Genomic DNA, 144,179 nt, shown 5'->3' with positions numbered 1-144,179 from the left:
GGGAGGGATGTCTGAATAGATGTACAAAATTCTATACTGCTTTATATTTAATGCTCAGTATGGAACTGAATAAACTGAATAAACTGCTTCCATTAAAAAATTAAGTTACTGTCTTGGAACTGGGGCCAGTATTTATACCATTGGTGGGATTTGATCTCACCGTCCAGGTAACTCTTTTGTACCATGGGTGAAGGAAAAATTTACTGTGATTGAGGAAAAGAAATTCAGGCTAGAGTTCCCATGACCTGAATGAAGGCTTTGTAATGGAAAAGATATTTCTATACATATGTAATATATGATATATACTTACATATGTATCTTTATTACATGTTATGATTCTCATTATTGATTTTGTATTTATTTTTTTATTTGATTCAATCTTTTAATGTTTATTTTATTTATATTATCATTCCCATTTACATTTTGCACATCTATTATAAAATTATACACAATAATTTAGGACATTGATTCATTTATCATTAAAAATTTTGCATTGAAACATGATGCATAATTAAATAGAGGCATTTGTCACAGTCTTCTCACGTTTAGAGTCTCTCCCAAGAATGAGCTTTGTCTTATTTATTTTTGGACACCTTCCTATAGGGATGTCTTTAGATGATTTATACAGGGAAATCTTTATTTTAATTTTATTTATATTTTTTTGTGAAAATACTGTACAGAAGGGTTACAATTACATGGGCAAGATAATGAGTACATTTCTTATCAAGCATTGTAGCCTCCACCTTTGTTTCCCCTTCCCATCCATTCCCAGCCTCCCTCCTCCCCCCACCTAATCCTACGCCCACCAAAGCTATAAAGTTCATTTTCGACATGACAACTTGTACTTCTCATTGCTGCAACGGGTCCACCTGTATCCTGATTTAAACGACTTGTTTTTCCCCTTCCCCTCCACAAATTATACCGACATAAAATACAGTGAAAGCAGGGGTTATACTATGGGGGAGGGACATACAAAGCAACAAAGTAATAATCTTATAAATGTGTTAGAAACAAATTCATGAAAGAAGAAAATTAAATACATATCTTAGGGTTCATTTTCCTAACATCACATTATCTGACCTTTTCTGCTTGACTCCTCCATACACTAGATATTGCAAATACGGGAAACCATGGGACCTATGTTTCTTTGGGCTTGGCTTCCTTCACTTAATATAATTTTTTCCAAGTCTTTCCATTTCCTAACAAATGGGGCAATGTCATTCCTTCTGATGGAGGCATAGAATTCCATAGTGTATATATACCACATTTTCTTGATCCATTCATCTACTGAGGGGCATCTGAGTTGGTTCCATATCATAGCTATAGTAAATAGTGCTGCAATAAACATAGTTGTGCTGGTCGCTTTAGTGTGGTCTTGTTTGTAAGTTTGTAAGTTTACACTCCCACCAACAATGAAGTAAGGTTCCCTTCTGTCCACATCCCCTCCAGCATCTGTTGTTGTTAAGAGTTCTTGATTTTGCCATTTTAACTGTGGTGACGTGGTATCTTAATGTTGTTTTGATTTGCATTTCTTTATTTCTAGGGACGTTGAGCATTTCGTCATGTGTCTATTGGCCATCCTTCTTCCTTCTTAAAGTTTCTCTTTAAGCCATTAGCTCACTTATTTATTGGGCAGTTGTTTCTTTGAGGATTTGTTGTTGGGGGATTTAATTTTTTGAGTTCCAAGTATATTTTAGATATGAGACCCTTGTCCGTTGTATGGCTAGTGAAGATCTTCTCCCAATCCGTGGGCTTTCTATTGATCTTGCTAGCTACGTCCTTTGCCATGCAGAAGCTCTGCAACTTTATGCAATCCCATTTGTCCAACCTTTCTTTGATTTGTTGTGTTTCCGGGTCTCTATTCAGAAAATTTCGGCCTGAGCCAAGGAGACCTAGGGTTTCTCCTATTCCATGCTGTAATGTTTTCAGAGTGTCTGCTTTGACTTCTAGGTCTTTGATCCATTTGGAGTTGATTCTGGTGCAGGGTGATATATAAGGATCTAGCTTTAGTTTTCTACAATTAGTTTACCAATTTTGCCAGCACCATTTACTGAAGAGGCTGTCTTTCTTCCATTCTATTGAGTAATTTGGGAGTGGAGTCTATGGGATTCTTTAAATACAAGATCATGTCATCTGTAAAGATGGAGAGTTTTATTTCTTCTTTCCCTATTTGGATCCTCTTTATGTTGCATCTTGTCTTATTGCTGTAGCTAGGCATTCAAATACTAGATTGAAGAACAGTGCAGAGAGTGGACATCCTTGTCTTGTTCCTGAGTTAAGAGGAAATGTCTGTATTTTTTCACCATTAATTATAATGCTGCCTGTAAGTTTGTCATATATGGCCTTTATTGTATTGAGGAATATTCCATGGATTCCTATTTTTTCCAAAACCTTCATCATAAAAAGGTGTTGGATCTTGTCGAATGCTTTTTTGCATCTATGGGGAAAACCATGTGGTTCTTATCCTTGCTCCTGTTGATGTGATGAATAATATAAATTGATTTGCATATATTGAACCAGCTTTGCATCCCTGCAATGATTCCTGTTTGATCATGGTGTATTATTTTTTGGATGAATTGTTGAAGTCGATTGGCTAAAATTTTGTTGAGAAGTTTTGCATCAATGTTCATCAAAGAAATGTGTCTATAGTTCTCTTTCTTTGTTGAGGCCCTGCCTGGTTTTTGGATGAGGGTTATGATGGCTTCATAGAATGTGTTCAATAGTGAACTTTCTCTTTCAATTTCATTGAAGAGTTGGAGGAGTATTGGTATGAACTCTGCTTTGAAGGCCTTGTAGAATTCTGCTGTAAAACCATCTGGTCCTGGACTTTTCTTAGCTTGGAGGAATCTTATTGCAGTTTCTATTTCAATGCTTGATATGTGCCTGTAAAGATGGTTTAACTCATCTTGGTTTAGTTTTGTCATATCAGTATTTGCTAGGAAAAGGTCCATTTCTGCCAAGTTCTCAAGCTTATTAGCATAAAGTTGTGAGAAGTATTCCCTTATATTGTTTTGAATCTTGGTTGTTTCTGAGGTAATGTTTCCATTCTCATCTCTGAGTTTATTTATTTGGGTGCGTTCTCTTCTTTTTCTGGTAAGATTTGCTAAGGGTTTGTCAATTTTGTTAATTTTTTCGAAGAACCAACTCTTTGTTTTGTTGATTCTTTCTATAGTTTTTTTGGATTCTAATTCATTTAATTCTGATTAATTTTAATTATTTATTTTTGTCTACTTGATTGGGGTTTTTCTTGCTGCTCCTTTTCAAGGAGGTTCAGATGTCTCATTTAATTGGTGGTTTCAGATCTCTCCAATTTGTTGATGTAGGAACTCAGAGCTATAAACATGCCTCTGAGTACTGCCTTTGCTGTGTCCCAGAGGAGAGATAATCTCTGTGCTAATTTTTGTTGTATAGCATGAACATTTGAATTTCATTTCTAAACTCTTCCATGACCCACTTGTGATTCAGCAGTGTGTTGTTCAGCCTCCATGTGTTACCGGACTTTCTTTGGTGGCTTTTGGTATTGAGTTCTAATTCTATTCCCTTGTGGTCAGAGAGAATGAAAGATATAACTTCAGTTTCTGAATTTGGACAGGTTTGCTTTGTGGCCTAAAATATGGTCTATTTTAGAAAATGCTCCATGTGCTGTTGAGAAAACGTGTATTCTGATGCTGCTGGGTGAAATATTCGGTAGATGTCTGTTAAATCTAGTTGATCTATGCAGTTGTTTAGATCTGCAGTTGTTTAGATCTGCAGTTTCTCTGTTGAATTTTTGCCGAGTTAATCTATCTAGTGGGGAGAGTGGTGTGTTAAAATCACCAACAATTAATGTCTTTGGATCTATGTGGGATTTGAGGGAAAGTAGTGTTTCTTGAATAAATTTGAGTGCTCTGTTGTTTGGTGAATAGATATTTAGAATTGTGATATCCTCTTGAAGGAGAGATCCCTTAATTAGTAGTAGTGACCTTCTTTATCTCTTCTCACAAATTTTAATTTGAAGTCTGTTTTATCTGATATTTGAATTGCAATTCCTGACTGTTTATGGGGGCTGTTTGCTTGTTAGATTTTGTTCGAGCCTTTAACATTGAAAATGTGTTTGTTTTTATGGGCAAGATGTGACTCTTGAATGCAGCAGATAGTTGGATCTTGCTTTTTAATCCAACTAGACAGTCTATATCACTTAATTGGAGAATTAAGTCCGTTAATATTGAGAGATAGGACTGAGAGGTGTTCGGGAGTTCTTGACATGTGATCCACCTTTTTGGGGGCTGCAAAAACTGAGTTCTTCCCATGGTTCTTGGTTTCTCAGTTTGGGTGCAGTTTCTTGGCCTTTATTGTGCTCCTATTAGTTTTCTATGTGTAGGACATCTTAAGAAACTTTGTAGGGCTGGTTTGGTGGAGATTTATTGTGTCTATTTTTCTTTGCTATGGAAGGTTTTTATTTGGCCTTCAGTTATGAAGGAGAGTTTAGCTGGGTACAGTATTCTTGGTAGATAGTTGTTTGTTTTTAGGGCATGGCATACATCAGTCCAGGCTCTTCTTGCTTTGATTGTCTCTGCTGAATAATCTGAGGTGATTCTAATTGGTTTCACTTTAGAGGAGATTAATCTTTTCTCTTTCACAGCTTTAAGGATCTTTTCCTTGGTCTGAATTGATCTTTTGTGGATTATAATGTGACGGTGGAATATCCTATTCTGGTCTGGTCCATTTGGAGTTCTAAAAGCTTCCTGTATCCGAATAGGCCTATCTTTTTGCATGTTTGGGCAGTTCTCTGCTAGGATCCTGTTAAACAAATTTCCTAGACCATTAACTTCTGTTTCTAGGTGCTGCTCTACACCAATTATCCTTAGATTAGGCCTTCTGATGGTGTTTTCCAAGTGTTGGATAGATCTATCATATTTCTTGGACTTGTCTTCGATGGTTGTACGTTCTTTCTCTATAATATCTTGGCTGTCTTCAATCCCCGAGATTTGATCTTCTGCATGTTCTAACCTGCTGTCAAGATTTTCTACTTTGTTTTTTATTTCTTTTCCTTCTAATTTGTCAGCTGTGATGTCTTCAAATTTTTTGTTGAAGCTTTGTTTCAGATCTTGTATAAACTTCTTTACTTCCTTAATTTGGTGTTCAGTGTTTATTCTCAAATCACTTACTTTATTGGGTATGGTTTCCTTGGACTCCCATTCAATCTGTTTGATTCCATTCAGCATTCCCTTTGTGGTCCCTGACTTCCTTCAGCTCTTTGTTAATGGATTCCATGAATGCCTTTAGTGATCTTTGTGTATTCTCATCTTGCTCTCTCAATTCCTGTATTACTCTTTGATTAGCTTCCTCCCATTCGTGAGATTCCTGTAGTTCTCTTTGAGTGTTCTCAGCCTGCTCACGCCATTCCTGCCTTTCTCTTTGAGTATTCTCAAGCTTCTCATGCAAGTCCTGTATCAGTTTCTTAGTAGCTTCCTCACGCTCATGATATTCCTGTATAAACTTTTGGATTGCCTCCTCTCTCTCCCTATCACGCTCATACAGAGTCCTTTTTAGGTTTTCAATCTTTTCCTACATTGACCTTTTGTTTGCCTCCATTGACCTTTTATTTGCCTTCACTCTCTCCTTATCACGCTCATACAGAGTCCTTTGTATGTTTGACAGCAGTGTTTGTAGAGCTATTTGGGAACTCTCCTCTGGATTATTCATTATCTGTTCTGTCCCCTGATTATCATGAGTGGGAGTTGAGATACTTGGATTTGCAATTTTTCTTGTGTTTTACCGGCTTACTCTGCCCATTTGGGATGAAAATAACACCAGTTTTGTTCTAGAACACTAACTTAAGGCCAGCATCAACCACAGTCTGTATTTGCACAGTCAATAGTCTGCAGATACAATCTAGTTCAACAGATACATCTATTCAACATCAAACAACTATATATTAATGGGCTACGAACCACAAAGAAGAATTTGGTAAATCAGAAATTATTAGGTTTAGGGAGAGATGTGGGTAAAAAATAGGAATAGAGTGATGTGGGAAGGCACAGGGAGAGTTAACTTAACTAAATCCTAATCTCAAAGCAGGAATAAGTTGGATAGGATGAAAGTAGAGAGAGAATAAAAAGAAGAAAGAGTAAGGGGAAAAAAGAGACCAGAAAAAATAGAAAAGTAAAAATTAAAAATATTATGCAGAATGAAAAACAAAATATGCGGAGAAAAACGTGGAAATACTGAGAGAAGGGGAGGGATATAAAGGAGATGTGAAAAACAAAATAAAAATATTTAAAATATTATATAGGTATAAAGAGGTAGTACTGCTATTAAGGAATTTAACTCTAAGAGGTTTTGAATTGAGTAATAAATTTGTGGATTAAGTGTGTACACAGTGGGAGATAAGGTCTAATAATCAACTACGGGTTTATCTGAGGATGTACAGAACAACAATTAAGTCACATAAAGAAGAACGAAAGAGAAGAAAAGGTGAAAAGGATAAGAAAGAAAGAAAAAAAGACCAGTAGTTCAGTAGAGCTAAATAAAAAAACAAAAACAATTTACAAAAAAGAAAGAAAAATGCACACACACATATACCCCTAAAATAAAAATTATAAGAGGAAAAAATTTACTAGAAAACAATTTTTGCAAAAAAGGTAAAAATTAAAAATTAAAAAAAAGTTTTAGAAAAAATTTTTTATAAAAGTTACCAAAAAAAATTCTTTGATTTTTTTTAGGAGGGGTGGGAAAAATCCTGTATCTCCCTGTGTCCATAACCAGCCTCTTGTTGGAGTCTCTGGTCTGCTTGTGGTGTTTGATTTTCCTGTGGCTTGGTTGGTTTCTTAAGTCAGTTTTTTGAACAGGCAGAAAAATGCTCTGCTTTATCCAGGATTTTGTGATCCTCTTCTCAGCTCAGTTCAATGGGAGGGAGATCTGCTTTGAATATCACAAAAGAGGGAGATGACTTTTTCCTCAAGTTTAGAGATGCTGTGATGAGCCTAGGTTCTGGTTAGAGTTGAGGCCTTTCAGCAAACAGTAGCTTTTCCCGGGGGCTAGTTTGTTAGGAACTCACAGAGCCTAGCCTGGAGCCACTCTCAGGGTTTATGTTTACTGAATTTCAATTGATTGTCAAGGTTGCCAAAGGGAGGGGCTGCTTCTGGCTCTGATTACCCAGTGAAGAAAGACATTCCTGGGGCTGGCGCCCGAGCTAGGTAACTTTTCCCTGGGTGTAGCTGAGTCTGGCAGGTCAGTTTAGGTTCTTGTGACCTGCTAAATGACTCTAGTTTTCTTCCAAGGCCTGAGTTGGAGCTAGCATTTCCGCTGAACTTTGTCAGTATAAAAATGGAGATCTCTGGTACTGGGAGGTGGGGGGGAGGAGTGGCCTTCTCTCCTCTTCTCCCTCATGAGAAGCCTTTTCTTGAGGACAGGCAAGTTATGGGTTAAAATTGTAAGGGGGAGGCTAGAAATGTATCTTAGTGGTAAAGAGCTCACTCAACATGCATGAATACCAGGGTTTGAATGCTCAGCGCCACATACTAAGAAAAAGCCAGACACAGTGGTGTGGCTCAAATGGTAGAGTGCTAGCCTTGAGAAAAACATTCCCCAGGACTGTCAAAAGCAATAGGCCAGATGCTGGTGGCTCACACCTGGAAAACTACCTTCTCATGAGGCTGAGATTTGAAGACCACAGTTCAAAGACAGCTTAGGCAAGAAAAGCCTGTTAGACTCTTATCTCCAATGAACCACTAAACAATCCCATGTGGAGCTGTGGCTCAAGTGGTAGAGAGTTAGACTTGACTGAATTGCTCAGGGACAGTGCCCAGGGTTGATACAAGACACACAACTGGAAAAAAATTGAGGGTTAATCAAAGTACTTTTCCTATTTGCTAATTACGAGAACATTCTCTGGAAAATCAACGCTGAAATACACTATCTATCTATGTACAAATGTACCTACTTGCCTACCTACCTACCTACCTACCTAACTACATACATAGTTATCTCTTTGACATTTCTTATACTGAACTCAAGGCCTGTGCACTGTCTCTAGCATTCTGCTACTTGAGCTACAGCACCAATTCTAGATTTTTCTGTGTATGTGTTACTGAGGAATGGAACCCAGGGCCTCTTGCATGCTAGGCAAGAACTCTCCCACTAATCCACATTCCCAGGCCCCTCATCCTTTTTCTTAATGGTATTTTTTACATATATACGCTACCATTTTGCATCCCCAAGTATAATTTTCTGAATACCGCTTATTTTTATGAACTCTGATCTTCTCCTCCTCTGCCTGTTTTGTGACTGCTTCTGCATTGGCCTCATAATATAATGCAAATAAAGGTTGCTAATACCTTCAGTGTGCATCATATAAGGAAACAGGCCTAGAACCTTGGAAGAGAAAAGCAATGGGGCTGAAATGAAGAGAATGATGCAGTATGTACAATGAGCATATCTAAAACATAAATTAGTAAATAAAAGCAGAAGATTTGCATACAGCCTCTTTGCACTTAGGGAAGTAATATGCAGACATAAGTAAGTAGGACACTGATACATAAACTTAGCCTTCTCTTTTTCAATTTTCTTTTGTGGCCATCCCATGGCTTAAACTGAGGATGTGATGCATTCCTCAGCTGTTTTTCACAAGGCTGAGTTTCTACCACTGGCACAGCTCCACTTCCAGCCATCTGGTTCTTCAATGGATATAAGCACCTCCCAGGCTTTCCTGCCTGGTCTGGCCTGTCTGGCCTGCTTGGCTTTCTCTCTCAAAGCTGGAGCTCTACCCTCTAGGCCACTGCTCCACTTCTGGTTTTCTGGTGGTTTATTGGAGACAATAAAACTTACCTGCTAGGGCTGGCTTTGAATGGAGATCTCCTGAGGAGGCTTCAAGTGGATTTCCTCAGGGATTCACCTAGAAGCCGCTCCACCCAAATCTTTAGTCTAAATCTCAAGAGGTACTAGAGAAAAACGGACACAGGAACATGCTTTTAGTGTGTCCCAGATACTTAAGGTTGGAGATACAAAACACTCATAATTATTAGATCATTTTGTAGGCAAATGGAGCAATGCAGACTGTATGAGGATCACTCCAGCTTTCGGTCCTCATATCCTGAGACAGTAAATTCACTGCAGCTCAATGCTAAGTGACAGAACTGACATGTCCTGTTGACATTTGCTCCTAAATCCTGAAACACTCATTTCTCACTTTTGGCTTCAACCCTGTGACCAGAGGGTAAGATGAAGAGAGAAAATACTCTCAGAGAAAGCAGCTATAAAGAACATTGTGTAGTTTACTTATAAGTCCCAACCATAGGAATGACCCTATTAAGAAGTCAGTCCAGAATATAAAACAAAGAAGAAAAGAATGAAGGTGAAAGTGCCTGCTAACTGTAATCCCTGCTCTCAGGAGGCTGAGATGTAGAGAATTGGAGTTTCAAACCAGCCAGTGGAAGAAAGTCTTTGACAATGTTATTTGTAAGAGATCACAGAAAAACCCAAAAGTGGGGCTATGACTCAAGCTTAATGCAGTACCCTTGAGCAAAAGGAGCAGTTGGACCAGGCCTAGGCTCATAGTTCAACCCCAGGAACTGCCCCCTCAAAAGAAAAACCTGTATCTCAATTTCTTTGAGTATGTATGGATGTATTCCTCTAGGTGAAACTCCTGAGTAGCTATGATGAATGGCACCAAGCAAGAAAAATTGTATTCAATACAATGAGTTCATAACACAGAGACTGCTTTTATGATATTGCATATTCCAGGGCTCCCTTCACTGTTCACATTGTAACCTAAGGGTTTCTCTTCATCACAGACCTGCTGGAGGAAGACTCTCTCATTGTCTGTACAGGCACACAAAAGCCCTCACTCTTGTAAAGCTGTGTACCAAATAACTCCATCTGGGCCAATTAGTGAGGATGTGTGCACGGGCTCTGAAAGTCAGGAGAAAAAGGCCTCTTTTTACCCTTAGCTATCTCTCTTCCCAGTGCTCTGTTTTAAGAGGAGACCTTCATTTTTGCCACCTCCCATGGCAGGGCAAGTTCTGTGCTCTTATCCTGCCTTTATGAGACTATATTCCAGTGTTCAAATACAGTGCTCAATATAATTCAGGAGTCCTTCAGGCAGACAACTAGGGCACTGAGCATAATGAAACGTTTCAGTGCCGGCAATGATGGGCCTATAATGCCACTCCTAGGTTTCCAGGAGCTTGGGAAATCCAAGCAAATGTTGAACATCACAAAGCTTCCTGTCATCTAGTACTGGTGAAGCTCATCAGGTTTTGAAACCTTTTACCTCTCCTAGTTGGGCCCTGGGTGACTAGGTTTTGGGGTTGAACATAGGGCCTGGATGCTGACTATGAGCTCAGAGCCAAAGTCTAGTGCTTTACCACTTTGTCAAGCTTCACTTCTGCTTGCCCTCTGTGTGTGAGTGTGTGTATGTGCATGTGGAGCTTGAACTCAAGACATGAGCACTGTACCTAGTTTCTCTTGTACAAGGTTTGCCCTCTTCCACTTGAACCACAGAGCCCCTTCAGGCATTTTCCTAGTGATGTGGTTCTGAGAAATCAAGCCCAGGGTTTCATATATGCAAAGCACTCTACCCCTAAGGCACATTCCCAGTCCTCTACTTCAAGTTTGTTAGTTTGTTTCTGTCTTTTTTGTTGTTGTTGTCATGGTAGGAGTGGAAATCTGGGCCTGGGTGATGTCCCTGAGCTCTTCAGCTCAAATCTTGTGTTCTACCACTTGAGCCATAGAGCAACTTCCGGTTTTCTAGTGGTTCATTGGAGCTGTCTCAAGGACTTCCCTGCCGAGGCTAGCTTTGAACCATAATCCTCAGATCTCATCCTCCTGAGTAGCTAGATTGACTGGCATGAGCCACAAGCACCCAGCTTCCACTTCAGGTTTCTTAGTGGTGATTTGGAGATAATAGTCTCATGGTACCTTTTGTGTCAGGGATTGTTTGGAACACAGATCGCAGCTACTTGAGAAGATAGGATGACAGACCTCAGTTATAGAACCCTAAGCCGTGGCACTCTGCTGCAAGGGGGTCTTTGGCTCCGTGTGGAGGAGTGCTAGCCATGAGCCCAAGAGGTATGGGTCAGTGCCTAGGCCCCGAGTTCAACGTTCATGACTTAGAAAAACAAGACAAATCATATATCTCCTGTAGACAACTCACTAGTCTTCAGTAATACATAATTTTGTCCCTGCCATCGGGACAGATCTAAGCCTCAATATTCTTTTCTGCATATTCATGTCAGTTGTGGAGTTCTTACAAGGACAAGATGAAACAATGCACCCTTTGAAGGACAAAATACATAAAAAAATTTTTTTGTCGGTCATGGGGCTTGAAATCTGGGCCTGCACTCTGTCCTTCAGCTCTTCAGCTCAAAGCTAGTTCTCTACCACTTGAGCTATAGTGACACTTCCAGTTGTCTGGTGGTTAATTGGAGATCAGAGTTTCAGCGACTTTCCTGCCTGGGCTGGCTTTGAACCACTATCCTCAAATCTCAGCCTCCAGAGTAGTTAGGATTACAGGCGTGAACCACTGGTGCCCAGCTCCAAATAACCCTCTTTACAGGACTCAGCACACAGCATCTTGTGAAAGACTCAGCACCCAGCATCAAATGCAGGACTCAGCCTACTGCACCGTGAAGAACTCAGCACATAGCATCCTGTGCAGGACTCAGCACACAGCACCCCATGAGGGCCCCAGCACCCCAGGAAGGACTCATCATGTAGATGTATTCCACAAGCTGTCATTAGTATTAGGGTGCTTTCATCAGTATCACCATCCTTTCAGAAACACATTACAAACTGCACAAAGTTCACATCTAATGATTCAGAGGGGTATTTTTTTGGGGGGGGGGAGTCAGCTACAGCGATTGCACGAGAATGTTTCACAAACATCCTGCCAGGGCTGGATTTTAAACCCACCCTTGTCAGATCTCAGCCCCCGAGTTTCTTGGATGACAGGGGTGAGCAAGCCAGCAGCATCTGGTTCTGTGGGGCTGAGTTGCAGTTGTATACCTCTGACTAAGTCAGGTTAGATGGCAGCTGTCAGCACCAGATTCCCGGCTTGCTCTGTGATGAGGTATTTGAAGTCCTATCCTTATAGAGTTGCAGTCACAACATTCAATCTTTTTTCATGCCCATTCTGGACCTTGAGTAAGAGTCTAGACACAGTCCCTTAGCTTTTATGCTCAAAGCTAATGCTCAACTGCTTGAGCGAGAGCACAACTTCTAGATTTTTATGTGCATGTGGTAGTGAGGAATCGAATCCAGGGCTTTGTATATACTAGCCATCATTATACCACTGAGCCCCAGGAGTGACAATTGTATGAACAGATAAATGTGTAGATTCGCATATATGTATATGTATATACATATATATATACCTATATATATGCAAAAAACAAGAGAAAGGTGTCCGTATATTATGAAATTACATATATTATATTACAACCCATTATTGACATTCAAATTATTCCTTCCACTTTTAAGTATCATGGTTGAATACATAATAAAGTATTAATTGAAAATTCGTCAATGCAATAAAATTGATGTGTATTTTTATAGTATACTCATACACTAACTACTAATTTGTTGCTTTTATAAAATTTCATTCGTATGGATGTACATGAAAATGGGTTTCTTAGAATCTCCCGCCAATTCTTAGTGGCAGCCCTGTGATTCGACCTCCAGTCATAAGTTTTGGTTTTGGTTATGGCTTCCCTAATTGCCAGCCAAACATCAGCATGCAATGTCATGAACACTTTCTGGGCTTTGTCATTTACACGCAGGATGGTCATAATGCAAAGGGAAAAAATGGAAAACCACCTTCTTGAATTTCTCCATTTTATCCTTTTCCTCTTTATTTTATTTCTTGCCAACCCTGAGATTTGAACTTGGGTCCTAGAATCCCAGGGCCAGCTGTGGCAGAGATACCAAGACCTGAGTTCAAGCCTCGTGCTTGGCAAAAAATATAATAATAAAATAAAATAAGGCCCTGGCTCGGAATTTGCACCATTTTTCTGGCAGACCTGGGATTTGAACTCAGCATCTGGGGATCTCTGTGGCACTGTGGGTGAAGGAGAAGCTCACCGTCCTTGAAGACAAGAAATTCAGACCAGTTCCCAGGGCCTGAATTGAAGCCCCAGCACTGGAAAAATACACACAGGAGTTTAGTGAGTATGACGTTTATTACCCTTATTCAATTTCATTTATTACATCCTATCATTCAGAATATATTTGCATATGAATTATACATCATACTGAGACCCAGGACATTTTGTCAGGGAAAAAAATGTGTCAAAAGTGGCTTCTTATTACATGAATAAATTTTTGGCAATGCCGGGATTTCAACCCATGGCCTACAATGTCCAATCCATAAATGGGGTCAAAGCCTTAGCACACCAACCTCTGGCAAACTGAGCTGCCAGAAAATTCTGATGACCTATTATCAAGCCACACTAGTGCTCAATCTTTATCTATATCTATATCTATCTATCTATCTATCTATCTATCAATCTATCTATCTATCTATCTATCTATCTATCTATCTATCTATCTATCTGTATATATATATGTGTGTGTGTGTAGATTGCTGTATATATATATGTATATATGTAGAGAGAGAGAATGTGATGATATTATTAAATTTTATATATATAGTTACCAATATTTAGTTATTAAGTTATATCTCCATTTAATGAAGTATCATGGTTGAATACTTATAAAATCATTAATTAAAATTAATCAATATCCTTCCATTAGGGGAATCACAACGTGTTGCTAGAATGGAAGATATAAATCCAATGATTGTTTTGTGGCTTTCTAAAATAGAATCATGAATTAACTGCAAATTTAATACTTTTATAACATTCCATTAGCATTCACGTAAATAGGAATGAGTTTGTCAGGATCTCCCTCCATTTGTGTGTGGCAGTCCTGGGATTTGAACTCCAGGCCTGGGAAGTTAACTTTGAATGCAAACCATTGGAATGACACTGAAGATTTCAGATTGTCACGATTAAAAAAAGAACAACAAGAAGAAAACAAATCCAGGTGTCAGTGGCTCCTGTATGTAATCCTAGCTCCTCAGGGGGCTGAGATGTTGCCAATTTGAATTCAGCCAGGGCAGGAAAGTCCGCAACACTCTTATTTCTAAGAGATCACAAGAAAATATCCCCATGGGTTGGGTCTGTGGCTCAAGGGCAGAGCACTACTCTTGAGAAAGAGGTGATCAGGGATAGGGCCTAGGCTCATATTTCAACCTGAGACCTGCCAAAGAAAAAAAGAAGGCAGTAACTCCATGTTTCTGTTTATTTATGGATGATGTACGGATGATGGGCATTCAGCAGGTTGCCCATGAACAGACCCCCAACCTGGGCAAGCTGGGACAAGCCCTCAGAAATTACTAAGTCTGAGTCAGTAGCTTGAACAAAGTATCTTTCTCTGCCATTTAATAGCTGAAGCCCAGAAGGCTTGCCTTGGCTGGTGTATGCAATGGGTTCATTATGCTCTGGCTGAGGTGTCCTATTGGGATATTTAGCAGCCAGCCTCTGCCTCCACGGAGATCACTGTTCCTAGGCTGTACGAGTTGTGGAAGGTTCTGGCTCCATATTGCCTATCCCTCTTTAGGACGTGAGCCTAGATCTCTGGGGCCTGGTAGCTATCACTCATTCATCATTCCTCATTGCCGAGTCTTACACTGGTCCCAAATCCTGGCAAAGATATGAAATGGCCAGCGATTTCTGTGCTGAAATGAGTATTCCAGTAAATTCCAACCTCATAGTTCCTGTTAGAAATAATCCTTGGGCTGTGAATGTGGCTAAGTGATAGAGTGCTTACCAAGCAAGCATGAAGCCCTGGGTTGGATTCCTCAGCACCACATAAACAGAAAAATCCTAAAGTGTCACTGTGGCTTAAGTGATAGAATGTAGCCTTGAGCAAAAGCAGCTCAGGAACATGCCTAGACCCTGAGTCAAGCCATAACACTGGCAAAAATAAATGTGAGCTTGGTGAGACATACTCTTCTGGGATTCAGAAGAGGGCCGAGGTTATAGGTAAGAGGTAGAGGGCAGGTGGTGGTGGCTCACTCCTGTAATAATAGCACTCAGGAAGTTGAGATCTGAAGATTATAACTGCAAGCCTGTGCAGGCAGGAAAGTCTATATGAGACTCTTTTCTCCAATTAAGCACCAAAATATCCAGAGCTGTGGTACAAGTAGTAGAATGCTAACCTTGAGCATAAAAACTCAGGGATAACATCCAGGCCATGAATTCAAACCCCAGGACTGGCACACACACACACACACACACACACACACACACACACACACACACACACACACAGATAGAGCATTTGACAGTCAGCCTGCAAAAGTTCGATCTCTAGCAACTCAGTATTAAAAAAAAGTGAGAGAAGGGAAAGAAAGGCTTGCTCCAGGAGGTGATATGACCAGTGCCAAAATTCCACAGGAGTTCTAAGATGTGGAACAGGAGAGAGGGCCTCGGGCAGAAGGTACAGAGCATGCACAAAGGTCCTGAGGGGTGGTGTCGAAAAGGTGGTGTGGGTGGAATGAATGTTCTGTGGCCTCAGACAAATCTGGCAGAACAATGAAGGCTGGGTCAAGGTTTGTACTTGAGTCCCAGGTAGGGCAGACGGTGGGGTCCCAGAATGGGGCTCAGGGGAAGATTAGCTTGACTTTTTACCAAAGAACCCAGCCAATTTTGTGCCTGGAAGCCTATTTTTCACAGATCCTGACTCTCAGGCCCCCTTTGCATGTAGGAGTCAGGGCAAATGCAGGGAAGAACTCTTGCTTAAGAAAAACTTCTACCCAATGCCTCCAGTAGCTCAAACCCTGTAAATCCTAGTTATTAAGAAGTCTGTGATCAGAGATTTTTGGTCAAAGCCAGCTCATCGGAAGAAAGTTAGTGACAGTCTTCTGGTCAATGAACTACCAAAATCCAGAAATGGAGCTGTGGCTCAAGTGGTAGAGTAAGAGACTTGAGGGAAAAAGTTAAGAGATCAGAGCCCAGACCCTGAGTTCAAGCCCCAGTACTGGCACAGAAAAAAAATAATTTTTCAGGAGATCCCAGTCCACTGTGGTGAAAGGCCATTATCATCTGGGCGCTGGTGGCTCATGCCTGTCATCCTAGGTACTCAAGCCTGAGACCTGAGCATCAATCAAAATTAAAAGCTAGCCTGGACATACTCTTATGTCCAATAAATCACCAAAAAGCTGGGAAGCAGAGCTACTGTAGTTCAAGTGGTACAGCACCAACCTTGTGAAAACAAGCTAAAGGATAGCACCTATGGTATGAGTTCAAGTCCCGGTAAACACACACACACACACACACACACACACACACACACACACACACACACACACACACTCACATATCCTTAACAGGTGCCCGTGGCTTAAACAAGCAATCCTAGCTACTCAAAAGACTGAGATCTTAGGATGGCAGCTTGAAACCAGAACAGGCAGGAGAGTCCATGAGATTCTTATCTCCACTAAACTACTAAAAAAGATGAAAGTTGAGCTCTGGTTCAAGTGGTAGAATGTTAGCTTTGAGCAAAGGAAGCTCAGGGACATTGCCTAGGCCCTGAGTTCCAGCTCTAAGATTTTTTTAAAAGACATCCTTTGCCACCCCCAAAGGCCATAAATCCTGATTTTGGTCATCCTAGACTCCACTTCCACTCCTGCCACTTCCACAGTACTGCTACTAGTGGCCGGTGTGTGGCCAACACTGGGTTAAGAAGTGAAAGTACACAAGGGGGTGCATATCCAGGTCAACACTAATACCCCAAAACAATGAGGTATTGGCCATACCAGTCTCTCATTCCCCCAGTTCCCTGGCCCTGGAATCTAAAGTCTGTGCCTCTGTATTCTGAGTATCTGGAATTATCTAGAAGGACCTGAGAGGCCCAGTTGGGGCCAGAAGATAGACTGTCCTGTGATAAAGTACATTTACATTTCCTAGAAACTGACTTATACTTCCGAGCCACCTTGGCCTCACCTCCCATGTAGCACTAGATCCTCCTTGCTTGGGCAGTCTTCAGTCAGCTTTCAAGCTCGAGTTGGCCAGAACCACCATCAATCCCCCATTCCCCACTCCACTGACAGCCTGATGAGAGGAATATGAAGTCAGAGGCCCAGTTGAGGAAAAGGATAGGACATCACATGACTGAGGCCCTCCCTTTGAGGCATCACTGACCCAGAATCCCCTGGAGGTGACCAAATATTGGGACAGCCAGACTTGTTCGCCAGAGAACACAGGCCTGTGGCAATTTAGGACTCATTGTAGACCCTAATAGGGGGCAAAAGCAAGGTCGGTGTGAAGGAGGGACACCATCTGAGATCAGAAAAGGCAGACCAGCCACCAGGAAAGGGACAGAAAAAGACGAGGGAAAATTACACACACACACACACACACACACACACACACACACACACACACACACACACACACACACACACACACAGATATTCCAAGCCCTTAGCAGTTCCTGAGAACAATACCATGTACTCCATCTATTAGGATCACATCCAACCCCTGAGAAGATGGCACTATCATACTCAGACTAACTGTAGACCCATCATTGAGCCTCTCATATCTGGAATGTCTCAGAACCCAGCATGGAATTTCCTACCGTACACACTGCAATGTCGAAAACTCAGCCAACCCCTTTGTTTATGGGGTTTGAACTCTGGGTCAGGGAGCTGTCCTTCAGCTCTTCAGCAGAAGATGAGCACTTTATAATTTGAGCCACAGTGACGTTTCCTGTTTTCTGGTGGCTCATTGGATATCAAGACCCACAGACTTTCCTGCCCAAGCTGCTTTGAACCATGGTCTTTTCATTTCAGCTTTATGAGTAGCTAGGATAACAGTTGTGAGCCACCAGAGATGCCAGACATCATCCATCTTCATATACCCAGAGAAAACCCATTTCATCAGGCCACAAACTTTCTTGCAACCCTTTACTTCAGACTTTGACACCCAGCATCCAAATCCATCCTTCATTAGGGAGAATACAGACACAACAATCCCACCCCTGCACCCATTTGCCCACTCCCTGCCTGCCATAGGCCTCGACCACTTGAGTTATTGGTAAGACACCATCCATTCTACTGTGGCTTCAAACTGCTGCAAACTTGCTGAGTTCTTAGAAATGTCTGTAAAGTGAGGCCAGCACCTGGTCTCTCAATCACAGCACCCTCCCACAAACACCTCCACATCTTTGCAGCGAAGATTTTTAATTTCTTTCATTATTTCGATTTTGAGCTTGAATGCTGGGCCTGGGTGCTGTCCCTCAGCTCTTCAGCTCAAGGCAAGCACTCTATTACTTGACCCACAGCACCCCTTCCAGTTTTCTGGTGGTTTCTTGGAGATAAGAGTCTCAGGGTCTTTCCTGCCAGTCTGGCTTTGAACCGTGATCCTCTTATCTCACCTCCTGAGTACCTGGGATGACAGCCATGAGCTACTGGCACCCAGCAAAACATACTTTTCAATGCCTGTCATCCTATCCTCTCAGGAGACTGAGATCTGAGGACTGAAGTTGGATGCCACCCTTTACAGCAAAGTGCATGAGAACTCTTTATCTCCAATTAAACACCCAAAAACCTGGATGTGGAGCTGTGGCTCAAGCAGTAGAGGGCTTGCCTTGAGCTGAAGAGCTGAGGGATAGCGCCCAAGCCCAGAGTTCAAGCCCCATGACTGACCAAAAAAAAAATTCAGTTTTCACTAACAAGTAGGAGCAAAAATGTGAGATTGAATAGTAACTAGAGCATTATCATTATATTTATTTCTCAGTGATCATTCTTGTAATGATTAATGAGAGTTTACCAGCCAGGTTTAGCTTGAGACTTAGTGTTAAGTAATGAATTAGATGGCAAGTAAATTTGAAATTGTTTTAGGGTGCAGGGATTCAGGGAAAGGTAGGATCATTGGAAACTACAGTATTTTTCCTGATAAGTGTATTTGAGGACAAATAATATAATACTTCATGTTCAGGAACAAAATAACTTCAGAGGTTGAGTCAGAAAATTTGTGGGAATTAAGGCAAATTGAAATGTATTTCCAGAGTGCAAACTGGAGTATCCATTAGAATGATTAAAAACTAGAGTTTTTTTCTTAAACATTAGAATTGGACTATCATTAGAGTGAAAGTTAGGTTTCAGTTCCAGCTGGAGTTAGACTTAGCCTTAGGGAAATGGAAAGTTTAGGGCCAAACTGAAAGTAAATCTTCAAATAACAAGTCTAGTTAGAATTAGGATGAATGTGAAATAAGAAAGTGCTAATAATATTAAGATTAGGGTATGATCAGTGTGAGGGTTAGTCTCAATATTCCAGTTAGGGTTCGGATTACAAAAATGGCAAGATACTGAGTAAAACTACAAACTATTTTTAGAAAGATGAGTTGAATCAAAGTTAGGATGAATAAAAACTAATGTATTTGTATGGCTTTTAGAATCCAAAGGCTATTAGTTCTAGGGTTAGGGTTACTGTTCTAGTTTAGGTTAGACTTAGGCTTACGGAAGGGTAAGCTTTACAGTAAAACTGAGTTTTCTGCTAACGTTTTCAAGTATAATAAGTTTGAAATTTAACAAAAACTACAGAGTTTTCCTTAGTTTCCTATTCAAGGTTGAATAGGGTTAAATTTAGAGTTAGGTTTCTAGTAAGGTTTATATATAGTTAGGGTTAGGTACTAAAGTAGATTTTAAATAAACCTGCAACTTCTTTTTGGAGATATAGGAGTTCAGTAAACGTTAAGATCAGTGAAAACTGAGATAGTTTTCATGATATGAAGATTTGAGGTTAATGATTCATAAGAGGGAACGATTTCAGAGTCCAAGTCAGGGAATCTGTAGGATTTGGAACAAACTGCAAATCATTTCAAAGGCAATGAGTATCTGTTAGAATGTGTCTAAACTCGAGTATTTTCCATTAATTTTAGGATTGGGTTACTATTATCATCAAGATTATTCTTAGGGTTCTGTCCAAAATTAGAGTTAGGATTAGGGAAATGGAAAGTTGAGAAATTGAGTGACTTATTTTGTTTGTGATGTATATGCACTATTCTAAGGCTTGAACTCAAGGATTGGGTTCTGCCCCTGAGCTTTTTGCCGTAGGCTAGCATTCTACCACTTGAGCCATGAGTCCACTTCCAGCTTTCTTTGACAGTGAATTGGAGATGAGAGTCTCACAGACGTTCCTATCTAAGCTGACATTGAACTGAGATCCCCAGATCTCTGCTTTCTGAGTTAAAGTAGGATTAATGCATGAGCTACTAATGCCCTGGAAAGTGCCTGAATTATACTGATTGTTTTTAATTTTGTTCGAGATTGAGACTTGAATTCATTATCTGACAGCTTTGTTCACTAAGTAGCACTCTGCCACTTGAGCCATGTCTTCACAAATGATTATTTTAAATAGCTGGAAATCCTTAAATTTTCTTCAAATGATATGTTGTTCTAAAACTTATCCTAATCAAAAAGATTTATTGACCCTAGAGATTATCTGAGCAGATTCTCATGCTTTGCTTCTAATTGCATAACATTTTAGGGACATGATTTTTTAATTATTATTTTAAGCAGCAAAGCAGTTATCATTAAACAAAATAGTTTATGCGTACAATATACCTTGATCAATGTCAACCCTTTCAACATTCTCATCCATCCCTCCCCTATACATCTCTTCCTTCACTCTTCTTAATTTTATAGGATATTTACTGGATTCCTCTCTGCATTTTCCCCCTTTTCTCCTATTCAATCTTCTGCCTTTTCCCACTTCACTCCTCTTTTGACTACCCACTTCCATATGATCCAGAAACTCTACACTTGGGCATTTACCCGAAAGAATACAAACCAGGATATAGTAACAGTTTCAGCACAACCATGCTTACTGAATCAGCCCAGATACTTCTCAAAAGAGAAATGAACCAAGTAAATGCAACACACACACACACACACACACACACACACACACACACACAAACACACACACACACACACACACACTGGAAATTCTTCTTACTCATCAGAAAGAATATTGTACCATTTGTATCTCTCATTTATCATTTCATCTGCCTGGTATCTCATTGCCATCGTATTGTCCCTGTACTGCAGTAACTGACACATGCAAACTGATGTAAAAGATTTTCAGGTTATGGGCTAACCATAGATTCCTGAGTATGAGTTCTCTGCTCATTCTCTTTGTCTATGCATTCCTTTGAGTAGTGATTGTACAGATTCATTTGTACCATATGCTACACAGAAAAGAGATGAACCATACATATATATGTATGTATATATATATATATATATATATGATTATACACACACACACACACACATATATATATATATATACATACATGGATATATGCACACATATGGATATATATTAAATACTTGAGTACATTTTATGTTTTCAAGAATTATGGAGCTAACAAAAATCACATGCATTTTCCTACCTTTTCAGTTTTTTCAAAACCTAAGGAATTTTGTCTCTTTTGCAAAGCTAATTTTTAAGATAATTTTACCATCTCTGACCTGTCAGTGGCCTTGAAATTAGATTTTCAAATAGGACAAAGTTATTTAGGCTTTTCGGTGGAAGAAAGGAATATTACTAGGGTTCTATTCAGGGGTTCTCTGCTTCCTAGACTGGACTTTGTATAGCACCAAGTATCTCAACTACTTTTGCCATACTTCTAGTCCATTTTATTTACTTGAGGTCTTGAACTTTTGCCCTGGTCAGATCTTAGATTGACTGAGACTTTGCTACCTATGCCTCCCACATAATTAGCTAGGATTACAGATGTGAACCACTATGGCCAGCTCATTTGTTGAGATGGGTGTCTTGGCAGTTATTTCTTTGGCCTGTCTCAGACCAAGATCCTTGTCATTTCTGCTTCCCAATCAGCTGGGATTACAGATGGAGCTACTATACTTGGTGTACATGACACCTGTTTTTTTTTTTTTTTGTCAGTCGTGGGGCTTGAACTCTGTTCTTGGGCGATGTTCCTGCACTCTTCAGCTCAAGGGGAGTGCTCTACCGCTTGAGCCACAGCACCAGTATCTGTTTTCTAGTGGTTTTATTGGAGATGAGTGTCTCACAGACTTTCTTTCTAGGGCTGTCTTTGAACCGTGATCCTCAGATCTCAGCATCCTGAGTAGCTAGGATTACAGGGGTCCGTCACAGGTGTCCGTCACACCTTCTGTTTTTTAAAAGAAGTTTTGATTGTAAAAAATGCTGTGTAGAGGGGTTATAGTTACATGAGCAAGTTAATGAGTACATTTTCTATCAAGCATTGTTACCTCCTCCTTTGTTTTTCCCCTACCTTCCCCTCCCACCTCCACAACTACACTCCCCTGTACTCCCTTCCCTTCTTCCCCGCCTATATTGTAAAGATCTTTTTTTTAACATAGTGTCTTGTGCATCTCATTGTTACAATGGGTCAGCCTGTATCACTATTTATCTATTTTTTTTTCCTCCCCAAGCTAGAGAAGTGTGTATACAAGATACAGGGCACCAATACTAAATATAGTGAAAACAAGGGTTAAACCATGGGGGAGGAACATAAAAAGAAAAAAAAAACACATGGTAGATTATAAATCCTATCTTGGGGTTCATTTCACTTAACATCATCTTATCTGGTCATATGTACATAGCTTTTGAACTTTTATGCTTGTCCCAGACATGTAATAGTTATTGCAAATAAGGGAAACCATAGGACCAATGTTTCTTTGGTTTTGGCTTACTTCACTTGATATAATGTTTTCTAAGTCCTCACTTAGAGCTCCCCTATGAGCCAGCAGTCCACATTTTTGGGTATTTACCCAAATGATCACAAACAAGACCATACTAAGCTAGTGGTACAACTATGTTTATTGCAGCATTATTTACCATAGCTAAGATATGGAACCAACCCATATGCCACTGAGTAGATAAATGGATCAAGAAAATGTGATACACACACACACACACACACACACACACACACACACACACACACACACACACACACACACACACTGGAATTCTATGCCTCCATCAGAGAGAATGACATCGCCCCATTTGCTAGGAAATGGAAAGACGCAGAAACAATTATATTAAGTGAAATAAGCCAGGCTCAAATAACCATAGGTCCCATGGTTAATCTTACTTGGAGTAACTAGTACATGGTACCATATAACCATATAAGAGGATGTTATCTGAAATGAACCCCAAGATAGGGACACAAATAATTTGTATTCCATGAGATTCTTTTCTCTCTATGATCCCCCAAATAAAACTGGAATGGGAGCTGTCATTCAAATACAGAGCACCACTATTAAGGGAAAAATCCTAAGTGACAAGGTTAGGTCCTAATTTTAAGCCATAATATCAGCCCTCAAAAAAGTTGATTTCTTTTCCTTGAGGTTTTTATTAAATTGATCCGGAAAATAATCAACGTTGTATTTATGTTTAGCATTACTATTAAAATCATGTTTTCTTTATTTATATTATTCTTTATTTTCTTAAATTTTACTTACACTTTAATGTCCAGTAATGATAAGAAATGATTACTGTTTCACAAGTTTTTATGTCAGTTGAATATATGGATGAGAGGTGCATACAAGTCGTTTGGACTGAAAATAGGTATTAGCAAGTTCTTCACATAAGAATTAATAAATAGTTGAAGGAGCTGTGGGCATGTATGAAATCAATTAAAGAAACCAGCAAGGAAAGATAAGGTATGATTCTGGAAAGCAAACAATTTTGGAAGAAAAAAAAAAGGAAAATATGTAGCTTTTGGTAAGAACTTTGTAACCCATCTGCACATTTAATTCCTTATTTCTAGTGGAAGACATTTCAGTTAACTTTATTTTACAAAGTTAAACATGATTGACATTTAATACTAACTGGCCTCTGTCTCAGGCAAGCAATTATTCTAGCCAGGTGCAAGGTGCTCATGCCTATAATCCTAGCTACTCAGAGAGCTGAAACCTCTAGATCCTAGTTCAAAGCCAGTCTGGAGAGGAAAATTGGTGAGACTTTACTGTGACACTGTGGCTCAAAGTGACAGCACTAGTCTTGAGTAATAAATCTCAGAGACAGAACCCAGGCCCTGAGTTCAAGCTCTCTGAAATTATTCTTAAAATACTTGTTCTCATTATTTCTTTAACTTGTCTAGAAGGATGTTTTAAACTTAGGGTTTTTTTTTCTTTTTTTAATTTTAATTTTAATTTTTTTGTGAACATATTGTACAGAGGGGTTACAATTACATAAGCAATATAATGAGTACATTTCTTATCAAGCATTGCAGCCTCCTCCTTTGTTTACCCTTCACATCCCTTCCCAGCCTCCCTGCTCTCCCCCACGCAATCTCCTTCCTCCCCGCACCAAAGTTGTAAAGTTCGTTTTCGACATGACAACTCGTACTTCTCATAGTTGCCACTGGTCCACCTGTATCCTTAAATGACTTGTTTTTCTCATTTCCTCCACAAATTATACCAACATCAAATATAGTGAAATCAGGGGTTATACTGTGGGGGAGGGACATATAAAGCAACAAAGAAATAATCTTATAAATGAGTTAGAAACAAATGCATGAAAGAAAAAAAAAACATTTATATATATATATATATATATATATATATATATATATATATATATATAAGGGTTCATTTTTCTAACATCACATTATCTGACCTTTTCTGCTTGACTCATACATATACGAGATATTGCAAACAAGGGAAACCATGGGACCTATGTTTATTTGGGCTTGGCTTACTTTACTTAATATAATTTTTTCCAAGCCTTTCCATTTCCTAACAAATGGGGCAATGACATTCTTTCTGATGGAGGCATAGAATTCCATTGTGTATATATACCACATTTTCTTGATCCATTCATCTACTGAGGGGCATCTGGGTTGGTTCCATATCTTAGCTATGGTAAACAATGTTGCAATAAACATAGTTGTGCTGGTAGCTTAAGTGTGGTCTTGTTTGTAAACATTTGGGTAGATGCCCAAAAGTGGGATTGCTGGGTAATAGGATAGCTCTAAGTGAAGTATTTTGTGGAACCTCCATACTAGTTTCCAAAGTGGTTGAACAAGTTTACATTCCCACCAACAATGAAGTAAGGTTCCCTTCTGTCCACATCCTCTCCTGCATCTGTTATTGTTACAGTTCTTGATTACAGCCATTCTAACTGGGGTGAGGTGGTATCTCAGTGTTGTTTTGATTTGCATTTCTTTTATGGCTAGGGAGGTTGAGCATTTCTTCATGTGTCTATTGGCCATCCTTCTTTCTTCTTCAGAGAAATTTCTCTGTAAGTCTTTAGCCCACTTATTTATTGGGCAGTTGTTTCTTTGAGGATTTGTTGTTGGGGGATTTAATTTTTTGAGTTCCAAGTATATTTTAGATAGGAGACCTTTGTCCATTGTATGGTGGTGAAGATCTTCTCCCAATCTGTGGGCTTTCTATTGGTCTTGCAAGCTATGTCCTTTGCCATGCAGAAGCTCTGCAACTTCATGCAATCCCATTTGTCCAACCTTTCTTTGATTTGTTGTGTTTCCGGGTCTCTATTCAGAAAATTTCGGCCTGTGCCAAGGAGACCTAGGGTTTCTCCTATTCCATCTGTAATATTTTCAGAGTGTCTGCTTTGTCTCCAAGGTCTTTGATCCATTTGGAGTTGATTCTGGTGCAGGGTGATATATAAGGATCTAGTTTTAGTTTTCTACAAGCAGTTAACCAATTTTGCCAGCACCATTTACTGAAGAGGCTGTCTTTCTTCCATTCTATTATTTTAGCTTCCTTACCGAAGATTAGTTGGCTATAGGTCTGTAGGTTAATTTCTGGGTTTTCAATTCTATTCCATTGGTCCTGAGGTCTGTTCTTATGACAGTAGCAAGCTGTTTTGATTACTATGGCTTTGTAGTAGTTTAGAAATTTGGTATTGATATTCCACCAGCACTGTTCTTTCCATTGAGGAGCGTTTTTGTTATTCGGGGTTTTTTACTTTTCCATAGGAATTTTTGGATTGCCTCTTCTATTTCCTTGAAGAATGAGGTTGGAATTTTGATAGGTATCAAGGGATTTTTTATTTCATGTTGTCTTAATTTATTTTTAAGATGTTCAGAGAGAAATGATTTATAGTAAGAACTGTTTTGTATTGCTTTGTATTATGTTTTGCTTCTACACCTATAATTCAACTGGAAAGTAGATGGCCAAAACCCTCTTCCCCCCACCAAAGTTGTAAAGTTAATTTTTCGACATAATGACTTGTATATCTCATTGTTGCAATGCGTCCACCTGTATCCCTAGTTAAACGATTTGTTTTTGCCCTTCCCCTTCACAAATTGTACCAACATCAAATACAGTGAAAGCAGCGGGAGAGACATGAAAAGCAGTATAGAAATCATCTTATAAATATGTTAGAAACAACTGCATGAAAGAAAAAAATTGAATACTTATCTTGGGGTTCATTCCTCTAGCATCAATTTATCTGACCTTTTCTGCTTGACTCAGAATATACTAGTTATTTCAAATAAGGGAAGCCATGGTACCTATGTTGCTTTGGGTCTGGCTTACTTCACTTAATATAATTTTTTCCAAGTCTTTCCATTTCCTAACAAATGGAGCAATGTTATTCTTCCTGATGGATGCATAGAATTGCATTGTGTATATATACCACATTTTCTTGAACCATTCATCTACTGAGGGGCATCTCTGTTGGTTCCATATCATAGCTATGGTAAATAATTCTACAATAAAAAATAGGTGTGCCGGTAGCTTTAGTATGGTCTTGTTTGTGATCATGTGGTTAAATGCTCAAAAATTTGGATTTCTGGGTCATAGGAGAGCTCTATGTGGAGTCTTTTGAGGAACCTCCGTACTGCTTTCCACAGTGGTTTAACAAGTTTACACTCCCACCAAAAATGTAGTAAGGTTCCCATCTGTCCAAATCCCCTCCAGCATCTGTTGTTATCAGAGTTCTTGATTTTGCCAGTCTAACTGTGGTGAGGTGGTACCTCAATGTTGCTTTTATTTGCAATTCTTTTATGGCTAGAGAGGTTGAGCATTTCTTCATGTGTTTATTGCCCATCCTTCTTTCCTCTTCAGGGAAGTTTCTCTTTAAGTCTTTAGCCCACTTATTTATTGGGCAGTTGTTCCTTTGAAGATTTGTTGTTGAGGGATTTAATTTTTTGAGTTCCAGGTATATTTTAGATATGAGACCCTTGCATGTTGTATGGGTAGTGCAGATCTTCTCCCAATCCATGGGCTTTCTAGTGATCTGGCTAGCTATGTCCTTTGCCATGCAGAAGATCTGCAATTGCATGCAATACCATTTGTCCCATTTGTCTTGATTTTTTTTTTTTTTTGTATTTCTGTGTCTCTATTAAGAAAATTTCGGCCTGTGCCAAGGAGACCTAGGGTTTCTCCTATTCCATCCTGTAATGTTTTCAGAGTAAGACTTCAAACTTTTGAAGTTTGAAGATCTTTGATTCATGTTGAATGGATGTGAGTAGATTGAGCTGTTGCATACATTTGTGTGTGTGTGCGTGTGTGTGTGTGTGTGTGTGTGTGTGTGTGTGTGTGTGTGTGTGTGCCCGTGTGTGTATCATTGAAATCAAGGATAAGGAACTTGGTTCCTTTTTCTGAGATATACATTATGGTGTTTCTTTGTTGGTGTTAGGCTGATTGCTTGCCTTTGCCTGATGTGAATATTCTAGCTCAATTTTTCAATTAAAGTTTCTTAATTATTATTGAACATATAATGCTCTAATATTGCTTTGTCTTTAGTCTGCCATCTAAGATCTTCTTTTCCTCTTAAGTATTAACATTCAATATGAATTTTACCTCCTGACTAATTTTCCCTTTAATTTGCATTTTGAAATAAGAATTATAATACCTTTGATCTCTGTATTCATGAAGAAAATCCACTTTGAATTCTCTGTTTAAAGTAATAACACCTGGACAGATTCGTTAGCACCAAGACCTTAAATTATCTTTTGTAGTTTTAGTTTAAAATAACCCTCCTCCATGTTTTTAGCATGGGTAGAAAAGAATTCCCACAATGCCTCACAACTTTTATCTTTCACTTTGTCTATGCTTCCTTGTCAATGCTAAATTGTTCTGGATGCCTGTATTAGCTACCCAAACCCCTGCAAAGCTATTGCTGCTACCCAATTTCCTGCCAATGCAACTCAGCAATTACAGTCACAATTACCCTTTCCGTGTTATCCTATTCTGTGCTACTCATTTTGCTACCCATAATTCTTAACACCATGGTTCCAGCCACCTGATCCCTGATACCCCTGTCTATGGTACCACATTCCCAAACAAAGCAAGGCCAGAGTAGGCACAGACAGTCGAATTGGGTACTCCTCTTGCAGACACAATGGGACGTTATTCCTCAGGTATTTAACATGAGGAACTAACTAGTGGTGGAAAGAAAAGAGGTTAATCAGAGGGGACTAAAATTCAAGGATATCAACTTGTAACTTGTTGCTAGGAAAAGCAGGCCCTAAGGTGAAAGTTAATGGGAAAAGAAAATTTGACAAAAATATTGGGAATGATATAAACAAAAGTTTTAGCTTAATCTCCTCTTCCAGTGATCTGAATTATTTTATGACATAGATATGTAACTAATTTGCAGTTTTAAAAGTTTATGAATTTGCACATTTATGTGGTACTTATATTAATTTATGGAATATTTGCATATGATCATGTTAATGATACTCAATAGTTTATGCTTTATGATATGCAAATGAATCTGCCTTTGGCAATATGAATTGAGCTCTCTAACAATAAATGGGATTTCATTGTCAAATACTACAAGGATATTACTGAGGCTAATACCAAAATGAAAGCTGAAACAAGAAAACTGAACAAAGCTACAAGTTTGAAGGGAAGGAGTCAGTGGTAAGGGCTAAGATAAAACAGAAATTCTTCACATAGGAATCTTGGAAGAATAGAATGTGTCTTGTTGAATCACTAGCTTTTTAAACATTCTTAGAAAGCAGAACATGATTTTTGATTCTTGCTTTTTGGGACCTCTTTAATGAGTGGTTAAACAAAAAATTATTGAAATGACTGAAAATCCACTGACATGAATTATTAGATTAACATTATACTCAAAGTTGCCTTGAGATGCAGGCAGGCTGGATTCCTTTTCTATTAAATTAATGGAATAATCTTCCTTTTGAATGGTTGGACAGTCCATGACACTTGCTCCAAAACAAGAAAAGATACTGGAGAGAAAAAAAAGAGGAAGGAGAGTCAAGGCTGCTGAAATTAGCATAGTTCCCATTTGGACTTTAATGGGTTGTTACTACAAAGAATTAGAATTTCATCTTAATAATTTTAAAATGGATGTTCTAAAGGATAGCTTTGAAATGTAATATTTAATGCTGTTGCATTACTTGAAGACAAAGGTTTACAGAAAACTTTAAATTCCAGAAAAACTGTAATGGACCAATAAACACCTAGAAGAAATATAATTTAAAAATTTACCTGTTCATAGCAAATCCTGGCATGAAAGTCTGTGAGTCACTTATCTCCAAACAGGAAGTGGCACTGTGGCTCAATTGGGAGAGGGCTCCCCTTGAGCTGAAGCACTCTGGGATATGTTAATACCCAAGCCCTGAGTTCAAGGCCCATGACTGACAAAAAGAAATTTTAAAGAATTAAATCATTAGGGTTGGAAGAAGCCTTGTGGTAGAGTGATTGTCTTGCATGCATGAGGTCCTGGTTCAATTCCTCAGCACCACATAAGCAGAAAAAACTGGAAGTGGCACTGTGGCTAAAGTGGTAGTGCGCTAGCCTTGAGCAGATCAGCTCAGGGACAGCACCCAGACCCAAAGTTCAGGCACCCCTACCAACAACATCAACAATAACAACAACAAATTAAAGCATCAAACAACCTGAAGATGTTGTCCAGAATAATGAATGCAGCATTATCCGTTGACATGACTTAGTGACTTGAAACCAAGTTTACCAGGGGAGATGGTGGGCATTTTGTGTGTGTGTCAAAACCTGCAAAATTATTTTCTACTTTCCCAGGGAGGGAGAAAGGAGGAAATGGGGGGGGAGGGGTGAGGTGTTTGGTGGACTTGCCTCTTGTTTCACTGATTGTTTTCTGTAGTCAAATTCAGAGAAATTCTGCTTGCAATCCTAGTTGCCTGGGCAATGACGAAGCCATGTCCTGAAAGTGGTTTTGTCCTGTCCTTGGCCTGGTTCCAACCAGCACTGGATAATCCAAGTCCCACTGCAGGACCAAGATGCCTTGAAGACTACTGATCCATTGGGCAGCTGGACCTAACCAGAGCCAGAATAAGCAGAAAATGCAATTCTGAGGGCAGCACTGGAAATTTACATTGGGTAGAGATTTTTTAATATATTTTTATTGTAAAAATACTGTACAGAGGGCTCAGAGATACAGAACTAGGTAATGAGTACATTTCCTATACAGCATTGTTACCTCCTCCTTTGTTTTTCCCCTGCCATCTTTTCCCTCCCCACATCTCCAACTCCTCCCTCCTCAACCCCTGCCTGACATTGTAAACTCATTTTCGACACAGTGTCCTGTACATCTCATTGTCACAATGGTCAACCTGCATTCCCATTTAAGCGTTCTGCTATATTTCTTCCACTCCCCAAATTATATATATATATAAATATATGGTGCAGAACAGTGGAATCAAATAAAGTGAAAATAGGGGTTTACCGTGGGGGAATAACGTACAAAAGAAAGAAAGGAAAAACCAGTTGTGTCTCTGACTTGGAGTACATTTTGCTTAACATCATCTTGTATGGTCATATGTACCTTGCTTTGATCTTCTCTACTTGTCCTAGACATGTACTAATCCTTGCAAACAAAGGTAAAACAAGGTAAACCATGGGTCTTATGTTTCTTTGGGTCTGGCTTACTTCACTTAATATAATTTTTACCAAGTCTTTCCATTTCCTAACAAATGCGGCACCCCATTCTTTCTGATGGAAGCATAGAATTCCAGTGTGTGTGTGTGTGTGTGTGTGTGTGTGTGTGTGTGTGTGTGTGTGTGTGTGTACCACATTTTCTTGAACCATTCGTCTACTGAGCAGCATTGGGGTTGGTTCCATATCATAGCTATTGTGACTAATACTCCAATAAACATGGTTGTGCTGGTAGTTTTGTGATCATTTGGGTAAGTGTGCAAAAGTGGGGTTGCTGGGTCATTGGGGAGCTCTAGGTGGAGTCTTTTGAAGAAATTTCATACTGTTTTCCAAAGTGGTTAAACAAGTTTAAACAGCTACAAGTAATGCAGTAGGGTTCCCTTTTAGATACATCCCCACCAGCATCTGTCATTATTACATTTCGTGATTACAGCCTTTCTAACTGGAGTGAGGTGTAATCTCAATGTTTTGATTTGCATTTCATTTATGACTAGAAAAATTGAGTATTTCTTCATGTGTCTAATGGACATTTTTTATTTCCTCTTCAAAGAAGTCTCTCTTTAAGTCTTCAGCCCACTTAGTTATTGGGCAGTTGTCCCTTTGAGGATTTGTTGTTGTGGGATTTATAATTTTGATTCCTAAGTATATTTTAGATATAAGACATTGTCTGTTTTATGACTCATGAAGAACTTCTCCCAGTAAGTGGGCTTTTTATCGATCTTGCTATCTATGAACTTTACCATGCAGAAGCTCTGCTGTTTCATGCAATCCCATTTCTCCAACCTTTCTTTGATTTGTTTTGTTTCTGGTTCTCTATTAAGAAATTTTTGGCCTGTGCTAAAGAGCCCTAGAGTTTCTCTTATCCTTCATGTAATGTTTTCACAGTGTCTGCTTTTATTTTGAGGTCTTTGATCCATTTTGATTTGATTATCATGCAGAGTATTATATATATATATGGATATATGGATATATCTTTAGTTTTCTACAGGTGTTCAACCAATTTTGCCAGCACCATTTACTGAAAAGGCTGTCTTTCTTCTATTCAATTTTTTTAGCTCCCCTGTCAAAGATTAGGTGGCTATAGGTCAGTGGATTAAATGTTGTCTTACTTACAGAACATTTCTAGATGCAAGAGAGCTCATGATCCCAACCAAAAATTTGAAAAAATAAGTATCATTCTGTTAGAGTCCCAAGAAATGATGAAAGATTACAAAAGTTTAAGCCTGATGAAATAGGAAAGTTCATTTAATGTAGGACTTTGTAGACCTGGCTAAATTAGAATTTACAGTTAAAATAGATATTTTTTGTTTGTGATTTAATATTCTATAGGATACTACAAAATTCTTTTCAAGTAAAAGATTTAATTTACAAATTCACTAATTAGTCTGGCATTCTAGTTGACTAGAATATTCTTTCAGCTGGGAAGGTGGCTCAGTGGTTGAGCGCTTGCCTTGCATGCCTGAGGCCCTGGGTTTGATTCCTCAGAACCACATAAGCAAAAAGAAAAAAGCCAGAAGTGGCGCTGTGGTTCAAGTGGTGGAGCACTAGCCATGAGCTGAAGAGCTGAGGGACAGTGCGCAGGCCCAGAATTCAGGCCCCACAACCGGACCCTCACAAAAAATATATAATATTCTTTCAAGGGAGGTATAATAAGAACTTAGTTAATAGATAATTCCAACAGTTCATGTGTAAGAAGATAATGTGAATAATCTAGACAAACTGTCAACAAATTGATTATATTAATTTATATAGAAAAGGAGCAATCTTTAGAGACTTTGGTGTAATGTGGTATGAAGAGAGTAATTGTGTGACATCTTTTTTTTCTACCTATACATAACACAGGAAGAAATTTTCTTAATTATGTACCTCTGTATACAATGAGAAAAATGCTAGGTTTGAGGTTTGTTTTGATTTTGTTTTTGTTGCTTTGTTTGTCCTAGGGCTTAACCTCAGGCCTTGGGCACTGTCCCTGACCTGTTTTTGCTCCAGGCTACTGCTCTACCACTTGAACCTCAGTGCCTCTTGGGTCTGGCTTTTCCTTATGAGTTTATTGGAGGTAAGAATCTAAAGAACCTTCCTGCCTGGGTGGGCTTTCAACCATAATCTTCGAATCTTATATTAATATATACAGATCTCCTGAATATCTATGATAGATAATATATATATATATATATATATATATAATAAGATAAATATAAAATAAAATAAAAATAAATAATATTTGCAAGTGTTCTGATCTCAGGAATACCACTGCGGTGAAAATGATGTAGCAAAGTTTAGTGTAGTATTCTTGCCACAATAGGAAGGGCATCACATTAGGATAAGTGTAGTATTTTTTCACAATAGTGATAAAGTAATCATGATGTGAATTTAGGGAATTTTAAGGTGCATCTTACAAGTTGGAAATTGTTGGGCTAGAATGACTTTATGGCATAAAAACATGGGATTGATTGTCATAGAAATAATAGCTTACTCTGATGAAGAAATGTTTACTCTTAAGGAATTAATTATTATAGATACTTCATAGTGTTATCCTCTACCAGAATGTGTCTATTTTTCCTGTTGACTTTTAAATATGTAATGCCTCATTGGAAACTGCATCTATTGCTGAATTAATTAAAATGCAAACAGTTACTGTTTTGAATGTCTCTGGTATGGCATGTTCAGAATTTGAAAATGAGTAGTTAGTAGTCATAAGAATGTTGAGGAACAGATATATTCTGTCCTCTTAACAATTAGTGAGTTTTCAAAGTTAGGAGTTTCCATAGAAGTGAACTATTTTCTGTTTTAGTATGAGACAATACTAAAATAATGTTTTTTAAAAAATAATGGCAAGTGTATTCTGACAATATTGTGTAGTTTGATAACATTCATGTTGATGTCCCTCCGATAAATAAAGAGGTAATTCAAATTAGCAGGCAAAATGTTCATTTTTATAAAAGATAATACACATAGAATAATATTTACTATACCAATACAGTGAAATTATATATTATGCAGCTCATTTTTAAGTTAATTTTATTGTCAAGGTGATATATAGAAGGGGTTGCAGTAATTGTAAGGTAGTGGATATATAACATCTCAAAATTTTTACCCCCTCCCTTATTTTTCTCACACTTTTCCTTCACCCCAATACTCCTCACAAGTTGTAAAGTAAATTTCTAACATGTTGTCTTGTGAGTGTTGCTATTGCATTGGTTTTCCTTTTGTCCTTTGTTGGGCCATTTTATTATTCCGTTTCCCTTGCCAAATGAAGATAAATGTATATACAATACACAGGATACTGAAATCAAATACAACAGTGGACAAACCATAGAGGAAAACACAAAAGAAATCACATAGTATATTAAAAACAACAACCACAAAGTAAAACATCTCTTTCCATATCTAGGAGTTTATTTTGCTCAGCATCATTTTATGTGGTCATTTATACATAGCTATTGAGTCATTCTACTCTTCTGCTAGGACAATCCTAGATATTTCCTAGTTATTACAAATGAGGGAAACCATGGAATCTGTTTCTTTGTGTCTTGCTTATTTTTCTTAGTAGGATTTTTCCAGCTCTTTCCATTTCCTTATAAATTGGAAGCATAGAATTCCTCCATACATATATAAAACACATTTTTTCAATTCCTTCATCTACTGAGTGGTATATCGGTTTAAAACATGATTGCATGTAAGTATCACTTAAGGCCATTCAAAATGACAGATGGCAACTCAGCAGATATACTAATGTCATTATTTCCAAATAAGATAGTATTTCATGGTGGTACAAGTGTTGAGATATCTGAATGAGTCTAATGTATATCTTGCACTGAATTAGGCAGGAAGATATCCAATATTATATAGGATAAAAATGGTAGTGACAAAATATTTCCCTTGAGAAAGATATAGGAGGTTGCCAGAAGTATGAATTAGTTCAGATAATTTGAAGAATTTAGAAATGTAAGCTCAATTATGTCTCTTTACATAATAATCATGTAAGTGGAAGGGCAAAATAAGGGTAAGAGAAGAAAATAACTGACAGCAGACAATTTTCCCAAGTTACAGTACAAAAAAATATAATTTATAACTACCAAATTAAAGAGATCCCAATATAATACGTCCCACTTAATTTAGGTACATGCAGAATTTTTACTTGGCTTTTTCCTACTCTAATGCTCCAAAATAAATGAGTACTTATAAGAAAAGTTATGTGATTGCCATTGCTTCAACTTGAACTATGATAAGCCCTCTTTTTCTCATTTTTGCACTTGGAAAATAGTCCCTAAGTTGATGATGTTGTGGCTGATTAGAGTCAGAGTTAGGGGCTTCTATTTTTACAATTATCCCAGAATAGTTTAAAGCCGTTTTTCCCCAGGACATTCAACTACATTGTCTGAAACTGTACATTGAACACACCCTCACACCTGAGCACATTATTTGAAATTATACTTCAGTTTTTCTTGGCACATTCTACTTTTTGCCTTTGTCTTTTTTGCACATTCCTTTTGAGTTCATAGTTGCTCTATTTCCATTTCATCTTTACAAATTGCTAAGAACATTGTTCAACTACCACTTCTTGTTTGCACACGCCCAGTCTATGTATGAAAGTACTTTGTCCATGTTAAGCGATAGAGTAATACTTACTCTCTGAGGAGAAAAGTTCCACAATATAATCCTATGCCCACATTAGAGGATGTAGAATTTAAAGCATTTTGAGACAGTGATATTAGAATTGAAAGGCTCCTTAGGGAAATTTTCCTGGAGCTCATTAGTTTACCCTAAAGAAATAAAAATATCCACAAAATTTGGAGCTAATTACTAAGTATCCGAATTAACATTAGATCCTAGATGTTGTGTTAATACAAGTCATGATTGTATTATTGTTACAACAGAAACCTTCACAACTTGGCAATGTGTATGAGAAAATGAAAGAAAGGCATTAAAGCAAAATGTCTTATCTTTTTAGGCATTTAATCCTAGTGGTGAGGGTAATGTCTGAACTCTTCCATTCAATAAAAGCTTGAAATTTATAAGAACACTTTCCTACATATATGAATTTGTGTCAGGTTGATAGACAGGGATATTTCAGCATGGAGATATACTTAACAAGAATTACATTTCAATAGAGTATTTGGCAGTTATGATGTGTCAATAGCTATTTAAGCATTTTCTATTTTAAAGAAGAATCAATTTGAGGAGTCTTCAGTCACATCAGTAAAGCTGTATGTTCAACTTAATACTTGGTGTTACTTGTCCTACATTTATAATGAGTAGGCTGATAAGATATCCAAACATATCTAAATATATTTCAATAAAATCCCAAACTGATATGGATAGATGAGTCACTAATTGGAACTGTAGGACAAATTAGGCTTGTCTGTGCTTTAGTTCAATCTATAATCTCCTGGCTAAAGTTTTCAAAAATGTTCACAGAATACCTCTAAGAAAAGTTCATGACAGTTATATCTGTATACTATTTCTAAGGTCAGGATTAAAGCATTTGTTCCCAACATTTAGAATCAACAGGACCTGTTGAATTTATTGGTCCAGAATTTTATGTCTCCACATTCATAGCTCAACCTTTTATCAATATGACTTTCACCAAAACACTGTTCTTATTGATCTTGTCTATGTCCTTTTACTTTTCAAATCCAAATGGTAGATTTCCTTACTGAAATTTCTTTCCTTCCTTTTCTTCTGTTAATCTGTGTTTATTACCTTTTTGTTTCCTTGTTTATCTCTTTCCTCCAATCTTGTCCACACTGGTACTCACATTGTTCACACTTTCGTCAGAACTTTCCTTTTCCTCTTCCCTTTAATAATGTCCCTGATTTTATCATTACATTTCATATTCATGTTCGTGGATATTTTGATGTTGTTCAAACAGACCTATCTTGGCATCTGTTTAACATAAACCTTAGAACTATCAGAGAGTTTATTTTCCTCTAAATCCATCTTTACCTCCTGTAGTCCTTATCACCAAGAATGTAACTAACACAGTTAGGAGACAGATGTGAAAACACTTTATATTTCTTCTTACCCTACCTCCATCCATAGATAAGATGAATGATCAAGATTTTTTCAGTTTCTGTCATAATGTAATTTCTATGTACTCCTTTTTATGTCCCTGACACCAGCCTATTACAAATACTCATCACCAGTCACTCATTCCTAAAACAACTGTTTACAAAGTATGCATTTTTCCCCATAGTCTTTTCATATTGGTCCTCTCCTTCACCAAATGACTCTCCTTGTCAGCACACAGAGTAAAGAACTCAGAGAAAAATTCTAGTACCATTATTTACTCACAACATTGACTGTTGGTCTTATATTTCTCATCTGTAAATGGATGTAATCTACTAGAAATATTGAAGACTATATTTGTTGAATTCTAGAGCAAGGAAAAAGAAAGTAAACAGTCCTTACATTTTCTACCTTAGCTTACAAATAAGGAAAGAGTCAAATTCAGTTTGTTGGTATAAAGTCAGAAATAGTTTCACGCAGAAATAAAAATAAATTTTAACTCCTGGCTCTGTAGCTTGTGTCCTTTTATGGTAACTGCAGTTATGTAAGTGGTATTATGTAAATTGTATCATGTATTTACAGCTGTAATGAAGAACATGTTCTTAATATATCATTGGTAAACATTGGTTATTGAATAGTATCTATATGAGAATGTTATTTGAACTAATCACACTAAGTTGAAACCTACATCTTAGTCCATCAAAATATGGAAATAAATTATTTTATTTATAAGAAAATAATACCACCAAGAACAGTGAGTATACATTAGAAAGACCGCTGGAATAACATTACGGTTTTTACTGTCTCTACCTGTTTATGTGATTGTATTTCTTGATATTCAAACTCTCCTCTTGTTATTCTGGTTCTTTTTTTTTTTTCTTTTTGGTTCGTCATGAGGCCTGGACTCTGGGCCTGGCACTGTCCCTCAGCTCTTCAGCTCAATGCACTCTACCACTTGAGCCACAGTGCCACTTCGCGCTTTTTCTACTTATGTGGTGCTGAGGAATCAAACCCAGAGCCTCATGTAGACAAGGCCAGCACTCTGCCTCTGAGCCACCTTCCCAGCCTTCCTCTTGTTATTGTTATTATATGTAATCCAACTCTGTTTATAACTATGCATTCAATGTGGGAAATTTAGCTTCAAAGATATCTAAAGATTTTTTTTTTCCTTTTCAATCACAACATCGTCATTATCAGGCTACACTGTGGTCATCATCCTCTCCATCAAAATTATTATTAGTATCATAAGTGCTAATTATTGAACGTTGGATATGTGTCTATGATTTTATTATTATTTGTCTTTTGATTAATAATTTTAATGTTACCACTCTGCATGCCTCCATATTGAAATTTTGAACAAATAAACAAAAAAAACTAAACCATATCAGGTTGCTTCACTATGTGCTTATAACAAATTATGGAATAGATTTTTTTAAGCATTGAAAATTCCTAATCAGTATGAATTAACTTCCTCCCTCTCCTTAACTACAAACAAATATTTAAGAGTTTGGGCAGAACCTTTTCAAGTATTATACTGTAAATGTTACTACAATATCATATGTATATCTAAAATGAAAGTAATAAATTCTACTTTCTATTGAAATATTAGTTATTTTACTCTAGGAAACTTTTAGAAAAATAGAGTGTATATCTTTGAAATGAAAAAGGTCAAGAATAGTAACATGAAAATTTTAGAGGGTGTCTGTCATATATATATATATATATATATATACATATATATGTATATATATATATATATATGTTATGTGTAAAATAGTACATTTTTAAAGATTATTTGTCATCAGAAATATATACATATATCTAAATTTATTTGCAGAATGATATACATCATAGTGAAACAAACATCTTAAAACATAATTAAAATTAAAAAAAAATACTTCATGAAACCAAGTGCCGGTAACTCACCTTTATAATATGAGCTATTCTGGGTGCTGAGATCTTAGAATTGTTTCCAAAACCAGCCCAGACAGAAAATTACTTATTAAATTCTTATCTCCAATTAACCACTGAAAACAGGAATTAGCTCTTTTCCTCAATTTCTGGAGTGCTGTCTTTGAGCATAAAAATGCTTAGGGACAATGCCCAGGCCTTGGAAACAACACCACTAACAACAAATTGTATCACATTAATTTCACAAAGGCATCTTTTAACTGCTGTGAACATTTCTTAGAAACATGAATACATACCCCTGGAAAATGTTAAGTAAAAAAGTATAGAACATTTACGTCTGTGTTAAAGACATGACTATTTATACTGTTTAAGATATTTAGGTAATGATTAGAAGTTAAGAATAATGATAGGTAGGTCATATACTGGGAGTCGTTTTTTTATTCTATTTTTTATTCTATTTTACAATAGTAATAAAATGATATTTATAATGATTATATAAAATTACTCTTGCTTGGTATTTGAATTATCATAAGTGATAAATATTTTTAAATGATTTCCAAAGCAAAGGAGTATCAGTTCTTTTGTGATTTCAAAACAATTAAGAAAATGATTTCAAGGTTGGTTCACTCTAAGTCTATATTTGTTTTCTTGTTCTAGTTTTCATATGTTTGTAGAAATTAAAATTCCAAAAATTTAATGGATATTGGCATTCAGGAACATCTTCACATACACTAATATTGGATTCCCTTAAGTAGAATTGCATTATTTCATTTGTTACTTTCACCAATAAATCATGATGATTGTGTATTTTGTTCTTTTCATTGCTTTTGGCTCTTATCTTGAGAATACGTTTTTCCTAGCAAAGTAGAGATAAGCAATTGGATTGAACAAGTAACATATGACTTTCATAAAATGCAAATGCATAGATTTGTGTCTTCTGTCATTTGCTAAAAGTTTCTTCCAGAAAAGTTTCTCAATTACTTAGAAATTTTTTCCCTTCCCCTCCACAAATTATACCGACATCAAATACAGTGAAAGCACGGGTTATAATGTGGGGGAGGGACATACAAAGCAACAAAGAAATAATCTTATAAATGTGTTAGAAACAATCCCATGAAAAAGAAAAAAAATATTTGAATACATATCTTAGGGTTCATTTCCCTAACATCACCTTATCTGACCTTTTCTGCTTGACTCAGACATATACTAGATATTGCAAATAAGGGAAACCATGGGGGAAAAATAGGGATAGAGGTGAACCCATTGCAACAGTGAGATGTACAAGTCGAAAAATGAACTTTACAACAGTGGTGGGGGGGGGGTAGTGGGGAGGATTGGGTGGGGTGGCGGGGAGGATGGGAAGGGATGGGAAGGGCAAACAAAGGAGGAGGCTACAATGCTTGATAAGAAATGTACTCATTATTTTGCCCATGTAATTGTAACCCCTCTGTACAGTTTTTTCACAATAAAAAAAATAAAAATTACTTATCACATATACTTTTGGATTGAGTTATCTCTGTATAAACTCAAACGGACAAAATACCCTCAAAATAAACAGAAATCATATCTTTGTTTTAAATGTAGCAGTTTACAAAGAGTATTTAGCTAGCACCAAAAATATCTTTTTAACAATTCAGCAGTCTGTGTGAAGAAATGTTAACAATAGTTTTTTTTCCTGACATGCAATTCACTTACAATATAATATCTCCTTTTATTGTATACATTTTAGTGCTTTGGAAATGAATTGTACCTTCATAGGTTTTCAAAGCCTAATTTTCACAAACTTGCATTTCTTCAAATAGAAATGCTGTAAATTTTAGAACAGACATTAAAATAGATATAAAATTCAGTTACAGGAATTTGCCCAGCATACATCCTGTATAGTGTGTCTTTTCAAAATTTGTTTTTGTGGATCATTTCCAGGGTCTCACACATACTATTCAAGTTCACAGTCAATTAACTACATTCTCTGTCCAAAAAAGTTTTTTACTTCTGTTTAATACATTCATAGAATATAATACCTGGATCCTGTACAATTCTTTCACCTTTTGAACACTTGAAAACTTGTTTGCTAAAATGATTGCAGTATTATACAAATCGATCACTATGAGAAGAATATCAATTTATCCACAAATGCATTACTATATTTTGGGTCCTCTTTTTATATTATGGTCATACTAGTGAGTTTTCTTTTTATTATTTCTTAGACACTAAAGAGGAGCTTATTTCCTATGTCCCTCCTATTGACTATTAAATTACATATGTTATTTAAAGAAATATCTTATTCAGGAAAAAATTTATATAGAATTAGAATATAGAAAAATACTTAAGTTTCAGAATCACTGTAGCATTAACATTGTAGCATTAACAAATCTGTGCCCTCTGTTGGATATGTTTTCATTTCTGTTATACTGTCCCTTGAGTTATGAAACCTTATCACTTGATATAATCCACTTCTTGCTTTTCTTTAGCCCCTAATGTTTTCCATGTCAAATTTTTAGAAACCTTTACTGATCAATGTCATGGATTTTTACATTTAATTTTTATAGGTTTTTACAATTCACATTTAGTTTGATAATCATTCTTTATAAGGTTTGAGGTAGGCCATGTGCCGGTGGCTCATGCCTGTAATCCTAGTTACTCAGGAGGCTGAGATCTGAGGATCGTGGTTTAAAGCCAGCCTGGGCAAGAAAGTCCATGAGACTGTTATCTCCAATAAACCAATAGAAAACTTGAAGTTTTTGCTGTTGCTCAAGCGGTAAAGTGCTCACCTTGAGCTGAAGAGCACATGGACAGCGCCCAAGCCCAGAGTTCAAACCCCATGACCGGCAGAAAAACAAACAAACAAAGGATTGAGGTACTAGTCTAAGATCATTCTTTAAATCTAGAGAGGCAATAGTGCCAATACAACCATTTAAGTTTCTGTTTTTATTTCATAAAGTCATAGCATCCTTTTCAAAATCTGTGGATCATAAAACTAAGAATTTATTTTTGACAAATCTGTTACCTTCTTCTATGTGTCTGTTCTTATAGTAGAACTATGTTGTCTTCACTACTAAACATGGTAATACTATTCAAAGCTAGTATGAAGGCTCAAGCTACACCATTTTACAAGATTTCTCTGACTGACCTGTATTCCTTGAATTTACATATGAGATTATTGAGCAGGTGGAACAATATTCTACAGAGATATCTAAATATTTGATAGTCACTCATATTTCACTCCTTGTGAAAATACAAACCCCTGATATTATATATAGAAAATGTCTTAGAGACTGCTCAATGCAACTAAAATTAATTTAGAAATGAGTTAAGATTTAGATAGCAGTACAGCATAATAAAGCTGAATGATAACTACTTGAGCTGCACTGCAGAAGAGAGTGAGAGGGAGAAGAATGGTGGACCACAGAGGAGCTGTATGTCATTGGTATTGTTTCAAAAAGCAGAAAGACTTCAGAGAAGAGAAGGAGAAAAATAAAGTGTCCTGAATATAGTTTCTTTTTAATCCACCTGATAGATTGGACTGAAAGTCAGATAACATGGGAAAAATAAAATAGAAAATAAAGCAATGTATAGAGCTGTTACAATGTAAAGAAGCTGTACTAGGAATATAATTAATTTCCAAGTAAATAAGAGATAGAATAACAATAAGAATTGCTAACGTGGATAGAAGATGGATCACATTTTATCATACATTATTTTGAAAAAACATACTAGGAATGAAAATTTCAAAGTCATAATTTAAAATACAATTTGTATTATAACTAGATAGTATAGCTCAGTGGTAAAACATTGGCCTAACACATGTGAAGCAATTGTGTGATCTCCCAAGCATTACAAAGTACACACAAAGCACACACACAAAAAAACACATAAACACACACAAACACCACATACACACATTTGTTATTATCATATTAAACAGAGGAAATTACCACAAATAGTAAAAGTATTTTAAAATATGAAATCATAATATTGCTCCTACTATTTAAAAGTTTAGTAGAAATAAAATAGCCACAAGATTCTTGGATTCTTTTTTTTTAATTTTTACTTTTTATTGTGAACATATTGTAAAGAGGGGTTACAATTTCATGGGCAAGATAATGAGTACATTTCTTATCAAGCATTGTAGCTTCCTCCTTTGTTTACCTTCACATCCCTTCCCAGCCTCCCCAAGCCCCGCTGCACCAAAGTTGTAAAGTTCGTTTTCAACATGACAAATTGTACTTCTCATTGTTGCAATGGGTCCACCTGTATCCTTATTTTTCCCCTCCCCCCCCCCCCACAAATTATACCAACATCAAATACAGTGAAAGCAGGGGTTACACTGAGGGGGAGGGACATACAAAGAAACAAAGAAATAATCTTACAAATGCATTAGAAAGCAATGCATGAGAGCAAAAGCAATTAAATACCTATCTAAGGGTTGATTTTCCTAACATCACCTTACCTGACCTTTTCTGATTGACTCATACATATATGAGATATTGCAAATAAGGGAAACAATGGAACCTATGTTTCTTTGGGCTTGGCTTACTTCATGTAATATAATTTTTTCCAAGTCTTTCCATTTCCTAACAAATGGGGCAATGTCATTCTTTCTGATGGAGGCATAGAATTCCATTGTGTATATGTACCACATTTTCTTGATCATTCATCTACTGAGGGGCATCTGGGTTGGTTTCATATCTTAGCAATGGTAAATAATGCTGCAGTAAAATAGTTGTGATGGTAGCTTTAGTGTGGTCTTGTTTGTAAACATTTGGGTAAATGCCCAAAAGTGGAATTGCTGGGTCATATGGGAGTTCTATGTGAAGTCTTTTGAGGAACATCCATATTACTTTCCAAAGTGGTTGAACAAATTTACACTCCCACCACCAATGAAGTAAGGTTCCCTTCTGTCCACATCCCCTCCAGCATCTGTTGTTATTAGAGTTCTTGATGTTTGCCATTCTAACTGGGGTGAGGTGGTATCTCAGTGTTGTTTTGATTTGCATTTCTTTTATGGCTAGGGATGTTGAGCATTTCTTCATGTGTCTATTGGCCATCATTCTTTCTTCTTCAGAGAAGTTTCTCTTTAAGTCTTTAGCCCACTTCTTTATAGGGCAGTTATTTCTTTGAGGATTTGTTGTTGGGGGATTTAATTTTTTGAGTTCCAAGTATATTTTAGATATGAGACCCTTGTCTGTTGTATGGCTATTGAAGATCTTCTCCCAATCCGTGGGTTTTCTATTGATCTTGCTAGCTACGTCCTTTGCCATGCAGAAGCTCTGCAACTTTATGCAATCCCATTTGTCCAACCTTCCTTTGATTTGTAGTGTTTCCGGGTTTCTATTAAGAAAATTTTGGCCTGCGCCAAGGAGACCTAGAGTTTCTCCTATTCCATCCTGTAATGTTTTCAGAGTGTCTGCTTTGACTCCAAGGTCTTTGATCCATTTGGAGTTGATTCTGCTGCAAGGTGATATATATGGATCTAGCTTTAGTTTTCTACAAGTACTTAACCTATTTTTCCAGCACCATTTACTGAAGAGGCTGTCTTTCTTCCATTCTATTTTTTTAGCTCCCTTATCAAAGATTAGATGGCTCTAGGTCTGTAGGTTCATTACTGGGTTTTCAATTCTATTCCATTGGTCCTGAGGTCTGTTCTTGTGCCAGTAAAGAGCTGTTTTTATTTCTATGGCTTTATAGTAGAGTTTGAAATTTGGTATTGATATTCTTCCAGCGGTGTTCTTTCCGTTGCGGAGTGTTTTTGCTATTTGGGGTCTTTTATTGTTCCATATGAATTTTTGGATTGCTTCTTCTATTTCCTTGAAGAATGAGGTTGGAATTTTGATAGTTATCGCATTGAATTTGTAGATAGCCTTGGGAATTATTGCCATTTTCACGATGTTAATCTTTCCAATCCAGGAGCTTGGGAGTTTTTGCCAAATTCTAAGTTCTGTTTTGATTTCCTTTTTCAAGTTTTTAAAGTTTTCATCATAGAGGTCCTTCACTTCTTTGGTTAAGCTAATTCCTAGGTATTTTAGTTTTTGTGGGGCTATCACAAATGCAGTTGATTTCCTAATTTCAGCCACACTTTTCTCATTGTTGGGATACAGAAAAGCCATTGATTTTGGGGGGTTAATTTTATACCCTGGTAATTTGCCAAAGTTTTGAATCAGCTTGAGTAATTTGGGAGTGGATTCTTATATATTAAGTAAATTGAAAATTAAGAAATAAAAGACATGAGAAATTTGTAAAAAAAGTTTTAAGTAATAAACATTTTGAAATATGTGTCCTTTAATTTTGACAAAAGATTGATGTTACTATTGTTTTAACTCAAGATTTAGAATATGATAACCAGGTGCTCTATATCTTGCTAGGGATGGCTATGTCTCTAATCATTTCACTCTGGAAATTTTATAAGGTCTCATAGTTTCTCAGTCTCTCCGAATTACAAACCCTATTTTCACTTCCCACAATAGTTAGAAAATGGAAACCACAAATCACTATGCCTAGCTCAAACATTTTTTTAATTCAAGTACAAATATTTCCGAAAAGTGACCAGGTAATAAAGCCTTTTTAAATAAAGTATGTGCTTCTTGAAAATACAGTATTTGTTGCATGGACAAATATGTTTAGAACTATAAGTAAATAAATTTATTTAAATTCACAAACCATATAAAATTTAAGAAAATAATTTTTACATATTCACATGTTAACTATTTTGAAAGCAAAATATATATCTGAATAATTTACATGTGTTAAAATTATGTAAAACTAAATTAACAAATCCTACAACTCTGAAAAAAGAATTACCCTAAAGAAACAAAACAAAATAAGTTCAAAATTTGAAATTTAGAAAATAAAATGAAGTGTTCTCTTTAGTAGACTTAAGTAACTGTAAACCCTCTGTATATCAATTTTATAATAAAAAATTTATAAACAAAGAAAGAAATGTACCCATTGGTCAATAGCGACAGGAAAAACATCAGTAGTTTTTTTTGAGTGTGCAAAAATTCAATGGAAGAGATAACAATGTTCCTTCCATAATAAATGTACTCATTATCTTACTTATGTAACTCTATCCCCTCTGTACATTACCTTTACAGTAGAATTAAATTGAAATTAAAAATAAACTAATTAACATACCAATTAAGAATTCGTAGGGAGCTAGGAAGTTGGCTCAGTGGTAGTGCGCTTGCCTTGCATGCTTGAGGCCCTGGGTTCGATTCCTCAGCATCACATAAACAGAAAAAAAAAGCTGGAAGTGCCACTCTGGCTCAAGTGGTAGAGTGCTAGACTTGAGCTAGCCTTGAGGGACAGTGCCAAGTCCAGAGTTCAGGTTCCACGACTGGACCCCCCCAAAAAAAACCAAAACCAAAAACAAAAATCCCACCAGAATTACTAGAAGCCATTGGTTAAAAACTTTTTAGAAAACTGCCCTAATTACTCAAGTAATATAATTTGATGATACTATTTAAATACTTCAACTTCAGCAGAGAAGCCAAAAGTTTAAAAATGTTACAAAGTAAAGTAATAAATCAGAATATATTACTATTAATAATAATCAAAAGATGAATTTATAGTGGTAGTCCAATATGTAAGAAATGAGGCAATTTGCCATTCGTTTGCACTTAATAAGTGAGATGGAATTTTCTAGGTCTTTTTAAATATATAGTAAGTTTAATGAAGAAACTATTCTGTCACATCATATGATACTGAGATGAAGCTGATATTAGAACAAAGAGCAGATTGTACTAAGTTTGGATGCTAATGTTTATACTTATTTTGGTTGTGGGAAATTGTGTTCAACTTGGGGTATTATTTTTGTTAAACTGGTGTCATATCAGTGATTAATTTTAGGATAGGGGTTCCCTTTCCACAAGAACATGCACCTGCTCTTTCTTTTTAGCCTTCCCATTATCAATGGCATAAGAGTTGCACACCAACTTGTCTAGATTCCTACCTTGGTTGGCCTGGATTCTGTAGTCCTTCCAATTTTATCCTGTAGATACTGCAGGACGGTGGAAATAATCCAATGCACCCAGCAATAAATAGAGAAGGAAGTCCACTAAACTTTTGGCCTGGGTTCTGTTCTCAAGCCTCTCAAGCCTCCTCAATAATTAAGAGTTCAGATGGGAGCCCCTGGTGCCACGCAGTAAGACTATTTTTTTAAAGCAACTACACATATATATATATGACCTAGTCATGTGAAAACCTCAGGACAAGAAAAAAAGATCAGTGAAGCATAAAGGACAGGCCCAATTTTAACTAGCTACTTAGAGGCTTAATAAGCTTAACTAGCTACTCAGGAGGCTGAGATATGAAGACCACTATTCAAATCCAGTCCAATCATGAAAATAAATGTGATTATCTCCAAAAAAAAAAAAAAACAGAAGTGGAACAATGGCTCAAGTGGCAAACCACTGTCCTTGGTCACAGAAGATTAGGGAGAGTGCCCAGGCACTGTCAAGCCTCAGGAATGATGAATGAATGAATGAGCACTTGCACATGCACGTGCGTGTATATGCGTGCATGTGTACACACACACACTCTCTCTAACACACACACACACTCACACACACACAAATGAGCATTTCAATGCGAAGTTCTTTTTTTACGGTGTTGTAATCTATTTCCCTGTATTAGTTTACAAATTACAAAAATCAGCTAAGTACCTATTTACATACAACTCATCATGTTTCTCTAAAGTCAACTCTCTTTTTGGAAGCATGCTTTTATTTGAACCAAATGTAAATTATTCAGAAGTTCGATTTATCTCCCTCAATTCTGTAGAATTAGATGATTGTTTAGCTTCCTCCAAGCAATATAATTTTGTGAAATCCTGCATCAAGCAACGTATTTCTTTCACTAGACGGGAAGCCTCTGTCAAACAATTAATTATAGGTTTTCTTCTCCTTGCTAGCATCTGTAGTTTTATTATCTTCTTATATTTCATGATCTGTCTGTGTATGACAAAGACTGCTGTGAAAATAAAAAGACCCTTCACAGCACTTATCATTTATATACCATTCATAGATATGAAGGTGTTTAAATATTACTGAAATTGCTTTGGAATGAATCATGTTCACCTTGACTATCGTGAAAAAGAAGAATTGGTTTCTCAGAACTTTAGGTAAGAACTTGATTGAAAGAAACAAAAGGAAAAGTGAGGAACAACTCAACACATACATTCTAATGAAACAAAACATCCCAAGAAAACAAATTAATTAAGTACTGAAGAACCTGCAGGAAATGCAAAGACTTAAAAAAATCAGCTATGGCAAGCTTATGAAAATCCTGACTACATGGGAGTCTACTCTTGTGAGGATAGAGGTTAAAGCCCAGACTGGACAAAGATGTATACACAATGCCATGCACCTGATATTCTAAATTCCAGGAAGAATAACATAATGTGGACTGAGCCCAAGATCATATACAAGTATCTGAAAAATAATCAAGATAATTTAGGGCTGGAGACATGACAAAGTGGTAAGAACACCCATTTATGAGGCACAAGACACTCAATTCAAACTCTAATATTATGGGTATTAAAGTAAAAAGCTATGATTTTAAATAATTGGAATAATTTTAAGATTTGAATATTTGAGTGGAAAATGCATGAGAGAGATAGAATGAACCCATGGTGCAATGCTTTCAACTTAAGTGAAAATATTTTCTGGTACTTCAGACAAAACAGAGTTACCTTGCAAATGAGCATGGTTGTATATTTGGGTGATGGACATACTTTACTTACACAGGTGTAAATTAAATAGTTTTTATTTGGGTAGTTTGTACTTCTTGAACTAAGAGCCTTGATGATGTCCCTGAAATTTTTCTCTCAAGGCTACCACTCTACTACTTTGAGCCACAGTTCCAATTCTGATTTTCTGTTGATTGTTTGGTGATAAGAGGCTCTAGGACATTCCTGCCCAGGATGACTTCAAACCATGATCGTCAGATCTCAGCCTTCCGAGTAACCAGGATGCCAGGCATGAGCCGTCGATAGTTTTAATAATTTAGTAAATTGTACATTTACTGAAGTTATTCATTATTATTATAGCCTGTGTAATATATGTGTGTATGTATATAGCAATGCATACGGATAGAAATATTTTAACATATTTTTGTATCTACAGTAGGTTTATGAAATCATCCATTATAAAATAAAATGCAGACAAAAGTTAATAAGGAGCAAAAGAAAGGAAATTATCACATGTTTCTTGTTGTTGAATGGAATACGAATTGCAAAAATCAGTTTGGGAAAATCATCTGTACATTAACAAAATGGATAAGAGCTATTAATTCCAATCCATCTATTTGCCCATGTTGTGCAACCTCACACATGAGTGTCAAATTTTTGCCTTTGCTTTTAACTCACCTGTTATAATTTACAGGTTAGATGAAGTAATCAAATAAAGATTAAAATAATATTATGGGAGGCTATGAATTGGAGCTGAAAATTATATTAAATGTGATAATAACTAATTCAATTGCATACTTCTTACTTTTACTCTGTGATGTCCCTCGTTCCCACATTAGGAAAGTACATAGAAGGTTCTCACTAAATTATATGTACAATTATGAAATAATGTATTGAAAAAATATGGGAACAATGTGGTTTTAGCTTATTTAGACCTGTAGGGGGAAGTGTGTTTTTGAGGACTTGCAATACATTGTGATGAAGATGAAGGGAGGGATGTTCTTATTCTGGAAAACTGGCTAGAGGACTGCTACCATAAAGATAGTGATGAATTCTACCAAAAGGTTACAATAAAATCACTTTCACAACCATGTTCACTGCTGCACTATTCACCGTAGCCAAGTTACGGAAACAACCCAGATACCCTTTGGCGGAGTGATGGTTGGAGAAAGTGTGGCACATATACACAATTTGATTGCACCCATCCATTCTGAAGACTGTTACATTATTTGCAACGAAATGGATAGATCTAAAAATATATTAAGTGAACTAAGTCACTAAGTGAACTAAGCCAGACACACAAAGGACCCATGTTTTGTCTCATATTTGGAAGCTAGAACTTTATACAGGTTTACATAAATATATTAACCAAAGTGTGCTATTTGCAGAGGAGTATTTCAAAGGTGTAATTTCTTATAAAATTGAAGTTTTAATCCAACAAAATATATAACAGGAAATTATCACTTGGAAGATGTGAGGGGAGGTCAAAAGGAAGGAATAAAGAGAGTTATGGAGGAAGAGAGTGAAGGTATAATATTCAATGCAGATAGTATCAAACTAGAAAAAATTAAAGTGGGGTGAGGTTTGGAAGGGTGTGGAAAAGTTATATAAAGATCCATTATACTTAAAAAAATACTGATTTGTTGAATGGAAATTCCATTGTCCAAGTATTTAAGATAATAAAAATATAATTAAAAACAATGGAGACATCTGATCTTAAATTCTATTTCCACCTCTTTTAAAAAATTAAATTATTTGCTCTATAAATTGATCAGAGGGATGGATTTTGTGGCTAGCTAGATCATTTCACATCTGTCTCTCTCTTCCTCTCTCCCTTTCATGGTTCTCATAGGTAATATGATTGCTCCATAATTATCCTAATTTATTTTGCTTTTATATTTTTGGTTGCATCATTTCACTTTCTGCTCTGCCATTTCCCAATTCATTTACATAGAAGGCATTATTTCCTATTTTCTCATTCCTAGAATAAGCTGCACATGAAGACACCACTGGTCCTCATTTTCAGTCTGTACTTTTGAATACGGAGGAAAATCTTTCCTCTGCTCTCTACCAATTCCCTACTCTCCAGTTAGAATAATTTAGAATAGTAAAAATTAAAAAGGAGAAAATAAATAATAGTGAAAAAAACAGATGCAGAAAATTTACTGGATTTTTCTGACCAGTTCATCCAATGTGAACTATTGGAGAAATACATGGACACCTCATTCTCACTGGCACTCAAAATCTCTGGCTAGGCAATTGTGATGAAGATGAGGAACAAGATGAAAAAGTAAGAAATGGTATCAATTGCAAAAGAAAAATGGAGAAGGATTCAAGTAAATTTCTTCTTTGGTCTGCCGAAAATAATCGCCTTACTACAGTGTAGAGACTACTTTCCAAAAAGGCCACTCATGTGAATGCTAGGGATAACGATGAATATACCCCTCTTCATTGAGAAGCCTACAGTGGACACTTAGATATTGTCCATGAGTTGGTGAAGGTAGATATTCATGCAATAATCGTGAATGTCTGGACAACCCTGCACAATACTTATACATGGAATAACCAGAGTGGCTTCTTTATTTCATCATGATGCAGATACAAATTGCCAAACTAAAGGCTTCTTGAGCACCTTGCATCTTTCTGCTGAGAATAGAAATAGCAAAGTTATGCTAGATCTCCTTCTGTCGAACCGTTATATCCAGGTCTGAAGCACAACTTGGAAGAAACTGCATTTGATATTGCCAAAAGAATAATTATGTATCACTACCTCTGAAGTAGTGGAAGGCTGTACAAATTGTTCTCCTAAATCCTAATGGTTAGGGTAAGTTTCTTAAATGTCAAAATTGCCAGTCCATCCTATGTGTCCATACAAAATATTTTTACAATACAACAGCAATATCTTACTTTAAAAATTCATGGATTCCATGGTTTTCTTCCAAGTGAACTGCCTGACTTTGATATCAAAATATATTTGAGTTGTTTTTATACACCTATAATGATTTTTGTGATTTTTTAATCAGAAATAATTTTAAGTTATCTGTTGAAATGAGTACTACAGAAACTAAAGATAATTCTGGTGCTTGTTTGAAACAGTATATTTTAAAATATTTAGTATTCTGTTTGTATAATGTCCATAATCTATTTCATTCTCTCCTAGATATAATTCTTTGAATTCGACATTGTTTTACAATATATAGGTTCATTAATAAATGTGGCCTTTCAGATTGCATTCCATATAGAAACAGTTTAAGATTCCTTTAATTCCTAGGTCTTTATAGAATTTTATTTCCTTGGGATAAAATGACAATGTTATCCTATTTCAAAAGTTTTATAAAAGTTATGCTATGTAAAGGCCTTTCTAAAAAGGTGAAGATTGAATACACTGATGTCAAACTAACTTTTATTTCTATTAATTACATGTATTATTACACTTGTATATTTGTAATCAATTTTTTAATTACTGTTTAATTTCTTGCATCTGAAGAATGAAAAATATGGAATACTTCACAAATTTTCATATCATCCTTGTACACGAACCATATAAAACTCTGTATTGTAATTCGGGTAGATGTGCTGCTGAAGCATGTAGTATCCTGTAAATTTAATTAGTTAATGAAGCAATCTTAAGACAGGCATATATCCTTGGTTGTCTATTTGTAACAAGGAAATCTTATTGTCCCCAAAATTTCTATTCATCTTATTTCTGTAAAATCCTGTGTTTGGTGGAAAAAAACATATTGTTTATTCGATTGCTCACATTTGCAATTTTTGTCAATGATTAATTTAAATCTTTTTCATTTGAAATTTGATCATACTTTGCAGCCTTTATAGCTAAGTCCAAAGGTGATGGATTTTCAAATACTTATTTATCAACTGATTTAGCTTTGTGGAGCTAATGGATTCAAAGTAAGCCTTACTTAAGAGCTACTTCTAAACTTTGGCAGCATAAAATTTCCCAAATGAGGGCTTACTGGCACAAATGTCTCCCTGACCCTATACCCTTGCTCCATGTAGGAACAGACCAACCAGAATATCTTACCCTGATAGCATAGATTGTCTTACTGGAGCAAAACTAATCTTAGTTACAAGGGATCATAGAGAGACGAACAGTTCAGACAGAAATGTTCAGACTAGAAGATATTTTTTCAAAATATAGTTGTTTATTACACCCTACTATTTCAAAAGTAGCTAAAGCCAAGAAGGTGAAAAAATTGTTCATATGCATGATTCCCTAATGCCCTGGCCTGTCTACCATCCAACTAGGCAGGAACTTACACCACTGATTTTCTATCACCAAATATATTCCATAGTGCCAGGAGAAGTCCATATGTTTCTCCTCGTTATTAGGCCTTAATTTGGTAATGTTTTAATCACAGTGTTTCCTCTTGTCTCTAGGCTGTACATCTCTGAATGGTAATGCTTTAGTTCTAATTCTACCAAACACTGAGGTAGAGGTAATGGAATAATACTTTCAAACAGTTGCCTTTGATACCATAACCACAACAGAACAATGCAAATCATTTTCATATATTATATATAATTATATATTTTATATTTACATGTGCTGATTTTATATTTCACACAGTGAATTTTACTAGAATTAATTGATAATTTGACAAATTAATTGATATTTATTCCAATAAATAGATTGGAATATAAATAATCAGGATTAGAATATATATTAGAATATAAAAAGTATCAATGCAATGTTTTCGGTATAAACTTGTGATACCTTCTAAGTGTTCTTGGTTTCTGAATTCACATGGTAAAAAAAAAAAAACAATGTTGTTTTTCTCTAATCTGTAAGGGATTTTACTCTGCTGATGTTTATTGTTTTAACTCGCTTGTCCCAAACTGTTTTTCTCCATATTTCTGAAGCATTCCTACTGATTATACTCAAATTTTATTGATATGATGTATAAAAGCTATTATTCTTCTACACGATCCACGGGTCCTAGGATCCCAGGTCCCAGTTATCCGCATCATCAGATAACTAGGGCAAGAGTTCTCACCTAGGCCCATGCAACATGCCAGCAGAAAGTAATTGAAGACCCATCTCAATTTCTCATTTCCTATATTTCAGGGCCCCAATTCCTTGAAATTCAGCAATTAGCAGTAAGCAATTGGGAAATGCAAGGCAACCTAAAGTGCAAGATGAAATCACAAAATGTGAAAGTACAGTAATTCAAACTTTCAATTTTCAGATGACCATCCCATATGAGTGAACAAGACCACAAATGTCACAAGATTATTTGTAATACCCCTCTCCTAATGATTAATAAATGATTTCAGTCCAACATCATCAGGCCAAAAAATAGTTCCTGGAACGATAGATTCATAATTGTCTACCAATGCTAGGAATACTTGACGTAGAGGTCAAATATAATTCAGAAAAACATTAATTGAGAAGATCCTTAGTGCTTCAAAACACTGGTACTTCAGTAAAACTTGGTTCTGTAGTATAAAAATGTTGTCATTCTCAAACAAATGATAACCTACATTGAATCTCCTGAAAGTATATTCCTTTTCAAATAAACTTTTTAAAATCACATTTGCCAAAATAACACTTTACAAGTAGATGATATTTAGTGACGTTACAGGTTTTTCAAGTGCAGGGAGCAAGTTACAATAGAGTTGATTTATTTACTCTGCACTAATGCCAAACAGGTTCAACCATTCATTAAAGTGTAGAATTAGTACCCCCCTCCATTTGTGCTTTTCAGTAGGTGCCTTCGAAAATTTGTTAACTAGATCAGTCTCCCATATTTCAAACCAAAACATTAGCTAATAAAGTAAATTTCATCACATAATAAGTACATTTTTAAAAGTCATGAATAGTTGCCTGATCATATGGTGTTTTATGTTTTCCCTATCTGTCTAACATAGTAAGAAATATGACTTTAAGTCTTGAATATGGGTACTCATCAGAGATTTGACAAACATAAAACTGTCTTCTATTTCTATCATATTCCTCTACAGTAGTAAATTTTTAGTTTTCTTCTTTTGCCAAAACTTATAGTAGTAGAAAATATTATCCCATGTAAAATAAAGTAATCACAAACCACTGTACAAAGTCATTTATACATTCTAAGCCATTTTTAAATTTTCTTGTTGACTACAGATTAGTCAAAAAAATCAATACTGTTTGGCGTCTAATTTGAATTAATTATCCATTTTTAATCAGAGGACCATCAACTTGAATGCTATCTGACTAGACAATATTTTCACAATATACTTACCAATATTTTGAAAAAAGAATAAATGTAGTCCATTCTCATACTAAAAGGGAAAAGAGTTTAATTCTATGGAAATTTATAACTTTTAAAAGTAAATAAGTTGTTAAGAAGACAGAATGTATGTGTTCTTCAACATTCCAATGACTAGTAACTACTCATTTTCAAATTCGGAAGATTCCATACCTGAGAGATTCAAAAAAGTACCGGCTTGCATGTTATGTAATTCTGCAATAGATGCATTTTCCAAAGGGATGTTACAGATTGAGGGTCAACAGAAAAAAAACCACATTCTGGTAGAGGATAAAACTATGTAGCATTGGTAATAATTAATTCTTCAAGAGTAAGCAATTGTTTATCACAGTAAGCTAGTTTTTTATGACCATCAATAATAATATTTATGATATAGAGTCATCCTAGCTCAACAGTTTCCAACTTTTAGGGTGCACCTCAAACTTCCCTTCATTCATATCATGAATAGCTTATCTCTATTGTGAAAAAAATAGAACTCTACTAATGTGATGCCATACATGTTCTGGAAAGAATACCATAATAAACTGGGTTGCATCATTCCCCCCCCCGCCCCCGCCACTGGTATTCTTGAGATCAGAACACTTCCAAATATTATTTATATTTATACTTTTAAACTATCTTTTAAATTCTGGATGCTAAGATCGGAAGATTACAGTTCAAAGCCCACCCAGGCAGAAAGAATCCCTAGATTATTATCTCCAATAAACTTTTCAGCAAAAGCCAGTCACTAGTGGCACTGAGGTTGAAGTGGTAGGGCACGAGCCTTGAGCATAAACAAGCTCAGAGACAGTGTCCAGGCCCAGAGTAAAAGCGCTAGGACAAACCAATAAAACAAAAACAAAAATAAAAACAAATCCAAACCTAACATTTTTCTCAGTGTATACAGTAGCAAATAATTAAGGAAATTGCTTCCTGTGTTACATACAGGTAGAAGAAAGATGTCACACGATTATTCTCTTCATACCATGTTATACCAAAGACTCCAAAAATTGCTCTTATTCTAAATTTATAAATTAATATCATCAATTTTTTGGCAACTCTGTCTACAACATTCACATTATCATTTTATACATGAACTGTTGGAATTATCTATTAACTAAGTTCTAATTATAACTCTCTTGAAAGAATATTCTAGGGAAATAGAATGCAAAATCATTTGTGAATTTGTCAATTAACTCTCTACTTAAAAAGAATTTCGTAGAATCCTATAGAATATAAAATTTCAAGCAAAAACAAATTATTTTAAATCTAAATTCTAATTTAGCAAAATCTTCAAAATCCTATATTAGACGAACATTGCTATTTTTCCAGGCTTAATCTTTTGTAATCCTTCATCATTTCTTTGGGATACAACAGAATGATGATAACTTATTTTTCAAATTTTGGATGGGAATCATAAGTCATTTTACATCTAGGAATGTTCTGTAATGAAGAGAGAATTTAAAATACAAGTGAGGATTAAGTATGAGTTGCATTTCAACATAATGACAAAATTAGCCCAAACGCCCAACTATGTATTCCTTTCTTGTTTGTTTTGTTTTATTAAGACAAAATTACCTGGTCCAGGGAACATATCACTATGTAATTCCATTCTCTAATCTCCTGTCTTAATCTCAGTGCTAGAATTCTAAGCTTGTATCACATTGCCCTGCCATAGTTTCTTGGTTTATTTGATCTAGATACAGACTACCAATTCTGAACTTCTCCAGTGATATTATACACCAGAGTGACTGCTTAGACTGTTTTCTATTTTCAAGGATGTTCTAATATTTGACACAGGATATGAATATTTTCAGATGCACCTGCGGGATCTCTGATTCATTCCTCCATGGATCTGATCCCTTTAATAATGATTATTGATTCTTACTATCTCTGATCCCTACCAATGAAATATTCTCAAACTTATTTGAAGGAAGTTCATTTGAGGACTTCTAATATTAAAAATTATCACTTGATTCTAGTCTTGTTCAGGACATACATTTATTGTTTTCTAACTTTTCTACACATTCTGAGAGTAGTTTCATTTGTGTATTTGTGTGTGCATATATAAGTGCTTCTTTGTGTATGTGTATGCTTGCATATATGTGTGCAAAAGCCTCAAGCTCTTATTCAACTCATGACTGGTATTCCATCAACTGAGCAATTCTTCCAATCCAGATTTTGACTGCTTAATTTTATATACAGTTGCAAAGAGTGTTCTGCCCAGGCTGGATGCAAACTGAACTTCCCAGACTCCTTTACATTCTTAGGTTTTATTTCTCCAGGACTATCAAATTTTAAACTACAAACATTTTTGAGGGTAATGTCTAAGCTGTAGCCCAGATTTTTAACTCAAGAATTATTTTTTGTTTGTTTGTTTTGGTGGGGGGTCCGGTCATGGGGCCTGAACTCTGGGCCTGCGCTCTGTTCCTCAGCTCTTCAGCTCACGGCTAGCCCTCTACCACTTGAGTCACAGCACCAATTTCGACTTTTTTCTTTTTTGCTTAAGTGGTGCTGAGGAATTGAACCCAGGGACTCATGCATGCAAGCCAAGAGCTCTACCAGTGAGCCACCTTCCCAGCCCCTAACTCAAGAATTCTTATAAAGATTGATGAACACACACATTACATATCCTGAGTGTACACTGTTAGGAATGTGATAAGCTGGGTCATGTTGAGATATGAGAATTGAGGTTCAAAGCCAGCCCAGGTAGGAAAGTCCCAGAGACTCTTTTCTCAAATTAACTAAAAGAAAAGTGGAAATGGCACTGTGGATCAAGTTGTAGAGCATTGGCCTTGAGCTGAATAGAAGAGAGACAGCTCGCAGACCCACAGTTCAAGTGCCAAGACCACCGCCAACAAATATGTGTGTGTGTGTATGTGTGTAAAGAAAAAAAGAAATGTGATCTTAGCCACCAGTTCATTGCTAGCATAATCCCTGCTCTCACAAGATGGACATTTTTTCCAGTTAATTCCATGTTGTTTTATTTGACTTGCATTGAAAATATAATTATTCTTCCATTCTACTTTCTACAAAGTTGCATGATTACCAAGCATGATTTACAATGGGATTGGCCTCATATTTCATGTTCCATGTAGGAGTCTTGCTTTCTGTATATCACTCCCATAAATCTCCATACTGGACTTGGCTTTATTGTTTCAATGTTGCCTTATTTGTAGTCTTCTATATTGTATTGAACCCTGATACTTAAACACAGCACTTCTCTTTCTCCTATTATTGCTATTGTTTCCTTACTGTTAGCTCATGTACACTTGGGAAATAATGAACAGCACATACACTCACAAAAAGAATGTTCTGAAAACCGTCTTCCCATTTAAAATTCACCTTAATTTACAGAAAACTTACAAAGTTTGAACTCAATGTACTCATGTATAATGTATTTATAAGCAATATAAATTTCATATTTTCCTTTTACTAAGTTGTCTCTGAAACACGTGTTACCTCTCAGGTCCATAGGTGTTCTAGTGTTATTTCAGTGAAGCCAAAAAACATTCATTATACCTCAAGCAGCACCATCGATTGTTACTGGAAGTAACTGTTACTGGATGTGGAAACTGACCCCAGGAGAGGAATGGAACATAGAGGAATAACAAAGTTCAAGTTACCTTGTACTTTCCTTTTTACTGTACAAGAAAAGTATCCCAAGGCTTGAAGGAAACTCTGCCCCTGGCTTTTTCGAGTGTGTTCTTTACTCATATAAAATTTTTCTGTAAACTTCTAGTTCAGAGTGTTACAAAAAGAAATAATGTACCATTTGAAGGCCAGCATAGAACAAAAGTTTTAAAAGTGTTTTAAAAGTGTTCTCCAGCAAAGGAACAAAGACATGGAGGTTTTAAAGTGTCTTATGGATGGATATTTCAATCCTGAGATGATTCTCTTGATGCAGGAGTCAGTTATCAGTTCCTTTGGTCTGGTCCTGAGTTCTCCAGAGCAATAAGGATTCCAAAAGAGCAGGATCCAGTGAGTTTGATCAGCAAAAGGAGCATCTTCTCTGACCAGTACTCCTTTAAGGAGGGTCCCAAAGAAATACCTGGGATTTTTGTTTGCTTGTTTGTTAGTTTGTGCTGGTTCTGGGTCTTGAACCCAGAGGCTGGATCCTGTTCCTGAACAGTTGTCTTTCCTGCCCACCTGCCCCCAAAGCTAGTACACTACTGCTTGAGCCATAACCCCACTTCTGGTTTTTTGGTGTTCAATTTGCGGTAAGAGTTTGACAGACTCTCCTGCCTGGTTTGGCTTTGAATTAAGATAGTAAGAAAGCTAAGTGACATTAACTGTACAGACTTCTCTTTTGAAACAAGAAATATTAGATGAAGTTTATTGTAAAGCTAATATTTGACAATTTTTAAAGGAAGAGAATATGTCTAGCAAAGAAGCCATAACTTAAATAATTCAGCAAAAGTAGGTGCACTGAATCATTTTGAAATTACTTTTTTCTGCTTGAGAAGATTATTGATCTTGTTCTTCCTTTTGTGGAAACTTAAGGTAATTTTTGCACTTTTTGTTGGTTGTGGGGCTTGAACTCTGATCCTGTGCACACTCCCTCACCTCTTCAGCTCAAGTTGAGCACTCTACCGCTTAAGCTACAGCACCACTTCCGGGTTTCCGGTGGTTAATTGAAGATGTGTCTCATGGACATTCCTGACCAGGCTGTCTTTGAACCACAATCCTCTGGTTTCCTGAATAGCTAGGATTACTGGCCTGAACCACCAACGACCAGCTCATATTTGTGTTTATGTGCACTGAATGACACTATGTAAACAAATAATGGAAATTTGAATCAAATGATGGCATTGCAGCTTTTCAGAAAATTTGAGGTAACAATAAATATGTCCTCCTTGTCCATGTGGTTTCATTAACAACTCATCAGTTGTGGGACCCTTAAATGATCATTCTCCGCCATCTGTGTAGGTATTTAGTATCAGGAAATGTTTATAGAGAAATATACAAAGACTGAGATTTTTAGAAAGCAAAGAAGATAAAGTAAGAAAAAATAGCACAGAAGGAGATACATTTATTAAGAGGTAGCGTAAGAGATTTAGAATGTTAAAGGTAATGAGGAATAAGACTAGTTGATAACTATTTGTTCAATAACCAAAAATGGTTCACTAAAACAGTTTCTGGTATACCTTAGTTATTACCATTTATTACTTAACTCTGGAATTATTCCTTCTCTTCTGTCACAACTGTTACTTTGCCTCTGCTGCTTTGGTGCCATAAATGACCAAAAATATTTCCAAATCTCACTTAGATTACCCTTCTCATTGTGATTAGCAGTGACCATTCAAAAACCTGGAATCTTTGAATTTCCAGAATTAATCTTCACCTGACATCTAAGCACATTCAAGACATTAATTGCTGTGACCCAATGAACAAAACTTTTTTTCAACACAATATCCTAATATAAGTAAAGTTCATGAATTAGGGACTATTATCAGGTGTCAGTAGGCAGGAGCAATTATATATTCCAAGTATGGGTTCTTTATTTTGCATTTACTAATTAAATGTTTTTTGGTTTGGTTTTGGTTTGGGATTTTTTTTTGTTTTTTTTGCTCAAGGCAATCACTGTACCACTTGAGGCACAGCAACACTTCCAATGTTTTTCTGTTTATGTGGTACTGAGGAATTGAACTCAGGGTTTCATGCATGCTAGGCAATCACCGTATCATGAAGCCACATTCCCAGAGCCCTAAATGACTTTCTTAAGTTGACATTACATTTTCATTCAGTAACTATGTACCATAGTATTGTCCAGGTGCTAGAAAATAATGTAGAAAAGAATACAATAAAATAAATCCAGTAAGGCTAGATGGACAATGAATAACACTCACAGTCTCTCAATGGCACAGAGGGTTTACCTCATGGAGATCTATCAACACGCTGAATGAGACAGCTTCTGACCCACAGCCCACCTCCAGAATGAGTGGGCCATCTTGGGTTCCAGCCACCTGGGGACGTTGTGCCACCTCCTACAGCACACATTCAACCAGTTCCTGAGAGAAAGAGAGAGAGAAAAATCAGAATTACACTTAAATCGGGTGCCAGTGGCATAAAACTCTAATCCTAACTACACAGGAGGCTGAGATATGAGGATCATGGTTCATAGACAGCCCAGGCAGGAACGTCTGTGAGAATCTTATCTCCAAAGAACTACCAGAAAACTGGAAGTGGTACTGTGATCTCAAGTGATAGAGCGCTAGTGTTGAGCTGAGGAGCTCGGGAACAGTGCTCAATCCTAGATTACAAACGACTGAAAACAAGTGTACTTCCCACCACAAGAAGTGGACTGAATAGCACCCATTGTCCTAGGGAGCATGGTAGAGAAGTCAGGCCAAGTTTCCTGTGAACTTGAGGTCATAAGTAGGTCACCTGGCTTCTCTGTGCCTCGGTTTCCCCAGCTGCAAAATTGAACAAAGTGAAGGATCCCCTTCCTCATGGGGATAGGCTAATAATGAAAGAGGCATGTTTCGTTCATAATCCCACACCTGTTGCACTATTAATAACAAGCCCCACCTAAACCCTTTCTGGTATCTTCCTGTCATATGCTCACAGAATTGCCAAAACCTTATCTGAAGGTCGCTCCCTCTCTGCCTAGCCATTCTCCAGAGATCTCTCTGTATAAATCCCTTGTTTCCTCACAACTGTCCTGTGAGGAGACTGAGGTCCAATGGTTGAGGCCCTACCAAGAGCTTCACGTGTGGTCAAGAATCCGCTGCTATGGACTGAGTTTGGGATAATCCATCTATACCTATGACTGAGCATGACACCACATGTCTACCATCCCAATTACAGAGGACCAGGCCTGGTGGAGCATATCTTTCACAGGAGGACTGTGATCCAGCCCAGCCTGATCATATATTTAGTTTCTATCTCAGAAATGCTCAAGACAGAAAGGTGGCTCATCAGAGCCAGGGAGAGGAAACACGCAAGGGGGTCATGGTGCCTCCAGAGGGGTGTTTGACCCAGGGTAGGTTGGTGTTGAGGCGGCCACTCACCTGTGCTGCTGGGAGAAGCTCTTGGCAGCTGCTCCAATTGCTGCAGCAGTGATGGTGGCAGCATCGCGGACACATGGGCCCAGAGCAGAAGACTAGGGGCAGGGACCAGGTCGGGGATTTAGGCCGGCTGGCAGCTAGACATTGATTGAGGTTTGAAACCTGGCACTGCGTGAAGGGAGGGGAGGAGTTAGGTGGGGGGGGAGCATCAATTTTCTACTATACTCCAAAGACACGTCGAGTCTCTTCCTCACCACTCAGCCCCTTCTACCTTCCTGAACTGCTGGTAGTGGTGTAAACTAACAGAGGGAATCCCAGTGCTACCTGGCAACATGGAATGTGGGCGTGGCCACCATTCTTGTATCCCATTGGTCAGAAAGAAGCATGAAAGAATGGGGGTGTGGCCAGAATCCTGTGAAGCATGCAGCATGGGTGGAGTCAAGAACACAGCGGTTCTCCCAGCCCTTTTCCCAGGGAATCGGTTCTCCCAGCCCTTTTCCCAGGGAATTCTGTCCAATTCAGTTGGGGACAAGAGGGTGACCTGCTTTAGCTGGATGGCTACACAGATTGTTGTGTATTTCTGTTTGTTGCCAGTCCCAGACCTTGAACTCAGGGTCTGGGCACAGTCCATGAGCTGCTTTTGCTCAAGGCTGGTCCTCTACACTAGAGCCACAAAGCTTCTGGCTTTGTTGGCATTGAAGTTGGACAGGGGTCTCAAGAATTTTCCTGCTTAGGGTGACTTTGACCATGATTCTACTATCACAGCCTTATAAGTATCAAGGAGGTCTGCTGAGAGCCACTGGTGCCTGCCTAATCACTGGTCTTGTTTATGTTCTTGGACAGACTGGTGAGTTCCCTATCCTCAGGTTGAAGTGGTGGGAGCTGGAGCTCACTATTCGAATCCTGGTCCTGCCACCTCTAAATGGTAGGAGATCCTAAGAAACTTGTTCCTATCCATATGATTACCAATGGAATGTGATGTAAGTCATGATTGAACAGTTCTTGAATAATTCTAGGATAAAATTATACATAATTATATTACACGACATTGATTGATTTTAGTTAATATTTTATTAAGTATTTAAACAATCACATTCATTAAATGGAGGCATAATGAAATACCTAAGAATTGGGCCTCACATACTATAAAGGTGACATTTTTTCTACCAGGACTGGGATTGGAACTCATAGTCTGGGTAACCCTGTTGCACTGTGTGGGAAGGGGAAACTTGCTTCCTTGAAGTCAAGAAATTCAAGTCTGTTCCTTAGGCCTGAAATCGATCCCCAGCAATAGAAAACACCCTATTCATGTACAATTTACATATATGTTTTATAGTTATATACATATGTTGACTCCATATTGTGTTCAGTGTAGTTATTTTATTTTTTGTTTTATTCATGTATTGACCATTTATTATATTGACTATTATAGCGAATAGAACATTGACTACATAGGATATAGGTCTACATATGTATTCCACCTCATACCTGACACACAGAAGATTCACAGTAAAGGAAAACATGTGTCACCATCAGCTTCTTAATCCACGATTTATTGTTTGGAAGTGCTGGCATCTGAACTCATGGCCTACAAGGCCAAATTCATGAATGGGTGAGTGTAAACACGCCATCCTGGGGCAAATTGAGCTGAGAGGTTGTTCCCAGGACCTGAGAACGGGCCCCAGGGGTTAACCCAATAAGAACAGATTGACATGCAAATGGCAGTATGCTAATAAATTTATATCTTTATAGAGTGCCAGAGATGTCTATATATTATTCGGTTACATAGAATATATTCCTACCAATTCCTGGATATTTATTATGCGTCCATGTTATTAATGTTATTGTTTTCATCTTTAAAATATTAATGAAAGCACTCAGTGTCCTGAAATTATTGTGTTCCTGTAAGTAATAATATTCTTTTAATGCTTCATAAATATTAAATAAAATCAACCAGCCTTCTAAAATGATGCTGTTTAATTTTATAGGATCATGATTCACGATCAACTCATTCAACTGTGACATTGACAAAATTCTAGTGTTATTCCTTTGGATGGGAACCAGTTTCTTATTATCTCCTGCCATTGGTTGGTGTCAGGACGGGGATTCGAAATGAGGGCCTATGTTGCCACGTGGGCTTATGGCTTCCCTGATAGTCTGCCAGCCTTCAGCAAGGCAACATGAAGTAACCTTTGCAACAGTGTCATTCAGACCCAGAAGGGTCACTGTGCAAAGGAAAAAAACATAAAAGGCCACATTTTTCTGTGCATTGTTTTCCCTACAACACCTGGGGCTCTAGGACCCCAGCAGCACCTGTGTGTCCAGTAGCTGCACCCCATCCTAGGGTTATCGAAGCTAAGGCGGACTTGCTACGACCTGTGTTCATGTCCCATGCTGAGAAAAAAATTAGCTCCCTGGCTTGCAATTCATACAGTTTATACTTACAGGCTTTGAATTTGAACTCAGGATCTGGGTAAATCTGCAGCAATGTGGATAAAGGGGAAGATCACCTTACATGAAGATAAAAAAGTCAGGCCTATTCACTAGTCCTGAATTCAAGACCCAGCCCTGGAAATCATACTATTTATATGTATTGTAAAGATAGGATTTATACTTACCTATAGATGTTCAGTCCATACATGTTTTCTGTGGTTGTTCCTTGTATCTTTTGTTTTATTCATTTATTTACCATTGATTTTACTATGATGAAACACATTCTGTTTAATACATTGATGAAAAACTATCACAGAACATCTAGATTTGGAGTAATGTTCTCCATTATGCCTGACCCCCAGAATTCTCAGAGAAAAGGAAAACAAGTTTCACACTCTCCTTCTTACTCCATAATCCACTTGTTGGTAGTGCTGGGATCTGAATTCAGGGCAGAGCAAAACAAATTGGCCAATCAGTCAAGGTGATCATACGAACCTGTGAGCAACTAAGGAGTATGGCCATTCCCAGAATCTGACATTGATCCCCAGGGTGGGCCACTATAGTCATAAATTCATAATTTAAACATAGGATCTATATTGACATACATGTTTGGACAGCATCTTGTGTTCAGTGCAATTATTCTCCTTATTTTGTCTCTAATTCATGGAGGTATTGTGTATTCTAATAAATATGGTGACAGGTATAACTGTGCTGACATGGATGATAACCTGTTCTGATAGTTACAGGGTTGTCTATCATATTCTCCATCGTATTTGAGATACAGGACTTTCAAAGGAGAGGATAAAAGGCACAACGACTGGCTTCTGACATCAGGATGAATGTTTTGTCAGTGCTGGGATTTTAGCTCAGGTCTGGGTAACTCTGTTGCACTGTGGGAGAAGGGGAAGCTCACCATCTTTGAAGAGTAGAATGTCAGGTCTGGTGCAAGGCCTGATTTGAAGCCCCAGCACTGGACAAAATAGCAAGCCCACCTTTTTAAAACATAGGATTTCTCTTTAACTGCAGGTGTGGTATGCATCTTGCGTTCAGTGTAGTTATTCTTTTTATTTTGTGTCTTTTTCAAGGTTGTATTGTGTATTTTATTGCGTATGGGGTGACAGATATAATTGTGCTGACATGGATGACAGCCTATTCCCATGGCTAAGAGTTGCCTATATAGCATACTCCATCCTCAATGAGACCCAGGACATTCACAGGACAGGAAAACCTGTGCCACCACAGGCTTCTCACATCAGAATGAATCTTTTGGTAGTGCAGGAATTTGAACTCAAAGCCTAGCAGGCCCAATTGGTGAATGTGTCATGGTGAGCACACCAGGCTTTGAGCCACTAAGGAACTAGGCCATTCCTGGGACCTGAGATGGAGCCCTGGTGGAGGCCAATATAGTCATAAATTCATAATTAAATAGAGGATATATATTTCCAAACATGGGTGGGGGGCATCTTGCATTTGGTGCAGTCATTCTCTTTGTTTTGTGTCTTATTCATTGATGTATTGTGTATTTCCTTGAGTATAGGATGACAAATATAACTATGGTGAACTGGATGACAACCTATTCCCATGACTATAGAGTTGCATATACATTCTCCTTCCTAGCTGAGCCCCAGAACTTGCACAGTACAGGAAAACAGGTGCAACAACTGGCTTCGCACATCAGGTGAATTTTTGGCAGTGCTGGGATTCGAACTTTGGGCCTAGGACGCCCAACTGCCTAATGGGTCCATGTGATCACACCAGACTGTGAGGCACTAAGGAGCTGGACCATTCCCAGGAACTGAGATCGAGCCCCAGGGAGGCCAAAACAGTCCCCAATGATCATTGAAACATGGGATGTATATTCACATCCGTGTGTGGACTGCATTGAGTGTAGTTATTCTCTTTATTTTGTATGTTATTCATGGGTGTATTGTGTATTTTCCTGAGTATATGATGACAGGAATAGCTGGGCTGACATGGATAACAACTTATTCCTATGGCCACAGGGTGGCCCATGCATTCTCCGACCTAGCTGAGATCCAGGACTTGCACAGGACAGAAAACAGGTGCAACGATTGACTTCTGACATCAAGATGAATTTTTTGGCAGGGTGGGGAATCTGAACTCTGGACCTAGCAGGACCAAGTGGTGAATGGGGTCATATGAGCACACCAGCCTTTGAGCCACGAAGGAGCTAGGCCGTTCCAAGGACCTGCGATTGAGCCTCCGCCCCCGAGGGGACAGCGGGGAGCACAACAGTCATCCATTCATAAGGTGAAAGTAATATGGAAATAAGTACACATTAATATAGAGTAGGAGAGATGGTAACCTGTGGTGGAATCCAATCTGTGTGACTACCGATTCTTGGATCTTTCCTGATGCCTCCATTTCATACTGTGATGATTATTGTCATGCTTCATCAACTGTTCTTTACAAACAATCGATACCCCATGAGTCGTGCCTATCATTTCCTACTTGCATCATGCACAAACTACTCATTCAAGGATGAGATCAACCACATTCCATGACTCATCCCAGGTCCAGAAATGAGTATCTCAGGATCTGCTGCCATTTCTTCTGCACAGAGGAGCTGAATTCAAGCCTCAGGCCTGAAAAAGATACTCCATATATATACATATATTGGTCCACTTGTGGGCCTGAACTCTGGGCCTGGGCGCTGTCCCTCAGCTCTTCACCTCAAGGCTAGCGCTGTAACACGTGAGCCACGGCGCCACTGCCGGCTTTTTTTCTGCTTATGTGGTGCTGAGGAATCGAGCCCAGGGCCTCATGCATGCAAGGCAAGCGCTTTACCATTGAGCCACCTTCCGAGCCCTCCTTATATATATTTTAAAGATAGGATTTATACTTCCATACACATGTTCAGTCTATATTGTGTTTGGTGTGGTTATTTATTTTATTTCTGGTTTCATTCATTTACTTAGAATTTATTTTATTGACTCTGATGACATCTATACCATTTATTACATTGTTTACATCCTGTCACATAACATCCCAGATGTAAGATGTGTTCTCCATCATGCCTGGCAGTGCCAGGATCTGAACTTAGTGCCTAGCAGGCCCAATTCATGATTGGGTGAGTTTGAGCATGGCAGCCTCTAGCCAATGAAGATGTCAGGTGGTCCCCAGACTCTGAGATCGACCCCCAGGTTTGGCCAAAACAGTGATACATGGCTAGGCAGACAGAGGTATACAAATATATCTATATATATATATGTATATATATATAGAGTTCCATAGTCGTCTATGATAGAATGACACCTACTATGTTCCTACCAACTCTTAGGCATTTATTATACCCCAATTGAAGAAATATTATTCTTTTCATGCTTAATAAACTATTAATTAAGCTCAATCAGCATTCTAGGATTATTGCATCCAATTTTAGCGTAGACCCATGTATAAAATACTCTTTCAATCAGTATTCCTATGCTTAGGAATGAGTCTCTTGTATTCTCCTGCGATTGATGTCAGGAATGCGATTTGAACCCAGGGCCTATGTTGACAGGTTGGACTATGGCTTCACTGATAGCCCACCAGCCACCAGCAATGGCAGCTCAAGTCCATATTGCAGCTTTGTCATTCAGACACAGGATGGTCACTGTCCAAAGAAAAAAATCGTAAAACCCAGCTCTCTGCAGGTCACCACTTTTTGTGCTTTCCAATGATTTTTTCTTCCTGAAAGACCTCTGGGCCCAGGATCCGAGCATGGGCTATGGGACCAGAGACTGCACACCAGCAAAGGGAGATCCAAGCTGAAGTAGAATTTCCATGACCTGTGTTCAAACCCCATGCTTGGTCAAAAAAAAAAAAAAAAAACCAATATATATAGAAAATAATTATTTAACTAAATTAGAAAAATAAAGCTCTCTGGTTTGGAATTTCTGCCAGTTTTCTTTTCTAGCCTGGGATTTGAGCTCAGGGTCTTGGTAAATCTGTAGCAATGTGAGCGAAGAGTTGCCATTACTTGAGTTCAAACCCCGTGGCAACCAAAAATGGAAAACTGAGTCACTGACCTCGGCAGGGGGAGGTAGTTGTGGAGATGGGAGGGAAGGGATGGTAGGGGAAAAACACAGGAGTACTAAACAATGCTCAATAAGAAATGTACTCATTACCTTGCTCCTGGAACTGTAACCCCTCTGTAGAACATTTTTACAATAAAAAATATACAAAAAAAGAGAAACAATGTAGTTCTCAGAGAAGCACTTTGGAGGTAAGGGAAGGACGTTTGAATAGCTGTACAAAACTCTAAACTGCTTTTTTTAATGTCCAGTATGGGACTGAATAAACATAACTGCTTCCATCAAAAAAATTAAGTTACTCTCTTGAAACTGGGGCTAGTATTTCTGCCATTGCTAGTTTTTGAACTTACCGTCCAGGTAACTCTTTTGCAACATGGGTGAATGCGAAGCTCATTGTCCTTGAGGAAAAGAAATTCAGGATAGTGTTCCCAGGACCTGAATGAAGGCCCTGCAATGGAAGAAATATTTCTATACATGTGTAATATATGATATATACATATATGTGCATGTTAATTTCATATTATGAATTTTATTATTGATTTTGTATTGTATTTTTCTTTGATTCATTTATTCATTATGGTACTTAGTATTATTATACACATAATATTATATTTTGCACATCTATTATAAAATTATACAGAATAATTTAGAGCATTGACCCATTTTAATTAACATTTTATTAACTGTTGAAACATGATACATAATTGAATGGAAGCATTTGTCCCAGTCTTCACATATTTAGAGTCCCTCCTAAGTATGAGCTTTGATTTCAAGCCCAAGTCTGGCAAAAAAATTGAGCCTGGTGAGATATATTATTCTGGAACTCAGAGGAGGGCCGAAGTTATAGTAAGAGGTAGGATAGAGAGGAGGTGCTGGAGGCTCACCCCTGTAATCTACTCAGGAGGATGAGATCTGAAGATTCCAACTGCAAGCAGGAAAGTCAATATGAGACACTTTTCTCCAGTTAAACACCCCATAAGCCAGAAGTAGAGCTGTGGTTCAAGTAGAAGAGTGCTAGCACGGAGCACAAAACCTCAGGGATAAGATAGCATCCAGGCCCTGAATTCAAACCCCAGGACTGGCACACACACACACACACACACACACACACACACACACACACACACACACACAAACACAGACACACACACACACACACACACACAAACACAGAAACACACACACACACACAAACACACACACACACACAAACACACACACACCAACACACACACACCAATATAGAGCATTTGCCAGTCAGCCTGCACAGGTTCCATCTCTAGCAACTCAATATGAAAAAAAAGATGGAGAAGGGAAGGAAAGATTTGCTCCAGGAAGTGATATAGCCAGTGCCAAAATTCCACAGTAGTTCTAATATGTGGGTACAAGACAGAGAGCCTCAGGCAGAAGGTATAGCATGGGCAAAGGTCCTGAGATGTGCTGTAGATCAGGTGGTGTGAGTGGTATGAAGGTTTTTTGGCTTCAAAAATTCTGGCAGGAAATTTAAGGCTGGGTCAATGATGACTTGAGTCATAGGGCAGAGGGTGGGGTCCTAGAATGGTGGCCAGGGGGAAGCTTAGCTTGGCTTTTCGCCAGGGACCCAAAGCCATTTCCTGTGGTTGGAAACCTGTTTTCCCAGCTCCTGACCCTCAGGCCTCCTTTGCATGGAGGAGTCAGGGCAAACGCAGGGAAGAACTCTTGCTTTACAAAAGCTTCTAGCCCAATGCCACCAGTGGCTCAACCCCTGTAAATCCTAGCTATTCAGGAGACTGAGATAGAGATCGAGGGACATGCCAGCTCTGGAGAGGAAAGTTAATGAGAGTCTTCTTGCCGATTAACTACCAAAATCCAGAAATGGAGCTGTGGCACAAATGGTAAAGTGGTCACCTTGAAGGAAAAAAGAGACCAGAGCCAAGACCCTGAGTTCAAACCCCAATACTAGCACAGGAAAATTAAAGAAAAGCTTTCAGGAGCTCCTAGTTCCAGATCACCAGGCACAGGTGGTTCAGCCTGTCCTCCTAGCTCCTCAGGAGGCTGAGATGTGAGGATCACGTTTCAAAGCCAGCCCAGGCAGTAAAGTCTGGGAGACTCAGATCTCCAAGGAACCTACAGAAAACCAGAAGTTGCTCTGTGGCTCAAGTGGTAAGGTGAAGAGCTGGGGGACAGTGCCCAGGCCCAAAGTTCAAGCCCCATGACCAACACCTGGCTTGCTTAGACCTTACTCTGTAGCTCTAGGCAGAGTTCTTTCCAGTGGGTCCCTGAGGGTCTCCTAATGTCTAGGTGTCCTATAAGTCTTGATAGCAGCCTGTTTGGAGGCCATTGCCTACAGAGCAGGACACAGTAGCAGAGAAGTATCCAGCCGTGGGGCATGAAGATCATCAGAATGGCATCTGTCATGGGTGCAATGTGGATCAGAGCAGTAAATCACTATCTCAGACCACAGTTCTGGGCCAGGAGGGGCAAGAGCTGTAAGATGTCACACCAGATAATGAGAGACTGGGATAGCCAGTACCTCAATGTTCTGGGGCATTAGTTTTGCCCTGGATGAGCTGAGCCCATCACATGAGTATCACAAGAGTGCAAATTTGTCATTCAGACCTTGGGCAGGTGTTGAGTTGGGCTCATGAAAGTTTTGTAGGCTCAGGAGTCCAGAGCCAACTGGCTGCTGCTTGTAGCAGTCACTATCCCATGAGTCCTAGGGCTCAGTGCCCTGCTTTCCTCATCAGTGCTTGGGGAAGGGGGGCAGATGAAGGTCTGGAATCATGGGCCGACTACCAAAGAGCAACCCTAGTGTCCTTCACTTGATCCTGTAGCCCCATGTTGAGATCGAGGGGCAGGTTCCATAGAACTTACTGCCATGTCCCAAACCCCTCAGCCCAAGAAGTACTTAGGGAGAAACCACTTGATCTGGCTTGAGAGTTTACTGTGACTATGACTCAGGACTGCCCCCCAATTGTAGCTCAGCTCATCCAGGGCAAAACTAATGCCCCAGAACATTGAGGTACTGGCTATCCCAGTCTCTCATCCCCAAGTTCCCTGGGCCTGGAATCTAAAGTATATGCCTCTGTATTCTGGGAATCTAGAATTGTCTAGAAGGACCTGAGAGGGCCAGCTGTTGCCAGAAGATAGATTTGCCTACAATAAGGTATGTTGACATTTCCTAGACATCGAACAATACATCCAAGCCACCTTGGCCTCACCTCTCCTGTAGCCCCAGATTATCCTTGTTTGGGGAGCCTTCAGTCAGCTATCAAGGTCGAGTTGGCCAGAGCCACTGGCAACCACCCTTCCCCCACACCACTGCCAGCCTGCTGGGAATGGGAAATGCAGCCAGGGTCCCAGCTGAGAAAAAGACAGGACACAGCATGAGTCACCCTGGCTCCCAGAGGCAGGAGAGAACATATGCCAGCCGGCCCTGAGGACCTAGAATCCCCTGGATAAGGACAAAGATATGGACAGCCAGACTTGTGTTCCAAGGAAAAGTTGGAATATGCAGGTCTCTGGCAATTTGGGACTCATTGTAGACCATGATAGGGGACTAAAGACAAGGCCATCCAAGGTCAGGCAGAGGCAGACAAGCACCCAGGAAGTGGGTAGAGAATGATCAGGGAAAAATACACACACATAGAAACACACACACACACACACACACACACACACACACACACACACACACACACACACACACGGGTAGCCCAAGGACTCAGCAGTCCCTGAGCAACTGAACATCCCAAACTCCAAGAAGATGGCACTACCATCCTCAGACCAAATGTTGACAAAACTCAGAGCCTCTCACACATCTGGAATGGCTCATAAAACAGCATGGCATTTCCTACTGTACACCCCACTATGAAGAAAACTCAGCCACAGCATTTTGGTTGTCAGTCATGGGGTTTGAACTGTGTGCCTGCGTGCTATCCCTCAGCTCTTCAGTTGAAGGTATGCACTCTACCACTAGAGCCACAGCACCAATTCCAGTTTTCTGGTGCTTCCCTTGAGTTAACGTCTCAGAGACTTTCCTACCCAAGCGGGCTTTGAACTGTGATCCTCAGATCTCAGCCTCCTGAGTAGCTAGGATGACAGTTGTGAGACACTGGCAGTGCCCGGTTTCAGCCACCTTCTTACAACCAGGGGAAATCCAAATTGTCAGGCCATAAAGCACATGCAACCCTTCACTTTCAGACTTTGAAACTAGTATCCAAAGCCATTCTTCCTTGGTTGGAGAGAATATAATCGACACTACCCTCCAACCCTACTCCCATTCTCCCACTCCCTGCCTAAGATAGGCCACAACCTCTGGAGTTCTTGGTAAGACAACGCCCAGCCTGCTGTAACTTTACACTTGGGCAAACGTGGGGAATTCTTAGAAATGGCTGTAAACTGAGGCCAGAACTTGGTGTCCCAACAACAGCAAACCCACTCCTTCACCATCTCTGGCAAGCAAGGGGTGTCTTTCTTTCTTGCAGTCCACACACGGATGTGAATATACATCCCATGTTTCAATGATCATTGAGGACTATTTTGGCCTCCCTGGGGCTCGATCTCAGTTCCTGGGAACGGCCCAGCTCCTTAGTGGCTCACAGTCTGGTGTGATCACGTGGACAACAAATGGGGCCATTTCTTGTGTAGGTTTGAACTGAGGATCTGGGAGCTGTCTCTCTGAGTTTTCATGCTCAAGGCTGCTACTCTATCACTTGAACCACAGCTCCACGTCTGGATTTTTGGTGGTTCCATGCATAGAAGTGTTTTATCACCTTGCCAGCTTATGGCTGGCTTTGATATTTGATCTTCAGATCTCTGCCTACTGGGGAGCCAGGATGTCAAGTGTGAGCCTGAGCCAGACAGGCTCCAGAAGCTTTCCTTTGAGCTTCTGTTTATCTCGTGTCAACTAGCAAGCCCTTGTTAAAATAGTCATTTATAGAGGATCATGTTCCTCTCCTAGGTCAGTTAACCCAAGGAGATAAAGTATCTTTGGAAAAGGCTAGTCAGAGTTGGCCTAGGTGAGTGTGTATGTGTGTGTGTGTGTGTGTGTGTGTGTGTGTGTGTGTGTGTGTGTGTGTGTGTGTATGAGTTTCAGGGATACCTACCCCCATCTCTCGGTGCTTCTTTCACCCAGAGGTGAGTACATCCAGGATCCCCACCCCAAGATAGGCGGGTAGTGGAGGGTACTTAAGGTCACATCAAGTGGGATGATCTGAATTCTATCCTGCAACTGAAGCCAGGAGAGATAATAGAGAGAAGGAGAGATTTAGAGGAACATCAAGGGAAACCCCTTACCTTTGGCTACAAGTACCAGAGAAAAGAATGTATCCATCCTTTTTGGTAGTAAGATAACAAGTGTCCACTATTCATTTTTTTTTTTTTTGTGAGTCCCAGGTCTTGGATTCAGGGACTCAGTTTCATCCCTGTGCTTCTTTTATTCAAGGCTGAGTCTCTATAACTTGATCCACAGCACCAAAACTGGCTTTTTTTCAGGGTGGGGTGAAGGAGGTCGTTTATGGGAGATAAGAATCTCGCAGACCTTCCTGCCTGGGCTGGCTCTGAGTCATGACCATCAGAACTCAGCCTCCCGAATAGGCCAGATGACAGGCGACAGCCACTGGCACCTTGTTGGGTCTTCCTCAGCACAAAAGATGGACGGGGTCCGAGGAAAGGAAAGGTAAGTGAGGTGCTCGCCTGTTCCCCAGCCTCCCTCAGCTCGGGAGACAATCAGACACAGCGGGGAGCCAAATCCAGCAGGTAAAAAACTCGTTTATTAACAGAGAGAAGCCCCTTTTAAAGACAAAAAGGGCGGGTGGCATGGTAAGGGAGGAAGAGGAACCAATCACTGTCAAGGTCACACCCTATCATTCACCTGAGCCTTCACAGGCTGGTTAGGCACTGATTGGCAGGTCAATTGGGCTCTGCCCACGCTACTCTCTCCCAGCGCCATCTTTGCTGCCCATGTGCTCCACAGTACCTGACTGCCACCATCCATTCATAGTCCCCTAGATCCAGTGCTGGACTACCTGCACTGCATCCTCCTTTTTGTGAGTTGGAAGCAGACCTGTGTGGGTTTGATTCTTCAACCGCCTACCTACCTTCGAGGATTGTTCTGGCTCAATCTGATGCCAGCTTCCTCCTTATCCACAGCAATGACTTCGCGCTGTCACAGAACAAATGTCCCCCAGGAGGTGTCGAACCTGGGGTCTTTCCTCTGCACACTGACTCTACTCCCTGAAATGACACACTGCAGCAATGTGAAGTAGACATAGAGTGAATTCAGTTTCTTATAATCAGGGTCTAGCCAGATAGGTGGCAGTGAGGATCAGAGGCTCAGGATAGTGCTGTGCATTTGGACAATGCGATGCCTCCTCATCCACTTTCCTTTAACTGTCTTAGCAGAGGGTAGTGGGGAAAGACTCACCAGACAGACTGACAATGAGTAACCATCACGGTCTACCCCGGGCACAGAGGGGCTTACCTAAGGGAGCTAGTTCCACAGTCCAAGTGGGAATGATCCTGACACCCAGCCTACCTCCAGAATGAGAGGGTCACCTTGGGTCCCAGCCACATGGGAACGCTGAGCCAACTCCTAAAAGACAAATTCAACAAATTACTGAGAGAGAGACAGAGACAGAGAGAGAAAGAGAGAGAGAGAGAGAGAGCAGGAGAGAATTATACTTAAGCAGGCTGCCGGTGGCACAGGCCTACAATGGTAACTACACATTGAGATATGAGGATCATGGTTCATAGCCAGCTGAGGCAGGAATGTCTGTAAGACGCTTATCTCCAAAGAACCACCAGAAAACCAGAAGTGGTGTTATTGCTGAAGTGGTAGAGCCCTAAACTTGATCTGAGCAGCTTGTGGACAGTAACCAGGCCCAGAGTTCAAGCCCCACGACTGACAATAAGTGGACTTCCCACCACAAGAAATGGACTGAATAGCACCCATTGTCCTAGGGAGCATGGCCGAGAAGTCAGGCCAAGCTTCCTGTCTCCTGGGGGTCATGAGTAGGTCACCCAGCTTTTCCGTGCCTCATTTGCCCCAGCTGCAAAGCTGAACAGTGAAGGACCCCCTTCCTCATGAGGATAGGGTAAGGATGAAAGAGAGCCATGTTTTGTTTCATAATCCCATACCTGTAGCATGATAAATAACAGGCCCCTTCTGAGTCCTTTCCAGGTATCTTCTTGTTATATGCTCACAGAATTGCCAAGAAACTTATCTGATGACCGTTGCCTCTATGTCTGGCCCTGCCCCAGATTTCCCCTTGTATTGATCCCTTGTTTCCTCACAACTGTCCTGTGAGGAGACTGAGGACCAATGGTTCCAGGCTGAACCCAGAGCTTCAACTGTGGTCAAAAATCCGCTGCTGTGGACTAAGAGTTTGGGACAGTAATCTAAACCGATGACTGAGCATGGTGCTACATATCTACCATCCCAACTACAGAGGACCAGGCATGGTGACACCTGCCTGTCACAGGAGTACCATGATCCAGCCAAGCCTGAACATATATGGAGTCTCTATCTCAAAAATGCCCAAGACAGAAAGGCTTGGCTCCCATGGAACAAGACCTGATTGGAAAGCCTAAGCTCTTGAGTTCAAACCTTAATATACCAAAAAGAATCTGAGGCCTGGTGCCAGAGGCTCATGCCTATACTGCTACCTACTCAGGATGCTGAGATCTGAAGATCACAGGTCAAGATTTAAAGTAGGGTTGGCCTTGCCCATCAGACGTCATGATGAGATGACCCAGAGTCTGACCCATGCCAGTAAGGTCCATACTAACAGGGCTCACAGCCTTAATAAGTGCTAACCACGCTCTCTGTCCCCCTGGGGAGCCAACCCCTAAGGGCCCCACCCCCAGGTCCTCCCGTGCTCCCTCTGCCACCAACCAGGCCCAAGAGAGTAGACAGTTTCAGATCACAAAGATCCCTTGTTCTTATAATTTAAAGGTGCTGAGTCCCCTTCAAACATCTCACCCTTCCAAGCCCCCAGACCTCAGCCACAAAGTCCATGCACCCCCCAATGACAGCGGTTAGAAGTTACCAAAGGGTCCAGCACTCCTTGTAACAACCAATTTCTACACACACACACACACACAGAGCCATCACGGGTGGCTCCCGTCTGTCATCCTAGTTATTCAGGAGGCTGAGATCTGAGGATCACTGTTCAAAGCCAGCCACTCAGGATAGTTTGTGAAGCTCCTATCTACACTGAACCACCAAATAGCCACAGGTGGAGCTGTGGCTCAAGTGTCAGAGCTCTAGCTTTGAGCAAGATATCTCAGGGACAGCACCTAGGCCTTGAGTTCAAGGCCCAGTTCTTCTACCTCCAAACACACACAATCACAGACACAGACAGTCAGACAGACAGACAGACAGACACACACACACACACACACACACACACACACACACACACATGATAGCCCAAGGATTCCGCAGTCCCTGAGAACAGAAACATGAACTCCCTCAATTAGGATCAGATCCCACCCACTAGAAGGTGGCAGTACCAACATCAGACCCACTGTAGACAAAACATTGAGCCGCACATATATCTGCTTATCATGCACATTGCTATGTGGAAAACTTAGTCACCTCTTTTTTTGTTGTTGGTCAAGGTGTTTGAACTCTGGGCCAAGGTGCTGTCCCTCAGCAATTCAGCTGAAGATGAGCACTCTCCCACTTGAGCCAAAGCAACACTTCCTGTTCTCTAGTGGTCTATCATCAAGTCTCACAGACTATTCTGCCCAAGTTGACTTGTAACCACGGTCCTCACATCTCAGCCTTCTGAGTAGCTAGGATGAGAGTTGTGAGCCACGGGTGGCTTCTGGTTTCAGCCACCTTCATATACACAGAGGAAACCCATCTCGTCAGTCTGCAAACTTTTTGCAACCCTTCACTTCAGATTTTGATACCCAGCATCCAAATCTATCCTTCAATGGAGAAAATAAAGACAAAACAATCACACCTGCACCCCTTCTCCCTCTCCCTGCCTGTCACAGGACACGTCCTCTTGAAGCTGTGGCTTCAAACTGGGGCAAACTTGGGGAGTTCTTACAAATATCTTTACAGTGAGGCCAGCACTTGGTCTCCCAAACACAGCACCCTCCCCACACCCCCACACCTCCACCATCATTTGCAGGCAAAGATGTCTTACTTACTTTCTTTTTTATGTTGTGGGGCTTGAACTCTGGGCCTGGGTGCTGTCTCTGAGCATTTCAGCTTAAGGCAAGCACTCAATTGCTTGAGCCACAGCACAACTTCTGGTTTTCTGGCAATTCCTTTTAGGTAAGAGTCTGAGGGTCTTTCCTGATCAGGCTAGCTTTGACCCGTGATCCTCAGATCTCACGTCCTGAGTACCTAGGATAATAGCCATGAACTACTGGCACCCAGCCAAACAAACTTCCATTCCTGTAATCCTCTCCCCCCAGGAGACTGAAATCTGAGGACTGCAGTTGGATGCCACTTAGCAGCAAGGCCCGTGAGAACTATTTATCTCCAATTAAACATCCCAAAAAGCTGGAAGTGGAGCTGTGATTCAAATGGTAGAGTGCTATCTTGGAGCAAAGAAGATAAGATCCATGCCCTAGTTTCAAGCTTTTTCTAGCATAGACCCACCCAAGATAGGGAAGCAAGTGTGCACACGGGAGCTCAAAGCTAACCCATAATACTCAGGACTCCCAGAACAGACCCCATCCAGCTCTGATTCTCTAGATTCTATGTCCTACACCATGGCAGTCTTAGATGGGACTGACCATGCACCAAGTTGGGACATTCAAGTACAATCTCATACTGAAGATCCCCTGACTTTATCACTCAGGATCTCTCACTGTCCTGCCTGAAAACTAGGCAGTGAGGTAAGATCTAGTTATCCACCACATGATATGGGAACCAAAGGGATTCCTGGTCAAGGGATAGAGACTGGGGGGATCTAGTTCCCTCTTTGGGAGGTGAAAAAGGCTGCTATATCCCAGAAATTTTCCTATGTTGTGAGTATTATCAAAGAAACAACCCTGCTCAGACCACAGTGCCTCTGATTTTTCCACCAGCCTCTACCCAGCTCTGCCCCACCTTCAGCCTGCCTTCTCGGAATCCAAGATCTCCCATCTATACTAAAGAGTGAGCCAGCCAAGAGACGCACTTCCTGCCCTCATTCCCAGGCTGTCCTGTGTCAGTGGCATGCTTACCTCAGTCTTTGGTGAAGGAATGAACACCGGGAGTGATATCGTCAGATTGAGCCCTGGAAAGTCCTAGTCCCTAAGGGTGTACTGCACAGGCATCCTGCAGTGAACGGCAGCCAGGTTGTCAATGATGAACCCAAGGTGCCAGGGCTTTTAAAAGCAGTGTGGCTGGATCAAAGGTTGGTAGTCTATGTTGTCAGGTGAAGTCATGGCTCCAAAGGCCTGACACACATGACCCAGGATCATTCTTCCTCTTCAAATTCCTACTTATACTTTGATCCCCCCCTTGAAACTCTCTCACTCCAATACCTCCCTAGCCCTTGGAAACTTTCGTTTTATCTGACCAGAAAATAAACTCAATGAGGCTGGGCATAATTGAAACCTGGTGACCCACTCTGAGCCCTAGGTTCTACCCGAGGCTGGTTCCCTATATTGTCAGTGACCACAGAGCTCCTGGATGGCATGAAGTTTCTGAGGGGTCAGTGGCTTGGTCCTCCATACTGGCTTTAGGCTCTGAAACTGTCCCCACATAGATTGTGAATAATTGGCTCCCTTGATCCAGAGACTCCAAACCATGGCTTGCATGTTCTCCCTTCTTCCTTCCTTTCCTTTTTTTCTCCCTCTGTCCTTCCCTCCTTTCTCTCTTTACTTTCTTTGTGTCAGTTCTGGGCCTTGTACTCGGAGCCTAGGTGCTGTCCCTAAGCCTTTTTACTCAAGGCTAGCAGTCTATGGCTTGAGCCACACATCCATTTCTGGTGTTTTGTTTTTGGTAGTTAATTGAAGACAAGAGTCTTACAGGCTTTCCTGCCCCGGCCAAAAGCCTCAATCCTCTGATCTCAGCCTCCTAAGTAACTAGGATGACAGGCTTGAAGCACTGGCATCCAGATCAATCCAAGGTTTCTTCATGGGCTGTGGAACCAGTCCTGGAACTTTTTGTTGTCTATGACCCCCCAGAGCCTCGTGCACACTGTAATGGTTTGTTGGTTAAGTAAATGAGCATCTGTCTATGACAATACTACAGAAAATCCCATCTGATTCAGGTAAGAATCCTCTGTGGGGGAGTGGGGAGAAAGCCTGATGTAGCTCTCCCACAGTTCTCCCTCCTCCCTCTTACCCACTCCTGGTGCCACAACACTTAACTGTTTTGGCTCTGAGGGTGTGAGCCACTATGTACTTGCTACATTCCAGGGCCTCTGGGATGCCTGTCTTCTCAACGATCTCTGTCCAGCAGCTGACCAGCTCTGTGGCACTCAATTCACCATGGAGGTGTGAATGAGTTTGTTGTGAGCTGAATGGCTGGCTCAAGGGGACTCCTGTCCTCCCCCTGGGGCCAGCCAGGATTGTCCACCACATGTGGCCCCTAAATTTCATGTTGCAGATGAAGGATTCTTGAGGTAGCCTGGGTTCTCTGAATCTCCCAGAGTCCAGTACAGGTGCTGGGAATCATCTCTGCTCATTGCTGGCAGGCTGGGGATGGTGAGGTCACAATGTCTGTTCCCCATAATGTCCTCGATTGGGGTCATCACCCTAGAGAGATGCAACAGCTGCCAGAGAAAGGCAGTCAAGGCACAACGTTCAAAGCAGATGACAATCTGGCTTGGGAACTCTGCCTGTGCCGCTTTGAACATCATTGCTTGATGGCTGAAATCATCCATCTAATTTGATCCATAATCCCAGGTATTAGTGGAAATTGCCAGCTTAAATAAAAAAAAACACTGGAAAATGTGGTATTTAATTTGTCCCAATCAAACTTAAAGGGTTCCAAAATCAGTGGTCCCCTTTTCCTTCCAGACTGCCTATAACAGGTTACAGAAACTGGCATTCAGCCAGCCCTAGCTAACTGCCACCTCCTGATACTGAGCAGGCTCCAGCAGGGGAAATGGACTTGCCTACCACTGCCCAGCTGGAAACAGCCCAGGTGGGACACAGACTGGATTCTGCAAGACTCCAGGGAGGATTGACACTGAGCACTGCCCCAGGAGGGTGTCCTCACCACCAGTGGGGGCCCACAACCCTGTGTCAGAATGCCCACAGAGACGTTAATGCCCTAGATATGGTTCCCCTCTCATCCACTGTCATGGTGAACCATCTGTCATGCCACATCATACGCCAGTCCCCAAAACCTCATTGCTTCACAACCCCTGCCTTATCATTTCCCTCATCTCGTTCCCTAATTATGTTGGGCAAACACATTCCAAACCCTTGAATTACCTCCAACTAAACACACAAGAGCAGAGTGTCTGGCTTGAAGAATGTGGCTGTGATCTCATTCGCCTCATGAAACTTCTGGCTGGGGATAGAAGGACAGGTGTCCACTCCAGTCCAGGGTTCACACAGTTCTTCTAGAGGAGGCCCACTCTGGCCCAGCAGCTACTGTGAGCTACAGGAAAGGGGGAAGAGAGAGGTGGCAAGGGGAGGAAAGTAATGTCTACTGAAATCTTCCATAAAGGAGCCATGAAACTGTGAAGGAGAAAACAAAAAGTGTGGTTGGGCTTGTACTTGGTATTGATGAAGAACAACAACAACAAATACACACACACACAGAGAAATAAAATGTTTTTGCTGTTTTTAGACATGGTGACTTAAATATATTTTCATTGTTCTCATCTCCCTGCTCTCCCAACACACACACACACACACACACACACACACACACACACACACACACACACCTCCAGAATGGTGACAGATGACACTTCCATGCAGCACCTGCAATTTGCCAACTGATCACTCACCTGAGGACAGTCAGGCTGTACAAGGAGAAAGATTCTCTCTCTCTCTCTCTCTCTCTCTCTCTCTCTCTCTCTCTCTCTCTGTCTCTGTCTCTGTCTGTCTCTCTCTCTCTCTCTCTCTCTCTCTCTCTCTCTCTCACACACACACACACACACACACACACACACACACACACAGACTCAGAGTAGTACCTCTCCTAAGTTTGTTGATTCCTCATCGGAGCACGCGGGTTCCCATTCTCCGTTCCCTTGTCAGAACCAAGGACTCCCACACAAGGGGAGCACCACTCTAATGACACAGCACGACCCCGCCTCTCCCCTTCTCCAGGGCCAGACCCTTCCCCTTGGGAACAACCAGCCTTAACTCCCCATTCACCAAAACCCTGTGCCAGGATGCTGGGTGAAGTAATCCCCTGACAGGTGGGTCCTCAGAGCAGGACTGAAACAAGTAGTGGGTCATGGGGTTCCAAGGGGGGTGTCTGACCCAGGGTGGGGGCAGTGTTGAGGAAATGGATGGGGTCCTAAAGGCTACATACATGCACTGACTCCTACTTCCAGCCTAGATACTTCTGGGCAACTGGGCAGATTCTTGGGGAGGACAAGGAGACCAGATGGACAGGGAACACCGGCAGATGCTGGCAGAGCTGGGAAATGTGATCACCATGTGAGTAATGTTGACAGCTGGGGTGGGGGGATAGGCCGGGTATATGTGTGTCTGAGGGCGTGTGTTCCTCCCATATATTCACCTACTATCTGACCCCCAGTTCCCTCACCTCCCTAGTGGGCTTTTCTGGGACCCTCTTCAGATGAAAGGGTGACTGAGCACAGAGGACAAGGGCTCACATAGCAAGGGAGGCCTATCTTCTGCGTCCAACATCCCCCACTCCCAGAAAAAAAGGAAAAGACCCAATAAGGCAGGTGCAGAGGTGATGTTCCCCACCTCTGACTAAAGCCACCAGGTTCCCACCAGGGAGAGGAAGGGTGCAGATGTGGGACTGTGTGGCTCCCACTGCTCCAGCCAGGGGCTCAGTGGTGACCCCTTCTCACCCATTCCTGCATCTCCCCATTTCCAGGGATACTGGCCACTAGGGATGGGGGTGAGTTCCCAGAGTCAACACCCACTCCCCAACTCCCCACTCCTCGGGCGCATTTGTGGCAGAGTCAGGGCTGGCCTGCCTGGTGCTGGGGAGGCGTCGTTGGGACACAAGAGGGAAGGCGGGATTTGCAGGGGGGGGGGATTGGGAGTGATAGGGGGAGGTCACAAGGTGCTGACCTGCGATCGGCCACTCACTTGTGCTGCTGGGAGAATCTGTAAGGCTGTGGTTCTGTGTGCAGCGTGCAGCAATGGTGTGAGGGATGTGCCTGATGTGCTGGCTTTCTGTGCTCTGTACTCCTGGCCCAGACCAATGCTCCCACAGCAGCAGAGGTTTTGAGGCCGCCATCCCTGATGCATGTGCCTGCTCGTCTCTCTGCTCTCTCTCTGCCCCCACTTTTCTCCAGGGCTGCCCGGCCCCTGTTGCACAAGTGCTGCAGTCCATGTGTGCCCCTGGCTGCAGCAGATATGTGCCCCCTCAGCCACGCCCTGTCCTCCCCTGGGTCACGCCTCCTCCCTCCCTCAGCCACGCCCCCATCCCTGGCTTTGTGCTGTCCTGACTCTGCCCTAAGTCTACCAGGCCATGGCAGAAGCAGCCTCACCTCAGGTCAGGGCTTCCCCCCAACCCCAGCAGCTGCCCGGGGGGGGGGGGGGGATCGAATCTCCACTCAGCCCAACAGAGGACTCTTCTCCATCCACCCCACACACCAAGCTGGTGCACGGTGTCTCTGTATGTTTGTGTGTGTGTGTGTGTGTGTGTGTGTGTGTGTGTGTGTGTGTGTGTGTGTGTGTGTGTGTGATTTTTGGGGATACCAACCTTGCAAGGACTCAGAACGATTTTAAAAAATAGCACAAAGAATCCTGTGTAATGGACTCAGCACAATAGCAACCTTTGGGATCCTCATGGTAATCTAATGACTAGTAAGATGAGACATGCCATTTTAACATCACTAAACTTACATATCATAGTATTATGACATCATATGTCATAGTGACATTATAGACATATTGTGAATGCCTATTCTGTGATTTCATTCTATTTCAAGTGAGCAATATTGGTGGATTTCAGAAATCCATTGTGACCTCAAAGCCATTGTGATAGTAACCTGTTGTGACATCACAAACTGGTCCTGTCCATTGTGACCTCATCACCAAGGTGACATCACAAAGCCGTTATGATATCACATTGCTGTTGTGACATTACAATCACCTTGAGACCTCCCAAACCCATTATGACATCTTTAGCACCTTTGAAAAAACACATGGCCTTTGTGACATGACAGACCCTTTGTGTACCCATATCCTCATTGTGAAATGTCAATTGAGATCAGATATGCCAAAGAAATATCACAAAGTATTTACAATATAATCATAGGTGTGACATCACATTGTCATTGTGACAAAATCAGCTCATTGTGACATCACAAATCTGTAATGACATCATACCACTATGACATCACATTGTCATTGTGACATCATATATACATTATGAATGCCTATTATGTGATTTCATTACATTTCAAATGTGGCATGTGGATTCATATCAAAAACACATTTTGACTTCATAACCATTGTGACATCACAATCCCTTTGTGATGTAACATTGAAATTGTGATATCTCTAAACAACTGTGACAACTTAAACATGTCCTGTCCTCAAAAGTTTTGTGACATGTTGCCACTGTGTTATGTTAGGCCCATTGATAGCTCAATCTATTTTCGACCTCAAATTATTTCAGGAATGACATGAAATATTAGAAATATACTTTGACATCATGAGCATAGTGACATCACACTGAATGGCCTTTGGGACATCAAGCTCCTTCTGTGAACTTGTATCATTGGGAACTTGTAGCAATTGAAATTTGAAATAATATGTGATATTACAAACTAATTTTGACATCATTAACCCATTTTTATATCATTAACATTTTCACAACCAAAACCTGTTAGGAACTTTAGCACTTTTGACAAAAAACATGGCGTTTGTGTCATCACAGTTCATTTGTATATGTCATGGTGACTTCATTCTCATGTCCTCACTGTAAACTAATAGCAATTAAGGTCTGACATACCACTGTGACATCACAAACCATTTGTGCCATCATCACCAGTGTGATATCAATCATTATGACACCATCAGCACATTGTGACATCAACAAGCTACAGTGACCTCATAGCATTATGACATCGCATTGCCATTTTGCTTTCTTAGACACATTGTGAATGTATATCCTGTGATTTCATTATATTTAAAATGTGGCATGTCAGTTGATATCAGTAACACATTGTGATCTCATAACCATTGTAACATTTTAAACCCTGTGTGATGTCATAATGGTGTAACATCACATTGTTGTTATGACATCTTTAGCTTATGGTGACATCACAAAATGGCAATGACATTATAACATTTGCCATTATGTCATTGTGATATCATAGTCACATTATGAATGCCTAATCTGTGATTTCATTTTATTTGAAATGTGGCATGTGAGTTGATATCAGAAACTCATTCTGATTTCACAACCATTGTCAGATCAAAATCCCTTTGTGACATTAATTTGGCAACGTGACATCACAATAGCAATGTGATGGAACTAAGACATCATGATATCAAAATGGTCATGAACACACAATGGGTTTCTGATAACCGACATGCCACATTAAAAATAGAATCAATAACATAATAGGCAAACACAACGTGTCTATGACATCAGAATAACAATGTGATGTGGCAATGCTATGATGTCATTGTAGTTTTAAATGTCAAAATGAGCTGATGTTGTCATAATGGCAACATGATGTCACAATTATGATGTCAGAAAGGATTTGTTATGTTTCCTTGGTATGTCTGATGTCAGTTGTCATTAGTTCCCCATGAAGTTATGGATACAAAAAAGGTTCTGTGATGTCACAGAGGCCATGTGTGTTTTCAAAGGTGGTTATAAGTCATAATAATTTTGGAATGGCACAATGTGATCCATAATGTCACAATGGAATGAGATGTCCCTTTGGGTATTGATGTCACCGTGGTGATGAGGTCAGAATGGCTTTGTGATGTCACAGTTTGTTTGTAATATCAGAATGATCCAATTTCAATTACTCATAATTCAATATGAGGATACCATTTGATAGAAGAAGCTTCATAGTGTGAGGTCATAATATGTGAAAACCCAACGGGACAGTGATTTCACAATGACAATGTGATGTCTCAACATCATGTTATAATAATGTTCTGATGTCACAATTCGTGATGCCATACTGATGAGGAGGTCATAACTTAGTCATAACTTGTGTGAAATGCTGCCATTAGGATATTTTGGCTTTTAGTAAGCTTATAATCTGTTTTGAAACATAATAATTCAGATATGACATATGATATCAGAAATTGACTCTGACATCATGAACATTGTGACATCATGAACATTGTGACATCACGTTGATAGACATCAAGATCATAGTGGCACATTATGAACTCACAAATCTGTTAGGACTTCATCATATTTGTGAAACACATGACTTTAGAGACAACACAGTCTCTTTGTGAACTCATATCTTCATTGTGAATTAATGACATTTGAGATCTGGCATGCCATTGTGACATTTCCAACCAATTGTGACAGCACAAACCTATTATACTAGAAACACATTGTGATCTAATAGCCATTGTGACAGCACAATCCCTTTGTGACCCCACATTTCCATAGTGATAATACTAACCCACTGTGAAATTCCAATCCTCTCAAGCCCAATCCAGGTATGAAATGTGATACTCGAATCCAGTGTGACATCTAGATCATGGTGACATCACACTGATAGATGTTATGAGCATTTTGTCACATTCTGACAACACACACCTGTTAGGACTTCATCACTTTTGTGAAAATACATGCCTTAGGAGACATCAGAGTCCCTTTGTGAGCTCATGTACTTATTGAGTTAATGAAAATTGAAATCACATGTGTCATTTTGATATCACCAACCCATTGTGACATCACACACTTCTTGTGAACTCATCAGTGTGGCATCACAAATTATGATATCAAAACATTATTAAGTCATCATATTGCAACACCACATTGCCATCGTGATATCACTATCCCATTGTGTTTTCAAAAACCTAGTATGTCTTCATAGCATTTTAGAAAATTCATGGCCATTTATACGTGTCTTCTTCTGTGAACTCATATCCTCATTGGACATGTGAAACTGGACATGTGATTATGCGATGTGACTTCACAAAACTATTTGATATCATCACCAATGTGTCATCACAAAACCATTGTGGGCTTTCATTGCCATTTGACATCACTATCACATTGTGACATTGCAAACCTATTAGGACCTCTTATCACCTTTGAAAAAACACATGCCCTTTGTGACAACACAGTCCCTTTGTGGAACTATACCCTCATTATGAACTTACAATTGATATCAGACATGCCAATTTAACATCATGAACCCTTTGTGACATCACTAGAGTGACATAACATTTTCATTATGACAGCATCAACTACTTTTGACATGACAAAACTACAATGACAAGATAGCATTATGAGATCACATTGTCATTGTGATGTTATAAAAAGATTGTGAATGCCTGTTTTTAATATTTTTTTGTTGGTCGTGGGGCTTGAACTCTGGGCTTGGGTGCTGTCCCTACTCTTCAGCTCAAAGCGAGTGCTTTATCACTTGAGTCTCAGAGCCACTTCCGGTTTTCTAATGGTTTTTATTGGGAATAAGATTCTCATAGACTTTCCAGCCTAAGCTGGCTTTGAACCACGAACCTCAGATCTCAGCCTCTGGAGTAGCAAGGATTACAGGCGCCAGGCACCAACGCCCAGATTTTTCATTTTATTTCAAATTTGACATGCGTGTTAATATCAGAAACATAATGTGAACTCATAACCATTGTAACATCATAAATAAGCAATGACATCAAATTGTCATTATGACACCATCAGCTCATTGTGACATAACCAAACGACAATGGCATCACAGCAATATAAATTACTGTGACATTGTTACATCATAGACTTAACAGTGTGAAGGCCTATTCTGTGAATTCATTCTATATCAGAAACCCATTTTGACCATATAACCATTGTGATATCACAATCCTTTGTAACATCACATTGCCATTGTGATATCATTAATCTGCTGTGCCATCACAAACCAGTCCTGTCCTTATAAGTTTTGTGACATACTGCCATTGCCATATATTAGGCCCTTTCTGAGCTCATAATCTGTTTTCAATCTGATATTTCTGGTATGACAGGTGATATCGGAAATCCCCAGTGACATCAAACTGCCAGATGTCATGACCATTTTGTCATATTGTGACCTCACATTTCTAACAAAACATGCCTTTGGAGACACTACAGTCCCTTTTTTAACTCATATATTCATTGCCAATTAATGACAGTTGAGATCTCCCATGCCACTCTGACATCATGAACCCATTGTGACATCACAAACTTATTGTGACCTCATCATGAGAATAGCATCAACAACTAATTGTTGTATCAAATCATTATTTTGACATGATATTGTAGTATTGTTGTTGTGATATCACTCTCCCATTGTGTTTTTACAAACCTGTTATGGCCTCATCAGATCTACGAAAATTCATGGACTTTGAGACTTCAAGCTCTTTCTGTATACTCATGTACATATGACCTCTAAGGCAAGGAGAAAATCCGTCGAGTCACATTTAATATAATAAAACATTTTTCACTAGGAAGGGGACTGTGATTAACTTATCCAGGACTGGATACCCAGGTTCAAGAGCAGCGTTGACCACCAAACCTCAGACCTCCAATGGGCAGCTCCACCCTTTCTTAATTGTTCTGCAAACCACCAACCACAAAATTATGATCTCCAAAGCTCCAAAGCTCAGTGGGCAAGGCTTTTTTCTTTTCCATTCTTCCCTCCTCCACAGACCTGTCATTCCTTCCTCGTCTTTCCCTTTTTCCCTTCCACCACTTCCTTCTTCTCTTCAGGCCTCTCCACTCTCCACAGGCCTGCCCTACTCTGCCCCAGTGACCAATTGCCAACCTTCTGCTCTCCCTCATCTTCCCCCCTTCTCAGGTTTATCCTTTCCTGCTGTCTCACAACTTTCTTCCATCCAGGTAACTCCCATTTTTATCTCCCCTTACAATGCCCTGAAAATGCAACTTATATATAGGTTGTACCCCTCCTCCCTCCAATGGATCTCAAGACTAACAGCTTTCAGCCATCACTTCCAAAACTGCCCAATGCTCAATCACTTCTTGACAGCTCACCGTGTGAGGCTTGACACCTCCACCTTTGGCAGCATTCCCCACACTCACCAGTGGGCCAAGCCAAGAATTTACAATGAATATCGGCTCCCACAGATAATTCTGGCCCCACTGGTTATTATAGTATCCTCATAGTGAATTAGAAGAAATTGAAATTGTCTATGTCACTGTTATATTACAAACTTGATGAGACATCTTTAACTCTTTGTGACCTCATCACCTCGGAGACATCACAAACTCTTTGTGTTATCACATTGCCATTGTACCAACATGATCACATTGTGAAATCCCAAACCTATTATGACTTCAGAAGCTTTGAAAGAAAGCATGGCCTTTGTGACATGACAGGCCTTTTGTATACTCCTATCCTCATGTTGAGCTAATGACAATTGAGATCAGGCATGCCATTTAACATTGCAAAACCTTTGTGACATAATCACCAGTGTAACATCACATTGTCATCATGACATCATAAAACAACAATGACATCAAATCACATGTAATTGTGATGTCACAGATACATTGGAATGCCTATTCTGTGATCTTATTCTATTTCAAATATTGCTGGTGGGTTGATATCAGAAATACTTTGTTACCACATAAGCATTATAATATCACAATACCTTGATGACACCACATTGCCATTATTATATCACTAATGCACTGTGACATCACAAAACAGTCTTATCCTCATAAATTTTTTGACATGCTGCCAGTGTGATCTCTTTGGCCTCCCTGAGTTCATAAATTGTTTAACTCATAATACTTCAGGCATGACATGTGATATCAAAAATCCACTGTGGTATCATGACCACTGTGACATCACACTGCCAGATTTCTTGACACTGAGTCACATGAGGACAACACAAACGTGTTAAGACTCATTACACTTGTGCCAACATATGCCTTTGGATACATGACTATCCATTGTGAACTTATATAGTCCTTGTCAATTAGAGATCTGGCATGAGATTGTGACATCACCAACCCATTGTCAAATCACAAACCTATGTGACCTCATCACCTGTATGGCATCACCATTTGTAACTTCAAAACCATACTATCTCATGTAATGGTAGCATCACATTGCCAATGGGATATCTCTGTCTCATTGCATTTTCACCAGCCTATTATGTCCTCATAATATTTTACAAAATTCATGGCCTTTCTGACTTCTAGCTCCTTATGTGAACTCGTATCTTCATTGTGATCTAGTAGAATGAAATTGGACATGTAATGGTGATATTACACATTCATTGTGACATCACTATCCAAGTGTGACTTTATCATCACTTGACATCACAAACCCATTGTGACATCATATTGCCACAGTGATATCATGATCACCGTGTGACATCCCAAAACTGTTGTGACCGCTTAGCACCTTTGAAAAAGCACATGGTGTTTGTGATATCATGGTCCCTTTGGGTAACCATGTTGTCATTATGAACAAAGACAACTGACATCAGACATGCCAAATTACCATTACAAACGCATTGCGACATCACCTCCAGAGTGAGACCATATTGTTGTTATAATACCATCAGCCCATTGCTACATCCCAAAATGACAATGACATCACGTTTTCATTGTGAGGTCCTAGAGACAATGCGATTGCCTGTTCTGTGATTTCATTCTATCACAAATGTGGCATATAGGTTTATTTCAGAAACCCATTGTGACCTCACCATCATTGTGACATTACAATCCCTTTTTGACCTCATATTGACATTGTGATATCATTAATGCAATGTAACATCACAAACCTGTTTTGTCCTCATAAATTTTGTAACAAGCGACTACCTTGGCCGGGCTGGATGCGGAGAGCTAAATTCAGTCTCAACCACGAACCCTCAGGCCTCCAGAGCAGTTCAGCCACTTGTTAACTGGTCTGCAAACAAGCAACCGCCAAAATACTGATCTCCAAAGCTCCACACTTCAAAGGACAAGGCTGTTTTCCTATCTCTTCATTCTCCTTCTCTACAGATCTGTCCTACCTTTCAGCTCTTTTCATTTTTTCCTTCCAGCATTCCATTCTTCACTTCAGGCTGCTCTGCTCTTGACAGGCCTGCCCTGCCTTGTCCAGGTGGCCAGTTGCCATCCTTCACCTCCTGCTCTCTCTCATTTTCCTCTCCTCCCAGGTTTTTGCCCTCCAGCAGTCTCATCACTTCTTTCCATCCAGGCCTTTAACCTTTTTCTCTCCCCTTCTCTTGCTCTGAAAATGCAGCTTATATATAGGCTGTACCCTTCTCCAACAGCAATAATTTCTTGCCTTCCAGTTTTCAAATATCACTTACCAAATGTCCATGCCCAATCACTTCTTGGCAGCTCACCATGTGGGGCTTGACATCCTATCTCCTTCAGCAGCATGTCCTGCCCCCTCCAGTGTCAGGCACCCCCTCTTTCAATTGGTCCAGATTAGGAGGCCATGATGGTTATCTGTTCCCGTGGATTATAGGGGCACTGCTGGTTATTACAGTGTCCTCATGGTCAACTAGTAGCAATTGAAATTGGACAAATAATTGTGATATTACAAACTCGTGACATAACTAACCCATTGTGACCTCATCACCACTGTGACATCACAAACCCATTGTGACTTCACATTGTTGTTTTTGATACCAAGATCACATTGTGACATTTCAAATCTATTATAACCTCTTGTAACATTTGAAAGTTACATAGCTTTGTGATATCAGAGTCCCTTTGTGTACCCAAAGCCCCACTGTGAAATATTGACAATTGAGAATGAGACATGACATTTTGACATCCAAAACAGTTTGTGAGATCATCATAATTGTGACATCACATTATCATTTTTATACCATCTACTCATTGTGAAATAACAAAACTATAATGATAGAATTATAACTTCACATTGTCATGGTGATATCATAGACACATTATGAATGCCTTTTCTGTGATTTCATTCTATTTCAAATGTGGCATGTAGGTAGACATCATAAAAAATCAGGAACTCATAATCATTGTGAGATCACAATCCCTTTGTATATCATGTTGCCATTGTGATATTACTAAACCACCGTGATATCACAAACCTATCCTCTCATGATAACTTTTGTGACATGCTGCAATTCTGATACCTTAGGCCTTATTGTCCTCATAATCTGTTGTTGATCTCATTAGATTTCATATATGACATTTGATATCACAAATTCCCAGCGATATCATGACCATGTTGGCATCATACTGCCAGATGTCATATCCATTGTGTCAAATTCTGACATCACAAAACTTTTAGAATTTCAATATATGTGTGACAACACATACTTTTAGAGAAACCACAGTCCCTTTGGGAACTCATATACTCATTGTAAGTTAGGACAATTGAGAATCATAATGTCATTGTGACATGCCCAACACATCACCAATATTTTGTGACCTCACAACCAATGTGGAATCATCAACTAATAGTGACACCAAAACAATATTTTGACATGATGTAATGAGTTGACATTGTCATGGTGTTATCACTCTCCCATTGTTCATTCACAAACCTAAAATGACCTCCTAACATTTTTAAAAATTCATGTCCATTAGTACTTCCAACTCATTCTGTGAACTTGTATGCACATTGTGAAATAGTAACAATTGAAAATGGATTTGTGTTTACATATTACAAATCATTATGACGTCAAAAGCCCATTGTGACCTCATCACTACTGTGTATCATAAAGCTATCATGACCCCTATGTACCTTTGAAAACACACATGGCATATGTGACATCATAGTCCCTTTGTGTACCCATATCCTCATTTTGAATTCATGACAATTGAATTCATATATGCCATTGTAACATCACAAACCCTTTGTGACCCCATCACCAGTGGGACAACACATATTCATTATTACACAATTACCTCCTTGTAACATCACCAATTTACAATAACCTCATAGCATTATGACATTTATTGTCATTGTGATGTCATAGTCACATTGTAAATACCTATTCTCTTATTTCATTCTATTTCAAATGTGGCATGTGGGTTGATGTCAGAAATGTATTTTGATCTTATAAATATATGGCATCACAATCACTTTGTGACATCACAGTGCCATGGTGATATCACTAACACACTCTGATATCACAAACCTGCCCTGTCCTCATAAGTCTTGTGATGTGCAGCAATTGTGATGTCTTAGGCCCTTTATGAGCTCGTAATCTGTTTTCAACATTATAATATTGCAGTTATGATATATGATATCAGAAATCCACTGTGACATCATGACCATTGTGACATCACACTGACAGACATCATAAACATTGTGTCACTCTGTGACATCACAATCCTCCTCTGACTTCATAACGTTTGTGAAAACACATGACTTTGGAGATACCACAGTCTGTTTTGAACTCATATTCTCTGTGATTTCATGACAAATGAGATCCATTATGCCATTTGGATATCACTAATCAATTGTGACAACATAGACCCCTTACCGTATGGCATCACCAATTAATTGTGACATCAAAACCTTTTGTAATGTCACAATGTGACACGATGATCATGACATCTGTCAGTGTGATGTCACAATGGTCATGATGTCACAGTTGATTTCTGTTATCTCAAGTCATACATTAAATATGAGGTTGATAACAAATTATGAGGGCAAAAAGGCCTAAGATATCACAATGTCAGCATGTCACAAAAGTTATGAAGACAGGAGAGCTTTGTGATGTCACATTGTGTTAGTGATATCACAATGGTACTGTGATGTCACAAAGTGATTATGATGTCAAAATGGTTTGTAGGCACAAAATTGCGTTTCTGATATCGTCTCATGCCACATTTGAAATACAATGAAATCACAGAATAGGCATTCACAATGTGTCTATGATGTCACAATGAGAATTGTTGTCATAATGAGATTCTGTCATTGAGTTTGGTGATGTCACAATGAGCTGATGCTCTCATAATGAAAATGTGATGTCACACTGTTGAGGATGTCACAAACAATTTTTGATGTTATAATGGCATTTCTGATCTCAATTGTCATTACTTAACAACAAGGATATGGATACACAAAGGGACAGTGATGTTGAAAAGGGCATGTGATTTTCAAAGGAGCTAAGAGGTCGTAATAGATTTGAGATGTAACAATGGAATCATCATGTAACAATGACAATGTTGTCACAATGGCTTTGTGATGTCGTGGCGGTGATGATGTCAAAATGGGTTTGTGATGTCACAACGAGTTTGTAATACCACAATCAAATTTCCAATTTCAATTGCTACTAGTTCACAAGGAGGATACTGTAATAATTAGCAGTGCCCGATAATCTATAGGGTCTGATAATCAGCATGGACCCATCTCCTGGCCAGCTGGGGAGGACAAAGAATGCCACCAAAGAAGGTGAGGCATCCTGTGAGAGGGACTGTTGCATTAATCATCATGTGTTGAGCTGTTAAGAAGTGATTGGGTTGTGGGCAGTTTGGGATGTGATAGTCGAAAACAGGCAGTTGGAGTGGAGAAGGGGTACAGACATTATATATGCTGCTTGTTCAGAGCAATAGGTGAGAGAAAAAGGAAAAAGTCCTGGAAGGAAAGAACTGGTGTGATAGCATAAGGGGAAAGACCTGGGTGGAGAGGAAGTTGAAAGAGGGCAGAAGGTGAAGGATGGCAACTGACGAGCCCTGCAAAGCAGTTCAGGTCTGTGGAGAGTGGAGAATCCTAAAGAGAAGAAGGAACTGGTAGAAGGGAAAAAGGAAAAGACCTCGAAAGAAGTATAGGTCTGTAGCGAAGGAGAGATAAAGAGAAGAGGAAAAGAGGCTGTCCCTTTGATGTTTGGAACTTTGGATATCATAATTTTGGGGGTTGCTGGTTTGGAGAACATTTATTATATAAAACGTATCTCGATGGATTTTCTTGAACTATAGAGGTCTTAATTTTTGAAGACTCCATCGAGATAATCCATTTGGATTGCATGAGGCCTTGGCCCCAGGGAAAATTCCCCATAGGTGTGAGTGTCAGCCTTCAGGGTTGAGATTCTACCTCGAGTGTTTGTCTCCGGAGGTCCAACATGGACAAAAGTCATTTATGTACCTCTAGAGGTGCATCTTGGCAAGCTTGCCAGCTTGTTTAGGACCCCTCTGGAAGCAATTTGTGGCTTCCTTGGGACGCCATTTGGAACCTACTTGAGAGATAATGTAGGGCTTCCATGGGAAGCCATCTGGAACCTCATCAAGAGTACATTTGCAACTTCCTTGAGAACCCATCTGAGACCTACGCTGGAGGTCATCTGGGGCCATCTCCAGGGGCCATCATGGACTTTCTCCAGAAAGTCATCAGGGGCTTCCTCAGGAGGCCACCTGAGACCTCTTCAAAAGTAGTCATTGGGTCTTTCTTAAGAGGCAATCTAGGACCACCTCCTGAGGTCATCTGGAGCTTCTTTGGGAGGTCATCTCAGGCTACCATGATGAGAAATCTATGACCATCTTTGGACATCATCTGGGACTTCCTTGAGAAGCTATATAGGACCTTCTCTGGAGGTCATCTGTTGCTTTCTCAAGAGGGTTATTTGGAACTTCCTCTGCAGTTCATATGTGGCCTCCTTGAGTGGCCATCTGGGAGCTACTTGAGAGGTAATGTCAGCCTCATTGAAAAGACATCTTGAAACTCCTTTGGAGATTATCTCACACTTCCTTGGGAATCAATTTGGAACCTCCATGAGAGGTCATCTAGGGCCTCCTAGGGAGGACATATGTGACGTCATACAGAGGTCATCTGTGGCCTCCTCAAGACACAAACTGGGACATTCTCTCTGTCATCTGGGACCTCTTGTAGAGGTCAACATTGAGAGGTATGACACATGTGGGTTAAGTGTCTGTGGCTCTTGGTCTTTGTATGTATGCTGATAGTTCTATCTGTGTCCTGCATACACCTGTTTACTCCTTTTCTCAGGATGGGAGAACAAGGCCTTAGGTTGTCATATCCAAAAAATATTCTCCCCCAGGTTTACAGAATTCCTCAGAGGAAGATGCACTGATGTACTCTCTCTCCTATTCTTTGCCATCAGCACCTCTAATGTTAAGTCTTCCCCTACCAAAAGTGGTTACTTGTACTAGTCTGAGGTGGTATAATGTGGTATGTTACCCTTATTACCTTTGAGACAGGAACATGGAGGAGATGGTGGGCAAGCCCTATTTCTAGTATATGTTCCCTTTACAACTAGTGACCTGTATAACTGGAAACAGCAAAATCCATCCTTTTCAGAAAAAAAGGGGCTCATTACTTCATTAGAGACAGTAATTTTCACACACAAGCACATCTGGGATGAGTGTCAGCAAATTTTACAGGCACTTTTCACCTGGTAGAAAAGGGAGTGAATCCTGCTTGGTGACTTGAAGGTGGTCCTTCGACCAGAGAGTAGCCCCACTATTGATCCAGAAAGTCTTTCCATAGACTTACCCAAGCTGAGACTAACAGCAATTGAGGTATGGAGGTGCTTACCTATTATTACCAGATTCTGTTAGCAGGGATACCGCAGTGTCTAAAAATCCAAATCATCAAACTAAGGTGGGTGAGATGGTACAGTTCCCCAGTGAGTACCCTAATGCTTTTCTGAAACTTCTCCCAGAAGCCTATAGGACATATAGGCCTATAGATCTTTAAGTCCTGGAGAATGAAAGAGCCCTAAATATGGCCTTTGTTACCCAGGCAGCCCCAAATATTAGAAGAAAGCTTCAAAAGTCAGAAGGTTTTGAGGGAAAAAGTTTATTCTAATTTGGAAGTAGTTGCCCAGAGTGTGTTTGTTAACAGAGATATGCGGGAAAAAGAGTCTAAGAAGAGGGTTTGAGTTTTGGTAGGAGCACCAGAATAGGGATCAAGAAACTCTTGGCAAAGACAGTACAATTCATTTCCAAATGGCAATAGGGAACCTCTAAGAATACATCACTGTGCTTATTGCAAACAAAATGGACATTGGGAAAAGAAATGTCCAAGGAGGAGAAAGATAGAAAATTACAGGTTAATTAATCACATTAACCACCTGGAAAATGTGTTCATATTTCTGGAGAAACATGCAAAGGAACTTGGGCCTCTGAATTCCAACTATGTTCAATTTAAAAAGCAGCCCTCTGAACTTCAGAAATGTAGCAAAGAAAAAATTCCACCCTTCTATCTCAAAACATAGTCTTATAAAAGACTGTGTCTCCAATATGTGCCAGTCAAAACCCACCAAGAGATTAAAAGCACATAGAAAAGCACATTGGAGAAAACAGAGAGAATTATTTGACGTGAAGAAAAGATTTGAAAATATAAATTAGGAACTTGTGAAATTCAAAAATGAGAAGAAAATCCTCAAAAGGAACCTAGAAAACACTCAAAATCAAATGAAATTCAAGTACATTAGCCTGGGTGAGCATGAGGCAAATTAGGGGACCACAGGTCAGAGGCAAACAAGCACAGGACAGCAATGCTGCCATCCTTGCTAACCACAAGTGAGGCCAAGAAGAGATCCTGATGTTGCATTAAGAAATCATTGCCATGAAAAAGGAGCTGGACCTCATATAAGAATGTATTAGGCTGAAGTACATGTCAATTATAAGCTTTGAAGTGTGTCACCAGAAATTCAAAGCAAAAGAGAAAGAAGGAAAGGGTAGTTAGCAGAGAAGATGGGGAAGTGCTGTGTCATAGAAGATGAGGCCAAGAAAAGTGAAAAGGAAAATATCAGGCCCAAGTTCTCAATTATTAACTAATGCCCTAGGAATAAATTGGAAGTTACAATCCATTTATAAGCCTCAGAGTTCAAGCACTAGAAAGAATGAATATGACCTTAAAGGAAACTTTAACTAAATTAAATACAGAAACTGGCAATGGCTAGGTAAGCCTCCTCCACTTCACTCTACTTTGAGCAAGATGTAGCCCTTATGTTAATGGATTCAATCCCTTGAAATACTTTAGTGTAGAACACCCCCTTGGGTTCCTAAAATTAGGAAGGCTATATTAACAGAAATGTCTAACTACAATCTGCAGGTTTTACAACGTATTATTTTATGTACCTATCCTTTGGTAACCAAGGCCCAACGGCCAGATAAGAAAAAGTCCAACTGAAGGGGAGGGACCAAGAAAGTGATGGAACAGCAGGGAAACACCACAACTCTCTCTAACCAAATACTCAGTTTGGATTTCAATGCTCTGTTTCTCCAAGTGACCCACAAAAAAAGGCAATTACTAAGAGAGATAAAGGAAGGGCAAAAAGAAAAGGGAAAAACCTACAGAGACAGTAAAGTGGGAAGACCCTTCCCTCACCCATTGTTGGTGATGGTGCTCCATGTTGCGCAGCTTAAGTGAAAAGGTTTTGTGCCAAGCTGCTTAAGTGCTCCGGGTCTGGACCCTCTGAGGACCACACACCCACAAGCATCCCAAGTCTCCCAGGAGACTCCCAAGAGCTGGGCCAACCCAGAATATACAAACAGAAATCTCAGAAGGCAGAGCTGGAACAAAGACTCCCCTCACCCTCTCTGGTACAGCGCCTCTGCCTGCCTGGTACAAGTAGCCCAGCCCAGTCAGGAGCAGTAGCAGCTGTCAACAGTGGCAAATGACCCTAGTCTCTCAGGGTGGCACCTCTGTCCTGCTGGTGTAAATAGCCTAGCCTAACCTGGAACAGCAGCAGCAGCTGTCAGTGCTGGCAAACCACCCAGAATTGGGGCACAATGCCTCTTGGCACTTGCCCAGACCAGCCTGGGGTGGCAGCGGTGGCTGAGGTGGGGACAGCTACAGTGAACAAGTCCAGACCTGTGGTGGTTTGTGCCTCTCCATACTGGCCTGCATAAGTGGCCCAGCCTAACCTGAGCCAGCAGCAGTGGTTAACACCTGACTTGTGGTGGGGTGCCTGGCTTGCATAAGTGGCCCAACTGATCCTGGGGCAGTGGCAGCAGCTGGGGTAGTGGCAACAGCTGTGGCAGCAGCAGTGGCATCAACAGTGGCAGCAAACAACTCTGGACCCGTAGTGGGTGTGGCACCTCTCCATACTGGTTTGCATAAGCAGCCCATGGTGGCAAACGTGGTGAACAACCCTAGACCTGAAGCAGGATGTGGTGCTGAGCAACCTTAGAAAAGACTCCTTGGGCTAGCTTTGAACCTGAATACACAGATCTGAGCCTCCTGAGTAGCTAGAATTAAAGGTATTCACACCAGTAGGGTCTTCCTCTTGCAACCCCCCTAACTTTTTCTAAAACAGATAATTTCTTAGTTCATACATGGAATTTAAGCAAATACAAAAGGATTGACATAATACTCTGTATTCTATCTGAGCATAGTGGAATCTCCCAGAATTTCCTGCCTGGGCTGGCTTTGAAACGTGATCCTCACATCTCAGCCTCCTGAGGAGCTAGGAGGACAGGTGTGAGCCACCTGTGCCTGGATGATCTGGCCTTACACCACAGTGGACTAGGAGGCCCTGAAATTTTTTCTTTAATTTTCCTGTGCTAGTTTTGGGGCTTGAACTCAGGGTCTTGGCTCTGGTCTCTAAACTTTTTCCTTCAAGGTTACCACATTACTATTTGTGCCACATCTCCATTTCTGGATTTTGGTAGTTAATTGGCAAGAAGAGTCTCATTAACTTCCTCTCCTGAGCTCGCTTGACCCTCGATCTATATCTCAGTCTCCTGAGTAGCTAGGATTTACAGGGGTTGAGAACTGGTGGCATTGGGCTAGATGCTTTTCTAAAGCAGGAGTTTTTCCCTGCGTTTGCCCTGACTCCTCCATTCGAAGGAGGCCTGAGGGTCAGGAGTTGTGAAAACAGGTTTCCAGCCACAGGAAATGGCTTTGGGTCCATGGAGAAAAGAAAAGCTAATCGTCCCCCTGGGCGCTATTCAGGGACCCCACCCTTTGCCCTATGACTCAAGTCAACGTTGACCCAGACTTGAATATCCTGCCAGACTTTTCTGAAGCCATAAAACCTTCATACCATTCACACCACCTGCGCTACAACACACCTCAGGACCTTTGCCCATGCTATACTTTCTGCCTGAGGCTCTCTGTCCTGTACCCACATATTAGAACTACTGTGAAATTTTGGCACTGGGTGTATCACATCCTGGAGAAAGTCTTTCCTTCCCTTCTCCACCTTTTTTTTTTTTTTTAATATTGAGTTGCTAGAGATGGAATTTGTGCAGGCTGACTGGCAAATGCTCTATATTGGTGTATGTGTGTGTGTGTGTGTGTGTGTGTGTGTGTGTGTGTGTGTGTGCGCGTGTGTGCGTGTGTGTGTGTGTGTGTGTGTGTGTGTGCCAATCCTGGGGTTTGAATTCAGGGCCTGGATGCTATCCTATCCCTGAGGTTTTGTGCTCCAGGCTAGCACTGTACTACTTGAACAACAGGTCTTCTTCTGGCTTTTTGGGTGTTTAATTGGAGAAAAGTTTCTTAAATTGACTTTTCTGCTTGCAATTAGGATCCTTCCTCCTGAGTAATTACAGGGGTGAGCCACCAGCACTGCCCGCTACCCTACCTCTTACCTATAACCTCGGCCCTCCTCTGAGTCCGAGAAGAATATGTCTCAGCAGGCTCAATTTTTTTTTGCCCAGTCTTGGTGCGTGAACTCCACGCTCATACTTGGGAGAGACTCTAAACATGTGAAGACTGTGACAAATGTTTCCATTTAATTATGTATCATGTTTCAACACTTAATATAATGTTAATGAAAAATGAGTCAATGTCCTAAATTTTTGTGTATAATTTTATAATAGATGTGCAAAATATAATATTATGTGTATAATAATACTAAATACAATAATCAATAAATGAATCAAAGAAAAATACAATACAAAATCAATAATAAAATTATAATATGAAATTAACATACATATATAAGTATATATCATGTATTACACATGTATAGAAATATTTCTTCCATTGCAGGGCCATCATTCAGGCCCTGGGAACTCTATCCTGAATTTCTTTTCCTCAAGGACAATGAGCTTCACATTCACCAATGGTACAAAAGAGTTACCTGGATGGTGAGCTCAAAAACTAGCAATGGCAGAAATACTGGCCCCAGTTCCAGGACTGACTTAATTTTTTTAATGGAAGCAGTTATGATTATTCAGTTCCATACTGAGCATTAAAAAAATAGTGTAGAGTTTTGTACAGCTATTCAAACATCCTGCCCTTACTTCCAAAGTGCTTCTCTGAGAACTACATTGTTTCTCTTTTTTTGTATGTTTTTTATTGTAAAAATGTTCTACAGAGGGGTTACAGTTCCAGGAGCAAGGTAATGAGTACATTTCCTATTGAGCATTGTTTACTCCTCCTGTGTTTTAACCCTATCATCCCTTCCCTCCCATCTCCACAACTACATCCCCCTGCTGAGGTCAGTGACTTAGTTTTTCATTTTTGGTTGGCACAAGGTTTGAACTCAAGTAATGGCAACTCTTCGCTCACATTGCTACAGATTTACCAAGACCCTGAGTTCAAATCCCAGGCTAGAAACGAAAACTTGCAGAAATTCCAAACTAGGGAGCTTTATTTTTTTAATTTAGTTAAATAATTATACATACATATGTATGTATAATATATATATGTATATATATGTATATATATATATGTATATGTATGTATATATGTATATGTATGTATATATGTATATGTATGTATATATGTATATGTATGTATATATATGTATGTATATATATGTATATATATGTATATATATACATATGTATACATACATATGTATATATATATACATATATATACATACATACATATATATATATACATATATATATACATATATATATATACATACATATATACATATATATATATGTATATATATATATATATATTGATTTTGGCCAAGCATGGGGCTTGAACACAGGTCGTGGAAATTCTACTTCAGCTTGGATATGCCTTAGCTGGTGTACAGTCTCTGGACCCATAGCCGATCCTGGGTTCCTGGACCCAGAGGGCTTTCAGGAAGAAAAAATCATTGGAAAGCACAAAAAGTGGTGACCTGCAGAGAGCTGGGGTTTTACGATTTTTTTCTTTGGACAGTGACCATCCTGTGTCTGAATGACAAAGCTGCAATATGGACTTGAGCTACCATTGCTATTAGCTGGTGGGCTATCAGTGAAGCCATAGGCCAACCTGTCAACATAGTCCCTGGGTGAAATCGTATTTCTGACATCAATCACAGGAGATCACAAGAGACTCATTCTTATGCATAGGAATACTGATTGAAAGAGTAGTTTATTCATCGGTCTACTCTAAAGTTGGATGCAGTAATCCTAGAATGCTGATTGAGCTTAATTAATGGTTTATTAAGCATGAAAAGAGCAATATTCCTTCAATGGCGGTTTAATAAATACCTAAGAGTTGGTAGGAACATAGTGGGTGTCATTCTATCATACATAGACGGCTATGGAACTCTTTACAAATATATATATATATTTGTATACCTCTGTCTGCCTATCCATGTATTCCTGTTTTGGCCAAACTTGGGGGTTGATCTCAGATCCTGGGAACCACTTGACATCTTCATTGGCTAGAGGCTGCCATGCTCAAACTCACCCAATCTTGAATTGGGCCTGCTAGGCACTATGTTCAGATCCTAGCACTGCCAGGCATAATGGAGAACACATCTAACATCTAGATGTTATGTGACAGGATGTAAACAATGTAATAAATGGTATAGGTGTCATCAGAGTCAATAAAATAAATTCTAAATAAATGAATGACACAAGAAATAAAATAAATAACCACACCAAACACAATATAGAATGAACATCTGTAAGGAAGTATAAATACTATCTTTAAAATATATATAAGGAGGGCTGGGAAGGTGGCTCAGTGGTAGAGCTCCTGCCTTGCATGCATGAGGCCCTGGGAACAATTCCTCAGCACCACATAAGCAGAAAAAAAAGCCGGCAGTGGCGCTGTGGCTCAAGTGGTAGAGCACTAACCTTGAGATGATGAGCTGAGGGACAGCGCCCAGGCCCAGAGTTTAGGCCCACAAGTGGCCCCAAAAAAAATTATATAAGGAGAATCTTTTATACGCCTGAGGCTTGAATTCAGTCCCCCTATGGGGAGGGAATGGCCGGATATCTTGAGGTACTAGTTTCTGGCCTGGGAACAGTCATGGAATGTGATTGATCTCATCCTTGAATGAGTAGTTTGTGCATGATGCAAGTAGGAAATGATAGGCAAGACTCATGGAGTATCGATTATTTGTAAAGAAGTTGATGAAGCATGACAATAATCATCACAGTCATGAAATGGAGGCATCAGTAAAGATCCAAGAATCTGTATTCACGCAGACTGGATTCCACCACAGGTTACCATCTCTCCTACTCTATACAAATGTTTACTTATTTGCATACTACCTTCAGCTTATGAATGGATGACTGTTGTGCTTCCCACTCTCCCCTGGGAGGGGGGCTCAATTGCAGGTTCCAAAGGCTGGTTTGCTCATGTGGACAAATTCACCACTTGGTCCTGCTAGGCACCGAGTTCAGATTACCCGACCTGCGAAAATATTTATCTTGATGTCAGAAGTCAATCATTGCACCTGTTTTCTTTCTGTGCAAGTCCTGGATCTCAGCTAGGATGGACAATGCTTTAGCCACCCTGTGGCCATGGGAATAAGTTATTATCCATTTCAGCCCAGTTTTTCCTGTCATCATACACTCAAGAAAATACACAATACACCCATGAATAGCATACAAAATAAAGAGAATAACTACACTCAATGCACAATGCTGTCCACACACAGATGTGAATATACATCCCATGTTTCAATGATCATTGAAGACTATTTTGGCCTCACTGGGGCTCGATCTCAGTTCCTGGGAACTGCCCAGCTCCTTAGTGGCTCACAGTCTGGTGTGATCACGTGGACCCATTGGGCAGTTGGGCCTCCTAGGCCCAAAATTTGAATCCCAGCACTGCCAAAAATTCACCCTGATGTAAGAAGCCAGTCGTTGCACCTGGTTTCCTGTACTGTGCAAGTTCTGGGGCTCAGCTAGGAAGGAGAATGTATATGCAACTCTATAGTCATGGGAATAGGTTGTCATCCAGTTAACCACAGTTATGTTTGTCATCCTATACTCAAGGAAATACACAATACATCAATGAATAAGACACAAAATAGAAAGAATAACTACACTGAATGCAAGATGCATACCACACCTATAAATGAAAAATCCTATGTTTTAAAAAGGTGGGCTTGTTATTTTGTCCAGTGCTGGGCTTCAAATCAGGCCCTGCACCAGGCCTGACATTCTACTCTTCAAAGATGGTGAGCTTCCCCTTCTCCCACAGTGCAACAGAGTTACCCAGACCTGAGCTAAAAATCCCACCACTGACAAAAGATTCATACTGATGTCAGAAACTAAAAATCCCAGCACTCACAAAAGATTCATACTGATGTCAGAAGCCAGTCGTTGTGCCTTTTATCCTCTCCTGTGAAAGTCCTGGGTCACAAATATGATGGAGAATGCATGGACAACACTGTAACCTTGGTAACAGGTTCTCATCCATGTCAGCACTGTCATAGCAGTCACCATACTTATTAAAATACACAATACCTCCATGAATTAGAGACAAAATAATGAGAATAAATGCACTGAACCCAAGATGCTAACCAAACATATATGTCAATATAGATCCTTTGTTTAAATTATGAATTTCTGACTATAGTGGACCACCCTGGGGATCAATGTCAGATTCTGGGATTGGCCACACTTCTTAGTTGATCACAGGTTCATATGATCACCTTGACTGATTGGCCAATTTGTTTTGCTCTGCCCTGAGTTCAGATACCAGCACTATCAACAAGTGGATCGTGGAGTAAGAAGAAGAGTGTGAAACTTTTTTTCCTTTTCTCTGAGAATCCTGGGGGTAAGGCATGAGAGAGAACATTTCTACAAATCTAGATGTTCTGTGATAGGTTGTCATCAATGTAATAAACACATGAGTACATAAATGAATAAAACAGAAGATACAAGGAACAACCCCACCAAACATGTATGGACTGAACATCTATAGGTAAGTATAAATTTTATCTTTACAATATATAGAAATACTATGTTTTCCAAGTCTGGGTCTTGAATTCAGGACTAGTGAACAGACCTGACTTTTTTATCTTCATGAAAGGTGATATTCCCCTTTATGCACATTTCTTCAGATTTACCCAGAGCCTGAGTTAAAATCCAAAGCCTGTAAGAATAAACTGTGTGAATTGCAAGCTAGGGAATTAATTTTTTTCTCAGCATGGGGCTTGAACTCATGTCGTGGCAACTCTGCCTCAGCTTTGATCATACTAGGATGGGGTGCAGCCACTGGAGACACAGGTGCTTCTGGGATTCTACACCCCCACGTGTTGCAGGGAAAACAATGCACAGAAAAAATGTGCCCTTTTAGGTTTTCTTCCTTTGCACAGTGACCCTTCTGGGTCTGAATGACACTGTTGCAAAGGGTACTTCACCTTGCATTTCTGAAGGCTGGCAGACAATCGAGAAAGACATAGGCCCACGTGGCAACATAGGCCCTCATTTCGAATCCCCATACTGACACCAACCAATGGCAGGAGGTACTAAGAAACTGGTTCCCATCCAAAGGAATAACACTGGAATTTTGTCAATGTCACAGTTGAATGAGTTGATCGTGAATGATGATCCTATAAAATTAAACAGCATCATTTCAGAAGGCTGATTGATTTTATTTAATATTTATGAAGCATTAAAAGAATATTATTACTTACAGGAACACAATAATTTCAGGACACTGAGTCCATTCATTAATATTTTAAGGATGAAAACAATATCATTAATTACATGGACGCATAATAAATACCCAGGAATTGGTAGGAATATAGTCTATATAACTGAATAATGTATAAACATCTCTGGCACTCTATAAACACACACACACACACACACACACACACACACACACACACACACACACACACATATATTAGCATACTGCCATCCACATGTCAATCTGTTCTTCTTTGGTTAACCCCTGGGGTTCTAAGGTCCTGAGAACAACCAGCACCTTAATTTCCCCCAGGATGTCATGTTTGCACTCACCCATTCATGAATTTGGCCTTGTAGACCATGAGTTCAGATGTCAGTGCTCCCAAACAATGAATCGTGGAGTAAGAAGATGATGGTGACACATGGTTTCCTTTACTGTGAATCTTCTGTGTGTCAGGTATGAGGTGGAATACATATGTAGACCTATATCCTATGTAGTCAATGTTTTATGTGATATAATAAATACAATAAATGGTCAATACATGAATAAAACAAAAAATAAAATAACTACACTGAATGCAATACGGAGTCAACATATGTATAAAAATATAAAACATATATGTAAATTGTACATGAATAGGGTGTTTTCTAGTGCTGGTGATCGATTTCAAGACTAAGGAACAGACTTGAATTTCTTGACTTTAAGGAAGCAAGCTTCCTCTTCCCACACAGTGCAACAGAGTTACCCAGACTATGAGTTCCAATCCCAGTCCTGGTAGAAAAATGTCACCTTTATAGTATTTGAGGCCCAATTCTTAGGTATTTCATTATGCCTCCATTTAATGAATGTGATTGCTTAAATGCTTAATAAAATATTAACTAAAATCAATCAGTGTCGTGTAATATAATTGTGTATAATTTTATCCTAGAATCATTCAAGAACTGTTCATTCAATCATGACTTACATCACATTACATTGGTAATCATATGGATAGGAACAAGTTTCTTAGGATATCCTACCATTTGGAGGTGGCACCATTTGGATTTGAATTGTGGGCTCCAGCTCCCACCACTTCAACCCGAGGATCGGGAACTCACCAGTCTGTCCATGAACATCAACAAGACCAATGATTAGGCAGGCACCAGTGGCTCTCAGCAGTCCTCCTTGATACTTACAAGGCTGTGATAGGAGGATCATGGTCACAGTCACCCTAAGGAGGAAAATCCTTGAGACCCCTGTCCAACTTCATTGCCAACAAAGCAAGAAACCTTGTGGCTCTAGTGTAGAGGACCAGACTTGAGCAAAAGCAGCTCATGAACTGTGCCCAGATCCTAAGTTCAAAGTCTGGGACTGGCAACAAACCGAACTACACAACAATCTGTGTAGCCATCCAGTTAAAGCAGGTCACCCTCTTCTCTCCAACTGAATTGGACAGAATTTCCTGGGACAAAGGCTGGGAGAACCACTGTCATCTTGACTCGGCCCATGCTGCTTGCTTCACAGGATTCTGGCCACACCCCCATTCTTTCATGCTTCTTTCTGACCAATGGGATACAAGAATGGTATCCCACATTCCATGCTGCCAGGTAGCACTGGGATTCCCTCTGTTAGTTTACACCACTACCAGCAGTTCAGGAAGGTAGAAGGGGCTGAGTGGTGAGAAAGAGACTCGAGGTGACTTTGGAGTATAGTAGAAAATTGATGCTCCCACACCCACCTGACTCCTCCCCTCCCTTCACACAGTGCCAGGTTTCAAACCTCAGTCAATGTCTAGCTGCCAGCCGGCCTAAATCCCTGACCGGGTCCCTGCCACTAGTCTTCTGCTCTGGGCCCATGTGTCCACAATGCTGGTGCCATCGCTGCTGCCCCAATTGAAGCAGCTGCCAAGAGCTTCTCCCAGCAGCACAGGTGAGTTTCTGTCCCAGCAACAACCTACCCTGGGTCAAAAACCCCTCTGGGGGCACCATGACCCCCTTGCGTGTTTCCTCTCCCTGGCTCTGATGAGCCACCTTTCTGTCTTGAGGATTTCTGAGACAGAAAATAAAAATATGCTCAGCCTGGGCAGGATCACAGTCCTCCTGTGAAAGGTATGCTCCAACAGGCCTGGTCCTCTGTAATTGGGATGGTAGACATGTGGTGTCATGCTCAGTCATCGGTGTAGATGGATTATCCTAAACTCAGTCCATAGCAGCGGATTCTTGACCACACGTGAAGCTCTTGGTAGGGCCTCAACCATTGGACCTCAGTCTCCTCACAGGACAGTTGTGAGGAAACAAGGGATTTATACAGAGCGATCTCTGGAAAAGAGAGGGAATGGCCTTCAGATAAGGTTTTGGCAATTCTGTGAGCATATGACAGGAAGATACCAGAAAGGGCTCAGGTGGGGCCTGTTATTAATCATGCAACAGGTGTGGGATTATGAACCGAAACATGGCTCTCTTTCATTATTACCCTATCCCAATGAGGAAGGGGATCCTTCACTTTGTTCAGTTTTGCAGCTGGGGAAACCGAGGCACACAGAAGCCAGGTGACCTACTTATGACCTCAAGTTCACAGGAAGCTCGGCCTGACTTCTCTACCATGCTCCCTAGGACAATGGGTGCTATTCAGTCCACTTCTTGTGGTGGGAAGTCCACTTCTTTCAGTCGTGGTTCTTGAACTCTAGGATTGGGCACTGTTCCCGAGCTCCTCAGCTCAAGGCTAGCGCTTTATCACTTGATCCCACAGTGCCACTTCCAGTTTTCTGGTGGTTCTTCGGAGATAAGATTCTCAAACACGTTCCTCCCAGGGCTGTCTATGAACCATGATCCTCATATCTCAGCCTCCAGTGTAGTTAGGATTAGAGTTTTATGCCACTGGCACCCGATTAAAGTGTAATTCTGATTTTCTATCTCTCTCCCTCTCTCCCTCTCTCTCTCTCTCTCTCTCTCTCTCTCTCTCTCTCTCTCTCTCTCTCTCTCTCTCTCTCACTGTCACTCTCAGGAACGGGTAGAATTGGTGCTGTAGGAGGTGGGCCAACGTCCCCAGGTAGCTGGAACCCAAGATGGCCCACTCATTCTGGAGGTGGGCTGTTGGTCGGGAGCTGTCTCTTTCAGCGTGTTAATACATCTCCATGAGATCAGCCCTCTGAGCCCTGGCAAGACTGTCAGGGTTATTCATTTTCCATCTAGCATTACTGTATTTATTATATTGTATTCTTTTCTACATTATTTTCTAGCACCTGTCCAATATTATGGTACATAGTTACTGAATGAAAATGTAATGTCAACTTAAGAAAGTCATTTAGGGATCTGGGAATGTGGCTTCATGATATGATAATTGCCTAGCATGCATGAAACCCTGAATTCTATTCCTCAGTACCACATAAACAGAAAAACACTGGAAATGGTGTTGTGCCTCAAGTGGTACAGTGATTGCCTTGAGCAAAAAAGCAAAAAAAAAAAAACCCAAACCAAAAAACATTTAATTAGTAAATGCAAAACAAAGAACCGATACTTGGAATATATAATTGCTCCTGCCATACTGACACCTGACAATAGTCCATAATTCATGTACTTTTTCTAATATTAGGATATTGTGTTGAAAAAAAGTTTTGTTCATTAGGTCCCAGCAATTAATGCCTTGAATGTGCGTAGATGTCAGGTGAAGATTAATTCTGCAAATTCAAAGATTCCAGGTTTTTGAATGGTCTCTGCTAATCACAATGAGAAGGGTAGTCTAAGTGAGATTTGGAAATCTTTTTGGTTATTCATGGCACCACAACGGCAGAGGCAAATTAACAGTTGTGACAGAAGAGAAGGAATAACTCCAGAGTTAATGAATAAATGATAGTTACTAATGTATGCCAGAAACGTTTATAGAGAACGATTTTTGGTTATTGAACAAATAGTTATCAACTAGTCTTATTCCTCATTACCTTTAGCATTCTAAATCTCTTAGGCTACTTCTTAATCTCTGTGTAATACATGTATCTCCTTCTGTGCTGTTTTTTCTTACCTTAACTTCTTTGCTTTCTAAAAATCTGTCTTTCTATATTTCTCTATGAACATTTCCTGATACTAAATACACCTACTCAGACAGCAGAGAATGCTAATTAAGCGTCCCATAGCTCATGAGTCATTAATGAAACAACATAGAAAAGGTGGACATATTTATTGTTACCTCCAATTTTCTGAAAAGCTGCAATGCCATCATTTGATTCAAATTTCCATTATTTGTCTACATAGTGTCATTCATTTCACATAAATGCAAATATGAGCTGGGTGCTGGTGGATCACGCCTGGAATCCTAGCTATTCAGGAAACCAGAGGATTGTGGTTCAAATACAGACTGGTCAGGAATGTCCATGAGACACTTACCTTCAATTAACCACCCGAAACCCAGAAGTGGTGCTGTAGCTTAAGTGGTAGAGCACTCAATTTTAGCTGAAGAGCTGAGGGAGTGTGCCCAGGATCAGAGTTCAAGCCCCACAACCAACAAAAAGTGCAAATATTACCTTAAGTTTCCCCAAAAGGAAGGACAAGATCAATAATATTTCCAAACAGAAAAAATAATTTCAAAATGATTCAGTGCACCTACTTTTGCCGAGTTATTTAAGTTATGGCTTCTTTGCTAGACATATTCTCTTCCTTTATAAATTGTCAAATACTAACTTTACAATAAACTTCATCTAATATTTTTTGTTTCAAAAGAGAAGTCTATACAGTTGATGTCTCTTAGCTTTCTTCCTATCTTAATTCAAAGCCAAACCAGGCAGGAGAGTCTGTCAAACTCTTACCGCAAATTGAACACCAAAATACCAGAAGTGGAGTTTTGGCTCAAACAGTAGATTCCTAGCTTTGGGGGCAGGTGCGCTGGAAAGACAACTGTTCAGGGACAGGATCCAGCCTCTGGGTTCAAGCCCAAGAACCAGCACAAACTAAACAAACAAGCAAACAAAAAGCCCAGATTTTTCTTTAGGGCCCTCCTTAAAGGTGTACTGGTCAGAGAAGAGGCTTCTTTTGCTGATCATATTGACTGGATCTTGCTTTTTTGGAATCCTTATTACTCTGGAGAACTCAGGACCAGACCAAAGGAATTGATAACTGACTCCTGCATCGAGAATCATCTCAGGGGTGAAATATCCATCTATAAGACACTTTAAAACCCCTATGTCTTTGTTCCTTTGCAGGAGAACACTTTTAAAACAACGTTATTTCCTTTTGTTCTATACTGGCCTTCAAATGGTACATTATTTCTTTTTGTAACACTATGAACTAGAAGTTTATATAAAAAATTTATATGAGTAAAGAACACACTCAAAAAGCCAGGGACAGAGTTTCCTTCAAGCCTTGGGATACTTTTCTTGTACAGTAAAAAGGAAAGCACAAGGTAACTTGAACGTTGTTTTTCCTCTATGTTCCATTCCTCTCCTGTGGTCAGTTTCCATATCCAGTAACAGTTACTTCCAGTAACAATCGATGGTGCTGCTTGAGGTATAATGAATGTTTTCTGGCTTCAATGCAATAAGACAAGAACACCTATGGACCTGAGGTAAAACGTGTTTCAGAGACAATTTAGTAAAGAGAAAATATGAAATTTATATTGCTTTAAATATATTATACATGAGTACATTGAGTTCAAACTTTGTAAGTTCTCTGTAAGTTAAGGCGAAATTTAAATGGGAAGACGGTTTTCAGAACATTCTTTTTGTGAGTGTATGTGCTGTTCATTATTTCCCAAGTGTACATGGGCTAACAGTAAGAAAACAATAGCAATAATAGGAGAAAGGGAAGTTCTGATTTTAAGTATAAGGGTTCCATACAATATAGAAGACTACAAATAAGCAACATTGAAACAATAAAGCCAAGTCCAGTATGTAGATTTATGAGAGTGATATACAGAAAGCAAGACTCCTATGTGGAACATGAAGTATGAGGCCACTCCCATTCTAAATCATGCTTGCTAATCATGCAACTTTGTAGAAAGTAGAATGGAAGAATAATTCTGTTTTCAATGCAAGTCAAATATAAAAGCATGGATTTAACTGGAAAAATGTCCATCTTGTGAGAGCAGGAATTATGCTAGCAATAAACTGTTGGCTAAGATCTCATTTCTTTTTTTTTTCTTTACACACACACACACACAGACACACAGACACACAGACACACACACACAAACACACACACACACACACACACACACACACACACACACACACACACATATATATTTGTTGGCGGTGGTCTTGGCACTTGAACTCTGGGCCTGCGAGCTGTCTCTCTGCTATTCAGCTCAAGCTAATGCTCTACAACTTGATCCACAGTGCCAATTCCAATTTTCTTTTAGTTAATTTGAGAAAAGAGTCTCTGGGACTTTACTACCGGGGCTGGCTTTAAACCTCAATCCTCATATCTCACCATGACACAGCTTACGATCACATTCCTAACAGTGTACACTCAAGATATGTAATGTGTCTGTTCATCTATCTTTAAAAGAATTCTTTAGTTAAGGCTGAGGAGGTGTTTCAGAGGTACAGCGCTTGCCTTGCATGCATGAGGCCCTTGGTTCGATTCCTCAGCACCACTTAAGCAATAAAGAAAAAAGCCGAAATTGGCGCTGTGACTCAAGTGGTAGAGTGCTAGCCTTGAGCTGAAGAGCTGAGGGACAGAGCCCAGGCCCAGAGTTCAGGCACCATGACCAGACACCCCACCAAAACAAAAAAAAAAGAATTCTTGAGTTAAAAATCTGGGCTACAGCTTAGACATTATCCTCACAAAAATGTTTGTCATTTAAAAGTTGATACTCCTGGAGAAATAAAACCTAAGAATGTAAAGGAGTCTGGGAAGTTCAATTGGCATCCAGCCTGGGCAGAACACTCTTTGAAACAGTATATAAAATTAAGCAGTCAAAATCTGGATTGGAAGAATGGCTCAACTGATGGAATACCAGTCATGAGCAAGATTGCTGAATAAGAGCTTGAGGCTTTTGCATATATACATATAAACATACACATACACCCAGAGGCACTTATATGTGCACACACAAATACACAAATGAAACAACTCTCAGAATGTGTAGAAAAGTTAGAAAATAATAAATATATGTCCTGAACAAGACTAGAATCAAGTGATAATTTTTAATATTTGAAATTCCTCAAATGAACTTCCTTCAAATAAGTTTGAGAATATTACATTGGTAGGGATCAGAGATAGTAAGAATCAATAATCATTATTAAAGGGATCAGATCCATAGAGGAATGAATCAGAGATCTGGCAGGTGCATCTGAAAATGTTCATATCCTGTATCAAATGTTAGAACATCTTTGAAAATAGTAGATAAAGTCTAAGCAGTCACTCTGGTGTATAATATCACTGGAGAAGTTCAGAATTGGTAGTCTGTATCTAGATTAAATAAACCAAGAAACTATGGCAGGGCAATGTGATACAAGCTTAGAATTCTAGCACTGAGATTAAGACAGGAGATTAGAGAATGGAATTACATAGTGATATATTCCCTGGACCAGGTAATTTTGTCTTAATAAAACAAAACAAACAAGAAAGGAATACATAGTTGGACATTTGGGCTAATTTTGTCATTATGTTTTGAGAAGTCAAATTTCCTGTTGAAATGCAACTCATACTTAATCCTCACTTGTGTTTTAAATTCTCTCTTCATTACAGAACATTCTTAGATGCAAAATGACTCATGATTCCCATCCAAAATTTGAAAAAATAAGTTATCTTCATTCTGTTGTAACCCAAAGAAATGATGAAGAATTACACAAGCTTCAGCTTGGAAAAATAGCAAAGTTGGTCTAATGAAGGATTTTGAAGATCTTGCTAAATTAGAATTTAGATTTAAAATATTTTGGTTTTGTTTGTAATTTTATATTCTATAGGATTCTACAAAATTGTTTTTAAGTAGAGGGTTTAATTGACATTCACAAATGATTTTGCATTCTATGTGCCTATAATATTCTTTCAAGACCTTGGTTAATAGATAATTCCAACAGTTCATGTATGAAATGATAATGTGAATGTTGTAGACAGAGTTGCCAACAAATTGATGATATTAATTTATAAATTTAGAATAAGAGCAATTTTTGGAGTCTTTGGTATAACATGGTATGAAGAGAATAATTGTGTGACATCTTCTTTCTTCTACCTGTATGTAACACAGGAAGCAATTTCCTTAATTATTTGCTACTGTATACACTGAGAAAAATGTTACATTTGGGGTTTGATTTTATTTTTGTTTTTGTTTTATTGGTTTGTCCTAGCGCTTTTACTCTGGGCCTGGACACTGTCTCTGAGCCTGTTTATGCTCAAGGCTCGTGCCCTACCACTTCAACCTCAGTGCCACTTGCGTCTGGCTTTTGCTGAGAAGTTTATTGGAGATAAGAATCTAGGGCATATTCTTGCCTGGGTGGGATTTCAACTGTAATCTTCCGATCTTAGCATCCAGAATTTATATGATAGCTAACAATTATAAATATAAATAATATTTGCAAGTGTTCTGATCTCAAAAATACCAGTGGGGGGAAAATGATGCAACCCAGTTTATTTTGGTGTTCTTACCAGAACATGAATGGCAGCACATTAGCAGCATTGTATTTTTTCACAATAGAGATAAGCTATTCATCATATGAATTAAGGGAAGTTTGAGATGCACCCTAAAAGTTGGAGAATTTTGGGCTAGGATGACTCTATATCATAAATATTGGTATTGGTGGTCATAAAAATAATAGCTTATTGTGATAAACCATTGCTTACTCTTGAAGAATTAATTATTACCGATGCTACATAGTTTTATCCTCTACCAGAACATGGTTATTTTTCTGTTGTCTCTCAATCTGTAACACCCCATTGGAAAGTGCATCTATTGCAGAATTACATAACATGCAAGCTGGTATTGTTTTGAATCTCTCAGGTATGGAATCTTCAGAATTTGAAAATGAGTAATTACTAGTCATTGGAATGTTGACGAACACATATATTCTGTCTTCTTAACAACTTATTTACTTTTACAAGTTATTTGTTTCCATAGAATTAAACTGTCTTCGCTTTTAGTATGAGAAAGTACTATATTTATTCTTTTTTCAAAATATTGGTAAGTATATTGTGAAAATATTGTCTAGTCGCATAGCATTCAAGTTGATGGTCCTCTGATTAAAAAGGGGTAATTAATTCAAATTAGACACCAAACAGTATGGATTTTTAAAAAGTTACTACATAAAGAATAATATGTACTTTACCAATACAGTGAAATTTTATTTCATGTAGCTTATTTTTTAAATTTAATTTTATTTTCAAAGTGATGTACAGTGGGGTTACAGTAATTTTAAGATAGTGAATACATAACTTTTCAAACTTGTTACCCCCTCCCTCATTTTCTTCACAGATTTCCTTCACCCCAGTACCCCTCTCAAGTTGTAATGTACATTTCCAACATATTGTCTTGTGAGTATTGCTATTGCATTGGTTTGCCTTTGTCCTCTGTCTCACCATTTTGTTGTTCCTTTTCCCTTCCCTAATTAAGGTAAATATATACACAATACACAGGCTACCAAAATCAAATACAGCAGGGAAATAAGCATAAAGGAAAACCCCAAAAGAAAATGGAAATCACATAGTACATTAAAAACAACAATCGCAAATAATACTCTCTGTTTCCATATCTTGGAGTTCATTTTGCCTAGCATCAGATTATAAGGTTATATATATGCATAACAAAGCTACTGGAAAATAGTAGTTTCATGGACACTATATCATGAAAACAACATGTTAACTGTTTTTGATATTAAAGGTGGAGTTAGGATTGATGAACTTGTGGTTCTAATAAAGGAATTTCAAAAGAGTTTTAAAATTATGACAGGTTTTTCTGGGAAGGTGGCTCAGTGGTAAGAGCTCTTGCCTTGCATGCCTGAGGCCCTGGGTTCGATTCCTCAGCACCACATAAGCAAAAAGAAAACAAAGCCTGGTGCTGTGGCTCAGGTGGTAGAGCGCTAGCCTTGAGCTGAAGAGCTGAGGGACAGCACCCAGGCCCAGAGTTCAGGCCCCACGACTGGACACCCCCAAAAAATTATGACAGGTAAATTTTAATTTGTTCAAACTTTTTAACAACTTAGCCTATTATGAAAATTTAAAATTTCTTGGGAAAATAGGCTTTCATGCAAAGTAATGAAGGGAGACTTAGCTGAGAGGGAGCAAAGTGGGTGAAGATGGCTAATTTTCATACTAAACAAACAAACCTCAGCAGCCTTGTTATAAGTCCTGTAGGTTCCCTTGAGAATTGTCCTTACCCAGGAAATCTACTCACTGTGCGAAACAAGGTTGTAGTGGAATTTAAATTCAACGTTCTTAAAAAAAAAATCAAAATTTGTGTATTGACTTTAATTACCAAACAGTAATTCTCTGAAAAAGATAATTTGGGTCAAAATATTTAGGGAAAAAGTGCACTCAAAAATGTTTGTAATACGTTCTACAATGTCTTTGCATGTGAAGCACTGAACTACAGAAAAATACCTGATTGGATACTTGAAACCAATGATTTCACATTTCTTAGTAGCTCAAAAATATAATATCCTTATTAACATGAGATAGTGAAGACTTCTCATATTACATAAGCCAAAAAGTTTTGGGATCAGAAAAGAATTGAGCAAAGTGAAAAGGCAAGAAAACGGGTTCTTAGAAGCCCTAGCTAAGCATATTGGCTTCAGCAGTGGAAGGAGGCCAAACTTTTTGATATATTGTCTTAATATTTTTGCTACCTAAAGTGATTTTACAGAGCCTATTTAGCTCACTACAATTTAGAATGGATTGAATGAAGACATGAAAATAAATTCCACATCCAAATAAAAGAGTTTTAAAAGAGAAACCGTGAAGATGTAGCAGTGGGGAAGGACTTATAGTCCTTCACCTTCACTAGACTTGAAGCCAAGAATCTGTGATTAGTTGGAAATCACGCAAGAGCTAAGAGAAGGACAGAGACATAGGACATAGGAGCATTGTCCTTTTGTAACAGACACTGTCATCCAAGGTATGGATGATTTAATTCTATTCTTTTCCATACATCCTTCTGAGCAAATGCAAGACCAAGAGAAAGATAATCCATTGAAATAATATTTGAAAGAATAACTTCACTGATCCTGATATGGTATCTAAAGAGAATCTTAAGAGAGAAGATAAAAGTGAAGTATTCTTAGGTTTCCTCTAAGCATCTTGTTAGCAAAGTATATCTTTGAGGTTAGAAGTGATTGAACCAAAAAGTGGTGGAGTACCCATTTTTTTTCTAAATTTTATTTTATTTGTGAACATACTGTACAGAGGGGTTACAATTATATGGGCAAGATAATGCATACATTTCTTACCAAGCATTGCAGCCTCCTCCTTTGTTTACCCTTCACCTCCCTTCCCAGCCTCCCCGTTCCCCCCACCCAACCCTTCCCCCCCTCCCCCCCACCCAATCCTTCCCACCCTCCCCCCCACCGACATTGTAAAGCTCGTTTTTAACATGACAATTTGTACTTCTCATTGTTGCAACAGGTCCACCTGAATCCTTAAACTACTTGTTTTTCCCCATCTCCTCCACAAGTTATACTGACATCAAATATAGTGAAAGCGGGGGTTATACTGTGGGGGAGGGACATACAAAGCAACAAAGAAATAATCTTATAAATGCATTAGAAACACATGCATGAAAAAAAAAAACATTAAAATACCTATCTAAGGATTCATTTTCCTAACATCACATTATCTGACTTTTTCCGCTTGACTCATACATATACTAGATATTGCAAATAAGGGAAACCATGGGACCTGTGTTTCTTTGTGCCTGGCTTACTTCACTTAATATAATTTTTTCCAAGTTTTTCCATTTCCTAACAAATGGGGCAATGTCATTCTTTCTGATGGAGGCATAGAATTCCATTGTGTATATATACCACATTTTCTTGATCCATTCATCTACTGAAGGGCATCTGGGTTGGTTCCATATCTTAGCTATGGTAAATAATGCTGCAATAAACATAGTTGTGCTGGTAGCTTTAGTGTGGTCTTGTTTGTAAACATTTGGGTAAATGCCCAAAAGTGGGATTGCTGGGTCATAGGGGAGCTCTATGTGAAGTCTTTTGAGGAACCTCCATACTACTTTCCAAACTGGTTGAACAAGTTTACATTCCCACCAACAGTGAAGTAAGGTTCCCTTCTGTCCACATCCCCTCCAGCATCTGTTGTTGTTAGAGTTCTTGATTTTTGCCATTCTAACTGGAGTGAGGTAGTATCTCAATTTTGCTTTGGTTTGCATTTCTTTTATGGCTAGGGATGTTGAGCATTTCTTCATGTGTCTATTAGCCATCCTTCTTTCTTCTTCAGAGAAGTTTCTCTTTAAGTCTTCAGCCCACTTATTTATTGGGCAGTTGTTTCTTTGAGGATTTGTTGTTGGGGGATTTAATTTTTTGAGTTCCAAGTATATTTTAGATATGAGACCATTATAAATTGTATGGCTAGTGAATATCTTCTCCCAATCCGTGTCCTTTCTAGTGATCTGGCTAGCTATGTCCTTGGGTAGGCAGACGCTCTGCAATTGCATGCAATCCCATTTGTCCAACCTTTTTTTGATTTTTTTTTTTTGTGTGTTTCTGTGTCTCTATTAAGAAAATTTCAGCCTGTGCCAAGGACACCTAGGGTTTCTCCTATTCCATCCTGTAATATTTTCAGAGTGTCTGCTTTGACTCCGAGGTCTTTAATCCATTTGGAGTTGATTCTGTTGCAGGGTGATAAATAAGGATCTAGCTTTAGTTTTCTACAAGTAGTTAATGAATTTTGCCAGCACCATTTACTGAAGAGTCTGTCTTGCTTCCATTCTATTTTTTAGCTCATTTTTCGAAAATTAGATGTCTATGGGACTGTAGGTTCATTTCTGGGTTTTCAATTCTATTCCGTTTGTCATCTTTTATGTTTTACTTCATCTTTCTCTATTTGGATTCCCTTTAAATTTGCATCTTGTCACATTGTTCCAGCTAGCATTCTAATACTAAGTAGTTGAAGAGGAGTGGAGAGACCAGACATCCTTATCTCTTTCCTGAATTAATAAGAAATGGCTTTAACTTTTCAACATTAAGCATAATGCTGGCTGTAGGTTAATCAATTCTTAGCAGAAAGAAGAGCACTGTAGTAATATCAGTTCCAAATTTCAAACTATACTAAAAAGCCACAATAATAAGAAGAGCTTGGTACTGGCACAAGAACAGTTTTGAGGACCAATGGAATAGGACTGAAGACTCAAAAATAAACACACTGACATATTGCCACCTAATCTTTGACAAGGGAGCTAAAAAAATAGAATGGAAGAAAGACAGCGTTTTCAGTAAATGGTGCTGGTAAAATTGGTTGTACACCTGTAGAAAACTAAAGCAAGATCCATATATATATTTATATATCATATATATCATGAAGGGTGATATATATATATATATATAATATATATATATATCTTAATAGAGAACCAGAAACAAAACAAATCAGAGAGGTTGGACAAATGGGATTGCATGAAACAGCAGAGCTTCTGCAAGGTAAAGTTCATAGACAGCAAGATCAATAAAAAGCCCACTTACTGGGAGAAGTTCTTCATGAGTCATAAAACAGACAAAGTCTTATATATAAAATATACTTAGGACTCAAAATCATAAATACCCCAACAACACATCTTCAAAGGAACAACTGTCCAATATCTAAGTTGGCTGAAGACTTAAAGAGAGACTTCTTTGAAGACGAAATAAAAAATGTCCATTAGACACATGAAGAAAAAAAAAATATATATATATATTTGTAATTTGGAGAGTGGAAGGGATATAGCAGAATGCTTAAATGGTCAACTCAGGTTGACCATTGTGACAATGATATGTACAGGACACTGTGCAGAAAATGAATTTACAATCTCAGGCAGGGGTCGAGGAGGGAGGAGTTGGAGATGTGGGAAGGAAAGGATGGTAGGAGAAAAACAAAGGAGGAGGTAACAATGCTGTGTACGAAATGTACTCATTACCTAGTTCTGTAACTCTGAACCCTCTGTACAGTATTTTTACAATAAAAATATATTAAAAAAAATCTCTGCCTGCTGTAGATTTCCAGTGCTGCCCTCGGAATTGCATTTTCTGCCTATTCTGGCTGTGGTTAGGTCCACCTGCCCAATGGATCAGTAGTCTTCAAGGCATCTTGGTCTTCCAGTGGGATTTGGATTATCCAGTGGTGGTTGGAACCAGGCCAAGGACAGGACAAAACCACTTTCAGGACATGGCTTCGTCATTGCCCAGGCAACTAGGATTGCAAGCAGAATTTCTCTGAATTTGACTCCAGAAAACTATCAGTGAACCAAAAGGCAAGTCCACCAAACACCTCACTCCTCCCCCCCCATTTCCTCCTTTCTCCCTCCCTGGGAAAGTAGAAAATAATTTTGCAGGTTTTGACACACACACAAAATGCCCACCATCTCCCCTGGTAAACTTGGTTTCAAGTCACTAAGTCATGTCAACGGATAATGCTGCATTCATTATTCTGGACAACATCTTCAGGTTGTTTGATGCTTTAAATTGTTTTTGTTGTTGTTGATGTTGTTGGTAGGGGTGCCTGAACTCTGGGTCTTGGTGCTGTCCCTGAGCTGTTCAGCACAAGGCTAGCGCACTACCACTTTAGCCATAGTGCCACTTCCAGTTTTTTCTGCTTATGTGGTGCTGAAGAACTGAACGTAGGACCTCATGCATGCAAGACAAGCACTCTACTACTGAGTCTTCTTCCAGCCCTAATGATTTAATTCTTTAAAATTTCTTTTTGTCAGTCATGGGCCTTGAACTCAGGGCTTGGGTATTAACATATCCCAGAGTGCTTCAGCTCAAGGGGAGCCCACTCCCAATTGAGTTACAGTGCCACTTCCTGTTTGGAGATAACTGACTCACAGACTTTCATGCCAGGATTTGCTTTGAACAGATGAATTTTTAAATTATATTTCTCCTAGGTGTTTATTGGAACATTACAGTTTTTCTGGAATTTAATGTTTTCTGTAAACGTTTGTCTTCAAGTAATCCAAAAGCATTAAATATTACATTTTGAAGCTATCCTTTAGCACATCCATTTTGAAATTATTATTTTAAGATGAAATTCTAATTCTTTGTAGTAACAACCCATTAAAGTCCAAATGGGAAATATGCTAATTTCAGCAGCCTTGGCTCTCCTTCCTCTTTTTTTCTGTCCAGTATCTTTTCTTGTTTTGGAACAAGTGTCTGGACTGTCCAACCAATCAAAAGGAAGATTATTCCATTAATTTAATAGAAAAGGAATCCAGCCTACCTGCATCTCAAGGGAACTTTGAGTATAATGTTAATCTAATAGTGGATTTTCAGTCATTTCGATAATTTTTTGTTTAACCACTCATTAAAGAAGTTCCAAAAGGCAAGATTCAAAAATCATGTTCTGCTTTCTAAGAATGTTTAAAAAGCTAGTAATTCAACAAAGATTACATGGTGAAGAATTTCTCTTTTATTGTAGCACTTACCACTGATCCCTTCCCTTCAAACTTGTAGCTTTGTTCAGTTTTCTTGTTCCAGCATTCATTTTGGTATTTGCTTCAGTAATATCCTTGTAGTATTTGACAATGAAATTCCATTTATTGTTAGAGAGCTCAATTCATATTGCCAAAGGCAGACTCATGAGCAGTTCATAAAGCATAAACTATTGAGAATCGTTAACATGGTCATATGCAAATATTCCATAAATTAATATAAGTACCACATAAATGTGCATCTTCATATACTTTTAAAAATGCAAAGTAGTTACATATATATGTCATAAAATAATTCATATCACTGGTAGAAGAGACTAAGCTAAAATTTTTATTTATATCATCCCCAATATTTTTTCAAATTTTCTTTTCTCATTAACAGTCACCTTAGGGCCTGCTTTTCCTAGCAACAAGTTATAAGTTGATATCCTTGGATTTTAGTCCCCTCTGAGTAACGTCTTTTCTTTCCACCACTAGTTAGTTCCTCATGTTAAATACCTGAGGAATAACGTCCCATTGTGCCTGCAAGAAAAGTACCCAAGTCGACTGTCTGTGCCTACTCTTGCTTTGCTTTGTTTGTGAATGTGGTAGCAGAGACAGGGCTGTCAGAGATCAGGTGGCTGGAACCATGGTGTTAAGAATTATGGGTAGTAAAATGAGTAGCAGAGAATAGGATACCAGGGAAAGGATAATTGTGACTGTAATTGCTGAGTTGTATTGGCAGTAAATTGGGTATCAGCAACAGCTTTGCAGGGGTTGGGGTAGCTAATACATGTATACAGAACAATTTAGCAGTGACAAGGAAGCACAGACAAAATGAAAGATAAAAGTTGTGAGGCATTGTGGGAATTCTTTGTCTACCCATTCTAAAAACATGGAGGAGGATTATTTTAAACTAAAACTACAAAAGAAAATTTAAGGTCTTGGTGCTAACAAATCTGTCCAGGTGTTATTACATTAAATAGAGAATTCAAAATGGTTTTTCTTCATGAAAACAGAGATCAAAGATATTATAATTCTTATTTCAAAATGCAAATTAAAGGGGAAAATTAGTCAGGAGGTAAAATTCATATTGAATGTTAATATTTAAGCAGAAAAGAAGATCCTAGATGGCAGACTGAAGACAAAGCAATATTAGAGCATTATATGTTCAATAATAATTAAGAAACTTAATTGAAAAATTGAGCTAGAATGTTCACATCAGGAAAAGGCAAGCAATCAGAGTCTACCACCAACAAAGAAACATCATAATGTATGTCTAAGTAAAAGGAACCAAGTTCCTTATCCTTGATATCAATGATACACATAACCCCCCTTACAAACACACACACACACACACACACACACACACACACACACACACACGAATTATGCAACAACTCAAGCTACTCACATCCATTCAACATGAATCAAAGATCTTCTTGTAATACTTGAAATTTTAAATTTTGAAGTCTTACTCTGAAAACATTACAGGAAGGAATAGGAGAAACCCTAGGTCTCCTTGGCACAGGCCGAAATTTTCTTAAAAGAGACCCAGAAATACAAAAAATCAAAGACAAATGGGACAAATGGGATTTCATGAAATTGCAGAGCTTCTGCATGACAAAGGACATAGCTAGCAAGATCACTAGAAAGCCTATGGATTGGGAGGAGATCTGCACTAGCCATACAACGGATAAGGGTCTCATATCTAAAATATACCTGGAACTCAAAAAATTAAATCCCTCAACAACAAATCTTCAGAGAAACAACTGCCCATTAAATAAGTGGGCTAAAGACTTAAAGAGAAACTTCACTGAAGGGGAAAGAAGGATGGTAAATAAACACATGAAGTAATACTCAACCTCTCTAGCCATAAAAGAATTGCAAATAAAAACAACATTGAGGTACCATCTTACCCAATTAGAATGGCTTTAATCAAATACTCTAATAACAACAGATGCCGGAGGGGATGTGGACAGAAGGAAACCTTACTGCATTGGTGGGAGTGTAAACTTGTTCAACCACTTTGGAAAGCAGTATGGAGGTTCATCAAAAGACTCCACATAGAGCACCCCTATGACACAGCAATCCCACTTTTTGGCATTTACCCACATGATCACAAACAAGATCATAGTAAAGCTATCAGCACACCTATGCTTATTGTAGAATTATTTACCATTGCTATGATAGGGAACCAACCCAGATGCCCCTCAGTAGATGAATGGATCAAGAAAATGTGGTATATATACACAATGGAATTCTATGCCTCCATGAGAAAGAATGACATTGCCCCATTTGTTAGGAAATGGAAAGACTTGGAAAAATTATATTAAATGAAGTAAGCCAGACCCAAAGAAACATAGGTCCCATGGCTTCCCTTATTTGCAATAACTAGTGTATGTCTGAGTCAAGCAAAATATTTCAGATAAATGGATGCTAGGGAAATGAACCCCAAGATAAGTATTCAATATTTTTTTATTTCATGCAGTTATTTCTAACATATTTTTAAGATGATTTCTATATTGCTTTTTATGTCTCTCCCCCTGCTTTCACTGTATTTGATGTTGGTACAATTTGTGTAGGGGAAGGGCATAAACAAATAGTTTAACTAGGGGTACAGGTGGACACATTGCAACAATGAGATATACAAGTCATTATGTCGAAAAATGAATTTTACAACTTTGGTGGAGGAAGGAGGGGTTTGGCCATCTACTTTCCAGCTGATCTATAGGTATAGAAGCAAAACGTAATACAAAGCAATACAAACCAGTTCTTGCAATAAATAATTTTTCTCTGAACATCTTAAAAATCAATTCTGACAACATGCAATAAAAAAATCCCTAAGTTTAAAACATTCTTCTAGACAAATTGAAGAAATACTGAGAACAAGTGTTTTAAGAATAATTTCAGAGAGCTTGAAGTCAGGGCCTGGGTTCTGTCTCTGACATTTATTAATAAAGACTAGTGCTGCCACTTTGAACCACAGTGCCACAGTAAAGTCTCACCAATTTTCCTCTCCATACTGGCATTGAACTATGATCTAGATGTTTCAGCTCTCTGCGTAGCTAGGATTATAGGCATGCGCCCTTGCACCTGGCTAGAATAATTGCTTACCTGAGACAGAGGCCAGTTAGTATTAAATGTCATTCATGTTTAACTTTGTAAAATAAAGTTAACTGAAATGCCTTCCACTAGAAATAAGGAATTAAATGTTTAGATGGGTTACAAAGTTCTTACCAAAAGATACATATTTTCCTTGCTTTGTTTTTCTTCCAAAAGTGTTTGCTTTCCCGAATCATACCTTATCTTTCCTTGCTGGTTTCTTTAGTTGATTTCATACATGCCCACAGCTCCTTCAACTATCATTTCTTATGTGAAGACCTTGCAAATATCTATTTTCAGTCCAAACTCCTTGTATGCACCCCTCATCCATATATTCAACTGACATAAAAACTTGTGAAACAGTAATCATCTCTTATCATTACTGGATATTAAAGTGTAAGTAAAATTTAAGAAAATAAAGAATAACATAAATAAATATAACATGATTTTAATAGTAATGCTAAACATAAATAAAACGTTGATTATTTTCCGGAGCAATTTAATAAAAACCTCAAGGAAAAAAAATCAACTTTTTTGAGTGCTGATATTATGGTTTAAACTTAGGACCTTACCTTGTCACTTATGCTTTTTCCCTCAAAGGTGGTGCTCTGTATTTGAATGACAGCTCCCCTTCCAACTTTATTTGGGGGATTATATAGAGGTAAGAATCTCACGTAATAAAAAACATTTGTGTCCCTATCTTGGGGTTCATTTCGCATAACATCCTCTTATATGGTACCATGTACAAGTTACTCCAAGTAAGATTAACCATGGGACTTGTGGTTATTTGAGCCTGGCTTAATCACTTAATATAATTGTTTCTGCGTCTTTCCCTTTCCTACCAAATGGGGAGATGCCATTTTCTCTGATTGGAGGCATAGAATTCCATTGTGTGTGTGTGTGTGTGTGTGTGTGTGTGTGTGTGTGTGTGTGTGTGTGTATCACATTTTCTTGATCCATTCATCTACTGAGGAGCATCTGGGTTGGTTCCATATCTTAGCTATGGTAAATAATGCTGCAATAAACATAGTTGTACTGGTAGCTTAGTATGGTCTTGTTTGTGATCATTTGGGTAAATGCCCAAAAGTGGGGACTGCTGGATCATAGGGTGGCTCTAAGTGAGGTCTTAGAAAACTTTATATCAAGTGAAGTAAGCCAAAACCAAAGAAACATTGGTCCTATGGTTTCCCTTATTTGCAATAACTATTATATATCTGGGACAAGCATAAAAGTTCAAAAGCTATGTCCATATGACCAGATAAGATGCTGTTAAGCGAAATGAACCCCAAGATAGGATTTATAATCTACCATGTTTTTTTTTTCTTTTTATGTTCCTCCCCCATGGTTTAATCTTTGTTTTCACTGTATTTAGTGTCGGTGCCCTGCATCTTGTATACACCCTTCTCTAGCTTGGGGAGGGGAAGGGACAAAACAAAATAGATAAATAGTGATACTGGCTGACGCATTGTAACAATGAGATGCACAAGACACTATGTTGAAAAAGTATCTTTACAATATGGGTGGGGAAGAGGGGAAGGGAGTAGAGGGGAGTGTATTTGTGGAGGTGGGAGGGGAGGGTAGGGGAAAAACAAAGGAGGAGGTAACAATGCTTGATAGAAAATGTACTCATTAACTTGCTCATGTAACTATAACCCCTTTAAACAGCATTTTTACAATGAAAACCTCTTTTAAAAAATAGAAGGTGTGCCGGGCATCAGTGGCTCACGCCTGTAATCCTAGCTACTCAGGATGCTGAGATCTGAGGATCACGGTTCAAAGACAGTCCGAGAAAAAAAGTCCGTGAGACTCTTATCTCCAATAAAACCACTATAAAACTGATGCTGGTGCTGTGACTCAAGCGGTAGAGCACTCCCCTTGAGCTGAAGAGTGCAGGGACAATGCTCGAGCCCAGAGTTCAAGCCCTGCGACCGACACACACACACACACACACACACACACACACACACACACACACACACACAAAACAGAAGGTGTCATGTACACCAAGTATAGTAGTCCCATCTGTAATCCCACCTGATTGGGAAGCAGAAATGACAAGGATCTTTGTCTCAGGCCAGGCCAAAGAAATAACTGCAAAGACAGCCATCTCAACAAATGAGCTGGCCATAGTAGTTCACATCTGTAATCCTAGCTAATTGTGTGGGAGACATAAGAAGCAATCTAAGATCATTCAGTCAATCTAAGATCAGACCGGGGCAAAAAGTTCAAGACCTCAAGTAAATAAAATGGACCAGAACTATGGCAAAAGTAATTGAACTGCTTGTTGCTATACAACTAAAGTCCTATCTAGCAAGCAGAGAATACCTGAATAGAACCCTAGTAATACTCCTCTCTTCCACCAAAAAGCCTAAATAACTTTGTCCTATTTGAACATCTAATTTCAAGGCCACTGACAGATCAGAGATGGTGATACTATCTTAAAAATTGGGTATTCAAAAGAGACAAAGTTCTTTAGGTTTTGAAAAAGTTGAAAAGGTAGGAAAATCCATGCAATGTTTGTTAGCTCCGTAATTCTAGAAAACATAAAATGTACTCAAGTATTTAATATATATCCATATGTGTGCATATATTCATGTATGTATATATATATATATATGTGTGTGTGTGTATATATATAATCATATATATATATATGTATATGTATATACATATATATGTATGGTTCATCTCTTTTCTGTGTAGCAAATGGTTCAAATGAATCTGTACAATCACTACTCAAAGGCATGCATAGACAAAGAGAATGAGCAGAGAACTCATACTCAGGAATCTATGGTTAGCCCATAACCTGAAAATCTTTTACAGCAGTTTGCATGTGTCAGTTACTGCAGTACAGGGACAATACGATGGCAATGAGATACCAGGCAGATGAAATGAGAAATGAGAGATACAAATGGTACAATATTCTTCTGATGGGTAAGTAGAATTTCCAGTGTGTGTGTGAGTGTGTGTGTGTGTGTGTGTGTGTGTGTGTGTATGAGTGTGTGTGTGGGGGGTGTATTACATTTACTTGGTTCATTTCTCTCTTGAGGAGTATTTGGGCTGATTCTGTAAGCATGGTTGTGCTGAAAACGTTACTATATCCTGGTTTGTAATCTTTCGGGTAAATGCCCAGGAGTAGAATTGCTGGATCATATGGAACTGGGTAGTCAATAGAGGAGTGAAGTGGGAAATGGTAGAAGATTGAATAGGAGAAAAGGGGTAAAATGCAGAGAGGAATCCAGTAAATATCCTACAAAATTAAGAAGAGTGAAGGAAGAGGTGCATAGGGGAAGGATGGATGAGAATGTTGAAAGGGATGACATTGATCAAGGTATATTGTACCCATAAACTGCTTTGTTTAATGATAACTGCTTTGCTACTTAAAATAATAATTAAAAAATCATGTCCCTAAAATGTTATGCAATTAGAAGCAAAGCATGAGAATCTGCTCAGATAATCTCTAGGGTCAATAAATCTTTTTGATTAGGATAAGTTTTAGAACAACACTAATGATACATATCATCTGAAGAAAATTTAATGATTTCCAGCTATTTAAAATAATCACTTTTGAAGATATGGCTCAAGTGGCAGAGTGCTACTTAGTGAGCAAAGCTGTCAGATAATGAATTCAAGTCTCAATCTCGAACACAAGTAAAAACAATAAGTATAATTTGGTCACTTTCCAGGGCATTAGTAGATCATGCATTAATCCTACCTTATATCAGAAGGCAGAGATCTGGGGATCACAGTTCAATGTCAGCTTAGTTTGGAACGTCTGTGAGACTCTCATCTCCAATTCACTGTCAAAGAAAGCTGGAAGTGGACTCATGGCTCAAGTGGTAGAATGCTAGCTTACAGCAAAAAGCTCAGGGGCAGAAGCCAAGCCTTGAGTTCAAGCCTTAGAATAGTGCATATATATACACAAAGAAAGTAAGTCATTCAATTTCTTAAACTTCCATTTCCCTAATCCTAACTCTAATCTTGGACAGAACCCTAAGAGTAATCTTGATGATAATAGTAACCCAATCCTAAAATTAATGGAAAACACTCTAGTTTAGACACATTCTAACAGATACTCATTGCCTTTGAAATGATTTGCACTTTGTTCCAAATCCTACAGATTCCCTGAATTGGACTCTGAAATCGTTCCCTATTATGAATCATTAACCTCAAATCTTCATATCATGAAAACTATCACAGTTTCCACTGATCTTAACGTTTACTGAACTCCTATATCTCCAAAAAGAAGTTGAAGGATTATTTAAAATATACTTCAATACCTAACACTAACTATATATAAATCTTACTAGAAACCTAACTCTAAATTTAACCCAATTCAACCTTAAAGAGGAAACTTAGTAAAACTCTGTAGTTTTTGTTAAATCTCAAACTTATTTTACTTGAAAATATTAGCAGAAAACTCAGTTTTACCGTAAAGCTTACCCTTCCCTAAGCCTAAGTCTAACCTGAACTAGAACAGTAACCCTAACCCTAGAACTAATAGCCTTTGGATTCTAAAAGCCATACAAATACATTAGTTTTTATTCATCTTAACTTTGATACAACTCATCTTTCTAAAAATAGTTTGTAGTTTTACTCAGTATCTTGCCATTTTTTAACCCGAACCCTAACTGGAATATTGAGGCTAACCCTCGCATTAATCATTCCCTAATCTTAATATTATTATCAGTTTCTTATTTCACATTCATCCTAATTCTAACTAGATTTGTTATTCGAAGATTTACTTTCAGTCTGACCCTAAACTTTCCATTTCCCTAAGGCTAAATCTAACTCCAGCTGGAACTGAAACCAAACTTTCACTCTAATGACAGTCCAATTCTAATGTATAAGAAAAAAACTCTAGTTTTTAATCATTCTAATGGATACTCAAGTTTGCACTCTGGAAATCCGTTTCAATTTGCCCTAATTCCCACAAATTTTCTGACTCTACCTCTGAAGTTATCTTGTTCCCTAACATGAAGTACTATTTGTCCTCAAATTCTCTTATCAGGAAAAATGCTGTAGTTTCCAATGATCCTACGTTTTTCTGAACCCCTGTACTCTAAAACAATTTCAGATTTACTTACCATCTAATCCATTATCTGACTAACTCTCAAGTTTAACCTGGCTGGAAAAATCTCATTAATCATTACAAGAATGATCACTGAGAAATAAATATAATGATAATGCTCTAGTTACTATTCAATCTCTCATATTTGTTCCTACTTGTTAGTGAAAACTTTATACTTTTTTGGTCAGGCATGGGGCTTGAACTCTGGGCTTGGGCACTATCCCTCAGCTCTTCAGCTCAAGGCGAGCCCTCTACTGCTTGAGCCACAGCTCCACTTCCAGGTTTTTTGGGTGTTTAATTGGAGATAAAGAGTTCTCATTCACTATGCTTCCAAGGGTGGCATCCAACTGCAGTCCTCAGATCTCAGTCTCCTGAGAGGACAGGATGACAGGCATTGAAAAATATGTTTTGCTGGGTGCCATTGCTCATGGCTGTCATCCTAAGTACTCAGGAGTTGAGATCTGAGGATCACAGCTCAAAGCCAGACTGGGCAGGAAGGACCCTGAGACCCTTATCTCCAACAAACAACCAGAAACCTGAAAGGGGTGCTGTGGCTCACATAGTAGAGTGCTAGCCTTGAGCTGAAGAGCTCAGGGGCAGCACCCAGGCCCAGCTTTCAAGCCCACAATTGAAAAAAATAAAATAAAACATCTTCCTGCAAAGATGTAGAGGTGTGTGTGGGAGGGTGTAGTGATTGAAAGACCAGGTGCTGGCCTCACTTTACAGACATTTCTAAGAACTCAGCAAGTTTGCAGCAGTTTGAAGCCACAGTAGAATGGATGGGGCCTTACCAAGAACTCAAGTGGTCAAAGCCTATGGCAGGCAGGGAGTGGGCAAATGGGTGCATGGGTGGGATTGTTGTGTCTGTATTCTCCCTAATGAAGGATGGATTTGGATGCTGGGTGTCAAAGTCTGAAGTAAAGAGTTGCAAGAAGTTTGTGGCCTGTTGAATTTGGTTTCCTCTGGGTATATGAAGATGGATGAATCTGGCGCCTGCTGTGGCTCACAACTGTCATACTAGCTACTCATAAAGCTAAGATGTAAAGACCATGGTTCAAAGCCAGCTTGGGCAGGAAAGTCTGTGGGTCTTGATATACAATGAGCCACCAGAAAACAGGAAACGGCACTATGGCTCAAATTGTAGAGTGCTCATATTCAGCTGAAGAGCTGAAGGACAGCTCCCTGACCCAGAGTTCAAACCCCATGACCAACAATAAACAAAGAGGTTGGCTGAGTTTTCCACATTGCAGTGTGTACGGTAGGAAATTCCATGCTGGGTTATGAGCATTCCAGATATGAGAGGCTCAATTCTGTGTCTACAGTTAGTCTGAGTATGATAGTGCCATCTTCTCAGGGGTTGGATGTGATCCTAATAGAGGGAGTTCATGGTATTGTTCTCAGGAACTGCTAAGGGCTTGGAATATCCGTGTGTGTGTGTGTGTGTGTGTGTGTGTGTGTGTGTGTGTGTGTGTGTGTGTGTGTGTGTGTAATTTTCCTTCGTCTCTTTCTGTCCGCTTCCTGGTTGCTGGTCTGCCTCTTTCTGACCTCAGAAGGTGACCCTCCTTCACACTGACCTTGCTGTTAGCCCCCTATCAGGGTCTACAATGAGTCCTAAATTGCCACAGGCCTGTGTTCCAACTTTTCTCTGGGGCACAAGTCTCGCTGTCCCAATATTTGGCCGCCTCCAGGGGATTCTGGGTCAGTGATGCCAGCTGGCATAGGGTTTCCTCTGCCTGAGAGGGAGGGACTCAGTCATGCGATGTCCTATCCTTTTCCTCAGCTGGGCCTCTGACTGCACATCCCTCTCATCAGGCTGGCAGTGGAGTGGGAAATCAGGGATTGCTGGTGGCTCTGGCCAACTCGAGATTGACAGCTGACTGAAGGCTGCCCAAGCAAGGAGGATCTAGGGCTACATGGGAGGTGAGGCCAAGGTGGCTTGGAAGTATAGGTCAGTGTCTAGGAAATGTAAATGTACTTTATCACAGGACAGTCTATCTTCCAGCCCCAACTGGGCCTCTCAGGTCCTTCTAAAAAATTGCAGATGCTCAGAATACAGAGGCACAAACTTTAGATTCTAGGACCAGGGAACTGGGGGATGAGAGACTGGTATGGCCAATACCTCATTGTTTTGGGGTATTAGTGTTGACCTGGCTATACACCCCTCAAGGCTGGTACTCTACCACTTGAGCCACAGCTTGATTTCTGGATTTTGGTAGTTCATTGGATAGAAGAGTGTCACTAATTTTCCTCCACTCAACTGGCTTTGACCAACCATCTCTGATCTCAGACTTCTGAATAGCTAGGATTTACAGGGGTTTAGCCACTGGAGGCATTGTGTAGAAGCTTCTCTTGAGCAATAGTTCTTCCCTTCATTTTCCTTGACTCCTCCATGCAAAGGGGCCTGAAGGTCAGGAGCTGTGTAAAATAAGCTTCCAGCCACAGAAATTGGCTGGGGTCTTTGGTAAAAAGTCAAGCTAATCTTCCCCTGAGCCCCATTCTGGGACGCCACCCTCTGCCCTACCTGTGACTCAAGTACAAACCTTGACCCTGCCTTCAGTGTTCTGCCAGACTTGCCTGAGGCCATAGAACCTTCATTCCACCCATACCACCTGCTCTACACCACCCCTCAGGACCTTTGCACGTGGTCTGCACCTTCTTCCCTAGGCCCTCTGTCCTGTTCCACATCTTAGAACTCCTGTGGAATTTTGGCACTGGTCATATCACCTCCTGGAGCAAGTCTTTCCTTCCTTTCTCTCACTTTTTTTTAATACTGAGTTGCTAGAGATCGAACTAGTGCAGGCTGACTGTCAAATGCTCTATCTTGGTGTGTGTGTGTGTGTGTGTGTGTGTGTGTGTGTGTGTGTGTGTGTGTGTGTGTGTGCCAGTCCTGGGGTTAGAATTCATGGCCTTGATGTTATCCCTGAGTTTTTATGCTCAAGGATAGCATTCTACTACTTGTACCACGGCTCTGTTTTTTTGGTGCTTAATTGGAGAAAAGAGTCTCATATAGACTTTCCTGCCTGCACAGGCTTGCAGTTATAATCTTCAGATCTCAACTTCCTGAGTGCTATTATTACAGGGGTGAGCCACCGCCACCTGCCCTCTACCTCTTACCTACCTCGGCTCTCCTCTGAGTTCCAGACGTGTATGTCTCACCAAGCTCACATTTTTTTTGCCAGTGTTGTGGCTTGATCTCAGGGTCTAGGCATGTTCCTGAGCTGCTTTTGCTCAAGGCTACATTCTATCACTGAAGCCACAGTGACACTTTTGGCTGTTTCTGTTTATGTGATACTGAGGAATCCAACCCAGGGCTTCATGCTTGCTTGGTAAGCACTCTACCACTTAGCCACATTCACAGCCCAATGCTTACTTCTAACAGGAACTATGAGGGTGGGATTTATTGGCATACTCTTTTCAGCACAGAAAGCGATGGGCATTTCAAATCTTTGCCAGGATTTGGGACCAGAGTGGGACTCGGCAATGAGGAATGATGAATGAGTGATAGCCACCAGGCCCCAGAGATCTAGGCTCAAGTCCTACAGAGGGATAGGGAATATGGAGCCAGAACCTTCCACAATACCTACAGCCTAGGAACAGTGGTCTCCCTGGAGGCAGTGGCTGGCTGCTAGATGTCCCAATGGGACACCTCAGCCAGAACATAATGAACCCATTGAATACACCAGCCAAGGCAAGCATTCTGGGCTTCAGTTATTAAATGGCAGAGAAGGATGCTTTGTTCAAGCTACTGGCTTAGTACTCTCTGAGGGCTTGTCCCAGCATTCACATGTTGGGGGTCTGGTCATAGGCAATCTGCTGAATGCATATCATCCATACATCATCCATACATACACAGAGACACGGAGTTACTGCCTTCCTTTTTTCTTTGGCAGGTCTCAGGTTGAAATATGAGCCTAGGCCCTATCCTTAATCTCCTCTTTCTCAAGAGTAACACTCTGCCCTTGAGCCACAGCCCCAACACATGGGGATATTTTCCTGTGATCTCTTAGAAATAAGAGTTTTGCAGACTTTCATGCCCTGGCTGAATTCAAATAGGCATTCTCTACATCTCAGGCTCCTGAAGAGCTAGGATTACAAACAGGAGCCACTGACACCTGGCTTTCTTTGCTTCTTCTTGTTCTTTTTTTAATCATGACAATCTTCAGTGTCATTCCAATGGTTTGCATTAGAAGTAAACTTCCCAGGCCTGGAGTTTGAACCCCAGAACTGCCACACAGAAATGGAGGGAGATCCTGACAAACTCATTCCTATTTATGTGAAGGATAATGGAATGTTATAAAAGTAATTAAATTTGCAGTTAATTCAGGATTCTATTTTAGAAAGTCACACATAAATCATTGGATTTATATCTTCCATTCTAGCACCATGTTATGATTTCCCTAATGGAAGGATATTGATTAATTTTTAATTAATGCTTTCATAAGTATTCAAACATGATACTTCATTAAACGGAGACATAATTTAATAACTAATTATTGGTAATTTTATATCATTAAATGGAGACATAACTTAATAACTAATTATTGGTAACTATATATATAAAATTTAATAATATCCTCACATTCTCTCTATATATATATATACAGCAATCTACACACACACACACACAAACACACACACACACACACACACACACACACACACACACATATATATATATATATTGGGAACTACTGTGGCTTGATAACAGGTAACAGTTCCTTAGAACTTCCTGGCATCTCAGTTTGCCAGAGGTTGGTGTGCTAAGACTTTGACCCCATTTATGTATTGGACATTGTAGGCCGTGAGTTGAAATCCCAGCATTGCCAAAAATTTATTCATATAGTAAAAAGATACTTTTGACACATTTTTTTTCCTAAAAAAAAGTCCTGGGTCTCAGTATAATGTATAATTCATATGCAAATATATCATGTATGATAGGATGTAATAAACGAAATGTTATATGTGTAATAATAATAAATGAATAAGGGTAATAAACATCATATTCACTAAACTCATGTGTGTATTTTTTCCAGTGCTGGAGCTTCAATTCAGGCCCTTTTCTTCAAGGACGGTGAGCTTCTCCTTCACCCACAGTGACACAGAGATACCCAGATGCCGAGTTCAAATCCCAGGCCTGCCAGAAAAATGGTGCAAATTCCAAGCCATGGCCTTATTTTATTTTATTATTTTTTTGCCAAGCACGGGGCTTGAACTCAGTTCTTGGCATCTCTGCCACAGCTGGCCCTGGGATTCTAGGACCCAAATTCAAATATTGGGGTTGGCAAGAAATAAAATAAATAGGAAAAGGATAAAATGGAGAAATTCAAGAAGGTGGTTTTACTTTTTTTCCCTTTGCATTGTGACCATCCTGCGTGTAAATGACAAAGCTCTGAAAGTGTACATGACATTGCATGCTGATGTTTGGCTGGCTATTAGGGACGCCATAACCAAAACCATAACTTAGGCCTGGAGGTTACATCCCAGGGCTGCCACTAAATATTGGCAGGAGATTCCAAGAAACCTATTTCCATGTACATCCATTCGAATGGAATTTTATAAAAGTAACAAATTAGTAGTTAGTGTATGAGTATACTATAAAATTATACACAAAAATTTTATTACATTGATTAATTTTCAATTAATACTTTACTATGTATTCAGCCATGATACTTAAAAGTGGAAGGAATAATTTGAATGTCAATAATGGATAGTAATATCATATATGTAATTTCATAATATACAGACACATTTCTCTTGTCTTATACATACATATATGTGTGTATATATATATATATATATATATATATATGTATATACATATACATATATGCCAATCTACACATTTATCTGTTCATACACTTGTCACTCCTGGGGCTCAGTGGTATAGTGATAGCTAGTACATACAAAGCCCTGGATTCGATTCCTCACTACCTACCACAAGCACATAAAAATCCAGAAGTTGTGCTCTCGCTCAAGCAGTCAAGCATTAGCTTTGAGCATAAAAGCCTAGGAACTGTGTCTAGACTCTTATTCAAGGTCCAGGATGGGCATGAAAAAATGTTGAATGTTGTGACTGCAACTCTATAAGGATAGGACTTCAAATACCTCATCACAGAGCAAGCCGCGAGTCTGGTGCTGACAGCTGCCATCTAACCTGACTTAGTCAGAGGTATACGACTGCAACTCAGCCCCTCAGAACCAGATGCTGCTGGCTTGCTCACCCCTGTCATCCAAGCTACTCGGGGGCTGAGATCTGACACTGGTGTATTTAAAACCCAGTCCTGGCGGGATGTCTGTGAAACTCTGAGCTGTGGATCAAAGTGATAGATCTCTAGCCTTGAGCAAAAGATCTTAGGACAGTACCCCCAACATTTCAGTGCAATCCCTGTGGCTGACTCCCCCCCCAAAAATGCTCCTCTGAATCATTAGATGTGAACTTTGTGCAATTTGTGATGTGTTTCTGAAAGAATGGTGATACTGATGAAAGCACCCTAATACTAATGACAGCTTGTGGGATGCATCTATGTGATGAGTCCTTCCTGGAATGCTGGGGCCCTCACGGGGTGCTGTGTGCTGAGTCCTGCACAGGATGCTATGTGCTGAGTCCTTCACAGGGTGCAGTGTGCTGAGTCTTGCATTGGGTGCTGGGTGATGAGTCTTTCACAGGATGCTGTGTGCTGAGTCCTGTAAAGAGGGTTATTTGGAGCCAGGCACCAGTGGTTCATGCCTGTAATCCTAACTACTCTGGAGGCTGAGATTTGAGGATAGTGGTTCAAAGCCAGCCCAGGCAAGAAAGTCGTTGAAACTCTGATCTCCAATAAACCACCAGACAACTGGAAGTGTCACTGTAGCTCAAGTGGTAGAGCACTAGCCTTGAGCTGAAGAGCTGAAGGACTGTGTTCAGGCCCAGATTTCAAGCCCCATGACCGACAAAAAATGTGTTATGTATATTGTCCTTCAAAGGGTGCATGCTTTCATCTTGTCCTTGTAAGAACTCCAACTGACATGACTATGCAGAAAAGAATATTGAGGCTCAGATCTGTCCCCATGGCAGGGACAAAATTATGTATTACTGAAGACTAGTGAGTTGTCTACAGGAGACAATTGTTTTGTCTTGTTTTTTCTAAGTCATGAACCTTGAACTCAGGGCTTAGGCACTGACCCATACCTCTTGGGCTCATGGCTAGCACTCACCACACAGAGCCAAGGACCCCCTTGCAGCAGAGTGTCACAGCTTAGGGTTCTATAACCGAGGTCTGTCATCCTGCCTTCTCAAGAAGCTGAGGTCTGGGTTCCAAACTATCCCTGACACAAAAGATACCATGAGACTATTATATCCTATTCACCACTAAGAAACCTGAAGTGGAAGCTAGGTGCTTGTGGCTCATGCCGATCATCCTAGCTACTCAGGAGGTTGAGATCTGAGGATCATGGTTCAAAGTTAGCTTGGGCAGGAAAGTCTTTGAGACACTTAGCTCCAATGAACCACCAGAAAACCGGAAGCTACTCTGTGGCTCAAGTGGTAGAGCACAAGATTTGAGCTGAAGAGCTCAGGGACAGCTTCCAGGCTCAGATTTCGACTCCTACAATGACAACAACAACAAAAAAAAGACAGAAACAAACTAACAAACTTGAAGTAGAGGGCTGGGAATGTGCCTTAGGGGTAGAGTGCTTTGCATATATGAAACCCTAGGCTTGATTTCTCAGAACCACATCACTAGGAAAAAGCCTGAAGGGGCTCTGTGGTTCAAGTGGGAGAGGGCAACCATTGTACAAGAGAAACTAGGTACAGTGCTCATGTCTTGAGTTCAAGCTCCAGGACTAGTGTATGCACACACACATGCACGTATACACACTCACGCACAGAGAGAAAGCAGAAGTGAAGCTGTGACAAAGTGGTAAAGCACTAGACTTCAGATCTGAACTCATGGTCAGCACCCTGGCCCTATGTTTAACCTCAAAACCTAGCCACCCAAGGCCCAACTAGGAGAGGTCAAAGGTTTCAAAACCTGATGAGCTTCATCAGTCCTAGATGACAGGAAGCTTTGTGATATCCAACATGTGCTTGGATTTCCCAAGGTTCTGAAAACCTACGAGAAGCATTATAGGCCCATCATTGCCGACTATGAAACGTTTCATTATGTTCAATGCCCTAGTTGTCTGCCTAAAGGACTCCTGAATTATATTGAGCACTGTATCTGTACACTGGAATATAGTCTCATAAAGGCAGGATAAGAGCACAGAACTTGGCCTGCAATGAGAGGTGGCAAAAATGAAGGTCTCCTCTTAAAACAGAGCACTGGGAAGAGAGATAGCTAAGGGTAAAAACAGGCCTTTTTCTCCTGACCTTCAGAGCCCGCCCACACATCTTCACTAATTGGCCCAAATGGAGTTATTTGGTACACAGCTGTACAGGAGTGAGGTCTTTTGTGTTCCTGTCCAGACAATGAGGGAGACTTCTTCAAGCAGGCCTGGGATGAAGAGAACCCCTCAGGCAACATTGGGAGCAGTGAGGGGAGCCACGGAACATGCAATATCATAGGGGAAGGGATGTGAAGGGTAAACAAAGGAGGAGGCTGCAATGCTTGGTAAGAAATGTACGCATTATCCTGCCCATGTAATTGTAACCCCTCTGTACAGTATGTTCACAAATAAAATAAAATTAAATTTAAAAAAAAGCAGTCTCTGTGTTATGAACTCATTGTATTGAATACAATTTTCCTTGCTTGTTGCCACTCATCATACCTACTCAGGAGTTTCACCTAGAGGAATACATCCATACATACACAAAGATATTGAGGTACAGTTTTTTTTTGAGGGGGCAGTCCTGGGGTTGAACTATGAGCCTAGGCCTGGTCCAACTGCTCCTTTTGCTCAAGGGTACTGCATTAAGCTTGAGTCACAGCCCCACTTCTGGGTTTTTTTGTGATCTCTTAGAAATAACATTGTCAAGGACTTTCTTACACTGGCTGGTTTCAAACTCAAATTCTCTACATCTCAGCCTCCTGAGGAGCTGGGATTACAGTCAGCAGGCACATTCACCTTCTTTTTTTTCTTCTTTGTTTTATAATCTGGACTTACTTCTTAATAAGGTCATTCCTATGGTTGAGACTTATAAGTAAACTACCCAATGTTCTTTATACCTGTTTTCTCTGAGAGTATTTTCTCTCTTCATCTTACCTTCTGGTCACAGGGTTGAAGCCAAAAGTGAGAAATGAGTGTTACAGGATTTAGGAGCAAATGTCAACAGGACATGCCAGTTCTGTCACTTAGCATTGAGCTGCAGTGATTTTACTGTCTCAGGATATGAGGACCGAAAGCTGGAGCGATCCTTATACTATCTGTATTGCTCCTTTTGCCTATAAAATGATCTAATAATTATGATTGTTTTGTGTCTCAAACCTTAAGTATCTAGGACACACTAGAAGCATGTTCCTGTTTCCGTTTTTCTCTAGTACCTCTCGAGATTTAGACTAAAGGTTTGGGTAGAGCGGCTCCTAGATGAATCCCTGAGGAAATACACTTGAAGCCTCCTCAGAAGATCTCCATTCAAAGCCAGCCCTAGCAGGAAAGGTTTATTGTCTCCAATAAACCACCAGAAAACCAGAAGTGGAGCAGTGGCCTAGAGGGTAGAGCTCCAGCTTTGAGAGAGAAAGCCAAGCAGGCCATACAGGCCAGACCAGGCAGGAAAGCCTGGGAGGTGCTTATGTCCATTGAAGAACCAGATGGCTGGAAGTGGAGCTGTGCCAGTGGTAGAACCTCTGCCTTGTGAAAAACAGCTGAGGAATGCAACACTTCCTCAGTTTAAGCCATAGGATGGCCACAAAAGAAAATTTAAAAAGAGAAGGCCAAGTTTAAGTATCAGTGTCCTACTTACTTACGTGTGTATATTACGTCCCTAAGTGCAAAGAGGCTGTATGCAAAACTTCTGCTTTTATTTACAGATTTATGTTTTAGATATGCTCATTGTACATACTGCATCATTCTCTTCATTTCAGCCCCATTGATTTTCTCTTCCAGGATTCTAGGCCTATTTCCTTATATGATGCACACTGAAGCTCTCAGCAGCCTTTATTTACATTTTATTATGAGGCAAATGCAGGAGCATTCACAAATCAGGCAGGGGAAAAGAAGATCAGAGTTCATAGAAATAAGCGGTATTCAGAAAATTATAATTGGGGACGCAAATTGGTAGCATATATATGTAAAAACTACCATTAAGAAAAAAGATGAGGGGGCTGGGAATGTGGATTAGTGGGAGAGTGCTTGCCTAGCATTCAAGAGGTCCTGGGTTCGATTCCTCAGTAACACATACACAGAAAAATCCAGAATTGGTGCTGTGGCTCAAGTAGCAGAGTGCTAGAGAAAATGCCCAGGCCTTGAGTTCAGCCCAAGAAATGTCAAAGAGATAACTAAGTAGGTAGTTAGGTAGTTAGGTAGGTAGGTAGGTAGGTAGGCAGGTAGGTAAGTTGGTACATAGATAGATACATAGAAAGAAAGAAAGAAAGAAGGAAAGAAAGAAAGAAAGAATGAAAAGAAAGAAAGAAAGAAAGAAAGAAATGTCAATAGATGATAGATAGATAGATAGATAGATAGATAGATAGATAGATAGATAGATAGATAGATAGATAGATAGATAGAAAAATGATAGATGAATCTGGTCTTGGACTTCAGGAGGAAAGAAGGGAACAATTCCCAGTCATGAAGCTTGTGCAGTGTGCCAGGACACCAGCATCACCTTCACACAACCACAAAGCAGGAAAAATGTCTCTTTACCACTTCTCAGGCAGCCAAATGTCGCAGAGCCAAGAGGGCAGAGCCAGGTTCTAACTCAGCTGCTTGGGGACAAAAGAGAAATGACCCTGCCTCACCTTGGACTGGGGATTAGCATTAATGATGTGGAGAATGAAGGAAGGAGAAAAGACTGGCAGAGGTAGAAGAAGGGCCTTCAAATCTGATAGATGGAGAGTAAAAAACCCACTCCCTAAGACCAGAGAGCAGGGCTTTTCTACTCTGTTCCTCCCCTCTCCCTCACTAAACTGGCTCTCTATTGGTAACCTAAAGATAGCCTGAAGCTCTCTTCACCTAAGTGAGGAAGGTTAGTCATTGTTTGAGGAAGCTGAGAAAAGCCTGATCCTGGTGTAACTGTAACAAACATTTCAGGTTTCCCCCATTGCTGGCTGTCCCTGGAATGAATGAAGTGGTTTTGCAGCTCACTTCCCTGTTGAGTGTGTATATTCTGCCTCCTTGTTCTCTTCACCTAGCCTGGCTTTTGAAATTGTTTTCTGTCCTTCAAATACAGTGTTATACTGGAGTTCTTCCTGCTGACTGTGCCAGGGCTTGGATCCTGAGAACTTCATTTGAACCCAGGATGGGGCAATGGGTCAAGAACACTAAGAACATTTAGAGTAACTTCTCATCACCAAGGGAAAAACAAGAAGCTCTTGAACATCTGACCTTTCAGATGTGGAAGTCAGAGTGTCATAGACTTTTCTGCCCTGGCTGGCTTCAGTGTGATCCTGAGATCTCAGCCTCCTGAGCTAGGGTGATGGGCAAGAACTACTGGTGCTCTGCTAGGTTCAGATGTGTAATGACATTGACAATACAAGTCAACTGCTTATCACAAAAGGGTTTGGGGAGCATATTAAGCCTTTCAACATTGGAACTTTCAGAACCCTGTGGACACAAGGTTACAATGCTAGAGTCAGTGAGGCTGGGCATGTGGATCTGCTACACTTAAGCCTGGAGGTCTGGCTCCAATTCTGGTGTATATTAGTGTTGATTTTCCAGAGAATATTCTCATAATTAGCAAATAGGAAAAGTACTTTGATTAACCCTCAACTTTTTCCAGTTGTGTGTCTTGTATCAACCCTGGGCACTGTCTCTGAGCAATTCAGTCAAGTCTAACTCTCTACCACTTGAGCCACAGCTCCACATGGGATTTTTTAGTGGTTCATTGGAGATAAGAGTCTAACAGGCTTTTCTTGCCTAGGCTGTCTTTGAACTGTGGTCTTCAAATCTCAGCCTCATGAGAAGGTAGTTTTCCAGGTGTGAGCCACCAGCATCTGGCCTATTGTTTTTGACAGTCCTGGGGATTGTTTTTCTCAAGGCTAGCACTCTACCACTTGAGCCACTCCACTGCGTCTGGCATTTTCTGAATATGTGGCATTGAGTATTCAAACCCTGGTATTCATGCATGTTGAGTGAGCTCTTTAGCACTAAGCCACATTTCTAGCCTCCCCCTTACAATTTTATCCCACAAGTTTCCTGTCCTCAAGAAAAGCCTTCTCAGTATAAATCTTCTAAAAACACCCCTATAGTAAGGTGTCCAAAGATAAATAAGACAAAGCTCGTTCTTGGGAGAGACTCTAAAGGTGAGAAGACTGTGACAAACGCCTCCATTTAATTATGTATCATGTTTCAACACAAAAAGTTTTAATGATAAATGAGTCAATGTCCTAAATTATTGTGTATAATTTTATAATTCATGTGCAAAATGTAAATGGGAATAATATAAATAAAATAAACGATAAAAAATTAATCAAATAAAAAATAAAATAAATACAAAATCAATAATGAAAATCATAACATGTAATAAACATACATATGTACGTATATATCATCTATTACACATGTATAGCAATATCTTTTCCATTGCAGGGCCTTCATTCAGGCCATGGGAACTCTAGCCTGAATTTCTTTTCCTCAAAGACAGTAAATTTTTCCTTTACTCATGGTACAAAAGAGTTACCTGGATGGTGAGATTAAATCCCAACAATGGTAGAAATACTGGCCCCTGTTCCAAGACAGTAACTTAATCTTTTAATGGAAGCAGTTATGTTTATTCAGTTCCATACTGAACATTAAATAAAAAGCAGTGTAGAATTTTGTACATCTATTCAGACATCCTCCCCTTACCCCCAAAGTGTTTCTCAAAATACTACATGGTTTCTTTTTTGTATGTTTTTTTATTGTAAAAATGTTGTACAGAATGGTCACAGTTACATGAGCAAGGTCATGAGTATATATCCTATTGAGCATTGTTACCTTCTCCTTTGTTTTCCCCCTACCATCCCTTACCTCCCAGCTCCACAACTACTCCCCCTACCAAGCTCAGTGACTTAATTTTTTAGTTTTGGCTTGGAACGGTGTTTGAACTCAAATAGTAGCAAATCTGCACTTTCTCTCACATTGCTACAAGTTCCTGAGTTCAAATCCCAGTCTAGGAAAGAAAACTGGCAGAAATTCCAAACCAGAGAGCTCTATTTTTTTAAATATAGTTAAATAATCATTTTTTTTTTATTTTTTCTTTTTTGTGGCTTTTTTAGGGCTTGAACTCAGGTCGTGGCAACTCTGCCTCAGCTTTGATCACCCTAGGCTAGGTACAGTCTCGGGACCCATACCCAGTCCTGGAATCCTAGGCCCAGAGGGCTTGCAGAAAGAAAAAAAAAGTGGGATAGCACAAAAAGTGGCAAGCTGCAGAGGGATGGGGGTTTAATTTTTTTTTTAATCTTTGCACGGTGACCATCCTGGGTCTGAATGCCACGGGTGCAAAGTACACCTGACCTGCCATTCCTGAGGGCTGGCGGGTTAGCAGGGAAGCCATAGGCCAACCTGTCAACATAGGCCCTGGGTTCAAATCCAGGTCCTGACAACTACCAATGGCAGGAGATCACAAGACACTCATTCCTATGCATAGGAATATCAATTGAAAGAGAAGTTTGTGCATTGGTCAAACCTAAAATTGGATGCAGTAATCCTAAGACACTGATTGATCTTAATTTCATGCTTTATTAAGCATGAAAAGAATAGCATTCCTTTAATTGTGTTATAATAAATACCTAAGAGTTGGGAAGAATGTAGTATATGTCATTCAATAGATAGGAGGCTATGGTGCTTTTTACCAATATATATTTATTTGTATACTACTGCCTGCCTATCCTTGTATCGCTGTTTTGGCCAATCCTGGGTCACGATCTCAGCACCTAGGAACCACCTCACAGCTTCATTGGCTAGAGGCTGTTGTGCTCACACTCACCCATTCATGAATTGGACCTGCTAGGCCCTGAGTTCAGATCCCAGCACTGCCAAAATTTTAATCTTGGAGTAAGAAGCCAAATACGACACCTGTTTTCCTTTTCTGGGAGAGTTCTGCATGTCAGGGTTGATGGAGAACACATCTACAAATCTAGATGGTATATGTTAGGATGTAAACAATGTAATACATAGTTAGGATGCATCACTGTCAGTAAAATGAACGGTAAATAAATGAAAAAATATAATGTATAACCACACCAAACATAATATAGACTGAACATCTGTATGGAAGTTCAATCCTGTCTTTAAAATGTATATGAGGAGTATGTTTTCCAGATCTGGGGCTTGAATTCAGGCCTAGGGAATAGGCCTGACTTACTGGTCTTCAAGCAGGGTGAGCTTCCCTTTCCCTGACAGTGCAATAGAGTTACCCAGACCCCGGGTTCAAATTCCAGGACTTGCAGACAAAATATGGCACACATTCCAAGCCAGGGAGCTTCATTAGCATTTTTAATATTTTTTAAGTTCACTTCACCTTTATTTGATACATATTGATTTTATAATATGAGAGTTTTTCAAAAAAGGGGTCTAAACTTACATTTCAGCATAGCACATTGGTGTTTCTATTTTGACCATCTGCCCTGAAGAGTGAGAATGAAAATAAGGACATTTCTCCCTAGAAGATCAGGACAGTTGAATTTATTTCTATTTAGAGTTTTTTTCTACAATTATAAACTCTCTGCATTTGTGTCGTATAAGTTTTCCTCAGTGCCTACCACGAAATACACTAGGGGAGTCCTCTTAGTACAAAAGGTAGGATTTCTGAATAAAACCTCACTTCTGTGAGGACAGTAGGTACTTCTAAGCATTTTGGGAATAAACTGGATTGTAAAATGAAAAACGAAAACAGTGGGACTGTGATGTATCTCAGTAGTGGAGTACTTTCCTAAAGAGCATAAGACCATGGCAGAAAAGTTTCCTAAAGCTCAGAATGTTAGAATTTTATGATCTGCATGAACAAACATTTTTGGGGGGTCCTGTGGCTTGAATTCAGGGTTTATCCCTGTGCTCTTCAGCTCAAGGCAAGGGATCTACTGCTTAAGTAACAGTGCCACTTCGGTTTTCTAGTGGTTTATTGGAGAGAAGAGTCTCACAGACTTTTCTGCCTGGGCTGACTTTGAACCACCAAACTCAGATCACAGCCTCCTGAGTAGCTAGGATTAT

Source organism: Dipodomys spectabilis, unplaced genomic scaffold (genome assembly GCF_019054845.1).
Source record: "Dipodomys spectabilis isolate Male_0828 unplaced genomic scaffold, ASM1905484v1 ptg000068l, whole genome shotgun sequence".
In the NCBI taxonomy this organism is placed as follows: Eukaryota; Metazoa; Chordata; class Mammalia; order Rodentia; family Heteromyidae; genus Dipodomys; species Dipodomys spectabilis.
This window is presented reverse-complemented; position numbering follows the sequence as displayed.